Source organism: Telopea speciosissima, chromosome 10 (genome assembly GCF_018873765.1).
Source record: "Telopea speciosissima isolate NSW1024214 ecotype Mountain lineage chromosome 10, Tspe_v1, whole genome shotgun sequence".
NCBI lineage: Eukaryota > Viridiplantae > Streptophyta > Magnoliopsida > Proteales > Proteaceae > Telopea > Telopea speciosissima.
This window is the reverse complement of record NC_057925.1, coordinates 55975913-56079738: the sequence shown is the minus strand read 5'-3', so window position 1 is coordinate 56079738 and position 103826 is coordinate 55975913. Positions and strand designations below refer to the sequence as shown.

Genomic DNA, 103826 nt, shown 5'->3' with positions numbered 1-103826 from the left:
TTATCCCTTTGGGGATAGTTAGACATTTCGTTTCTCATTTTAGTTTATTTTTTTAAAACATATATATATATATATATTGTCGGGGTGCAAAAACAAAAGTAAAAAACCCTAAAATTGTGTAGAATTTTTTTTTTAAATATAAAAAATAATATAGAGATTATTTTTTATACGAGGTATCATGAATCAGGTTCATATAAAAATAGTTTATCAGTTAAGCAATTAGATTAAAATGGAAATTGCTTCTAAGAAGGTTTCAAAGAAAGAAGGATACAACAACCCTTTTTGATCAATGTGTTTTTGATAGGAGGAACAAGGCAACAACCAACAAACTAATCAGCTAGCATCCAACGGACAATTAAAATTGATGGAAAAATAAAAATAGAGTCCACATTATGTGGAAGTTGGAAGTTGATAAAGATGTTCTTCTCAGTGTTTTTTGCTTCCTACACAGAAAGATGATCTAAAACTTATGATCATTGGTAAATTTTGTTGCAGAGGGTTTCGAAAATAAATCCTTTCTAGCGCCAGCCCCTTCAATGGTAGGGGAACTCGGGGTGCATGCCTGGGTGCCTCCAAATGTTGGATTCGCGTAGGAGAAGATTTAGGTCCAAGGGTTTCCTGAAAGACAATGTAACATCAATGTGTGTGCCAATATAAGTATATGCAAAAGCGCATCAACAGAGGTGTGATATTCATAGGGTGGGGTGATCATTTTGGGCTCCTCTATGTCTAGAGCGCAACTGCCATATCTCCACAGTAAGGATGTTAACGGATTGAATTCGGTCGGATAATGGCATTATCATATTCTTATTCGATTATATTTGGATGGTTTCGGATAATATCCTACCCGTTTTCAGACGGATTCGGATAGTGTTTTTTTTTTTTTTAATACGGATTTTTCTAAATGGATATAAATGCAGATTGAATACAAAATTTTTACTATAACCATTGACATCTTTACCATTTTTATGATGAGGGTTTAGGGTTGAGACTTGAGAGTTCAACAACTAACCTTTCTTCTACTCTTCTTAGTCTTTGATTTTCTCATATAGATATGTGAACATAGGTATGTGATTCCATATATCACATTACATAAAACAACATATATAAACCAACAGAAAATCTAGAAAAAGAATCACATTATCTTTAACTTATAAAATTATGAAAATAAGATAATAAAATCCAATAAGATAACTTAAAAGGATAGATGGACACAAAGATATATTTCAGATATTTTATAACCATCGGATTGCTAAACGAATTGGATAATAACCGGTCGGATAGGGAGATTATCATATTCGTATCCGATTAGTTTCGGACGAATACGAATTCTTTTAAATGGATACGAACATGAATCAAATACAGAATTTTCGAATATCCGTTGAAATTAACAGGTGTGATCCGATTTTTCAAACCTTGTCACCATTTGATATTGATACATAGTACAATTCGGCATCAAATTTTTTTTTTCTTTCTTTGGCATCAAAATGGAAGAGGTGGGCAGCCCATCCAATCAAGCTTAGCTCCCAAAAATAAGTTTTGGAAAAAAAAAAATGGTCATGGCATTGCACGTTCGATGAAATCCTGACCGTTGAAAAAAGTGGGTCCAAGAATGTTTCATATTTATGGTGGGAATGATTTGTATATTTCTTTACGGTTAAGAGAAGAGAAATGCTAAAACCTTTTTGTTAATTAAGGAGTGCTTGTGCCATGATTTACAGTTTATTAAATATTTGAAGCACATGTCTCTTCTTATTCGTCTCATGTGAGACATCGATCTCCTCGAAATCTCGTGGGCCCCACCTCGAGATATTCTTTTTTTCCATATGAGATATTCCTTTTTCTTTCAAGAAGAAGACGAATAGAAACTAGTTTTTTGTTTAGTTTATAAAAAAAAAAAAAATTGGAACAGGTTCTCTGAAATGAGGGTGTCAATTCTAGGTCCGACCGATCCAACTGCAAAAAACTGAAATCGGTCCATTTATTGAATGTGTCGGGTTCAAGCCCGGTCTGACTAACATTCGATCATTCTTGGTGCATGGGTGTTGTCTGACGGGCACCCGACCAGGACTGAACGATTACTAGCCCTACTCAGCCCGACATGTTTAAAACATGTTTAGAACCTGCTTATAAATTTGTTTAGAGCGCGTTTACTCAGCCCAACATGTTTACAACATGTTTAAAGCCTATTTATAACTCTTTTAGAGTCTGTTTAGGGATAAAAGTGTCATTAGCCCATTTAAGGCCCGTGTAGCCTGATTATTGGAAGCTCAATTGAAGCCCAAAAACTGACTGACCGACCGTTTATAAACCGTACCATGTCTGCCATATGCAAGCCCAACTACATATTTGGGCAGTCCCAGTGCAAGGCAAAAATATGGTGAGGCCCGATCGAGCCCGACTGATTGACACCCCTACTCTAAATTACTGGAGTAGGATACACTAGCATTTCTAGGTCTGTCTCTCTCCTCCAAACATAACATGTATGATATTACTTTAGTGCATTGCATCTCTTTGATGAGTTTCCTGTACCACTTGCTCAGAAAACACTCCCCCAAAAAAAAAAAATTATCACTTTTTCATAGTTGTAGAATTCGAAAGAAGATTTCATGGACCTTTAATGAGGAGTGCCAAAGTGATTAAGTAACAGCAAGATGCCCCTACTGCCTTACAGTGCAAACACAGCAAGATGTGCAATGATCGCCTTATCCCTGCTCGAACATCTTACCCGAGTAGGGGTAAGGTGGTCATTTTGTACCTTGCTGTGTCCATGTAGCAAGGCAATAAGGGCAGCTGCACAGTAGACGATCAGGCTACGTGTGAACAAAGGAGCCGGAAAGGGGATGGTGGGTACCCATGCATGGTTCTGTGGTATCTCCTTTTGTATTGCTTTTACGTTTTTATTGTGAGCTTAAGAATATGGAAAGTGTTAAGGTCACACTGATTAGATATGCATTGTAAGTCAAACGCGACTGGGTTTCCCACTTAGATAGTGGGCCACATTTCTACAAAAAGGGTGGTTGAGTTCCTTTTGTAAAGTGGGATTCTTGTATTAACTGATTTATTTCTCATTTAATGCTTATAATGTTAGCATTTCCAAGGATTTATATCCTTTCAGAAATGCTTTAGAATCATTTCAGATAGTCTTATATTTGCAATGTCAAGTGGGTTCCTACCTGACAAAAGCATTTGGTATGCATTCTAAGTCAGGTTCGCATTCTTAAATGATAAAAATAGTTGCTTTTATCGTCCGAGAATGCATTCAAAACACAACTTTAATGTTACCAAATTAGGGAGAGCTTAGGGAGATTGGGCTTGGGACTTGGGACCCATGGATGTAAGCAATATGGGCGTGAATGGGCTTTAGTATCACCAACTGACCCAACCCAGAGATTGGGCTAATAACCTTAGCTCAGCAGTTGCCCAAATCTCATCCCATAGCTTAGACTTGGAGAGGCCCAATTTTTCCAGAGTTAGTTGATGTGAGATTATTCCTAAATACTCCCCATCTTTTTTTTATTTTTTATTTTTTTATGACAGTGCATGTAGCACGTGTAACCCCTTTTTATGCTCTGATACCATGTTAGAACCCAAATCCTTAAGCCATTAGGAAAAGAGAGCTTCTCAAGTATATGAAGGCACCAAGGACTTTAAAAAACCGATGTGCGACTATATAAATATATAACTCCCAACACCCGAGGTTGGGTGGTGGTGGGACTTGATTGAGGTATTAGGAAACCTTAACCATACCAGAATTTTAACCTAAACTTTGACACCCTGATAATTATTGGGGAAAAGATATATATCCACAGCCCATGTATATTCTTTTTTTGGCCACATGGATTATTTAGATAGCTCAATTTGACAATAGAAATTTGGAATTGATAAATCAACATCCAAACTGGATTATGTGTAATTTATTCAATCATTTAGCCAGATGGTGGGCCTTGATGCAACGGTAAAGGTTGCTCTATTGTGACCAAGTGGTCACTGGTTTGAGTCTGGAAACAGTCCCTCTGTAAAAGTCAGGGATAAGGCTGCATACAGTATTACCCTGCTCAGACCCCCCCAGTGGCAGGAGCCTCGTGCACTTTCAATCTATCTAAAACTCTCATTTCTTTACTTGGTGACATGCATTTGGATTGAAACTTAACACATGATAACTCCAAAGCTTATGATAGCAATATAAGTTTGCATAGTTAACAAGGCCATGAACCCTGCTTTCAGCTTTAGTTGGGCTAGGGCTGGGCCTGGGCCATGACAAATTGGTAATAGTTTATGAATATTTTGGGAATCAGCTTTAGTTGGGCTAGGGCTGGGCCTGGGCCATGGCAAATTGGGAATAGTTTGTGAATAATTTGGGAATGGGATAATTTGATTTGAAAAAAAAAGTGGGAATCTTTATAAAATACCAATAGAAAAATAAAAAAAAATGGATAAAATTTTTAGTATGTTTTTCAAATATTAATAACAATTCAAGAAAATGGACCATTTTACCCTCTCTTTTTTTTTTTAAAGGAAATTTGGAATTGATGAAGAAACATAATATACTTGAATTATTCCCGAATCGGACTTTGACAAATATGTTCAAGACCGGCAGTGTAAACACGGAAACTATTTCGGCCGCGTTTGGTTGACCTAGAATTGAAACTTCTAATTTTGGAATTCCATTGGAGTCATATATCTTATTATCTTAAGCCATGAATCATGATAATTTGGTTTCTTAAAAATATATAGAAATGAGGAAAAAAATATGAACTTGTAACGTAACTTCCATGTCATTAGTCTCATAACCTAAAGCCGATTTAACTTACAGAAATTAATCAAAAAAAGGAGAATGCTTCATGATATTGGTTCATGACATAGCTAAAGAACATCAACTAATTTTCAAAATTTTATTTGAGAGGTTAAGATGTCACAAGAAATATTGCAATGAAGACAATAAGATTGGTTGAAGAGGACAGATGAAGAGTTTGCATTAGAAATGCTTGCTTGAGCAATCCTTGTTTGCATTCTCTAACTGTTCCGTTTACTAAATGGTCCCAAAATTAGGATTTAATGCCATTTAATAATGGGAAGATTTGATTCGGGTTTCTTAACGGTTCTAAACACTCAAAATCTCAAACAGTCAAATATGTACATAATTCTTGAAGTATACAAATATATTTCCGATGTATTCAAATAATTGAATATATTCCTAAGCATTAAATAATCAAACATAAATTCTTAAGAATACAAACACCCAACTAAACCTTAGAGAATTAATAACTCTTAGGTTTTTTTTTTTGTAATTACAACATAATTCTTGTATAAGTTATAACTATTTCGTATTAACTAATCCTAAAATAAGCTATGGGAAAAATTACTCTGTTTGGTCACATGGTTCCAATGCCTAGACGCATGAGTGTGCGAATTTACCATCTCACCCCCATGAAAGAAAAAAAAATAAAAAAATATCCATATTTATACAATTATGCACATTTTCATTGGTCCCACACTGGTGTAGAGGTTACATGACCAAACAACAATCTTTTGCCCATAGCTCCATAAGTAATTCGGGCATGTTAAGCAGATCTTAACAGTTCTAGTTCTAGTCAATTTTCAGGTTTTGGCGGGACAGTTCTGGGATGGTTCCCGGTTTTGGACCCAAATTGACACCACGGACAAATCAAGGAAAGCGTTTTTCTTTTGGTGGCATCCGAACTCCAGTCCATGTCAATCAAATTTCAAGCGGGGCTGCCCTCCTACTTGAGTGGGTGGGTGGGTGGGTGGGTGGGTTCTACTTTCTAGCCCTGAAATTTCTTTTTATTTTTGCCACACAAAAGGGGTGGGCCTCTGGGGTTCCCAACTTCCAATCTTTGATTAAGATCCATAATACAAGACTGACTTGATTCAATGATTAAACTATAAGAAAAAAAGAGAAAAAATGAGAATAGAGTTATTCCCCTGCGTACCTTATTATGATGGCAAGAAAACGCTATTTAGTCGCGTGTCTCCTGTGCCAACGCATGAGCCAATGGGAGTAGCACACAAGCATCACAGGGGATGAGATTTCCATCTTTCCATATGGGTGGGGTGGTCATCTTGCACCCACCTATGTCTAGACACAAGGGCCATGCGACCACGTAACGCTATTTTTCCTTTATTATTATTATTTCATTCTTCCTCTATTCAGATTGTAAGGGTGTCAATCGGGCATTTCGGTTCGATTTTTCCGGTTTCAGTTTGAGTTTCAGGGAAATCGAAATCGAATCAATAAGGACTTTTTGGTTTCAGTTCGTTCGATTTCGATTTGGTTTGAAAACCAGGGTATATACTGGTTTTTAGGGTTCGGGGGTCGGTTTCAGTGTTTGGTCTTATCGATTGAGCCAATTGGTGGCCTGTTGGTTTAACCCGAATTGAGCTGAAACCGAATGGTGCTCTAACCTGCAATCTGAAGCCAAACTGATAAGGTCTCGGTTCGATTTGGATTAGGCTCAATTGGGTTGTGCTGCGTCGGGCCGATGTGACCAGTTTGATTTAGGTTTTTACACCCTTACAACATTGTAAGCTAACTTAGAGTATGTTTGGTTGCGTAAATCCACAAATGGTAATTTCGTGGAATCGTGATTCTCAATTATTATAAAACTGTTTGATTGTGTACTTCTACAAAATTAAGAGAACCACTGATTCTACTTTTTGTACAAAAGTTGCTTCATTCGTAGTTGCTCCGTTCCATGTTTCATTTCATAAGGAACCTCAATGTGGCTCTATATCATTATATTTTGCTAATCATTGTTACCATACATGCATGGGGAAGAAGCTCTAGTGGCTTTCAAGGTGAAACTCGGTTCTTTTTCTTGAGTTCACATATGGACCACTTGATTCCATAGTACATTTAAATATCATGATTCAACCTGGAAACAATATTTTTAATAATTAATATTTTATTAAAAAAATAAAACATTACTATTTAATTAAAATAAAACACTAATATTTAATTAAAATAAAATCTTATATTTTACTAAATAAAATACCATTTTAGTTAAATATTATGCTTATATTTTTTAAATAAAACACTAATAATCAATTAAATAAAAAGTAGATATTTAATATAGAAACTATATTTAATTAAAAAACTAATATTTATCAACTGGCAGACTCAAGGTAACCAAATAGTTTTTCAGATAGATTCAGGATGAATCCAACTGACAGACTTAGGGTAACCAAACAGTTTTTCAGGAAAATTCACGTCATAGAATCAAGAAAACCAAACAATTTATTTTTCAGAATAACGAATCCACAGATAGTAACTCTGTGGATAATCATCCAGAATCATACAAACTCCAACAAATTTACGCAACCAAACACACCTTTAGACTTTCTTTGCATGATTAGCTCTCTCTCTCTCTCTCTCTCTCTCTTTCTCTCTCTACACACACTTCCCTTGTGCTATTCTCCAAGGTTACTAAGATTTTAGGCTAGAAATAAGACCGAGTTTTCCTTCATCCATGATAAAAGAGGAACCCCCTCACCATGGCCGTTGGTACTGTCGGACGGGCATGGGGAAGGGTAATTTCAATCAGGTACAATAGAAAGTTACAAAAAAAAAAAAAGATTAAAATTTTTTTATCATTAAAATTTGTTAAAAATATCTCTGAGCAAGTGACATAGGCTATAGTCTCTCTCTCTTGTCCATCCCTATTTATGAACCTTGATATTGACTGACTGCCCTATCCGTTGGCTTAGAGAACCCTCTCCCATTAGAAAGTTTGGATAAACCAAGAAAGAAGGTTTATTATTTATGGGAAAGGGACCTATAGGCCGCTATAATCCCAAACATGCGTTGTTTAATTAATGAGAAATTTACACATACCACCCATGAGGTTTGACGAAAGGATATTTTCACCCCCCAATTTTGGAAAATTCTGGGTACCCCCTGAGGTGTGCAAACGGCAACAAATAAGTCCATTCCGTCAGTTCATGATTAACACTGTTAAAAATTAGACTTGAACTAACAGAATCGCCCTTACAAGAAAATAAAAAATAAAACACCTGCAATTCATCTTCCCCAATCGATTTTGAGGAAGATGAGTTGCAGGTTTCAAAACCCTTTCAACCCTTAAGGAATTTAGGGTTTCAAATTGGGAAAAAATCCCAGTACCTGTGTTCATTTCTTAGTTTTTTCTGATTTTGACTTTAGGTCCTGAAAACGAAGAACTGCAGTTTGGGGCAATTGTAAGAGCTGAATTCCTCCTCTATGAATCTATGATATTGTGCATGGGCTTCAGGTGATATTTGATCTTGAATATGTCATAGTCAAGCTCTTTGAGGACTCTTTTGATTTTATTCAGTAAAATTATGGGTGAGAAGCGGCATCTATATCCATTGTAGGACTTTGGAATCCCCTATCATGGTTGGTTTATTTGGGGTTCAATCTGAAATTTCCTTACTAAAAATTACAGTCTGGGGCACTGGTATGGAAGTGAGATCCTAGGTGGGTGGGTTCCGGTTGGTTGGTATATCTCCGAAAGTGATGGAATTTGATATTCTGTTTAGATCTACGTTGGAGTTCTCAGATGGAAACCCTTTTGCTTCTTCTTCTTCTTCAGCAGAAGAAAAAGATTATGGTCATGATCAGCTTCATAATCTGATCAAGAAATCCGAAGATGGTGTTTCTAATTCATCTTTGTTATTGTCTTCTTGTAATGGTCAAGAGGAAGAAGAGCTCATCAATAAGATGAGAACAAGAACTCTTGGAGGAGGAGGAGGAGGAGAAGTGGAAGTGGACGTAGATGATGAAGATGATGATGGGTTCAGAACACCGACATCTTTGGATCACAGAATCCCAGTGATACAACAATGTCCACCTGCACCAAAGAAACCCAAATCCTTACTCACCAAAAGAAAATCATTATCTTCTTCTTCTTCTTCCTTTTCTGGTGCCACTCGTCGCAAACTAGTCTTTTTGGATGTTTGTCAGGAGATTGAATCGCTGTTTACAGAAGCCCTTCAAGCAGATGTTGACACGAATTGCAGAGAACTCTTCACAGATTGCTTGATGGTTGGCGTAAAACTTCCTGAACATTGTGGAGGAAGGACGCAGATTCCTGTATGTATAGAACAGGGGAGGGAGGATTCCAGTACTTTCTTGTGTTTTCCTTCATCTGGCTTTAAAATTTCTTGTGAATCTATTGGAAAAAGAAGACCAGGAACTTCTTTTTCCTCATTAGAGATTTAGATTTAGAGAAGAGAAGACGGTAGAGTACTTGACAAGAGAGAGAGAGAGAGAGAGGAGGAGAGAAATGGATGCCGGCAACTCATCTTCCCCAAAATCGATTGGGGAAGATGAGTTGTAGGTATTTTTTCTTCTTGTTTTTTTTTTTTCTCTTGTAAGGGCAATTCCGTCAGTTCAAGTCTAATTTTTAACAGTGTTAGTCATGAACTGACAGAATGGGCTTATTTGTTACCGTTTGCAAACCTCAGGGGGTACACAGAATTTGTCAAAATTGGGGGATGAAAATATCCTTTCGTCAAACCTCAGGGGTGGTATGTGTAAATTTCCCTTAATTAATTGATGATATTGGACCAAAATCTTATTATTAGTTGGAAAATATGAGGTCGATAGCAGTTTGACTTGAATGATCCTAGCTTTGGGTTCGTGTGGTATTTCACGCCTAACCACAACTCACCCGCTTATTCTTCAACATCAGTCGGTTCGGACCTCCATTTAGTTTCATCCAAGTTTTATCCTGGTCATGGATAGATCACCTAGGTTCGGATCCATAAGCAGTGACAAATGCCCTATAAAGATTCGCTTTCGCTACAACTCTAGTTAGGATAATCAAATCTTCACTAAAAAGTTTCATAAACTTAGGTCGAATAGAAATCTTAAATCAACGGTCACATGGTAATGAATAGTATCATCATCTATATTCTATATACATGATTGACATTTTATATTTGGTGACTAGATACTTCGTGTATATGACTCCCCTCCAGTTCCCTGCCTAGCCCAATTCCCCAGTGTCCCTAACCCGGGGGGGGGGCAATGACCACCCTACTCCTGCCCGAACACTCTGCCCAGGTGGGCTCCACCTCCCCTTATTAGATGCACTAGGGAACTGGAGGAGGTAATTTTTCGAGGTTTTCATGCATGCATGGCCACATGAGGGGAAGGGGTTACGAATTCGTCAAATAGAGAGGGGGGGGGGGGATTTGTCATTTCGGTCCTCTCTAGTGAGAGGGGAAACAAGACCATGTATGATGCACAATGTAAGTTTTATTTTTTGGTGGAAGCTAAATCTATTGAAAGGAATGGATTACAATCCTGGACTCTGAAATATAATCAATAGAGACACAGGGATTGGAGTTGGGCCAAATTATCCTATCCGTTAAGGATAGGGCCCTCCTAGCAAGGGAGACTACAACAGTGTTGACATCCCTTGAAATAAAACAAAAAGAAACATCATCAAGATAGGAGACCAAGTGTTTCATATCAGCCATTATTGATCGAATAATCAGCGACACTTCCTTAGAGACCTCACATAAGCAGTTGATAACTTCTTGGTTGTTGCTTTCCACCATAATGGAATAGGTGCCTTCAGAGTTATTGTGTAAGTTGAAACAGAACAATTAATACATGCATCTGTAAATTGGTGAGAGGAAATTGAATGAATAGCCTATGGGTAAAGCTTGGTGTGTAACCATTTATGGTGATAATAAGTTGTTCCCATCCTATGTGACACATAAGGAATAAACCCTTTTTCATATAATAAAAATCCTCTGACTTCAGACACGGCGTGTTTCCTCTGCAACAGAGATCCAGAAACTATGGACCACCTGTTCTTCAAGTGGTCCTTCTCAAGGGCAATCTGGAAGGAGGTTCTTCGCCTTAATGGTTTTGATAGAGATCCCCATGATTCATGGAGTGAGGAGATCGCTTGGCTTGCTGGCCACTACAAGGGTACCACGACTCTCAGTAATGTACAGAAGTTTAGCTTTACTGTCGTTGGCTGTGGCAAGAAAGGAATGCATGTGCCTTAAAAAATGAAGTAGGCTCTACAGGGATTTTTTCTGCAGATGGGGAATGGAGGTCTCTTTCGCCCACGAAAAAGTATCCACCCTTGTTTGGCCCCCACCACCGGAGGGCTGGGTCGCGTTGAACTGTGACGGCTCGGTGTGTGGTGAGCGTGGGGTTTATGGAGCTATTGGATGTGATCAGAGAGGCCGTGCTGTCTTCGCTTTGGTTGGATGCGTGGCCAGTGATAACGTTGTGCGAATGGAGCTTCAGGCCATCAAGAGCGGCCTGGTGATCAAGGGCTAAATTTCTGGGTTTGGCCCAAGTTCAGGTGAGGTCGGACTCTTTACTGGCTATTCAGATGGTTACGAGAGTTTATAAGATTTCTTGGCATGTTTTGGACATTGTGGATGACATTCACGGGCTACGGGACTTCTTTAGGAGCTGTTCTTTTGCGCAATATGTACGGGAGCTCAACTGCTGTGTAGATTTTTTGGCAGGGTTTCTTGGGCACCCCCAAGAGATCCTTTTATGTATTGATAGTCTCCCGTCGGCATGCACTTTCTGAGTTAATATGGAATGATGCTGTGAGGAAAAAATATTTCAGAATGTAACCTTTATACTAGTCCTCTATTCTTAATATAAAAGCTCCTTTTGATCCAACAAAAAAAAAAAAAAAAAAAAAAAAATCCTTTGTTGTACTGCCATGTGGTCTCTTCTGTGCCGTAGGATGTGCACCGCACACCCTGCAGTACGATTAAGGATTCGGATCCCTTTTTCATATGAGACAAGACACTATCGGAGGGTAAATTTTTTTACTACCCAAAATATCCCTTGTTGGAGGAAAAATGTGTCTTGGTGCCTAAATGAATCATTATCCATAGATTGATGAATCAAGTTTTTATAATGAACCAAGTCAACTCTAGAGGTGTTTGTTTGTAAGGGGCAAGCCATTATGCATAATGGGCAAAAAATTTCCAACAATTTTTCTTCATCAAATAAAGTCTCATAAGGGCAAAAGATCATTTGTATCTTAACTCAACCAAACACTCCCTGAGCCTTTCTTCCTTTGTGGAACAATTTATTGAGTCGATGGGTGTCTATGGCTGTGTTTGGTATGTATTCTTGGATTGCATTTTAGGTTGATTTCGCATTCTTAAATAGTTGTTTTTATCATCCGATAATGCGAAATCAACCTACAATACATTCCAAGAATGCATACCAAACACAATATAAGTAAGAAGGAAATGAGAAGGAAACAACAAAGATGGCCCCTTTTGTAGTTCATTTCGAGTCCACTTCTTCTGCATGTACGTGCAGTATATGTGAGAGGTACCCACCTGTTCCATTTTTTTTTAATTTATAAGGGGAGAAGGAGTACTAATGAAAACAAAAAGGATACATGATTACATCACACATGTACTACGTTCACCTGCACGTACGTGCAGATGATATCCATCACTCATATAAGAGGTTATAGATCGATATGCCTAACTGGTAGGTTTAGCTTTACGTACTTGGAGACTATATATACCGGTGGCAAACAAGGACCCAACGTGGTTGGTTCCTCTCCTTTACTTTTCACCATACTGGTAGGTTTAGCTTTATGAGCTACCATCCACCTACCACCCACCTTCCTTCTTAATTTCCTGGTCAACTGCTTATCTCTTTCGGTCTTTGTCACTTATCTTCTGTTCTTCTTGTAAATTTCCCAAAAAAACAAATAAAAGATTAAACATCCATGAAATAGCAATATTGGACGTACTAGTCAAGGCAAAGACGTGTTCTTGGAAAAGAATTGAACAAGAAAATTAGGGAAGAAGGGTTTTCATGGACGGCCGGATTAGGTAGAGCACATGACAATGCGTCAAATAGGGGGGTTTGGTCATTTCGACATGATGCACAGTCATGCACCAAACTTTTTACCCGACAAGAAAAAAAAAACTTTTTATTTGTTGTAATTAGAAATAGGGTAATGATGTACACAATGTACATTACCAATTCCTGCCGCCCCTTGATGTAGTTCCCCCCACCCCCCTTTTGTAGCCTGACTAATTGGGAAACGATGTTTCCCCCGAGTTCGGTTCCTCTACATGTACTGAGAGCCAACTATTTGTCCTATTTTTGCCATTTACAAGGGGAAGAGGGGTTTTTATGAAAATAAAATTAAAATGTGATTGGCTCTGAGATGTATGTTCACCTATTGATGATCCATTCTTGTTTCCCCCTCTCATCCTTCCTCTTCCTGGGTGTTCTTGTTTTCTTTGTGCTATGTTCGAATATATTTACGATTAAAAAAAAATGCACATTAAATCCCCTTATGAATCTCATTTCACATACACTCAAAAACTACATAACAAAATCGTACCTTCAAACTTTTGCAACTATTTGGAAGCTCATATATACAAATTCACGATTGAGTAGAATTTGTATACATAAAAAAATCTCTCAGTACTCGCTTATAAATCATTATGGTTCCATATGATTGGAATAAAAGTAAATGTGAGAGAAGTGAAAGTAACTCAATAATAAAGAAAACTTTTATAATCATTATCATCACATGCGTGTAACTAACTCCAAAAGGATCGATACATTCTATTTATGGGTATTAAATCTTGGGAAAAAGACAACCAAATCCACATCCCCTCCAATGACATTTAACCACCAGAGTCCATCTCACGCCATCCATGATACATGGGCTCTGGATCCGGGCTCTATACACCACTAGTGTGCATGGTCCTCTCACATACTCTCTCCCCTCCATGATACATGGACCCTCTATATATGAACAGTGTAGTACCCCCTCCCATGTTCGCTTTGATTGGTGGTGTAAATGTCATTTCATACCGGTAGTGTTCAGAAAATAAGTATTTGAAATCTAGATTCGTATCTTTCTATTTGGATATTTTTGATATATACATCCTTTCTGATTCTTAGTAATTTAAGGTTATAGATGATCATATGATATACTATATGCTTAAAAGAACAATATTTACTATTCATTTTCATACTAGCTATATATATATTTTTGATAAAAGAAAATAAAAGAATTAAGAGACCATAAGAAGGTTAAAGACTCTTCCATTAAATTAGTATATATCACTGGAATTTTTTTAATCATTGACTGAGTTTGTTTTTATTTCTAGAGATTAAAATCAATCCTATGACTTATAGGCTTATGATTGAGTTTGTATCATGTACGCGACTCCTACATTTTTCACATGTCAAACCAGAACTCTATTTGGTATGCATTCTGGGTCGATTTTGCATTCTCGGATAATAAAAACAACTAATATTATAGAAATGTGATTGTGCTTTGAACACATTAAAAAAATGAATGGCTAAATGGAAAGGTAAAAATAGGAAGAACATGAAAATTTAGGGGTTAATTTCTCTTGATTTGTTTGGGAGGAGACGAACCTGATTCGTTGACGAGCCCGAATTTCCTCCTTTGCAGGTAACCACCCCACCTCATCTTACACTGTTCATGGGGTGTGAGGACCACGTACCTTTGAGGTGTGGGGATCCCACCCCATCCCATGGATTTTTTGACAGCTTAATTAAATGGCATTGCTCTACATGGCCAACGCGGTGATTAGAGTGTACTAGTGGAAATGGAAATGGAAATGGAAATTGAAATTGGTAAGAACAGAGAGCAGGTCAAGGTCAAGGTCAAGGCAAGAGATAAAGAGATTTTATTCTAGTACTATAATAGTAATAGTTTTCACCATGAGGGCTGCTAAAGACCAAGACTAATCTTCATTTGATTACATAAATTAAATGGTTTACTTTTTGAAACCAAAATAAATAAATGGCTTACCAATTGGTTATCCAATAAAAAAGGGTGGAAAGAGAAATTCTATGGTTTTTTATTAGAGAGAAAGAATGCTATCTGGGTATGTAGAGTATGCTGCCCTGATGCCCAAAAACAGGGATGGGTGAAATGACCACCATGCCCCTAAGAAAATGTGGGATTTTCTGATATAAGAGAAGGGAACATGATTCGTGCACAGGAGGTTCCTCCAATCGAGCTTGTCTTATGGGGGTCTTTGGTCATTTTGGTTCGATACAAATGCCCATCCAACCGCTCAATGCAGGCCGTGCATGAAAACTAAGAATTACCATGAGGGAAAACCGAAAATGCATGAAATAACTCGTGACATGAGTATCATAAAAAAAAGACTACCTAACCTTACTCATGTCGAATCAGATATGGACTTTCCTCACTTTGATTTTTCTCTTCAATTCATATATTATTATTTGGTAAAGAAAAAAGAAGATGAAATATTTCATACAACGTTGTGACTGGACACGGTCAAAACTTTATCTTTTGGATGAAAATACACAACTTTGATGTTTATCCAATGGCTGAATTGTTGATCATGTTTCATACACGATCGTATACGAAAATCGAGTGTTGCTCAGGTTCTCTTATGGCTTGCGCCGTATAAATGGAATTTAAGAGAGTTGGGTCTCACTCTTAGATTCCATTTGTGCGACTCAGGCCTGTATGAGAATGGTTCTCGTACAAGAACCTGATCCAGTCTACAAGGAAAAAAAAAGATAAAAAGAATGGGTTCCCTTGACCCATGACAATAGGGACCAAATTTGATGGACAAAAACAAGGAAAAGAGAGAGAGAGAGAGAGAGAGGGAGAATCTTCCATCTCCAGCAGAAGGCAAAAAATGTGAAATTTCCTTGACGAGAACTTTCGTTAATCTTTGCCTATAAATTCCAACTCACAATCTCTCATAATTCCAACTCACAATAGAGAAACCATTTCTCCAATTCAGACCCCTTATTATGTTTGTTCTTTCTTTGAACTTTGGCTAATCTTTGCAACCAAAATTCACCCACCAAAAACCTCCCATATTTCCCATTCAAAATAACCAAATCAGGCTCTGTTCGATCAGTTTAACCTCTCAATCTTTGCTCTGTCTCTCTCTGGCTCCTACTGCTCCATCTTCTTTTCTTGTGTTAGTGTTTGTTCGGCAATTCAAGATGTGGCACAAATCTCATGGCGAGAAGGGTGAGAAGAAGATCAAAGGATCCGTTGTATTGATGAAGAAGAATGTTTTAGACTTGAATGACATTAACGCTTCACTGCTCGACCGGGTCTATGAGTTCTTCGGAAAAGGAGTTTCACTGCAACTCATCAGTGCTACTAATGGCAACCCTGGTCTGTTCTTCCTTCCTATTCTCCTCCCCTCCCATTCCCTACACACACACACACACACACTCACTCACAGAGAGGGATAGATAAAATTCCACTTCCAAGATTATTGGAAACTAAGTTTTAAAACTGTTCTTTCAACAAGTAGCCCTTTGAGTTTGAGATGAGACCACAGAACAAGAAACCCAATTAGTGGGAATAATTCAGATTCTTCTTTTTCATGTTTTGGGTATTGAAACGAAATTATAACATAACCCATTGCCTCTCAAATTAGATCGGAAATCAGAATTCTGACCAAAGGGGCTCTAGTTTTGGGTCTTTTGGGTCTAGAAGTAGAGTTTTTTTCTAGTCTCTCTTAATAAAAGAATGTTCTTCAGAAACTTACAAACAGAATGGCTACCAAAAATGGCATCAAGAGATTACTTCAGATTATGAGAATGAAAAAAAAAAAAAAAAAAAGAAAAGAAAAAAAGGGAGGGTGGGTGGAGGGCAAAAATTATCCACTCATTTATATTGATTGTTTCATTGTGGCTTTTTTCCAAACACAATATGGGTTAATTTGTTAAATTTAGGACGGCAAACATAAACAATGGAAGAAAGTAAAGGAAGAAAGAAGAATACAAGTTTTACGTGGTTCAGGTCATAAGCCCTACGTTCACAGATTCAAGGCCTACACAACCATATATTTCACTATTGATTGAAATGATTTTTACATCAATTGACACCCATATATATAGAGGGTGAATGCACAATTAGAGGAGATAAGTATGATAGGATATTTTAGGGTATCACCAACAATCTTGGTGACAAAGTCATGAGACATATTTGGTAGAATATCTTAGATCCGATCCACCCTTATTTTCAATATACACGTTAATACAATTATCTTAAGGAGAATGTTTTTTGTACCGGGGGCGCAGACTGCGCCTAGACACATGGGGGTGAGCAATATGATCATCCTGCCCTCCTAAATGGCAAACCCATGTGTCTGGGCACAAGCTGCACTGCGGCACAGAGAACATCAGCCCAATTATTATATATTCACTTACTAAATTGGATTTGCAGCAGATAATGAAATGAGGGGAAATGTTGGAAAACCAGCATTCTTGGAGGAATGGGTGACAAAGCTTACACCTTTGATCGCTGGTGCAACTACTTATGATATCACATTTGATTGGGAAGAAGACATGGGAATACCAGGAGCTTTCATCATCAAGAACATGCACCACAACGAGTTCTACCTCAAGACTGTAACGCTTGAAGATGTTCCTGGAAAGGGTTGTGTCCACTTTATCTGCAATTCTTGGGTTTACCCAGCTCAACGTTACAAATATGATCGTGTTTTCTTCGCTAACCCGGTAAATCTCAATATTATTTATTAATTATTAAACTATATATATCTCATTAGACTATAGTCTGCGTGAGTCATACCTTAAATTATATTGACTCATATCTTAAGCTTTTTCTTACCCAGTAACAAATATCATAAGCCTTTTAAACAAGATTTTAAAATGAGAGGTCAACTCTTGGACTTCCAAAGGACGGACTTTAGGTTTTTCAAATCCCAAACTCTGCTTGGGGTCCCAAGGCTAGACCAAACCCGGCCAGCCAAAGTCGGGTTCAGATTTACATGGCTCTACCTAGACTCAAATATGCCCGGGCTTAGCTTGTTTTTGTTATTTTCATGTTATTTTCTATTAAAAGAAAGTATTCATTAGAGAAAAAGATGGCTGCCAGGCTACATGATGCCTACGGATAAGAAGGTTGAAATGATTGTTTTGTCTCTTGGGAAATGAAAAACTCCATCTGTGTTGGATGCCTTTGCATGTGCTCTCATTAGCATCTACAGTAAGGGACATGTAATCCGACAACGATTCCCCCATGTTTTAAATTGATTGTTGTATATTAAATATAAATTCTGATATACTTAATCCATGAACCTTGTCTTGCATACATATATTGCATATGTTATATATATTTTCCATATATATATATATTTATATAGGAGCAGGCTGGGCCGAGCTCAATCCAAGGCATCAGCCCAGGCTTGACCCAGCCCAACTCAGCTTATTGAACTCACAAAAGGAGAGAAGCTTTATAATATGGATCGAGATCCTTTGCTACCACCTATTTGGGTGGTCAACATGCATCCTCACACAGGCAGGGGTGAATTGACTGCCCTATCCACTGCTCGAGCACCCTGTTCGGATGGTGTCCAGGCCCTGCCTGTGTGAGGCTACAAGCCGGCCACACGGGCGGACTTCGTTTTTTTTAATACTTTTTTGTTTAGATAAACATACTTAAGTAAGCTTGAGGGGATTAATGTATATGCTTTTTTGTTACAGACCTACTTACCAAGTGATACACCTGAGGCTCTACGTAAGTACAGGGAAGAAGAGCTTGTGAATCTAAGAGGAGATGGGACAGGACAGCTCCAGGAATGGGATCGAGTCTATGACTATGCTTTCTATAACGATCTGGGTAACCCTGATAAGGGTAGTGATTATGCACGCCCTGTTCTTGGGGGTTCAACTGAATACCCTTACCCTCGCAGGGGAAGAACTGGTCGAAAACCTTCAAACACAGGTCAATAATTTGCTAATTATTTCAAGTCGATTAGAAGCATTTACAAATACTTTTAAATCTTTCCTTGATGGGTTTTATTTTTTTCACCTGAATCTTACTAACCCAGTTTCATATTAACAGATCCTAATACTGAGAGCAGATTGCCACTGGTACTGAGTCTGGACATTTATGTTCCAAGAGATGAACGATTTGGTCACTTAAAGTTGTCAGATTTCCTTGCATATGCATTGAAAGCCGTAGTTCAGTTCCTGCTTCCGGAACTAAAAGATTTCTGCGATAACACCCCTAATGAGTTTGAAACCTTTAAAGACGTATTAGACCTCTATGAGGGAGGGCTCCGACTTCCTAATGGGTCAAAACTAAACAAACTCGACAACAAAATACCTTTGGAGCTACTGAAGGAACTAATTCACTCAGATGGTGATGGAATCCTTCAATACCCTATGCCCCAAGTGATAAAAGGTATCTATTCTGTTAGTATTTTAACAAGTTAATTGACAAGGAGAACAGAAATGGCAATCCTTGATAATGTTTTTTGTGTTAATAATGCAGAGGATAAGTTTGCTTGGAGAACAGATGAAGAATTTGCACGAGAAATGGTTGCTGGAGTGAACCCTGTTTGCATCCGCCGTCTTAAAGTAATTAAATCAAACACTTCTAATGCTTTCTACTAATTTTAGCAATTTTTTTTTCTTCAATCTTCTGTTTCTTGTTCAGTAGTTTCTCATCAAAACTCATGCAATGTTAATGTGCAGGAGTTTCCCCCTGCCAGCAAACTTGATCCCAATGTGTATGGCAACCAGACCAGTTCAATTACCAGAAAGCAAATTGAAGAGAAGCTAAATGGCTTAACAGTAGATGAGGTTTACCCATGTTCATCATTTTATTTACTGATACAATTTTTAATCTCACAAGTATAGGGTTTATAACAGAAAGAAAGAGATCTGATGATATGTTTTTTTGTTGGGGGTGCAGGCCATTGAGAACAACAAGGTCTTCATATTAGATCATCATGATACATTGATGCCATACCTGAGGCGTATAAACACCACTTCCACAAAGACCTATGCAACCAGAACACTACTCTTCTTGCAAGACGATGGGACCTTGAAGCCACTGGCAATTGAGTTGAGTCTACCACATCCAGATGGTGACCAACATGGTGCAATTAGTAAGGTCTTCATCCCTACTGAACAAGGTGTTGAAGCCTCAGTTTGGCAACTGGCCAAAGCTTATGCAGCTGTGAATGACTCTGGGGTTCACCAGCTTATCAGTCACTGGTAAGCTTGCTATGCAATAGAAAATGCTTCACATCAGGAAATTAGTGACAAGAATCCAGCCTATTCGGAATAGTTCAATTAATGGTTTTCTAATTTGGTTGCAGGTTAGATACGCATGCCGCGATTGAGCCATTTGTGATTGCAATGAATAGACAATTGAGTGTGCTTCATCCAATCCATAAGCTTTTACAGCCTCACTTTAGGGATACCATGAACATTAATGCCTTGGCTCGGCAGGTCCTCATCAATGCTGGCGGAGTGTTGGAGAGTACGGTTTTCCCAGCGAAATTTTCAATGGAAATGTCTGCTGTGGTTTACAAGAACTGGGTTTTCACTGAGCAGTCATTGCCTGCAGATCTCATTAAGAGGTGAAAATCATATACAGACCATACATAAATGATATCCTAAAATTAAGTTAACTATATTGAAATTAGATATTAACATTTGCAATTCATACAGGGGAATTGCAGTTCCAGACTCAAACAGTCCTTATGGCCTCCACCTTTTAATTGAGGACTACCCTTATGCTGTTGATGGCCTTGAAATCTGGTCAGCCATTGAAGCTTGGGTCCATGATTACTGCTCTTTCTACTACCCCAAGGATGAGATGCTCCAAAATGACTCCGAACTCCAGTCTTGGTGGACAGAGCTCCGTGATGTAGGCCATGGTGATAAGAAGGATGAGCCATGGTGGCCCAAGATGCAAACACTTGATGAGCTAACACAGACGTGCACCACCATCATATGGATAGCTTCAGCCCTTCATGCAGCTGTTAATTTTGGACAGTATCCCTATGCTGGTTACCTCCCAAATCGCCCAACCATAAGCCGTCGCTTCATGCCTGAACCAGGTTCTCCTGAGTATGCTGAGCTCGAATCGGACCCTGACAATGTATTCCTGAAAACAATAACAAGCCAGCTCCAAACCCTTTTAGGTATATCCCTTATAGAAATTTTGTCCACACATTCTTCTGATGAGGTCTATCTTGGGCAAAGAGACACTCCAGATTGGACAACAGATACAGCACCATTGAAAGCTTTTGAAGAATTTGGAAAGAAGCTAGTAAAGATTGAAAATAGGATTATAGAGATGAACAATGACAAAAGGTTGAGGAATCGAATGGGCCCTGTCAAGATGCCATACACCTTGCTCTATCCAGACACTTCCAACTATAGTGGTATTGGTGGGCTAACTGGAAGAGGAATACCCAATAGTGTCTCAATCTAAGGCTGGATTAACTTTTATAGTTCTGAAGTAGTGGAGTCTTTCAGCAATCAGAATTTCTTAGTTCAAGAGAGGTAGAATGATCTTGTATGTAACATGTAAAAGAGTAGCTAGCATATATATATGATTTTTTATTCAAAAGATGTAAACCATATGTGTCTAATAAATTCTAATTCCATTCCCTTCTTGTATCACCCAATTTATTGCATCTTATACAGTAGGAATGTCATTCTGTAAGAGATAGTGTAGCTTCATTTTCTTATCCAGAATTATATATATTCCCCCTTTCAAGCCGAAATTTCTGCTGTTCCATTTCTCTGATTGGTTGCAAAATTAGCTCAATGGAGAATCATACATAATTTTTCAAGAAAGAGGTCTTTCATGAAGTCAAGTAATATCTACTTGATGTTTGATCCAAACTGAATTCTTTGTAAACACAGAAAGACCTGAGGAAGAGAGCTTGTAATCCTTTCTCCATTGCTACTAAAGCTCCTCTCATCTCTTCGTGAATGTAGGCACCTTGTCAAACGACATATATCCTTGCTTTGTGTGATTGTTTGATTGCTCTTTCTATTCATTTTCTGCATTGTGTATAAGGTTTCGTTTCTACAATATTAACATTGTTGATCTAATTCAGTCATATGACTCACCTTATCTTGGACTTTTCCCCTTGAACTTTCGACCATAATACTTTCTTCCCCGAAAGTTAAATTCATTAGAAGGGATGATATAATGCTCAACAATTCCAACATGGATTGCTTTTTTCCCAGACAATGGTGTCTGACCAAAGCAACTTTAAATCCCTGTGGCATGATCCTTTGTAAATCATTAATGTAAGATAGAGATTAATGAAAAATAAAATGAAATAAGCAAAAAATTTGTTTCACTAAATCAAAGCCTCATTTGGAGCATGACCTTATCATGGATTGCAAACCAAAATGTAGCAAGCTAAGGTAAAAACTGCATTATCAAATAAACCTGGCATTGGAAACTTTGATTTTTGGTGGATATTGAATTAGAGAAGGAAGTAAGTAATAGGTGATTGTGCTTTGGACACATTTAAAAATGGGAAAATCTTGTTGTCACCAAGGTTTAAGGTTGATGAAAAAAAGTCACAACCTTAACTTTTTTTCTTCTTTAAAGATAACACATTTTTTCCCCAATAAAGGTAAATCATGTAATTTTACATAAATACAACATTAAATACTATATGGGTAAATTACCCCTGAGGCGACCTGAGTTTGATAAAAGTACATTTGTGGTGCCTCAAGTTTTAAAACTGAGATTTGGATACCTTGTGAGTTTAGTCCTTACCCAAACTGATATTTTTCCTAGTTGACCCCTCTCAACCCCACTCCCATTCCTGACCCAGCTTCACCTCCACCCCTGCCGCCACCACTTTCAACCCACAGAACCTCTATGGCGCAGCTACCTGTAGCGGCCTGTGCAGTACAGATTGGGCCGCGTGCGCAATGACCGCCTTACCTTCGCTCGGGCAAGGCATTTGGGCAGGGGTAAGGCGGTCTTTGCACGTGCGGCTCAGTCTGCGTTGCTCAAGCCACTACGGGTAGTGCGCCGTAGCCCGAGCGGTGGTAAGGTGGTCATTGCGCGCGCGGCCCAGTCTGTGCTACATAGGCCGCTACGGGCAGTTGCGTCGTAGAGGATCTGGATCCCCACTTTCAACACCCTTTCCCTCTCCCTCACCCTACCATGTTCCCCTGCCCTCCAGCTCACCCCCTCCGTCTGCAAACCTCACCCCTACCCCCTCCCCTGTTGATCGGTCCATATTTCATTATTTCTCTATTTTTAGCTTCTCTCTCGTCACTCCATAGTATCGTCGTCATCATAGTCCGTGCTTCTTTAGATCAAGAACTCTAACTTCTTTAAGGCCTCCTGCGCTATCGGGGATTGTTCCTATTAGCCTGTTATGTCCCAAATTTAGGACTTGGAGCTAATACATGAAACCCAGATCATGTGGGAATGTTACAGACAACGAATTGGACGACATATCCGTGTAGATCTGTGTTGCCATTTCTTGCAAATGAGTACAAGATCAAACTAGTGTAGATTCTACTGGACGGGCAAGAATGAATGATACAAAAACTCGCTAGCCTATCTGTTTGGATCCCTTGAAATTTCAACTAGTCTTTTGGCACCTTTGCAGGCTATACCTCAGACTTGCATAATAAAACATCAATAGCCTTCTCTCTCTCTCTCTGTGTGGATAATCATTGAGAATCAATAGCCTTCTCTCTCTCTCTCTGTGTGTGTGTGTGTGTGGATAATCATCCAGAATCAATAGTCTTCTCTCTCTCTCTCTCTCTCTCACACACACACACACACACACTTCCCTTGTGCTATTCTCCAAGGTTATTAAGATTTTGGGCTAGGAATAAGATCGAGTTTTCCTTCATCCATGATAAAAGAGGAACCCCCTCACCATGGCCGTTGGTACTGTCGGATGGACATGGGGAAGGGTAATTTCAATCAGGTATAATAGAAAGTTAAAAAAAAAAAAAAGATTAAAATTTCTTTATCATTAAATTTTGTTAAAAATATCTCCGAGCAAGTGACATAGGCTGTAACATATCTCTCTCTCTTCTCTGTCCCTATTTATGAACCTTGAGATTGACTGACTGCCCTATCTCGTTGGGTCAGAGAACCCTCTCCCATAAAAAAGTTTGGATAAACCAAGAAAGAAGGTTTATTATTTATGGGGAAGGAACCTATAGGCTGCTATAATCCCAAGCATGCCTTGTTATTAATGATATTGGACCAAAATCTTATTATTAGTTGGAAAATTTGAGGTCGATGGCAGTTTGACTTGGATGACCCTAGCTTTGGGTTCGATTGGCATTTCAGCCCTAACCACAACTCACCCGTTGATTCTTCAACATTAGTCGGTTCGGACCTCTACTTAGTTTCACCCAAGCTTTATCCTGGTCATGGATAGATCACCTAGGTTCGGATCCATAAGCAATAACAATTGCCCTATGAAGACTCGCTTTCGCCATGACTCCAGTTAGGATAATCAAATCTTCACTTAAAAGTTTCATAAACTTAGGTGGAATAGAACTCTTAAATCAACTGTCACATGGTAATGAATAGTATCATCATCTATATTCTATATACATGATTGACATTTTATAATTGGTGACTAGATACTTCGTGTACATGACTGTGTGGCAATATCATGCTTATGATAAAATGGGAAGGTTTTCAAGATCTTTATCCCCTCCAGTTCCCTACCCAGCCCAATTCCCCTGTGCCTCTAACAGGGGGGGTGCAATGACCACCCTACCCCTGCTTGAACACTCTGCCCAGGTGGGCTCCACCTCCCCTTATTAGAGGCACTGGGGAAGTGGAGGAGGTAATTTTTTGAGGTTTTCATGCATGCATGACCACATGAGGGGAAGGGGTTACGGATTCGTCAAATAGAGGGAGGGGGGAGGATTTGTCATTTAGGTCCTCTCCTTGTGAGAGGGGAAATAAGACCGTGTATGATGTAAGTATTTTTTTTGGTGGAAGCAAAATCTATTGAAAGGAACGGATTAGACTCCTAGACTCTGAAATATAATCAATAGAGACACAGGGATCAGAGTTGGGCCAAATTATCCTATCCGTTAAGGATAGGACCCTCCTAGCAGGGAGTCTGGAACAGTGTTGACATCCCTTGAAATAAAATGAAAAGAAACATCATTGAGATAGGAGACTAAGTGTTTAATATCAGCCATTATTGATAGAATAATCAAGGGCACTTCCTTAGAGACCTCATGTACATAAGCAGTTGATAACTTCCTGGTTGTCGCTTTCCACCATAATGGAATAGGTGCCCTCAGAGTTATTGTGTAAGTTGAAACAGAACAATTAATACATGCAACTGTAAATTGGTGAGAGGAAATTGAATGAATAGCCTATGGGTAAAGCTTAGTATGTAACCATTTATGGTGACAATAAGTTGTTCCCATTCTGTGTGACTCATAAGGGATAAAACCATTTTTCATATAATAAAAATCCTCCGTTGTACTGCCATGTGGTCTCTTCTGTGCTGCAGGATGTGCACAGCACACCCTGCAGTACAACAAAGGATTCGGATCCCTTTTTCATATGAGACAAGACACTGCCTGAGGGTAAATTTTTTTACTATCCAAAATACCCCTTGTTGGAGGGGAAATGTGTCTTGGTGCCTAGATGAATCATTATCCATAGATTTTTTTTTTGGGGGTAGATAATAGGGCTATTCATTCACGCGTGCCCAATGCCAATTGAAAAAACACGATACATAAAAAGAAACGAAAAAAAGGATAGGTAGCATGACAAACAGGTAGTACGGGTAGACAAAACCCATAACCATAGAGTGGAAATCGACCCGGTCTTGCATGCCAAAGACTGAGCCATCCAGAGAAGGGGATGGCTGAAAGCCATTTCCCCATGAACAGAGCTGTCGACACAGCAACCGATAAGCGCATGCACTTTCGTGCCAATCGAAAAGACCCCACAAGTGCCGAAAAGATCAGTGCCATCATGCCCACACGAGCCGGCACACTATCGTGCCGAAAGGAGCTTTGGTGAACGGTGACAATGCCACTAAATCTGCACGGCGGAAGGGGCAACGGAGTCGGCCATATCCATGGCGACACCAACGCCAGAGCCGGCGTGACCTGCAAAACAGCAAACAAAAAAAGAAAAAGAAAAGGGGAGGGGAGATGGGCATGAAAAAAGGGGAGGTAGAGGGAACATTGGCCTAAAAAAGGGGAGGGGGAGGGGTAAGTGGCGATGAGAGAGGAGGCGACAGTGGCGATGGGAGAGGAGGGGGTCATGGCGGTGAAGAAGCGTGAAATGGGCATGGGTACATCTAGGGCTAACTCGTGGAGGATGTGAACAGTAATGGCAACGGCATGGAGGATGGAGGCAGTGAGCAGGGGGCATCACTGAGGGTGATGGAGGTGGCGATGGAGTGGGTAGGGGTGGTGGTAAGGGGGTGTGGCGGATCGTCATCGTCATTGTTGTCGGCGACATCCAAAGTCATGGTTGGAGACATGCCACTAGGGCGGAGAAACTACACGCCACAGGGGCGGAGAGAGCAAAGTGATGGTGCAAGCGGCGGCGGGGTAAGTTGCAGAGAGCATAGCGATTAGGGTTTTTTCGAAAAGAGAAAGAAACCCCAGTAGGTACAAGTTTTTATAATGAACCAAGTCAACTCTAGAGGTGTTTGTTTATAAGGGGCAAGCCATTATGCATAATGGGCAAAAAATTTCCGACAATTTTTCTTCATCAAATCAAGTCTCATAAGGGCAAAAGATCATCTGTATCTTAACTCAACCAAACACTCCTTGAGCCTTTCTTCCTTTGTGGAACAATTTACTGAGTCGATGGGTGCCTATGGCTGTGTTTGGTATGCATTCATGGATTGTATTCTAGATTGATTTGATATTCTTAAATAGTTGTTTTTATCATCCGATAATACTAAATCAACCTAGAATGCATTCCAAGAATGCATACCAAACACAATATAAGTCAGAAAAAAATGGGAAGGAAACAACAAAGATGGCCCCTTTTCTAGTTCATTTGAAGTCCACTTCCTCTGCATGTACGTACATGTGAGAGGTAACCACCTGTTCCATTTTTTTTATTTACAAGGAAAAGAAGGGATACTAATGAAAAAAAAAAGGATACATGATTACCTCACACATGTACTACGTTCACCTGCACGTACATGCAGATGATCCATACTCATTGATATCCATCACCCATATAAGAGGTTATAGATCGATATGCCTAACTAGTAGGTTTAGCTTTACGTACTTGGAGACTATATATGCAGGTGGCAAACAAGGACCCAACGTGGTTGGTTCCTCTCCTTTACTTTTCACCATACTGGTAGGTTTAGCTTTACATGCTACTAGGCCTAAAGTGATCATGGTCTCAGATCAGCATATTACTTTGCAAGTGGAGGTTTAGGGGCTCATAAGCTTGATTACAGTGGTGCATGCCAGCTGCTTCCGTGCTATTAGGCGTAACCTTTGGCGCAATTTAGTCGCTCTTTTAGGGGCGGCGCACCCATGGTTAGTTATGGGTGACTTCAATGCCTATCTATATGCAACAGATAAGAGGGGTCCGGGAAGGTTTAACTTGGGGTCAACAGAGGAATTCGCAACAATGATTGATTCAGCCTCTCTTTCACTGATCTCTTACACAGGAAACAAGTTCACCTGGTCAAATAATCGTTAGGTGGGAAATGTTCAAGCTACTTTAGACCGAAGTCTCTGCAATGATGGTTGGTGGCAGAATTATTCTAATAGCGCTCAGCAGGTTTTGGTGAGGGCTTCATCAGACCATGCGCCAATTTTGGTTCTCTGTGAAGATATGCCTCGTCCTACAAATGTCCCTTTTCAGTTACAAAGATTTTGGACAGAACATGAACACTTCAAGCAATTTGTTCAATCCTCTTGGAATGAACCGGTTAGAGGTTCACCATTATTTGTGGTGATAAAGAAGCTTAAATGATTGAAAGGCCCTTTGAAGGCTTGGGCTAGAGACACGTTTCCACATGTTGATAAGGAGGTAAGTAGAACTCAGTCCGAGCTGGAAGCAATACTAAATCAGATTGAGGTGGATGGTTTTTCGGAGGATCTTCATGATAGAGAATGCCAAGTGCGAATGGAGTATGATCAGGCAGTCATTCTTCAAGAAAAGATATGGCGTGAAAAGTCAAGAGATAAATGGGTCAGATGGGGAGATAGGTGTACGAAATATTTTCACCTATTAACCAAGCTCAGAAGCTCTAAGAACACAATCCGCAAACTCATACAGGATGATGGTACGGTTCTCTCTGATAAGGATTTAATAGGAGCTCATTTTGTCACTCACTTTGAAATTTTTTTTTAAAAGAGGGACACTAATCAAGAAGGCGGATCTACTTGAGGTAATTCCACCACTGGTCTCATCTGATGATAATGCAATGCTTGCCAGGATTCCTTCTAATGAAGGGATAAGGGCTGCGGTTTTTTACCTTGACCCATCTAGTGCGCCAGGTCTAGATGGGTACCCGGGTACCTTTTACAAGGTGTGCTGGAGTATAGTTGGTGATGATGTTTGTAGGGGAATCTAGAATTTTTTCAGGGAAGGGGTTATTACCAAGGGGCTCAATAATAATTTTTTATCCCTGGTGCCTAAAGTGGATAATGCAGAAAAGGTTGGTCAATATCGACCGATTTGTGTAGGAAATTTCTTCTTGAAATTGATCCCAAAATTTTTGGCAACTCGGCTGTCAACCATCCTTCATAAAATTATCTCGCCGGAGCAGGGAGCTTTCCAACAAGGAAAAGTCATCTTAAAAAATATTGGTGTTGCTTCAAAGTTAACAAACTTAATGTCCAGAAGAAGCAAAGGAGGAGGGTTGGGCTTAAAACTGGACATACAGAAGGCTTTTGACACCTTGGAATGGAGTTTCCTGTTTAATGTTCTACAAAGGTTTGGATTCTCTAACTTGTGGATTCCTGGATACACCAAATCATGTTATCTTCAAGGATTTCGGTCCTTATCAATGGAGGTCCAAAGGGTTTCTTTGGCATGGAGAGAGGGTTGAAACAAGGAGATCCCCTCTCTCCCATGCTTTTCATCATTGCAGAGGAGGTTCTGTGTCGAGGACTCAGCTCTTCGTACCAAGGGCAGCCTGAAGACTCTACCAGGACCACGCCAGGTACCCACTCCCTCCCATTTATTGTATGCTGATGATTTGTTTATATTTATGAAGGCTGACCTGTGAGGGGTTAAAAAAGTGTTGAAGTTCTTGGAGGACTATGGCGATTTCTCAGGACAAAAAGTTAACCTGTCAAAGAGCAAAGCATTTTTAGAGAGTGCCTCAGCACAGCAAAGGCAGAGGTTGATTTCAGCACTGTAGATTCCCATATGCTCTTTCCCCACAAAATATCTCGGAGTTGGTCTGTTAAAAGGAAAAATAAAAAATGAGGTGGTGTTGCCTTTGATGGACCACTTTAAAAAAAAGTTATCGGCTTGGAAGGGGAGGCTTCTGTCAATGGCAGGAAGGGTTGAGCTAGTGAGATCAGTCATGTGCAGTATTTCGATCCATAATTTCTTGATCTATTTGTGGCCTGCTTCTTCAATTGAGTTAATGGAACGTTGGATTCGCAATTTTATCTGGTCGGGGGAAGCAGATACAGTAAAAGGAATCACAGTTCGCTAGGACAGCCTATGTAAACCAAAAAGAGAGGGGGGATTAGGCATCCGGCGATTGAGAGATGTTAATTTGGCCTTGGTTGCAAAGCTAGCTTGGTTCATAAAAGCTAGAAACTCGGAGATGGCAAGATTCCTATATGGAAGATTTGTGAACAAGGAAGGAGCACTAAGAAAGGCAGTGGGCTCTTCTACAATTCTACCTGGGCTGCGTAAAGTGTGGGACTTTGTTCAATCAGCAGAAAGATGGGTGGTAGGGGATGGGACAAAAATACGATTTTGGTATGATAAATGGATCGAGAATCAGTCAATTGAAGAGTTGCTACTACCAAATCGGATTCCACAAGGCCTAACAGCAATGGTCTCTGATTTCTTAGATGATGATGGGTGGAATTTTCTCATGTACAGGATCAGGCACTTCAAGAAGTGCTCTCAAATATTAAAGACACAGGGACCTCTCTATCACATAGAAGAGATGCACGTATGTGGGCTCACACAAGCACCGGAGCATTCACAAGCAAATCTACTTGGGATGAGTTGAGAATTAAAGCTACACCCCCATCGTGGATTTGGGCTATTTGGCTACAAGGTCTGCACCCGCACAACTCTCTCTTTGGCTGGAGGATGATGCACAATGCCTTACCGACTGATGATAAAGTTTGCCATCGAGCTGTTCCCTTAGCCTCTCGATGTGAATTATGTCGATCAGAGAAAGAAACTGGGCAGCACATTTTTGTAAGTTGCAGTTTTTCCTGCATTGTTTGGACTGAAATTCTCTCTCTTTTTAATGTACATTGGAGTGGGTTCCCCACTTTGGAGCTCCTATTCTCTTGGTGGCGAAGGAAATCCAATGTGGTGCCTCTACCTTGCATTTGGAAGTTGCTCTTAACTATTACCTGCCAACAAATCTGGTTGGAACGTAACCAACGCAGGTTTGAAAGTAAGAAAAAAAGTCCAAAGCAAGTAGTACTGAAGAGTCTTCGAGCTATTACAGATTGCTTCAAATTATTTGCTGTCCACATTAAATCGATACAGGAGCTGGTTCTGGCAAGAACTCCGAGAATAAAGATTGCCAGGTCTCCAATTAAGCGGGTGGTGGAATTAAAATGGAGGCAGCCTCAGTTGAGGTGGTGGGAGCTCAATGTCGATGGATCATCGCTTGGAAACCCAGGGTCTTCAGGAGCAAGGGGGACTTATCCGAAACCATCTAGGGGTGGTGATCAAAGCATTTGCTGTTTATCAAGGATTTGGAACCAACTATAATTCGGAATTGGCGGCCTTTTTTATCGGCATCAAGGAAGCCCAGGCGCTAAATGCAAAATATATTTGGGTGGAGAGCGACTCTCCATCAGTGGTGTCAGCTATTCTTTCAGCAAATCTTCCATGGAAGTTTATTCAGAAATGGTGGGTGGCTCAGAATTTCCTAGATACCATCCAATGGCGCATAACCCACTGCTTTAGAGAAGCTAATGCCCCGGCGGACTCACTCGCAAATTATGCTGCAAGGAAAAAGACTACTCAAGTCTGAAGCGCCTCCCCGAGCTTCATTACTAATGCAGTAAATTGGGATGCAATGGGTAGGTCGCTTTATAGATTTTGCTGAGTCTTTTGTTTGGATTGTTTTGCTTTGCAGCTTAATGCAGTGATTCATTGTAATTCTGTATAAGTTTCTTTATTAATACACACTTTGCTGATCATTAGCAAAAAACACATGCTTTACGTGCTACCACCCACCTTCCTTCTTAATTTCCTGCTAAGCTACCTATCTATCTCTTTCAGTCTTTATCACTTATCTTCCGTTCTTCTTGTAAATTTCCAAAAAAACAAAAAAAAAAAAGATTAAGCATCCATGAAATAGCAATATTGGACGTACTAGTCAAGGCAAAGACGTGTTCTTGGAAAAGAATTGAACAAGAAAATTAGGTGGCATATGGGAAGTTTGGTCATTTCGACATCATGCACAGTTATGCACGAAACTTTTTATTAATAAAAAAAAAAACCTTTTCATTTTCTGTAATTAAAAAAAAACTTTTTTGGTCAAAAATAAAGATTTTTATTAAAAGAAATCGATAACAGAGAAATTCTGGCCGGCTAGAGGATTTACAAGGATAGGAGGTGGCCTGACTAATTAGGAAACGTTGTTTCCCTCTCTCTTCCTTTCTTTTCTTGGGTGTTCTTGTTTTCTTTATGCTATATTGAATATATTTGTGATTAAAAAAAAAAAAAGCACATTAAATCCCCCTATGAACCTCATTTCACAGATCGAAAACTACATAACATAATCGTACCTTCAAACTTTTGCAACTATTTGGAAACTCATATGTACAAATTCACGATTGAGTGCTACCGATGAATATCAACAACAATATCATAAGCTTCCAAATAGTACACAATTAATCATCTCTCAATACTAGCTTATAAATCATTATGGTTCCAAATGATTGCAATAAAAGTAAATGTGAGGGAAGTGAAATTAACTCAATAATAAAGGAAACTTTTATAATCATTACATCACATGCGTGTAACTAAATCCAAAAGATTCGAAACATTCTAATTATGAGTATTAAATTTTGGGAAAAGCTTGTACACACCAGAATTCAGATCCTCTCCAATGCATTTAACCACCAGAGTCGATCTCACACCATCCATGGACCCACACCTCATGGATGCCATGGATGGTGTGAGATTGACTCTAGTGGTTAAATGTCATTGGAGAAGATTTGGATTCTGATGAGTACAAGCTTTTCCCAAGATTTAATGCCCATAATTCCACACCCCATTAATGGTGTGAGACCGACTCTGATGGTTAAATATTGATAAGATCAAAAAAGTCTTACCAGAAATATGATGACACGTGGAATAAAGTTCTGTCAACAGGTAAAGCTAATGGCGACGGTGACATCATTAACTTGCCATACCAATTAGGGAAACCACGACCCTTACGCAACATAGTTTCACAACTAACGGATAACTCATATCCGTTAGAGATCAGATCACCTAAGGAGAACGGAAATAACAGTTGCACTTTGATACGACACTAAGAGATCCCAAGTCCCAATGGACTAGGAAAGTACAACCGCCTCGGAAAGTGCCCCCACTATAAATAGCAAGTAGGGGGCCTAGGTATGATCAACTTGTTTTTTCTCAGTTCCCATTCTTTTTGATTGGTGCTTTGGACTGACTTGAGGGTCGGAGATCCCCTCCCCGAAGACCTCTCTAGGTGATCTCTTACGTTACTTCCTCTTGCAGGACGCCACATCATCAGGGCAAGTCTTTTCACGACATCAAATATCATTGGAGAAGATATAGATTTTGGTGTGTACAAGCCTTTCCCAAGATTTACTACCCATGTTATGTTTCGATCCATTTGGAGTTAGTTACACGCTCCAAAACTCCATGGATGGTGTGAGATCGACTCTAGCAATTAAATGTCATTGGAGAGGATCTGGGCTCTACAGACCACTAGTGTGCATGGTCCTCTCACACACATCTCTCCTCCATGATATATGGGCCCTCTATATATGAACAGTGTAGCACCCCCTCCCATGTGCCCTTTGGCTGGACGTGTAAATGCCATTTCATATCGGTAGTGTTCAGAAAATAAGTAGTTGAAATCTAGATTCGTATCTTTCTATTTGGATATTTAATTTTTATACATACATCCTTTCTGATTCTTAGTAATTTAAGGTTATAGGTAATCATGTGAGATACTATGTACTTAAAAGAACAATATTTACTATTAATTTTCATACTAGCTATATATATTTTTGATAAAAGAAAACAAAAGAATTAAGAGACCATAAGAAAGTCAAAGACTCTTCCATTAAATTAGTATATAACTGGAATTTTTTTAATCATTGACTGAGTTTGTTTTTATTTCTAGAGATTAAAATCAATCCTATGACTTATAGGCTTATGATTGAGTTTGTATCATGTACACGACTCCTACATTTTTCACATGTCAAACCAGAACTCTATTTGGTATGCATTCTGGGTCGATTTTGCATTCTCGGATAATAAAAACAACTAATATTATAGAAATGTGATTGTGCTTTGAACACATTAAAAAAATGAATGGCTAAATGGAAAGGTAAAAATAGGAAGAACATGAAAATTTAGGGATTAATTTCTCTTGATTTGTTTGGGAGGAGAGGAACATGATTCGTTGACGAGCCCGAATTTCCTCCTTTGCAGATAATCACCCCACCTCATCTTACACTGTTCATGGGGTGTGAGGACCACGTACCTTTGAGGTGTGGGGATCCCACCCCATCCCATGGATGTTTTTGACAGCTTAATTAAGTGGCATTGCTCTACATGGCCAACGCGGTGATTAGAGTGTACTAGTGGAAATGGAAATTGAAATTGGTAAGAACAGAGAGCAGGTCAAGGTCAAGGTCAAGGCAAGAGATAAAGAGATTTTATTCTAATACTATAATAGTATTAGTTTTCACCATGAGGGCTGCTAAAGACCAAGACTAATCTTCATTTGATTACATAAATAAAATGGTTTATTTTTTGAAACCAAAATAAATAAATGGCTTACCAATTGGTTATCCAATAAAAAAGGGTGGAAAGAGAAATTCTATGGTTTTTTATTAGAGAGAAAGAATGCTATCTGGGTATGTAGAGTATGCTGCCCTGATGCCCAAAAACAGGGATGGGTGAAATGACCACCATGCCCCTAAGAAAATGTGGGATTTTCTGATATAAGAGAAGGAAACATGACTCGTGCACCGGAGATTCCTCCAATCGAGCTTGTCTTATGGGGGTCTTTGGTCATTTTGGTTCGATATAAATGCCCATCCAACCGCTCAATGTAGGCCGTGCATGAAAACTAGGAATTACCATGAGGGAAAACCGAAAATGCATGAAATAGCTCGTGTGACATGGGTATCATTAAAAAAAGACTACCTAACCTTACTCATGTCGAATCAGATCTGGACTTTCCTGACTTTGATTTTTCTCTTCAATTCATATATTATTATTTGGTAAAGAAAAAAGAAGATGAAATATTTCATACAACGTTGTGACTGGACACGGTCAAAACTTTATCTTTTGGATGAAAATACACAACTTTGATGTTTATCCAATGGCTGAATTGTTGATCATGTTTCATACACGATCGTATACGAAAATCGAGTGTTGCTCAGGTTCTCTTATGGCTTGAGCCGTATAAATGGAATTTAAGAGAGTTGGGTCTCACTCTTAGATTCCATTTGTGCGACTCATGCCCGTATGAGGATGGTTCTCGTACAAGAACCTGATCCAGTCTAAAAGAAAAAAAAAAAGATAAAAAGAATGGATTCCCTTGACCCATGACAACAGGGACCAAATTTGATGGACAAAAACAAGGAAAAGAGAGAAAGAGAGAGAGAGAGAGAGAGAGGGAGAATCTTCCATCTCAAGCAGAAGGCAAAAAATGTGAAATTTCCTTGACGAGAACTTTCGTTAATCTTTGCCTATAAATTCCAACTCACAATCTCTCATAATTCCAACTCACAATAGAGAAACCATTTCTCCAATTCAGACCCCTTATTATGTTTGTTCTTTCTTTGAACTTTGGCTAATCTTTGCAACCAAAATTCACCCACCAAAAACCTCCCATATTTCCCATTCAAAATAACCAAATCAGGCTCTGTTCGATCAGTTTAACCTCTCAATCTTTGCTCTGTCTCTCTCTTGCTCCTACTGCTCCATCTTCTTTTCTTGTGTTAGTGTTTGTTCGGCAATTCAAGATGTGGCACAAATCTCATGGCGAGAAGGGTGAGAAGAAGATCAAAGGATCCGTTGTGTTGATGAAGAAGAATGTTTTAGACTTGAATGACATTAACGCTTCACTGCTCGACCGGGTCTATGAGTTCTTCGGAAAAGGAGTTTCACTGCAACTCATCAGTGCTACTAATGGCAACCCTGGTCTGTTCTTCCTTCCTATTCTCCTCCCCTCCCATTCCCTACACACACACACACACACACTCACTCACAGAGAGGGATAGATAAAATTCCACTTCCAAGATTATTGGAAGCTAAGTTTTAAAACTGTTCTTTCAACAAGTAGCCCTTTGAGTTTGAGATGAGACCACAGAACAAGAAACCCAATTAGTGGGAATAATTCAGATTCTTCTTTTTCATGTTTTGGGTATTGAAACGAAATTATAACATAACCCATTGCCTCTCAAATTAGATCGGAAATCAGAATTCTGACCAAAGGGGCTCTAGTTTTGGGTCTTTTGGGTCAAGAAGTAGAGTTTTTTTCTAGTCTCTCTTAATAAAAGAATGTTCTTCAGAAACTTACAAACAGAATGGCTACCAAAAATGACATCAAGAGATTACTTCAGATTATGAGAATGGAAAAAAAAAAAAAAAAAAAAAAAAAAAAAAAGGGGGGGGGTGGGGGGCAAAAAGTCTCCACTCATTTATATTGATTGTTTCATTGTGGCTTTTTTCCAAACACAATATGGGTTAATTTGTTAAATTTAGGACTGCAAACATAAACAATGGAAGAAAATAAAGGAAGAAAGAAGAATACAAGTTTTACGTGGTTCAGGCTATAAGCCCTATGTTCACAGATTCAAGGCCTACACAGCCATATATTTCACTATTGATTGAAATGATTTTTACATCAATTGACACCCATATATATAGAGGATGAATGCACAATTAGAGGAGATAAGTATGATAGGATATTTTAGGGTATCACCAACAATCTTGGTGACAAAGTCATGAGACATATTTGGTAGAATATCTTAGATCCGATCCACCCTTATTTTCAATATACACGTTAATACAATTATCTTAGGGAGAATGTTTTGTGTACCGGAGGCGCAGACTGCGCCCAGACACATGGGGGTGAGCAATATGATCATCCTGCCCTCCTAAATGGCAGACCCATGTGTCTGGGCACAAGTTGCGCTGCGGCACAGAGAACATCAGCCCAATTATTATATATTCACTTACTAAATTGGATTTGCAACAGATAATGAAATGAGGGGAAATGTTGGAAAACCAGCATTCTTGGAGGAATGGGTGACAAAGCTTACACCTTTGATCGCTGGTGCAACTACTTATGATATCACATTTGATTGGGAAGAAGACATGGGAATACCAGGAGCTTTCATCATCAAGAACATGCACCACAACGAGTTCTACCTCAAGACTGTAACGCTTGAAGATGTTCCTGGAAAGGGTTGTGTCCACTTTATCTGCAATTCTTGGGTTTACCCAGCTCAACGTTACAAATATGATCGTGTTTTCTTCGCTAACCCGGTAAATCTCAATATTATTTATTAATTATTAAACTATATATATCTCATTAGACTATAGTCTGCGTGAGTCATACCTTAAATTATATTGACTCATATCTTAAGCTTTTTCTTACCCAGTAACAAATATCATAAGCCTTTTAAACAAGATTTTAAAATGAGAGGTCAACTCTTGGACTTCCAAAGGACGGACTTTAGGTTTTTCAAATCCCAAACTCTGCTTGGGGTCCCAAGGCTAGACCAAACCCGGCCAGCCAAAGTCGGGTTCAGATTTACATGGCTCTACCTAGACTCAAATATGCCCGGGCTTAGCTTGTTTTTGTTATTTTCATGTTATTTTCTATTAAAAGAAAATATTCATTAGAGAAAAAGATGGCTGCTAGGCTACATGATGCCTGCGGACAAGAAGGTTGAAATGATTGTTTTGTCTCTTGGGAAATGAAAAACTCCATCTGTGTTGGATGCCTTTGCATGTGCTCTCATTAGCATCTACAGTAAGAGACATGTAATCCGGCAACGATTCCCCCATGTTTTAAATTGATTGTTGTATATTAAATATAAATTCTGATATACTTAATCCATGAACCTTGTCTTGCATACATATATTGCATATGTTATATATATTTTCCATATATATATATATATATATATATAGGAGCAGGCTGGGCCGAGCTCAATCCAAGGCATCAGCTCAGGCTTGACCCAGCCCAACTCAGCTTATTGAACTCACAAAAGGAGAGAAGCTTTATAATATGGATTGAGATCCTTTGCTACCACCTGTTTGGGTGGTCAACATGCATCCTCACACAGGCAGGGGTGAAATGACTGTCCTATCCACTGTTCGAGCACCCTGCCCGGATGGTGTCCAGCCCCTGCCTGTGTGAGGCTACAAGCCGGCCACACGGGCGGACTTCGTTTTTTTTAATACTTTTTTGTTTAGATAAACATACTTAAGTAAGCTTGAGGGGATTAATGTATATGCTTTTTTGTTACAGACTGTTAGCGATAAGGATAATGGTTTATCCGTAACAACCACTCTTGAAGAGATCAATGGATCAGATGATAAGAGCACCTCAGTGATTATCCCTAAACCAACGCACAAGGCTGCTGTAGTTGTTGAGTTGCAATCCAACTCCTCCAACCTCAAGGATCGTGACCAAGTGGTTGAGTTACAACCCAACTCCTTCAAACTCAAGGATCGTGACCAAGTGCACTCAAACTGGAATACTCACTGTACCCATCCTTATCAAAGTGTTTATCCTTGTAAACTTATCATATCTATCTCTAAGCCTCTATATAAAGAGAGGATAGATGAAGGCTAGGAGTGTGGAAAAAATAACAAGAGCTGTGGACGTAGGTTTCCAGTGAAACCGAACCACATTAAAAACGTTTCTGTCTCCTTCCTTCTTTCTTTGTTCTTCTTTAATATTTCTTCAGTTCAAACATGGTATCATTCGACCAGGGTTCCTTGGGCTCTGCTAGTAGTCTTCCCACTCTTGGCGCTGCCTCCTCATCGTCCTCTCCATTTCCATCTTTCAACCATGCTATTGCAATCAAGCTCACAGATTCCAACTATCTGTTATGGAAGTCGCAATTTGTTCCGCTTCTAAGAGGCTATGATCTATATGATCTTGTCACTGGTGTTGCTGCCTGCCCACCTCAATACCTTCCAGCTGCAACAGATGCGTCTCCTACAGAACAACAAGGGACTGATGCATCTACAGACACACCAACACTCAATCCGGCATTCATTACCTGGCAGCGGCAAGACCAGCTTATAATGAGCTGGTTAATCTCCTCACTCACAGAATCAGTTCATGTACAAATTATTGGATGTACTACATCTCATGAGGTCTGGAGCATGCTGGAAAGCTCCTACAATAGCATATCAAGTGCTCGAGTACTGCAGCTCCGCTATCAACTGCAAACCACAAAGCGTGGATCCTCTACCATTCAAGAATACTTGCTGAAAATTAAATCCATCACCGATCTTCTTGCAGCTGCTGGTAAGCCTGTAGGTAATGAAGATCTCTGTCTTTATACTCTTGCTGGATTAGGCTCAGAATATAAGGCCTTTGTGACTTCGATCACAACCCGGACTGATGTGATCTCATACTCTGATCTCCGTGGTATGCTTCTTACCCATGAAATTAGGCTCCTTGATGAGCAAAAGTCTGAAACAAATATCAGTATAAACACTGTAACTACTGCTGAAAATAGGGGAGGGAGATCCAATCGTGGTGCCTATTCCCCTCGTGGTGGAAGATTTTCCTATCGGGGTGGCCGGAATGGTCGTGGTGGTTACAAAACCACCTATTCCCGTCAACCTAATCAAGGAGTGGCTGCTTCACAGCCCCACTCTCAAAATCAGATTACATGCCAGGTCTGTAACCGTGTTGGACATAAGGCTCTTGATTGCCGCCAACGCTTTAATCATGCTTACCAGCCTACTCAGGGCGCTTCCCCATTGGCCGCCAATAGTGTTGATTTTAATAGATCTGTTGCTACTGATAATACCTGGTTTCCTGACTCTGGTGCAACAAATCACATCACTGCTGACATGGACAACTTAAGCCTATCAACTGAGTACACTGGCACAGATCAGGTTCAAGTCGGAAATGGCTCAGGTTTGAAAATTCTTCACACTGGTTCTACTCAAATAATTTCTCCAACCAAAGATTTGATTCTCCCTAGTATATTGCATGTGCCTGATATTACAAGAAACTTACTATCTGTCTCTCAGTTTACAAAGGATAATAACGTTCTTTTTGAATTTCATCCTGACCGTTTCTTTGTAAAGGATCGATGCACGGGGAGGTGCCTCCTACAGGGCATCACTAAAGATGGGCTGTACCAGTTCACACTGAATAAGGCTGCTGCTTTGGCTACTAAAAATTCACAGGCTTTCATTGGAGAAAAGACATCTCTACACCAGTGGCATAACAGGCTAGGGCACCCTGCTCTACGCATTGTTCGACAGCTTACCAGCCATTTTAATTTACCTATTAGTACTCATAAGGAGTTTAATATTTGTAATGCATGCCAACAAGGCAAGAGCCATAAATTACCATTTTTTTCATCACCTCGCAGGTCCACCGGGCCATTGGATCTGATTTACTCTGATGTATGGGGTCCTTCCCCCATTACGTCTTCAGATGGGCATCGCTATTATGTTCACTTTATTGATGATTATAGTAAATTTATATGGTTGTTTCCTATAACCCAAAAATCTGATGTACTTCCTATATTCAATAAGTTCAAGTTACTTGTTGAGAACTTACTTGACAGGAAAATTAAGCGGCTGCACAGTGACTGGGGAGGTGAGTACCGTTCTGTATCTCAATACCTGGAGGACAATGGCATTGAACACAGAATCTCTTGCCCACATACTCATGAGCAGAATGGTTCGGCTGAGAGACGTCATCGGCAAATTGTTGAGATAGGGTTGGCTCTAATGTCTCACGCTAGTATTCCAAAAACATACTGGCATCATGCGTTTACTACTGCTGTGTTTCTAATTAACAGATTACCTACTGTTGTGCTTGGGAATACTTGTCCTTTATTCAAGTTATTTGGGACCCAACCGGACTACCTGACCTTGAGGGTCTTTGGGGCTGCCTGTTACCCACTACTTAGGCCATTCAACAAGCATAAGCTTGATTACCGCTCTGAGCTTCATGTCTTTCTTGGATACAGCTCAAGACACAGGGGGTACACTTGCTTAAATATGCGCACAAGGGCAATTATCATATCTCGGCATGTTGTTTTTGATGAGGATTGGTTTCCATTTAAAGAGGCTGCGGATAAGGTTGAACCACCCACTCCTCCCTCATCCATACTTGGCCCTCCACCACTACTTCCTCTATTTTCCGTGCCATCTCAAGGCTCCACTCCGACGCCTGGTACAACAATTCCTATATCACCACAGCATACATCTAATGCTGCTCCATTAATTCACCCAACTCCATCTAATGCAACCATAGAGCCAACACACACCAATACTGCCCTTACTCTTCCTACAAACATCACTTCCATGGACTACTCACCCTTAGCTACCCAATCTCCACCACCATCTTCATCTTCGGCTCAGCCACCTCTAGAGGTTCAACGCCATCCTATGGTAACTCGAACCCGGGATGGCACCAGACGACCAAAGATACTTCTCACCACCAAGCATCCCATACCAATATCTCTCCTAACCGAGTCCGTGGCACATTCTATGGAACCAACGTGTTATACACATGCCTCTAAGGACCCTAATTGGCGTCATGCAATGGACACCGAATTTAATGCCCTCATCCGTAATGGAACCTGGACTCTAGTTCCCCACCACCCTAAGATGAATGTAGTAGGGTGCAAATGGGTGTACAGGGTAAAACGACTGGCTGATGGGACTATCGAGCGCTTTAAAGCTCGCTTAGTGGCAAAAGGATTCCATCAACAAGAGGGTCTGGATTACACAGAGACCTTCAGTCCTGTTGTCAAACCAACTACAATTCGGCTTATTTTATCTTTGGCTATTTCAAAGGGGTGGGCAATCCGGCAACTTGATGTTCAGAATGCCTTTTTACATGGTGTATTACAAGAGGAGGTGTACATGGCCCAACCATCAGGCTTTACAGATTTACAGCACCCTAATCATGTCTGTCGACTCCACAAATCCATCTATGGTCTTAAGCAGGCCCCACGGGCCTGGTTTGAACGGCTTCGATTCGTTTCTACGAGGATTTTGGCTTAGGGTTCCAAAGCGTCGTCATTGTTCATATACAGCTCTACTGGCATCACATTGTTCTTATTGGTCTATGTTGATGATATTGTCCTCACAGGTAACGATAACAAATTTATTGCACGCTTTCTTGATAAGCTTGCCGACACCTTTGCCATCAAGGACCTAGGCCAACTTCACTACTTCTTGGGCCTCAGTGTAGCTAGACAAGCTAATGGGCTGCACCTCTCTCAAAAACGGTACATTCTTGATCTTCTTGATCGAACTAACATGACTGGGTGTAAACCGATTGCTACACCAATAGCCACCACTCATTCTCTATCGAAGGCAACAGGGACACCCATGGATGATCCAACTCTTTATCGCAGTGTTGTAGGGGGTCTACAATATGCAACATTGACTCGGCCAGACATAGCCTTTGCCGTCAATAAGGTGTGCCAGTTTATGCACAAGCCCACTACTGATCATTGGTCCGCCGTTAAACGGATCTTACGCTACCTAAAATCTACCATAGATCATGGGTTATATTTTCAGCCTCAGCAGACTCTACAACTCTATGCCTACTCTGATGCTGACTGGGCCGGCTGCCCTGATGACAGAAAGTCAACTGGTGGCTATGCAATCTACCATGGCACGAACCTAATCTCCTGGAGCTCACGCAAACAGAACACGGTTGCACGCTCCAGCACTGAATCCGAATACAGGGCTGTGGCAAATGCAGCAGCAGAGCTTACTTGGCTGCAATCTCTATTGTATGAACTAGGGATTTACATGTCAAATGCACCGGTTCTATGGTGCGATAATGTAGGGGCAACCTACTTGACAGCGAACCCGGTGTTCCATGCTCGTACCAAACATGTGGAAATTGATTTCCACTTTGTCCGGGATAAAGTTGCTAAAGGTGATCTTGATGTTCGCCTCATCTCCACCAAGGATCAGATTGCAGATATCTTAACCAAAGCTCTATCACGACAGCGGTTCAGTCATCTCAGTACCAAGCTCAAGGTTCAGCCACCCTTGAACTTGCGGGGGCGTGTTAGCGATAAGGATAATGGTTTATCCGTAACAACCACTCTTGAAGAGATCAATGGATCAGATGATAAGAGCACCTCAGTGATTATCCCTAAACCAACGCACAAGGCTGCTATAGTTGTTGAGTTGCAATCCAACTCCTCCAACCTCAAGGATCGTGACCAAGTGGTTGAGTTACAACCCAACTCCTTCAAACTCAAGGATCGTGACCAAGTGCACTCAAACTGGAATACTCACTGTACCCATCCTTATCAAAGTGTTTATCCTTGTAAACTTATCATATCTATCTCTAAGCCTCTATATAAAGAGAGGATAGATGAAGGCTAGGAGTGTGGAAAAAATAACAAGAGCTGTGGACGTAGGTTTCCAGTGAAACCGAACCACATTAAAAACGTTTCTGTCTCCTTCCTTCTTTCTTTGTTCTTCTTTAATATTTCTTCAGTTCAAACACAGACCTACTTACCAAGTGATACACCTGAGGCTCTACGTAAGTACAGGGAAGAAGAGCTTGTGAATCTAAGAGGAGATGGGACAGGACAGCTCCAGGAATGGGATCGAGTCTATGACTATGCTTTCTATAACGATCTGGGTAACCCTGATAAGGGTAGTGATTATGCACGCCCTGTTCTTGGGGGTTCAACTGAATACCCTTACCCTCGCAGGGGAAGAACTGGTCGAAAACCTTCAAACACAGGTCAATAATTTGCTAATTATTTCAAGTTGATTAGAAGCATTTACAAATACTTTTAAATCTTTCCTTGATGGGTTTTATTTTTTTTCACCTGAATCTTATTAACCCAGTTTCATATTAACAGATCCTAATACTGAGAGCAGATTGCCACTGGTACTGAGTCTGGACATTTATGTTCCAAGAGATGAACGATTTGGTCACTTAAAGTTGTCAGATTTCCTTGCATATGCATTGAAAGCCGTAGTTCAGTTCCTGCTTCCGGAACTAAAAGATTTCTGCGATAACACCCCTAATGAGTTTGAAACCTTTAAAGACGTATTAGACCTCTATGAGGGAGGGCTCCGACTTCCTAATGGCTCAAAACTAAACAAACTCGACAACAAAATACCTTTGGAGCTACTGAAGGAACTAATTCACTCAGATGGTGATGGAATCCTTCAATACCCTATGCCCCAAGTGATAAAAGGTATCTATTCTGTTAGTATTTTAACAAGTTAATTGACAAGGAGAACAGAAATGGCAATCCTTGATAATGTTTTTTGTGTTAATAATGCAGAGGATAAGTTTGCTTGGAGAACAGATGAAGAATTTGCACGAGAAATGGTTGCTGGAGTGAACCCTGTTTGCATCCGCCGTCTTAAAGTAATTAAATCAAACACTTCTAATGCTTTCTACTAATTTTAGCAATTTATTTTTCTTCAATCTTCTGTTTCTTGTTCAGTAGTTTCTCATCAAAACTCATGCAATGTTAATGTGCAGGAGTTTCCCCCTGCCAGCAAACTTGATCCCAATGTGTATGGCAACCAGACCAGTTCAATTACCAGAGAGCAAATTGAAGAGAAGCTAAATGGCTTAACAGTAGATGAGGTTTACCCATGTTCATCATTTTATTTACTGATACAATTTTTAATCTCACAAGTATAGGGTTTATAACAGAAAGAAAGAGATCTGATGATATGTTTTTTTGTTGGGGGTGCAGGCCATTGAGAACAACAAGCTCTTCATATTAGATCATCATGATACATTGATGCCATACCTGAGGCGTATAAACACCACTTCCACAAAGACCTATGCAACCAGAACACTACTCTTCTTGCAAGACGATGGGACCTTGAAGCCACTGGCAATTGAGTTGAGTCTACCACATCCAGATGGTGACCAACATGGTGCAATTAGTAAGGTCTTCATCCCTACTGAACAAGGTGTTGAAGCCTCAGTTTGGCAACTGGCCAAAGCTTATGCAGCTGTGAATGACTCTGGGGTTCACCAGCTTATCAGTCACTGGTAAGCTTGCGATGCAATAGAAAATGCTTCACATCAGGAAATTAGTGACAAGAATCCAGCCTATTCGGAATAGTTCAATTAATGGTTTTCTAATTTGGTTGCAGGTTAGATACGCATGCCGCGATTGAGCCATTTGTGATTGCAATGAATAGACAATTGAGTGTGCTTCATCCAATCCATAAGCTTTTACAGCCTCACTTTAGGGATACCATGAACATTAATGCCTTGGCTCGGCAGGTCCTCATCAATGCTGGCGGAGTGTTGGAGAGTACGGTTTTCCCAGCGAAATTTTCAATGGAAATGTCTGCTGTGGTTTACAAGAACTGGGTTTTCACTGAGCAGTCATTGCCTGCAGATCTCATTAAGAGGTGAAAATCATATACAGACCATACATAAATGATATCCTAAAATTAAGTTAACTATATTGAAATTAGATATTAACATTTGCAATTCATACAGGGGAATTGCAGTTCCAGACTCAAACAGTCGTTATGGCCTCCACCTTTTAATTGAGGACTACCCTTATGCTGTTGATGGCCTTGAAATCTGGTCAGCCATTGAAGCTTGGGTCCATGATTACTGCTCTTTCTACTACCCCAAGGATGAGATGCTCCAAAATGACTCCGAACTCCAGTCTTGGTGGACAGAGCTCCGTGGTGTAGGCCATGGTGATAAGAAGGATGAGCCATGGTGGCCCAAGATGCAAACACTTGATGAGCTAACACAGACGTGCACCACCATCATATGGATAGCTTCAGCCCTTCATGCAGCTGTTAATTTTGGACAGTATCCCTATGCTGGTTACCTCCCAAATCGCCCAACCATAAGCCGTCGCTTCATGCCTGAACCAGGTTCTCCTGAGTATGCTGAGCTCGAATCGGACCCTGACAATGTATTCCTGAAAACAATAACAAGCCAGCTCCAAACCCTTTTAGGTATATCCCTTATAGAAATTTTGTCCACACATTCTTCTGATGAGGTCTATCTTGGGCAAAGAGACACTCCAGATTGGACAACAGATACAGCACCATTGAAAGCTTTTGAAGAATTTGGAAAGAAGCTAGTAAAGATTGAAAATAGGATTATAGAGATGAACAATGACAAAAGGTTGAGGAATCGAATGGGCCCTGTCAAGATGCCATACACCTTGCTCTATCCAGACACTTCCAACTATAGTGGTATTGGTGGGCTAACTGGAAGAGGAATACCCAATAGTGTCTCAATCTAAGGCTGGATTAACTGTTATAGTTCTAAAGTAGTGGAGTCTTTCAGCAATCAGAATTTCTTAGTTCAAGAGAGGTAGAATGATCTTATATGTAACATGGAAAAGAGTAGCTAGCATATATATATGATTTTTTATTCAAAAGATGTAAACCATATGTGTCTAATAAATTCTAATTCCATTCCCTTCTTGTATCACCCAATTTATTGCATCTTATACAGTAGGAATGTCATTCTGTAAGAGATAGTGTAGCTTCATTTTCTTATCCAGAATTATATATATTCCCCCTTTCAAGCCGAAATTTCTGCTGTTCCATTTCTCTGATTGGTTGCAAAATTAGCTCAATGGAGAATCATACATAATTTTTCAAGAAAGAGGTCTTTCATGAAGTCAAGTAATATCTACTTGATGTTTGATCCAAACTGAATTCTTTGTAAACACAGAAAGACATGAGGAAGAGAGCTTGTAACCCTCTCTCCATTGCTACTAAAGCTCCTCTCATCTCTTCGTGAATGTAGGCACCTTGTCAAACGACATATATCCTTGCTTTGTGTGATTGTTTGATTGCTCTTTCTATTCATTTTCTGCATTGTGTATAAGGTTTCGTTTCTACAATATTAACATTGTTGATCTAATTTAGTAATATGACTCACCTTATCTTGGACTTTTCCCCTTGAACTTTCGACCATAATACTTTCTTCCCCGAAAGTAAAATTCATTAGAAAGGATGATATAATGGTCAACAATTCCAACATGGATTATATAGAAAAAAAGTACAATTTCTCAATGGATTGCTTTTTCCCACAGACAATGGTGTCAGATCAAAGCAACTTTAAATCCCTGTGGCATTATCCTCTGTAAATCATTAATGTAAGATAGAGTTTAATGAAAAATGAAATGAAATAAGCAAAAAATTTGTTTCACTAAATCAAACCCCATTTGGAGCATGACCTTAACATGGATTGCAAACCAAAATGTGGCAAGCTAAGGCAAAAACTGCATTCTAAAATAAACCTGGCATTGGAAACTGTGATTTTTGGTAGATATTGAATTAGAGAAAGAAGTAAGTACTAGGTAATTGTGCTTTGGACACATTTAAAAATGGGAAAATCTTGTTGTCATCAAGGTGCAAGGTTGATGAAAAAAAGTTACAACCTTAACTTTTTTTCCTCTTTTAAGATAACACAATTTTCCCCAATAAAGGTAAATCATGCAATTTCACATAAATACAGCATTAAATACTATATGGGTAAATTACCCCTGAGGTGACTTGAGTTTGATAAAAGTACATTTGAGGTGCCTTAAGTTTTAAAACTGAGATTTGGATACCTTGTGAGTTTAGTCCTTACCCAAACTGATATTTTTCCAAGTTTACCCCTCTCAACCCCACTCCCATTCCTGACCCACCTTCACCCCCACCCCTGTCGCCACCACTTTCAGCACACAGAACCTCTACGACGCAGCTGCCCGTCGCAGCCTGTGTGGCACAGACTGGGTCGTGCGGGCAATGACCGCCTTACCTCCGTTCGGGTAAGGTATTTGGGCAGGGGTAAGGAGGTCTTTGCACGTGCGGCTCAATCTACTTTGCTCAGGCTGCTATGGGCAGCGCGCCGTGGAGGATCTGGATCCCCACTTTCAACACCCTTTCCCTCTCCCTCACACTCACCCTACCATGCTCCCCTGCCCTCCAGCTCACCCCCTCCGTCTACAAACCTCACCCCTACCCCCTCCCCTGGTGATTGGTCCATATTTCATTATGTCTCTATTTTTAGCTTCTCTCTCATCATTCCATAGTACTGTCGTCATCATAGTCTGTGCTTCTTTAGATCAAGAACTCCAACTTCTTTAAGGCCTCCTGAGCTATCGGGGATTGTTCCTATTAGTCTGTTATGTCCCAAATTTAGGACTTGGAGCTAATACATGAAACCCAGATCATGTGGGATTGTTACAGACAACGAATTGGACGACAGATCTGTGTTGCCATTTCTTGCAAATGAGTACAAGATCAAACTAGTGTAGTTTCGACTGGACGGGCAAGAATGAATGATACGAAAACTCGCTAGCCTATCTGTTTGGATCCCTTGAAATTTCAACAAGTCTTTTGGCACCTTTGCAGGCTATACCTTAGACTTGCATAATAAAACATCAAGGTACCATCGGACAGACCCACACACACACACACACACATATAGAGAGAGAGAGAGAGAGAGAGAGGCGGGTGTGGGGGTGACAGAGGTGGAGAGATGCATAGACAGGCGAGAATGGCGCAGGAAGGTGGGGGCGCGGGGTTGCACTAGGGGTGGGCAAGGATGTAGTAGAGGGGGAAGGGAAGGGGAGAGTGAAGACGGGAGAGGAGGGGGTGTTACACAAGTGGTGGTGGTGGTGGTGATGGAGTCTCAATCCATGTCTCATTTGTCTTAGTCGAATCTTTATCCCCTACAATTCCCTACACATCCATTTCCTGCAATTCCTCTCTTAGGGTGGGGGGGGTTCATTTCCGCCCCTTGCCGAACACACTGCCCGGGTGGGGTCCACCCCCTATTAGAAGGACTTGGGGAAATGAACTAGGCAGAGAATTGCAGGAGATAATTTTCCAGTCTTAATCTCATGATGCTCATTTTCTTACTATTTAGAAGTTAGAATCTATTGACTCTTTAAAAACCCTTAAGATCATTAGCTACTTAATTAATTATTATTAATTGAACACTTATTCGGATCAGATAACATTTTTATCGAGATTATTCAAATTCTAATCCAGATATCCCTAAACGAACAAAGATGCGAATCGAATTCAGATTTTTGAATATCTATTTATGTCCCTAGTTAGAGTTAGGACTAAACTCACAAGATACCCCAAACATTAGTTTTAAAACCCGAGATATCCCAAATATATTCTATCAAATTCATTGAACCTCAGGTGTAATTTATCCATACTATATTAAATCAATTTTAACATTTTAAAAACCCTTTTTACCCCTGCATTAATACTGAATTAGATAACTTCTGACAATAAAATATGAGACAATTAAAAATTGGTTAACTTTTTTTTTTCATAAAGAAAATAGAGATGACAAGAAGTTGTACCTTTAAAAAAGCTGAGTTTTTTTTTTTTGTGAGTTTTCTAATATGGAAAGGGTCAATGGTCGGAGAATTCCACTTACACGGTTCATATATATATATATATATATATATATATATATAAATATAACTGTGACAGACTAAAACAGTAATCACTGCGAGGGCTGCTAAAGATTAATAATCTAACAAATTAAGACTAATCTTATTAGATTACATAATTAAAAGGTTTGCCTGACGCACGACCTTTCTCTTATATTTTATAGTATACTTAAGGTTTAGAATTCTACTTAAGGTGAGATAAATCAAATCTCTAATTATTAATAAGTCATTATTATAAGGAGCGGTTTTGCGTAACGGCAAACAATTGGCAAAACCGATGTGTGAATGCTTAGATCCGCCAAATGGAAGATAATGTGCGAAACTAAAATTTTGTAAACATGTAGACTCCAAAGTTTAATGTTGACATGTTAAGTTTTTAGTCTAACAGTATTGGTCACATCTGCCATGACAAAACTTGGAAACAAATCTATATGTTACATATGTAACAAAAGATTCTTGAGAGATCCAATGGTTAGAAGTGTCACTTCCATACCTGTAACAATTGTATCCACCCATCAATTTTGTCAATGAGTTGCACACTACAAAAACTTTGACGTCATAATTTGTTTTTATTTTGGTAACAAACGTCATAATAATTTAAGGAGAGATAGAGAGAGAGAGAGAGAGGGGGGGGGGACATCGGTCTTTGACTGATAGTTGGGACCATGTCATTAGCCATAGTGGTGCCTAGAGTAACCTCTTCGCTGTCACCTATAACAAGTCAGGTCTTTTCTAGAATAAATGTCGATCTTTCCTGGGCCCTGCTAACCCCTTGTGGTTCTGTTGACCTGGCCCTTTCGTGGGTCTCTTGGAAAGAGAGAGGGTTTTCCAAAAGAAGGTTGACGTGACTTGATAGGAGCTTTAGAGAAACTTGGCCTATATATTCATCCATCAGCCTCTTCCATTCTTCCCATTCACAATATAACGAAACATTTTTCTCTTCAGTTCAGCCTCTCGCTCTTCTCTCTTCTCTTCTTTTCTTGTGTTACAGTTTGTGGGGTGGGAAGGAGAAAAGAAGATGAAGATCAAAGGATCTGTTGTATTGATGAAGAAGAATGTTTTGGACTTGACCAGCATAAGCGACTCGCTGCTCGACCGTGTCTATGAACTCTTCGGAAAAGGAGTTTCGCTGCAGCTCATTAGTGCTCTTAATACCGACCCCGGTCAGTTCTTCATTCCTAATTCTCCCCTCCGGCGATTCCAAAGTTTCTTTCTTCATTTGCAAACCCCCCCCCCCACCCAACACACACACCCACAAAAAAAAAAACATAAAATCCCACTTCCAATATCTTGTCAGTAAAAACGCTTTGTTTTAAACACGTATATGTTTTTTATCGTTTTAAACACGTTTTACCTTATGCTTTTCAAACAAATGGTAAAAAAAGGCAAACGGCAAGCATTGTCATTTTAAACGCGTTTAAAATACGTTTAATATACGTTTTCATTTTTTTGGTGTTTTTTAAGATCTTGGACTTAACTGATCATATCTCTCTCTATCGAATTCTGATCGGCCTGATTCTTTCATCGACGTAAAGAATAAAGACGACTTGAAGGGTTACATTTTTCATGATATCACCTTCAACTCAAGGTCAATGTACGGATACCGAAAATAGAAGCATGTATTTCAAATAAAAATTCATCGATTTATATGAGAATAGAGCCTTTTTTTTTAAAATATAAACGTTTAAAACCTGTACCATCCATTTTTTCGTTTTTTTACCGTTCTCTGTTTTTTTGACCGTTTTATTTGATCGTCCATTTGTAATTTTTTACCGTTTAAAACCCGTACTGTAAGACTCCATTTTTTTGCCGTTCCCATTTTTTACTAACTATGGTCCTGGCCTGGTTTCTTGCTCCTCTTCCCAATCCCCTACGATGGCATTTTTCATACCAAGGGCTAATGAGAGCATGAGCCTTGGCATCAAAGTGGTGAAATTTTCACCTTTCATGAGCTCGGGTTGTTATTTCACCCCCTCTTTATCTCATTGAATGGTCATGATCTTGTATAATACATGACCACTCATTCCCATTCAACGGTTGCAAGCACTATCGTGCACGAAACGTTTTATCTTCTTTTATTTTATATTATTTTAATAATAATGATGAAGAGGGTTTTCTTCTTGTACTTCCTAATTTCAAAAAAATAAAAAAAAAAATCAACAGTGGCTGAATATCTAAATTGCAATTGTGTACCTTTTTTGTTTGTGGTAAAAATTTCAATTGGGTACTGGGTAGTGCAGTAGAGGGAACAAATTTTTTTTGGGGGGTAAAGTTAGGGGTGTCAATGGGCCGGTTTCGGTTCGGGCTTTTCAGTTTCGGTGTGACTTTTATAGAAATTGAAACCAAACCATTAAGAAATGTTCGATTTCGGTGCGGTTTGGCTTCATGTCGATTTCGGTTTATGATAATGGGTTGATATCGATTTGGATTCGATTTGGTACCGATTTTATATAACTAGTAAGGTCCGCTTAGTGCTAATTTTTCTTCTCTTTCTCTTTTAAGTACATAAAATATTTCAAATACAATGCATCTTTGTATCCTATGTCCTATGGCCTATGGATACAATTGGTTGGGTAATCACTAACAAAGGATATGAGATAAAGTGAGAAACTATCACAACACATTTAGGGGGCAATGGGGCATTAGTCATTTATTGATTTACTTATTTATCGGGTTAGGTCGGTTCGATTTGGGTTCGGGCCTAACGGTTCGGGCTACTGGTGCACCGTCGGGCTAGCCCAAACCAAACCAAACCGTTTGCCTCTCTGGATCCACAAACCGAACCCGAACCATTAAGAGTTCGGTCCGGTGTGGTCCGGGCTCGTTCGGGCTGATTAGGGCCGATTTCATCGGTTCGGATTGGGTATTGACACCCCTAGGTAAATAGTGGGAACAGTTACTCTTCAATATATCAAAAAAAATATTCACTTCCTCACTAACCCTTTAATATAACAAAATAAAATAATGGAAAAAGACGTGAGAAAATTCTTATTCGGTTTTGTTTTGATTCTAACCAACAGTTCTTGAGGTGGATCTGAAATCGAATCGAATTTAATCTCAGCATTTTGATCCGGATTCCCATATCCGAATCCAATTTTATTTGGTTTGGCTTGGTTAATTCGGTTTGATTTCGATTCCAATTTCAAATTGACACCTCTATTCATGTGACAAAAATAAAATACTAAAAATATAGGAAAAAAGAACACTGCCAACCCCTCTTGGTGGATACCCCTACACATCCCCTTAGCTAATCGCTATCATCTACAGTTCCCTAACTAGTGCGGTTCCCTAGTGCCTCTCACAAGAAGGGGGTGGGATCCACCCGAGTCACCTGACCGAACACTCTACCCGAGTGGGATCCACCCTCCTCTTGTGAGAGGCATTACGGAACCACATACGATAAAAAAATGGAGGAGTTTTTGTCAGCCTGTCATGAATCATGACAACCTTTCAAGAAAAAAAAACAAACCATTACAAATGGAATACCAATCTATCTTTGGGCATCACAATTTCAATTAAGTTGGATGAAAAATAAGAATTATTTTTCAAACAGTTGATTTACCTTAATAATGCTGTTTCGTGAAGATTCTCGTGACAATAGGGTGTGTCATTGTCATATGGCTGAGTGGGACAAGGCCGGCTCAATTTCATGTACGATAACATTCTTGTATTCCCTTGAATCGACCTGATAGAATCCACAAAATGGGTCTACAAAGTAGATTCCATTAGGTCGGCTTAGGGGCATACAAAATGGCTCTCGTACATGAACCTGAGCAGAACTCGAGTGGGACTTATGATGGCCCATAGAAGAGGGCTAAGGCTAAGGGCCTAAAGAGGCAAACAAAGGTGGGATTAGTCATTAGTGGCTCTACCACGAGCCATTGTAGTGATGTTGATTGATTCTTATCCAGTAGGCTACGGTAGCTCATTTAAATTGATTGTTTCATTGTGGTTTTTTTACAAACATAACATGGGTCAATTATCGTATTATATTTTCACTTATTCAATGCCCTTTGATCTTGACTTCAAGAGAATTAAATCTGGTTCACCTTTGCAGCAGACAACGAAATGCGGGGAAAGGTCGGAAAACCCGCATTCTTGGGGGAATGGATCACAAAAATTACACCTTTGATCGCTGGTGCAACTATTTACAACATCACATTTCATTGGGATGAAGACATGGGAACACCAGGAGCTTTCATCATCAAGAACATGCACCACAGCGAGTTCTACCTCAAGACTCTCACACTCGAAGATGTCCCTGGAAAGGGTTGTGTCCACTTTATCTGCAATTCTTGGGTTTACCCAGCTCAACATTACAAACATGATCGTGTTTTCTTCGCTAACCCGGTAATTATCGTATTAATTAACTGTCATGATTAGATTATTGTTTGCTTAATTACAGTTGATAGGTAAAGGTAGGGGTGTCAATGGGCCGGTTCGGGTCGGTTTCGGTTTGGGCTTTTTGGTTTCGGTGTGACTTTTATAGAAATCGAAACCAAACCATAAAGAAATGTTCGGTTTCGATGCGGTTTGGTTTCGTGTCGATTTCGGTTTATGATAACGGGTTGATATCGGTTTGGATTCGGTTTGGTACCGGTTTTATATAACTAGTAAGGTCCGGTTAGTGCTAATTTTTCTTCTCTTTCTCTTTTAAGTACATAAAATATTTCAAATACAATACATCTTTGTATCCTATGTCTTATGGCCTATGGATACAATTGGTTGGGTAATCACTAACAAAGGATATGAGATAAAGTAAGACACTATCACAACACATTTAGGGGGCAATGGGGCATTAGTCATTTATTGATTTACTTATTTATCGGGTTAGGTCGATTCGGTTTGGGTTCGGGCCTAACGGTTCGGGCTACCGGTGCACCGTTGGGCTAGACCAAACCAAACCAAACCAAACCGTTTGCCTCGTTGGATCCACAAACCGAACCCAAACCATTAAGAGCTCGATCCGGTGTGGTCCGGGCTCGTTCGGGCCGGTTTCATCGATTCGGGTTGGGTATTGATACCCCTAGGTAGAGGCTAGAGTTTGATGCCAACCTATTGAAGACCAATTGGATTTTCTAAATCTCTTACTTCCCCCACCCACCCCCCCCCCCCCCCCAAAAAAAAAATTTTTTTTCAAGGGAGGGGGTTGGCTGGTTGGGTATGGTGCAACAGAAGCATACCTATAATATGCACCAATCATAAGGTTGGACATAGGAGAGCAAGGGAGTCTTTTCAAAGGGGAGGAGAGATGAGGGTCTAGTTCCTCTCCAAGGAGTCCAGCGCCCAAGGAGTACCCAGGGGGGACATCCTATGGCTGGGCTGGCCACACACATCCCGATGGTTGATTGACACACATCGGGATGTGTGTGGCACAATCCAACCATTGGATGCCCCCTAGGTACTGAGCTCCCTTGGAAGAGAGATCGATGTAGAAGGTGACACATGCCGGTACTGTGTGGCGGCGTGCCAATTTTTTTTTTTTTAATATATGATATGATCTAGAGATGAGCTCAAGTCTTGGGCTTCCAAACTAAACTTAGGCTGTGTGTGTCTGTCTAGAGTTAGATAGAAAAGAAATGAAAATAACCCAAATTCTGTACGAATTTCTTCTCCAATGGTTCTAAAACTGAAACACTTATTTGGATCCGGCTAGAAATGGAACCACCAAGACCCGTTTTAAAGTTGCATTTATTTATATATTTGGTGTTATTAAGGTGGATTAAGGTATTTTGGAATTATTGGTATGCTTGATAATGAAGATTTTCTTTTAAGTGTTTTGGTTCATATTTTTATTTGTATGTCTATGAATGTATATTTGGTTATTTGTGTGGTTATGAATGGATTTTTTTATTATTATATATGATTTTTGTTACAGAGCTACCTACCAAGTGAAACACCAGAGCCTCTACGTAAGTACAGGGAAGAAGAGCTTGTGAATCTAAGAGGAGATGGGACAGGAGAGCTCAAGGAATGGGATCGAGTCTATGATTATGCTTTCTATAACGATCTGGGTGAACCTGATAGGGGTAGTAATTATGCACGCCCTGTTCTTGGAGGTTCAACTGAATACCCTTACCCTCGTAGGGGAAGAACTGGTCGAAAACCTTCAAACACAGGTCAATAATTTGCTAATCATTTTAAGTCGATCAGAAGCATTTTCAAATACTTTCTAATATTCTTTCCTTGATGGGTTTTAAATTTTTTACCCCCTGAATCTTACTAACCCAGTTTCATATTAGCAGATCCTAATACTGAGAGCAGATTGCCATTGTTACTGAGTCTGGACATTTATGTTCCAAGAGATGAACGGTTTGGTCACTTAAAGATGTCAGATTTCCTTGCATATGCATTTAAATCCATAAATGAGCTTCTGTATCCGGAACTAAAAGATTTCTGTGAGAGAACCCCTTATGAGTTTGAAACCTTCCAAGATGTATTAGAACTCTATGAGGGAGGGATCCAACTCCTTAATGGCCCAACACTAAACAAAATTGAGAACAAAATCCACTTGGAGCTGCTAAAGAAACTCATTCCCTCAGATGGTGAAGGAATCCTCAAATACCCTATGCCCCAAGTGATAAAAGGTATGTATCAAACTGTTGAATTAGTTATGTGTTGCTTGTGATTTTGAAAAATATCTCCGTTTATCATTTTAAAAAGTTAATTGACAAGGAGAAGAGATATGCCAATCCTTGATAATGCTTTGGTGATAATGATGCAGAGGATAAGTTTGCTTGGAGAACAGATGAAGAGTTCGCACGAGAAATGGTTGCTGGAGTGAACCCTGTTTGCATCTGCCGTCTTGAAGTAATTAACTCAAACACTTCTAATGCTTTCTACTAATTTTAGCATTTTTTTTAATCTTCTATTTCTTGTTCAATTTCAAATCAAAACTCATGTAATGTTAATGTGCAGGAGTTTCCCCCTACCAGCAAACTTGATCCTAATGCGTATGGCAACCATACCAGTTCAATAACCAGAGAGCAAATTGAGGAGAAACTAAATGGCTTAACAGTAGATGAGGTTTATCCATGTTAATTACTGATACAAATGTTTTTTTAGCTCACAAGTATAGGGTTTATAACAGAAACAAGGAGATCTAATGATATGGTTTTTGTGTAGGCCATTGAGAACAACAAGCTCTTCATATTGGATCATCATGATACATTGATGCCACACTTGAGGTGTATAAACACCACTGCCACAAAGACCTATGCAACCAGAACAATACTCTTCTTGCAAGATGATGGGACCTTAAAGCCACTGACAATTGAGTTGAGTCTACCACATCCAGATGGTGACCAACATGGTGCAATTAATAAGGTTTTCACCCCTGCTGAACAAGGTGTTGAAGCCTCAGTGTGGCAACTGGCCAAAGCTTATGCAGCTGTTACTGACTCTGGTATTCACCAGCTTATGAATCACTGGTAAGCATGCATTGTATGATAAAATGCTTCACATCGGGAAATATAATTGGTGACAAGATTCCAATTCAGAATAGTTCAATTAATGGTTTTCGTATGTATTCTGGTGGTTGCAGGTTACATACGCATGCCGTGATTGAGCCATTTGTGATTGCGATGAATAGACAATTGAGTGTGCTTCATCCAATTCATAAGCTTTTACAGCCTCACTTTCGGGATACCATGAACATTAATGCCCTGGCTCGGCAAGTCCTCATCAATGCTGGTGGACTGTTGGAGAATACAGTTTTCCCAGAGAAATTTTCAATGGAAATGTCTGCTTTGTTTTACAAGAGCTGGGTTTTCACTGAGCAGTCACTGCCTGCAGATCTCATTAAGAGGTGAAAATCATAGACCCTACTACAAACATGATATCCCAGAAGTAAAGTTAACTATATATATTGAAATTAATTAGATATTATCATTTGTTTCATACAGGGGGATAGCAGTTCCAGACTCCAACAGTCCTCATGGCCTCCGCCTTTTAATTGAAGACTACCCTTACGCTGTTGATGGCCTTGAAATCTGGTCAGCCATTGAAGCTTGGGTCCATGATTACTGTTCTTTCTACTACCCTAAGGATGAGATACTCCAAAGCGACTCCGAACTCCAGTCTTGGTGGGCAGAGCTCCGTGATGTAGGCCATGGTGATAAGAAGGATGAGCCTTGGTGGCCTAAGATGCAAACGCTTGCTGAGCTAACACAGACATGCACCATCATCATATGGATAGCTTCAGCCCTTCATGCAGCTGTTAATTTTGGACAGTATCCCTATGCAGGTTTTCTCCCAAACCGCCCAACCATAAGCCGTCGCTTCATGCCTGAACCAGGTTCTCGTGAGTATGCTGAGCTCGAATCGGACCCTGACAATGTATTCCTGAAAACAATAACAAGCCAGTTCCAAACCCTCTTAGGTATATCCCTTATAGAGATTTTGTCCACACATTCTTCTGATGAGGTCTATCTTGGGCAAAGAGACACTCCAGACTGGACAACAGATACAGCACCATTGAAAGCTTTTGAAGAATTTGGAAAGAAGCTAGTAAAGATTGAAAATAGGATTATAGAGATGAACAATGACAAAAGGTTGAGGAATCGAATGGGCCCTGTCAAGATGCCATACACCTTGCTCTTTCCAGACACTTCCAACTATGCTGGTGTTGGTGGACTAACTGGAAGAGGAATACCTAATAGTGTCTCAATCTAAGGCTGAATTAACTGTTATAGTTCTAAAATAGTTTATTCTTTCAGCAATCAGAATTTCTTAGTTCAAGAGTGGTAGAATGATCTTGTATGTAACATGGTGAAGAGTAGCTACCATATATATATATTTTTATGCACCAGCTCTAAACCATTTTTGTCTAATAAATTCTAATTCTATGCCCTTCTTGTTTCACCCAATTAATTTTATCCTATACAGTTGGAATGTCATTTTGTACAAGAGATCGTGTGGCTTGATTTTCTTATCCAGAATTATATTCCCCCTTTCAATCTGAAATTTCTGCTGTTCCATGTCTCTGATTGGTTGCAGAGAATCAGCTCAATGGATAATCATATATAATTTTCCAAGAAATAGGCTTTTTCATGAAGTCAAAGAATATCTACTTGATGTTTGATCCAAACCGAAAAAACTTTCACTAAATCATCTTTTGACTAAATCACTGAATGAATTCAATTAACAGTACTGTGATACTTTATCAAGTAAATTCTTTGTCTAATATCATATTTGACCAATCGAAGCCAAACTTTGTTTTATTAGTCTTACAAAACCAGCAATCCTCAATCGAAATCTATAGATGCTTATTTGCCAGTTTTTGTTCTTGAAATGCTTAATTTCTTCTAACTGCAATTGACTCTTGATAACATTTCTGTGCTAATAAAAAAAAGGGCGTACCCAATGCACGAGGCTCCCATCATTGCAGGGTCTGAGGAGGGTCATAATGTACGCAGCCTTACCCCTGTGGATACAGGCACCTTACCTTTTTACTCATTATATTAATGATATGACATTAGGTTAGAAGGTCTAATATTGTAATTTAGCAACTTTAGTCCAACCTCCCCCCCTCCCTCTTCCTCCTTCCCATACCACACTGCCATTTTCGGCTCCCTCTCTCCCTCTGTATTTCACGAATCGACCCCCTCTGTATTCTTCTGCAGTATCACAAACGCCTCTGATTTCAAACTTCAACCGTTGCTTCTAGTCCACGATCTACCTGCAAAGTGCTACAATTGATGATTAGGGTTATTAGTTCCTGTATTAGCAAAATGAATTTCAAAATGATGAAGAAATTAGATCGGAATCTCAGAATTATTTAGAGAAATACCAACACATAACTGTTGTGCGGACCTATAGGAGACTGAGAATTCGGGCTATTTGGGTGTCTGGGTTTGCTTAGTTTGGGCTTTCCGGATTTTTGGTGATTTAAAAGCTCACTCTTCATGGATTGTGAGCATTGGGGGTCAGATTCTGCAACTTCTAGGTTTCAGAATAAAGATTTTTTGTTTTTGTGGAGTTTGAGCTGGGTACCTAAATTCCAACAGTTTCTATTTCAGGGCTGTAAAGATTTTATTAAGCGGAAATAGTGTAGATGGAAACGGTGGTATTGCTTCCTCTGATTCTTCATTCGTATTGAAGTCTGAGGGAAATACTGTGGCAGTGTGGCTATAACCTCCAGAGGCTCCAGTTCTAGTGTTCCTTCCCCAATATGCCAGTGTGCCCGAATGATCAGGTCTTCCTAAAATTCAAAATCCAGCAAGAGGGCCGGTACTGGGTACATCTCTATTTCTAACGTCTCATGATTGTTGTGTGTTTCGAATTCTTGTACCTGTTTCGAAGATTGATCTGCTCCGACATATCTTGGTGGTGATTCGAATGAGATTTTTTTTCTTGGGTTCGATCCCATCCGATGAATCGACCCAATGGAAGAGTATTTATCTGTGTTATCCGTCTTGTTGTAAAGTGAGTGAGATTTGAGGGATTTTTGGGTGAGAGTGCTTGCAGCGCCGTTTTTTAGGTGTTCTTGAGAGATTTTCACATTGTAACTTTCTTCCATTGCATAGTGAAATATCTTCTGCTTCGCCTGTGGACATAGTGCATCATATTGGTGTGTGAACCACGTTAAATCTTTGTGTCGGTTTGCTCTGTTTTTGTTTTCTTTTTGTGTTTGTTGGTGTTTGTTTTAACACTGATTATGTGAGAAGCGGGCTGGGTGGGGGTGCTGTGGGGATTAGGGGCAAGGCTAAGCGCAAGGAGTGGCAAGGGAGGAGAGATGGAAAAATTATCCCCCCCCCCCCCAATACTGGGGGCGCTGTTGTGTGCATCGTGTGGCACAGCAATGCCCATGTGTGCACAGTGGGCCCCACCGTGCACACATGGGTGCTGCTGCACCCACGATGCGCATAACAACGCACCGAGTACTGGGGGCAATAAAGATCCAGAAAGATGGAGATCAAAAAGGGGAGAAGGAAAAAAAGGAGGGGAAATTATGAAAAATACCCTACCTTAAAAAGTTGGCAAATAATATGGGATGGACAAATATGTTCGGTTACAGCAATAATCGGGTTGATTACAAACAGATTAACCTCTTAAAAAAATTCAAAAAAATATTAAATAGAAATCAGTAATCACAGGGTCAGAGTTTTCTAATAGAAAAGGAAATCAATAAGAAAATAGAAAGGGTCAATGGTCAAGTAGAATTGTACTTACATGGTTCCCAATATATCTTTCAGAGAGACTAAAACAGTAATCACTGTGAGGGCTGCTAATGAATAATCTAACAAAGACTAATCTTATTAGATTACATTAATTAAGACCAAAATAAATAAAGGTGTACCCTCAGATCCGATTGGATGCTCAAGTGGGAACTGTGAATATATAGCAGCAGTTCCATATATTATGTGAGGAGAAAAATTCTCTGTGAGAAAATGTATTGCCTAGATATGAGGGTGAAATGATCGCCCTACCCTTATGAAAAGTGGAAATTCCATTCCCATGATACCAACGTGTGAACTCTCATTGACCCGTGTGTATGCAAGGACCACGCTCCCTATAGAGAATATAAACCCATTGTTTTATTAAAAAAATGTTTTATTAGTGAGAATGCGATCCTTAATTCCCCACAGAAAAGTCAGAAAACCCTCCGTTAATATATTTTTTGGATAAAGTAAGAAGGAGAAGAATTAAAAAAGAAAGATAAAAAGATTGGATTCCCAGACTCACCACCTATTCTCATACCTTATATTATACTAAAGAGGGATGGAATTATTCTATTTAAGGTAAGAGAATCAACTACTTTTTATTAATAAGTCATTCATATAGGGAGCGGTTTTGAGAGAAGGCAAACCACTGGCAAAAACGATGGGTGGATAAGCATATGGCAGAGTATATGTGGGGCTGAAATTTCATGGACATATAGACTCCAAGTTCTTGTTCACATTTAGTTAAGTTTTTAGTCTATAAACGGATAGAATATAGATTTGGATATTTCATGATCGAATACGGATATTCTTAAATGGATACGAATCAAATTCAGATTTTCGAATGTTCGTTTACACCCTTGACTTGTAAAACCCAGAACTTCTTCCCTCAACAAATATGACTCACTCTCTATCCATGTCTCTTAGTTGTCATAGTCTCATGATTCTCATTTCCTCAGTTTTAAGATTAGCTTGTTGAATCTTCAAAAACCTCCAAGATCATTAGTTACTTAATTTTTTATTATTAGTTGGATATTTATTTGGATTGGATAAATTTTTTTTCCTGATTATTCGATTTTTTCCAAATATCTCTAAACGGATACGAATGCCCCCCTAAACAAATACGGATGTAAACCAAATTTGAATTTACGAATATTCGTTTACATCCCTATTGGTGACATATGTCATGACAAAGCATGGAAACAAATCCATTAGTGCCAAGAGATTCATGGGATTAGGAGGGGTGAATAAACATAGATGAGAGTAGATGGGAGGATAAATGTTTGAATTTGAAGTTGATTGACATATGAACTCTTTAAACAATTTATTAGGTATCGAATCGTCAAAATTGTCCCTTCAATCTTCCATGTCTACAACAATTTGCATCTACCTATCAATTTTGTCGAAGAAAATTTTCTTGCAAACCAGGCAGCATGCCTATAATCACGCAAATTGGAAAGGAAAAGGTAAGATTCTAGGACCTTTATCCCCTCAAGTACAGTACATCTTCAAGTGCACCAAAAAGGTACATCTGATGGTGCACATGCACTTGGGGGAGTATTTTAAACAAAATCACTTTAAGGTGCACCGTCAGATGTACCTTTTTGGTACACTTGAGGTGATAAAAATTCAAGATTCTGGGACCTTTATCCCCTCAAGTGCAATACATCTTCAAGTGCACCAAAAAGGTACATCTGACGGTGCACATGCACTTGGGGGAGTATTTTAAACAAAATCACTTTAAGGTGTACCGTCAGATGTACCTTTTTGGTGCATTTGAGGTGATAAAAATTCAAGATTCTGGGACCTTTATCCCCTCAAGTATAGTGCATCTTCAAGTGCACCAAAAAGGTACATCTGACGGTGCACATGCATTTGGGGGAGTATTTTAAACAAAATCACTTTAAGGTGCACCGTCAGATGTACCTTTTTGGTGCACTTGAGGTGATAAAAATTCAAGATTCTGGGACCTTTATCCTCTCAAGTACAGTACATCTTCAAGTGCACCAAAAAGGTATATCTGACGGTGCACATGCACTTGGGGGAGTATTTTAAACAAAATCACTTTAAGGTGCACCGTCAGATGTACCTTTTTGATGCACTTGAGGTGATAAAAATTCAAGATTCTGGGACCTTTATCCCCTCAAATACAGTGCATCTTCAAGTGCACCAAAAAGGTATATCTGACGGTGCACATGCACTTGGGGGAGTATTTTAAACAAAATCACTTTAAGGTGCACCGTCAGATGTACCTTTTTGATGCACTTGAGGTGATAAAAATTCAAGATTCTGGGACCTTTATCCCCTCAAATACAGTGCATCTTCAAGTGCACCAAAAAGGTATATCTGACGGTGCACATGCACTTGGGGGAGTATTATAAAAAAATCACTTTAAGGTGCACCGTCAGATGTACTTTTTTGGTGCACTTGAGGTGATAAAAATTCAAGATTCTCTCATCAACTCCATCAAATAAGGGGTGCCAATTCGAGATTGAAAATGATAATCTGACTACATTTAATGCATGTCATGCATACATAGGGCAATGCATGAAAATTTTTGCCTTTTGGAAAAGGGAAAAATGTCGCAGCTCGACATGTATAAGTAATTAAGCGCACCACTAAACTCGATGCTTAAATCTCAACCGTTGAATTAATAAACTTAAATCTAAACCGTCGATTATATAACCGACAACCGGCTCTCCCATCGTTCAATGTAAAATCGCCTGTGAAAAAAAAAAACCTAAAACCGCCTAGGTCTTTCCCCACCACCATCCCTGTCGTCGGACCCCTTTGGAACCCCTTTCCCCACCGTTCCTCCACAACGCACCACCATCCCTGTTACACCGGCGGCTGCTCCTACTCCTAAGTTGACTCCACCACCGACATCTGCTCCTTCTCCAATGTCGACTCCACCGGTTTCTTCTCCGCCATCACCTCCTCCATAGGAGTGTAAATGAATAGCCGAAATCCGTTTCCATATTCGTGTCCGTATCAGTTTAGCACTATCCGAATCCGTCCGAAAGCTAAACGAATGCGGATATGGATAGGCTATAGTTATCCGAAAAGCTATATTTACATGTAAACGGATAAAATATTCGATCCGTATCCGTGTCCGTATCCGTTTAGCACTATCCGGATCCGTCCGATAGCTAATCGGATGTGGATGTGGATGCGGATATAACACTATCCGAGCCGAATCCAATCCATTTACAGCCCTACTCCTCCATCTTCGCCCGCTGTTCCTACTCCTTCTGCGATCTCTTTTCCTCCAGCAGGTAGTCCTACGAAAACACCAAAGAGCGGCACTGTTTCTTACAAAATTGGAGCGGCTGTTCTCTTGATCGTCGCTTCCGCTGCTTTTGTGATGTAGGTCTGTTGATTAGAGCTCTCTTTCTCCCCTTTCGCATGGGGTCATAAGTCTCATAGATTTAGGTTTTGCTTATCCCCTTTTTTTTTTTTTTTTTTTTTTTAATTTGTATTTGTTGGCTCTTGATGAGGGGTTGATTTGTAGTGGCGGTGGTGGTTTCCTGGTGGGATTGATTCTTGTGGGAGTTATTTTGATTCGATTCACCCTTGTTTCTTTTTAGTATTATTTATTGTCGTTATAAATATTGGATTCTTTCTATTTATTTCATATTAATCTCTCTTTCTGTATATGTTTTCATTCATTGTCGTTTTATCGCGTGAATTTTAAGTTTCTACTCGAGATCTTTAATGATAAAGAATCAAATAAATTGAAGGAAAGCATCACTACATCAAGAATAGGGAAAAAAAGAAACCTGCTAGCACGGTGAACAGATTGATGGCTTTATTTATTCAATGGTCACGATTAAAAAGTAAATATTTCAACGGTTTTGATTTAACCGTTGAATTTAGTGTCGCGCTTAAGGAAAATGACGATAGCATTACTATCAGTAACTATACTAAAATCTAGGAGGATATTTGTGAGTCCTAAAGGGAAAAGAGATTATTCCATTTTAGTTTGGCATTTATGTCAATCTCACACGGCCATGCATAAAAACTTTTGATTTTTCGAGATTATTCCATATCCACGCTTCTCGTTACGGCTGCTCGGTCTACAGAAATTTTTTTCTTCTAATTTTGTCCATGGGTTGTAGAGCGCAGAGAATATTCATGGACGACTCACAATCGTTCAGATGGAATTCATCCTGTGAGAAGGTCCTGTGAGAAGGTTCCATCTCAACTGCTGTGCAAACCCCTCCCCCCCTCTCTAGGTTGCACACTACAAAACCTTTCGCCTAATAATAATTTGAGAGAGAGAGAGTTCCTTGACGACTTGACTTGACTTGAGGGAACCTTGGATAACCTTTGCCTATATATTCATCCTCCAACAACCCATGCTTACATAATTGAAGGAAACCTTTCTCTCTTCAGTTCAGTTCCTTTACCTCTCTCTCCTCTGCTCCTCCTCTTCCAGCTTGTGTTACTGTTTTGTCAGGCGAGATGTGGAACAAATTGCTGGGTGGGAATGGTGAGAAGAACAAGAACAAGAACAAGAACAAGAACAAGAAGATCAAAGGATCTGTTGTGTTGATGAAAAAGAATGTTTTGGACTTGAACGATTTACACTCATCGATGCTTGACAGGGTTCATGAGTTCTTGGGAAAAGGAGTTTCACTGCAGCTCATCAGTGCTGTTAATGGCGACCCTGGTCAGTTCTTCCTTCTTATTCTCCCTCCCACCCTATTTCCTTTCCTTTGTTCCCAAATTTCTTTCTTCAATTGGCAAACCACACACCCACATACACAAAAGAGAACTTAAAATCCCTAAAAAATAATTGGATGATACGAATTTTAAAAGGTTTAAATTTGAAAATTACTGTAAAAAAAAAAAAAAAAAAAAAAAAAAAAAAAAAAAAAACCCCAATTCATGTTTTATTAGTTAAATATTAACATTTAATATATGGACTTATATTAACGTGTGGTGTCAGGGTCCTCTATTGCCGAGCTGCCCCTACAGTCGAGTGCGTGCGCCCCAGACATAGCAAGCGGTAAAAAGACCACCCTCCCGAGTGGGGGTGAGATGGTCTTTATTGACTTGCTATGTCTGGGCGCACTACAGTAGGGATAGCTTGGAAGTAGAGGATTCGGATCCTAAGGTGTGTCACTGTCTTATAGACTTATAGTTGAGTGCGAGTCTAAGGGTATTAAATGGTGTGTTTTTGTTTTAACAATTTGATTTTGATTAAACCATTTACTTAAATGGCTTCAATTTTAAAATCATAACTAAATCATTTATTAAACGATTTTGCGATTTCATTTTGACACCCTTAAGGGGAACATATGATGGCCTGAGTTCAGGGCAGCAACTGCACATGGGTATGGGTGGAGATAAATCTAAACCCTCCATGAGATGTGGATCCAACATACCCTCATGGAAGGTGGAGAACTGTCCCCAGCCGTACCCATGTGGGGAGCTGACCTAGACTTGGGACAAAGAAGAAAACAAAGGTGGGATTAGTGCTTTTATCACTATTCACTACTATTATTACCCCAACCGACACTTGCTCTTTTTGAAGGCTTCAATTGTTTCGATGTGAAAAAGGTGGAAAAAGAAAAAATCTCAAGATTTTTCACTGATAGCTAGTCTGAAGTCTGAACATAAAATGTAAAATATATATAAGAAAAATACTAAACAGAATAAAATTTTAATGTCAAGTATAAAAGCCAAAATTCTCTTGTTGAATGTGTAGTATCGCCTTCTTTTGTTTCTTTTTGTAAAGTAGGATGCGTTATCACATTGTTCTGTGACAGAATATGAGAATATGACTTTTTTTTTTGTTTTAACCAAGCAATCATGCTACTTTTGTTTGAGATTATCTCACCAACAACTTTGGAAACTTAAAACAAGCAGGAAAAATAAAAAGAAAAGAAAAAGAAAACAAGGTTCAAGTCTGGAAATAGTCTTTTTGCGAAAGTAGGGATAAGACTGTATACATTATGATCCTCGTGCACTGGGTATGCCCCTTTTTTTTTTTTTGAAGATTTGTCGGGACAGATGTGATATTGGCATGACCATGTTTCTCATGATATTGATTGATTCTTATAAAATAGAACATGTTAAATTATTCCCATTTGACATGCATAGTGACTAATCCTTGACCTTCTCTCCTAATTTTTGTTAGAGATCCACACGAAAACAATTATCCCATGTCGGATGTGAGTAGCCCGATGTAAAGACTTAGACATCAGAGTTAAGGCATAGCAACTTTGTGCCTCTAAGGATGGAGAAATCCCTCGGGAAAGATCTCAAGTCCCCAAATCCCAACACCTTTTTCGTTTTACTGTTATCGAACTCTTGATAGATCAGACATGCAAAATTGGAAAAATCTGCAAGGTTGTGTCTAGAAATTAGATGCCATGAAAGCATTTTATTATAGTTTTCATATCTCTAATTAGAGTATGAGGTTATCTTTTGAGATATATAATATTTACTATTAACATATAAACAGATGAAAGTCCAATTCAACCTTTCTTTCACATCCTATATCAGCTCTCAGCATAATACTCTGACATCATTTGGAATTGATCTGTAACGAAAGCATAACAAAATGATTGTTTCATTGTAGAAATAACACAATCTGAGTCAATTCTCATTATATTTTTCACTAATCCAATTGGCTTTGAGACCTTGTCTTCAAGAGAATTCATTCTAGTACTGCAACTTAATTTGCAGCAAAGGAAATACGAAGAAATGTCGGAAAACCCGCATTCTTGGAGGAATGGATCACAAAAATTACCCCATTGATCGCTGGTGCATCTACTTACAATGTCACATTTGACTGGGATGAAGAGGCCATGGGAATACCAGGAGCTTTCATCATCAAGAACATGCACCACAGCGAGTTCTACCTCAATACTCTCACACTTGAAGATGTTCCTGGAAAGGGTTCTATCCACTTTGTCTGCAATTCTTGGGTTTACCCATCTCACCATTACAAATATGATCGTGTTTTCTTCGCTAACCAGGTAATTATTGTATTAAACTATCGCATGAGGGAGGTGTTTTTTTTTCATTCTTTAAGTTAGCTCGAAAGGGATTAATGTATATGATTTTTGTTACAGAGCTACCTACCAAGTGATACACCAGAGTCTCTACGCAAGTACAGGGAAGAAGAGCTTGTGAATCTAAGGGGAGATGGGGCAGGAGAGCTCAAGGAATGGGATCGAGTGTATGACTATGCTTTCTATAACGATCTGGGTGATCCTGATAAGGGTAGTGAATATGCACGCCCTGTTCTTGGAGGTTCAACTCAATACCCTTACCCTCGCAGGGGAAGAACTGGTCGAAAACCTACAAACACAGGTCAATAATCTGCTAATTATTATAAGTATTGATCAATCAGAAGCATTTTCAAATACCTTCAAATCTTTCCTCGATGGGTTTTAATTTTTTTTTTTCCCTGCATCTTACTAAGCCAGTTTCATATTGGCAGATCCTAATACTGAGACCAGATTGCCACTGGTAATGAGTCTGAACATTTATGTTCCAAGAGATGAACGATTTGGACACTTAAAGATGTCAGATGCCCTTGCATATGCATTGAAAGCTGTAGTTCAGTTCCTGCAACCGGAACTAAAAGATTTCTGTGATAGCACCCCTAATGAGTTTGATTCCTTCCAAGACATATTCGAACTCTATGAGGGAGGGATCCAACTCCCTAATGACCCAACACTCAACAAAGGGGACACAATACCCTTGGAGCTGCTAAAGGAACTCGTTCGCTCAGATGGTGAAGGGCACCTCAAATTCCCTACGCCCCAAGTGATCAAAGGTATTTGAAAAATCTCTATGTTAAATGTTATAACAGAAATACCAAAACTTGAACTTGATCATGTTTTTGTGATAATAATCCAGAGGATAAGTTTGCTTGGAGATCAGATGAAGAATTTGCTCGAGAAATGCTTGCTGGATTGAACCCTGTTTGCATCCGCCGACTTGAAGTAACTCAAACACATCTAATGCTCTCTTCTAATCTTTCCTTGATGGGTTTTATCCTCTAGTAATTTATTGTTCAGTTTTCTTATCAAAACAAATGTAATGTTAATATGCAGGAGTTTCCCCCTGCCAGCAAACTTGATCCCATTGTATATGGCAACCAGACCAGTTCAATAACTAGAGAGCACATTGAGGAGAATCTAAATGGATTAACAATAGATGAGGTTAATCCATTTCATGTTATTTACTCATACAATATTTTAGCTCACAAGCTGGGACTCAAGGCAATGGCCTCAATCATGAGCTTCCTTGATCTCTTAATGTTACAAAGAAGTATAGGGTTTATAACAGAAGGAGATTTAATGATATAATTTTTGTGTAGGCCATTGAGAACAACAAGCTCTTCATATTGGATCATCATGATGCATTAATGCCATACGTGAGGCGTATAAACACCACTTCGACAAAGACCTATGCAACCAGAACTCTCCTCTTCTTGAAAGAAGATGGGACATTGAAACCACTGGCAATTGAGTTGAGTCTACCACATCCAGATGGTGATCAACATGGTGCAATTAGTAAGGTCTTCACCCCTGCTGAACAAGGTGTTGAAGCCTCAGTGTGGCAATTGACCAAAGCTTATGCAGCTGTGAATGACTCTGGTGTTCACCAGCTTATCAGTCACTGGTAAGCTTGATTTCATGATAAAATGTTCCAGATAGGGAAATTGGTGGCAATTCTCCGGGCGATTCAGAATAGTTCAATTAATGGTTTTCGTATTCTGGTTAATTGCAGGTTACATACGCATGCTGCGATTGAGCCATTTGTGATTGCGATGAATAGACAATTGAGTGTGCTTCATCCAATCCATAAGCTTTTACAGCCTCACTTTCGGGATACCATGAACATCAATGCCTTGGCTCGGCAGGTCCTTATCAATGCTGGCGGAGCATTGGAGCATACGGTTTTCCAAGATAAATTTGCAATGGAAATGACTGCTATGGATTACAAGAGCTGGGTTTTCACTGAGCAGTCACTGCCTGCAGATCTCATTAAGAGGTAAAAATCATAGACCTTACAAACACTCTATCCTAAAAGTTAACTATATATATTGAAATTAATCGGATATTATCATTTGTTTCATACAGGGGGATGGCAGTTCCAGACTCAAACAGTCCTCATGGCCTCAGCCTTTTAATTGAGGACTACCCTTATGCTGTTGATGGCCTTGAAATATGGTCAGCCATTGAAGCTTGGGTCCATGATTACTGCTCTTTCTACTACCCCAAGGATGAGATAATCCAAAGCGACTCTGAACTCCAATCTTGGTGGGCAGAGCTCCGTGATGTAGGCCATGGTGACAAGAAGGATGAGCCATGGTGGCCTAAGATGCAAACACTTGATGAGCTAACACAGACATGCACCATCATCATATGGATAGCTTCAGCCCTCCATGCAGCTGTTAATTTTGGACAGTACCCTTATGGAGGTTACCTCCCAAACCGTCCAAGCATAAGCCGTCATTTCATGCCTGAACCAGGTTCTCCTGAGTATGCTGAGCTTGAATCAGACCCTGACACAGTCTTCCTGAAAACAATAACTAGCCAACTCCAAACCCTCCTAGGTATGTCCCTTATTGAGATTTTGTCCAGGCATTGTTCTGATGAGGTCTATCTTGGTCAAAGAGACACTCCAGAGTGGACATCAGATACAACACCATTGAAAGCTTTTGAGGAATTTGGAAAAAGGCTAGTAAAGATTGAAAATAGGATTATAGAGATGAACAATGACAAAAGGTGGAGGAATCGAAGAGGGCCTGTCAATATGCCATACACCTTGCTTTATCCAGACACTTCCAACTATACTGGTGTTGGTGGGCTAACTGGAAGAGGAATACCCAATAGTGTTTCAATCTAAGTCTGAATTAGCTGTTATAGTTATAAAGTAGTTGTCTTTCAATAATCAGAGTTTCTTAGTTCAAGAGGGGAAGAATGGATCTTGTATGTGAAGTGGTAAAGAGTAGCTTATATATATATATATATATATATATATATATATATATATCTGCACAAGCTGTAAACTCTCTGTGTGCCTAATAAATTGTAATTCCATGCACTTCTTGTATCAGAAAACCCAACTCAAGAAGCCCCCTTGCATCCCCTACAGTATAAATATCGATCTGTAAGAAATACATAATCATTCCAATATAGCTTGAATTTCTTGTCAAGAAATTCCCCTTTCTAGCAGAAATTTCTCCACTTCCATGTCTCTGATTTGTTGCAGAATTAACTTATGGAAGAATCACATATAATTTTCCAACTGGTAGGTTGGAGTTTATAAGGCTAAAATATTACAGAGCCGTCTCTTATCTTCACAATATATCCATTTTTACTAAAGTACACTCCACTTTAGTTAATTTGAAGGTCTGAAAAGAGATCTAACACAGTCTTAATGGTTAAGGCATCCTCCCTAGTAACTTAACAAAACACGAAAAATATTAGTAAAAAGATGTGAGATTTCAAGAGCTCCACAAGCTATCTTAACACCACTAAACATATTCAAATCTCTATAAACCTTGAACAACTGATATAGAACTTTCATTGCAGTGAGTTCATGTTGAGCTCACTTTCAGCACTCCCAAAAATTTTAAACCTGGTCCTAAATCTTCATCCCAGGTCTGGCCCAGCCCAAGATCAGGCTGTAATAGTGTTCAATAACAGTGTTACAGTACCCCCACTACCTTGGGTAATATGCGAATCTGGATCGGGCTGGGCTGGGGAGGCCTCATCCCTAACCCATCCCCATTCCAAGCCCAGCCCAGTTCTTTGTTTTGGGATTTTGAACCTTTGCCTACCTTGCAGGCTGAAAAGCCTAGTTAAAATCTGAAAACTATGGGCAAGCCTAAGGTGGGATTGGGCTTTTTGGGCTGAGCTTATACCCCTAACCGGTTTGATTAGTACTAGTATGATGGTTCAAACAATTTAGTATCCCACACTTAGGTATGGGCCAGGCTTAATGTTAGGCTTAGATGCTATGGCCTATAATTTTATCAGGCCTTCATTGTCCATGGCCCGTGTGGGTCAACTTTAAAATCTGTAAGCCCAGTGACCTGTCCACCCAGACTGAGGTAGGCCGAGCCACTTCTAAGAATAATTAGATACATATTACAAGTTTAGTATTTAATTTCATTCTATTTATTAATAAAATAAAAATAGCTTGAAACTAGAAATTAAATAATTCTATTTATTAATATAATAAAACTACATTTAGAATATTTATTTTACATGCTGGTCATTTGTATGCAAAAAAATTACCAAAAACAAATAAAATTTGTATGCAAAAATAATTATATAATTAAATTGATATTTAGAATATAACTCTCCATTTAGATTTTTTTTTGAAGGGGTAGAAGTATCCATTTATATTAATTAAGGATATATCTTGTAATGTTACATGGTGTGGTTTCGTATGCTGACATGTGTGTGCCTTGTAGTGTCAATGCCTAGTGCTAAATAGATCTCACCTTTTACATGATCATCTACAAAATAGGGAAAAAGAACTCTGTCCAGTAGTGTAGCCTATGCCAACACTCCCATGAGTCTATCTCTCTGGTCCCCCTATGAAAAGACACCTATACTACCTTGTTTTGGGGAGGAGAGAGTGAGAGAGACACATGGGAGTGTTAGCATAGGCCATACTCCTGGACAAAACTAATTTTCAAATAAATATTAGCGTACGAGTGTACGACCAAATGATATTTTAATCGTTTGCATTACTTCATCAATATGAAAAAACAAATGAAAGAGTAGAAGATATAACCTAACGAGCAAATTACCATAGGATGATAAAGTATGGGAAAAAGATCTCTACTTGGTGGTGTTTCCTATGCCCTCACACAGGGCACCGTGAGATGACACCTTTGCCCCCTGAGTAGATACCAAGGCATGCTCACCCATTGGCCCAGATGTTTGTGTAGAAACCATGCGACCAAGAAGAGATCTCTTGCCCAGTAAGTATATATGGTTTTTGGCACCACTTCTACCATTACGACTAGAGACTCCCAGTCCTGTAAACAGGGCGTACCCAGTTATTTGTTTTTAACTAATTAAATTTGGGGATTAAGAACGCTACCTAGTCGCATGTGGTGCGCGACCCCTATGGAAAGGTGGAAATCCTTAGGCATGTGGCGCTCACTTTGCGTGGTCTTGTGTCTGGGTGCGGCCCACCGCACGCAACTAGGTAGCGTTCGATCTCTTTCTCTTAAATTGTACAGTGATGAGTCTGAATTTTTTACCCTAAAAAATGAGAAGATGGGTTTGGAGTGTGGGCTTCTATCACGTAGATTTAGCCATGTACAATGAACGAAAATGTGATGAAATATATTCACATGTACGTGATTGAAATAAATCTCTACACGGACATCGTTTAGACATAAAATATGTGACATATCCAATGCACGAGAATCTCGCCATTACGGGTTTGAAAAAGATCATAATATACGTAACCTTACCCCCACTTCACGTGGGTGCCGTTTGCACATATGTAGTATATTATATTTTCCATTAAGGTGGGGGAATGGGTTTTTCATGACACGTGGAAGAGAACTGGATGGTAGCTAATTCCAAAAGGATTCAGTGATGATTACTTATTTGTCCCCATCTACATATGTAATTACTCAATTGGAGGGCCAGGTATGGTTATGATCCAATCCATAATCTATTTGATTAATAACTTTATCCTTAAGCGGTCCCCCATTCACCCACTTTAATTAAAATCTAATTAAACTAATTAATTAGTAACAATTTTCCCCATGTAATCCTCTCCACTAGTCTGAAACTAATTGTTTCAAGAAACCAATCGGATTAACCGTGATGCATGCTTAATAGACTTTCCATCTATACTAATTCAATAATAATAATGTTCAATTTTTTTGGATTAACTGTACCTATTACTTGTACGGAATTAAGTTTTAAATGAAACATAAAATGGGATTTCAAAGATAAGTTCAATCTTTTTTCTTCTCAATCAGATTTGTTGATTTTTGATCTGGGCTATTTCTAATTTGGAATTAAAGAAAATGCACAAAAAATGTTGCATCACATTATCATCATCGATCGATCGATATGAAATATAACGTGAACTTTTTTTAGATGAATGAAAAATATATTAACGAAGTATCGATAATCTTTCTCCCAAAAAAATAAAAAGAAAAAGAACAAGAAAGAATACAAGGAGAAAGCTCCATAACAAATCAACGGATTAATCTACAGCTAACCTAGAAATCACGCAAAGAGGTACAAATGACATAATTAAACTCAAACAACCAATCATCTATATATAAAGTTGACGTTCTTCCCACACGGATTATAAGGAGAAATCAGAGGAATCACCCAATGATTCTTAATAAACTAAGGAAAGATTCTCTCGATCCAAAAGGCATCATTAGATTCAAAAACTCCTCTACCATTGACGACAAAAATACTATCATCCACATTAGGTGGAATCATGTAACGTGATTTTGTTCTTAATTTATCCAAGAGTATGGCCATTTAATTTGAATTATATTCTTTATTTTTATATAAACAACAATATCTTAGTATTAATCAAATTTCAAAAGGACATGGTTTTAACATTTTGATATAATAAATTAAAAACATAATTTTGTATTAAGACTGTTGTTTAGCTACGTAAGTGACGCTTCTGTAGAGGTTTCTATATAATAAAAGGTTGTGAAATCAGCATTTTCATGGCTAGAGACAGAGTTAAATACTTTCAAATTATTAGTTAATACGTTCTCCAACAATAATGAAGATGCAAGTTGCTTAATCATTCTGGGTTTTGGTCAAACACCAAGGTTCGGATGACAAGAAGAAAGCTCCAGGCTAGTGGTCCTGTATGTGGGGCTATATATCTTGCTTGCCAATCTTGACTGAAAATGAAGGTTTTTTCAGAGTATATGTATGGAACAACTCAAGCAGGACCCATCACCATTAATGAATTCTGCGGTCATAATTGATTGTGTGTATAGATACATTTACTAGCTAATGTAAGTTTATATGTACAATGTTAGAAAAAACAACGCAGCAGAATGACGATTTTACATCCACGGCCGAGTGATGGCTAATCTGAATTCACTATTTCTGTGAAGAAAATACAAACCATATCACACATCTCTCAAAGAGATAACCATAATATATAAGAAAACCCTAACCAATGAAAGTACAAAACTGCCCTCAGAAACTCACCTGGTCTGGTCCAAACCAACATAGGACGAGATAAGTATCAAATCGAAGCTCTCAACAGAGGCAATCTTATATGTGCGTTTTGAAAGTGAAACAACACGCCGAAGATTCACCACAGTACTTTTTGGATTAGAACTGAGATCAGACTTCACCGATAACATATAATACAACTTATAGTTTCCCACCAAGAATACAATATAGAAGTTTCAAGGATAATTGTGTATGTAAGATAAATTCGATGAGAGCTATAATTAATTAGTCACACCATAATTAGCTTTAACTTTCAAAATTTACAAGGTAATACTATAGTCTACTTATTAAACTTTGAAGAAATGTTTTAGTTCAATGGTGTTGGGGTGTCTGTTATTCCATCGCTTGCATAAGTGTACTATATAGGTATTTTGGTAAATTTTTTGCATAGAGTTTCTCTATAAATTTGTAGTGAGAGTTCTTTTTCTATAATCAATCTGAGAGAGTCAATCTTACACGTAAATCCTTATGTTCGATTATGTCATTGTTTGTTTGTGATTTCCATACTTTTCTACATCACTACAAATGGGTCATCGTGATTTATGTACGTTCCAGACAATAATATACTTTCGAGATAGCACTTCCCCTAAAAAAGAAAATTAACTAAATGTTTAAAATGAGGACTAAATTAATCTGACCTACTAGAGCTAAGTGGTCCTATGACACACAAGATGAGTGTGACCCTGAAAAGAAACTCAATTGAAGCTGCTTAGAAATCTAACAAATATTCATCAAAGTTTGCCATCTTTCATTGATGTCCACCCTAAAATGAATACTAAAATGAAATCTTACTTCTCTTTTGGTTGATTGATGGTGTGGAGGAAGTCATCAGTGGATCTAGATCCTCTACTGCCGAGCTATGTAGCAGGATCGTACTGTCGAGACACAGCAAAGTGAAGAATGATCGCCTTACCCCTGCATGAGCGCCTTGCCCGAGCAGAGGTAAGGCGATCATTCCCAACCTTGCTGTGTCTCGATAGCACGATCCTACCGGACAGCTCAGCAATAGAGGATCCAAATTCCAAATTGGTCATACCATAGATAAGCCATAGATGTATGTAGTTGCAGGACACTACAATCTCTTGCTTCTGTGTGAAGAAAAGAAGACATGACTCTTAAGTGTCTGAGAATAAAGTAACAACTACTTTTAAAAGATTTTATATTATTAATAAAGGACAATATTGACTAACCAAATCTAACCATGGAAGAGTCATATATGCTGGTCCAATCAGGGAAGGAGAATGCCTTTACGAAGTGAACTTGACTACGGCACTTTCATAATATAGTGTCTGACTTTAAAAATATGGCATGCTTACCCCATTGGTACTCCACGTATATATTCTTGAGAAATTATTATTATTATTTTTTGGATGGATCTTAATTAACAAGTTAATTATTACCTTTTGTTACATAATTGTGGTTTGGTTTCAATAAATTTATAAAAATAGAATTACAGAAGAGACAAGGAGGGCTGCAGTGGCTACAAACCAAATTGTTGACAAAGCATTCATACGCAGCAAAGTTCAGGGAGTTCTAAAAATTTATTATCTACATCAGCTATTTTTATATTAGGTTATATTACAATCCACTCTACTGTTGAAAATAAATCTTAAAATGATGTAGTAAAGAATGGAAATTGCAAACAACAATCACACAATAACACTATCTTGTACTAGGTTGGTCCAATGTAGCGCTCATACACTAGAGTGAATCTCATTAGACACATAACACGTCTACAGTAAGATGAGATCTGTTTCACTATCAATGGAGAATAGGGTTACAACCGCTCATCCTCACATCTCTCTCAGATTACGTTATAGAGAAAAGAACCCTCGCTAAATATTTAATTATAAAAAAATCTTATAAATTAATGATCTCTTAACGACCCTTTGAAATCAACCCACAAACCAAACGATAGAATACAAGACATTGTACCCCCAATAGTCCACCTCAAAGATTACCTCAAACGAAAAGAAAAAGAAATGTCAAATCTTGTAATTTATGTGTTGCTTTGCGTCATTATCATGAATCTATGAATCTAGGAGACACAAGTGTTCCCATGTGAGAAAAACTCATCAAAAGTATGTTTTAGGTTTGCTTCATTATCATGGATCTAGAGAAACAAGAGTCCCGACCTATGGGAGAGCCAGTCAAAAGTCTGTTGAGGGCCGCCCTATAAACATAATTGGATTTTAGGTCATTGGATTCCAATTATAAACACTTCCCTAGATATATTTCTACAAGATTTCCCAAATCAACTTTGGTAAATATACCCTTCATGGGTTCATGAAAACCTAATGGTTTTGTTTTTCCAATAAGAGTTTTAAATACTTTGGAACAACATTGTAACCAATCTTAATCATGCTATGATGATCTCTCTCTCCCCTCCCCCCCCCCCCCCTCCCCCTCCCCCTCCCCCTCCCCCTATTTTTCTTTAATTTGAACAAGTTTTTTGTCTGCTGGCAAAGATTAAACTCACCATTAGCTCCAACTAATACATACTAAGATGAAAACTATAATTAGTTATGAATTTTAGGTTAATTCAAATTTTAAATGAAGTTGTATGTCCTTAGTTGTTGGGTTTGATATAGAATTATCAATAATAAATAAATCAAGATTTAACTTTAGGGATTACTTATTATCTCTCTCACTTGTTAAATATAGAATTATGTCTTACATGTACATTATGAAACTCCATGGCGGGAGCTTCGTGCATTAGATACGCCCTTTTTTAGAATATAGTTAAATCAAATTTACTGTTAAAAAAGAAAAAAATTGATACAATCACATAAAGTTCCCGTCTTAAGGACATGCCCAAGGAGGGCAAGGAGCCAAGGCCTCACCACCCACATCAATGTTAACCCAAGAAGATAAACCCATACCCACCCTTGGGACAGCGGGATAAGACAAAGAATCCCACAACTAAGGCCTAACAGCCCATATGGGGTGGACTCCCCATCTCTCAGCAAGATACATGTTCCTCAGAGATTTTGAATCCATAGGAGTGTCAGCTCTGCAACGTTCTTCTACATCTATACATATGTCTCTAACGATCTCCGTCCAACCTAGTGCGGATTTTATTTCTTAATAGAGCTGACGAAATTTTCATTTTTTTTTTTTTTTTTTTTTTTTTTTTACATTTTCAAGTTTTTTAACATTCTAAATAATAGCCCATTTAATAAAAGCAAGTTTTAAAATACTCAAAAGAGTAATGCTAGCTACAACAAAATATGTTACCACTGTTGATACAACAACTCAATATGAGATTCATCACTCTTTTTGATATATTAATACACTTACTGAACAAGGAAATATCAAGTCTGTATGATTCTCTACTTTTTTTAAGGTTAATTTATAATAATATGAATTTCCCGCTCTAGAACAGAAACAAATCGATCTTGATGTGACCATTCCATTCCATCCCTTAATTAATAATACCCTCTTCTGACTTATAATTTTTTTTTGTTGGGGGTATAATTAGTTGTTAGGGTGACAGATTAATCTTTAGTCTAAGTTACAAAATTAACCTAGAAACTTTTGACTATGGTTGTTAATAAAGAAGCCTACTATGTTAGAATAGTTTGATTCAAATAGGGACAAAATCATAAAAATCAAGATCTCCATAGGGCGTTCAAGAATACAATCAAATAAATAATAAAGAACAAGGATAGAACCACTAACCTTGTTTTGCATTCATAGTGATGATGATCGTAACAGAAAATAAAGATCAAAGATCTAGGTGTTTTCTCTCTATTCCTAAAGATAACTGACTTGATGAGAATACCGTATGCTCAGGGATGATGAACACTGAATATCTCCCTCTTTTTTCAGAATGCACTCCTCAACAGAGATGGAGAATTAATAGTTGTTATGAGTAGGGGGGGACCTAGCTCTCTTTATATAGTAATTCCTATAGGGCCTCACTTATCATAGTCCCAATAGGAATCTATCTGCCCACATCGAAGCCAATCCATATAGGACTCCTAATATAACCCAATGACCCATTTTATTAGACCAATAATACAATTAGCCTGAGTTTAAGAGACTTTAATATTAGTCCACATAAATATTAGGTTTAATATTAAAACAATATAATATTAAAATCCTAACATACTTTCCTGTAATCTTCCCTGTGGTAGCTAATTTTGAGAAGAAAAAAAATTAAATATTCGTATTATGATATTAAATAAAAGTTTATATATGTTTCAAAAAAACTTCTAAATGAAATTTGGATTTTGTCAATATTTTCTCATTTGGAACATGCTTTTAGTCCTCTTCACCTTGCCTCTCTGGATCATAGACAACAATTTATATTTCTAATACCTGAAGAAGAAGTTGGTTTGCTCTCCAATGCTTCCTGCCCTTAATGCTGAGCCCATGTTTTTCTAGTTTTTTTTCTTTTTTAAAATCAAAATATACTAAATAGTTAAATTTTAGTGGTCAAATTTTCATATTTTTCGATCTATAATAAATAAAAGTTGTATACAATTCACATAAACACACACAATCTTCTTCTCCCTACATTTTTACCCCATGGATAAAATCCAAAAATATGTTGGGCCGGCGGGGGGGGGGGGTAAGGTTTCCTATATAAGGATAGTGTAAGAAGGAATCTGTACACTACAACCAATGAGAGGCTCCAAAATTTGGAATAATATTATCCTATGGGTTTATATGGGGCCCACATGATCATAATAGGAAAAAGAAATGTACAACAGCGTAGCAATCTTTTCCCATAAGTTAGCTATTTGTCTCTTATTGATCAATCTTTCCCCTCCATTAATCTTCCATTTCACTTTTTCATTGATAAATTAGTCCCACATTCTCGCTCTCCCCTCCTTTTCTTTTTCATAATAGTATTCAAGTTAGGAGAGAAAGAATGCTAACCGGAGTTGTGTCTTGGCGTATACTTGAGCCTAGACACAGCCAAGCGCAAAAAGATCGACACACCCGTGGATCTTTCCGCTTTTTTAGGGGGTGCACCGGTCTTTTCGTCCTGGGCTATGTTTGGGCGCAGGTACATATCGCGCCAGCGACCAATTAGCACTCTTCTTCTGTTAAAGTTAGTTTCCTAATCTATCACATCTCCCTCTCCGAAAACTAAATTCAATTTGCTACCCACAATTTCTCCTTTTAAATGAGTTTCCTCTCTCTTTCTTCACCTCACCTTCATCCTATAAGGTTTCTGTTTTTAGAAAGCGAAGAAGAAGAGCTAAAAAGAAAAAGAAAAAAAAAAGATAGTATCCTTAATTTTACTCATTACAGAAGTGTTAACACTTAAAAGGAAGTAATAGTGTTGGGGCATGACCACCCCCATCAACTTAGTTTTTAACACTTAATGTTTTCTTAAATAAGAGTTTGAATTCAAATGAATGCAATTGGATAACATAATCAATGATCTTCGACTTAGAAGTTATACATAAATAATTCTTTTCTAGTATATATTTTAATAATAAATAAAAGAAAAAGAAAAGCACAGTAAGTGTTTGATTTTGGGACCACGTAACCATGTCTATAATGATCAAACCACTTGCTCTCCCAACACCCAATAAGACCTAAAAGATCATAGGGCCGACATTCCAGTCTAAATGCATCTAACTTTATTTTAAATAATACACTTTCCAAAAAGATACTATTTCGAATAATTATTTTTGGTCTTTTCAAAAAATTAAAAAAAAAAGTATACAATCATACAAAACAAAATAAACAAAAAGGTCTTGGGGCCACCCGCCTGAGGCTCATTAGGGTCTAGAAGCTCCCGGTTCGTGCGTGGCACGGGGGTCATGTAAGAGCCCAGGGGGGATTTAGTCGGCCTAAATTCGGATACCCCTCCTGTCTCCAAACATTAAAAATAAATAAATAAAAAATAAACAAAAAGGGTTGATGTTCTCTGTGCCACAGTGCAGCCTGTGCCCAGACACATGGGCCTGCCATTCAGGGGGTAGGGTGGTCATTTTGCCCACCCCCATGTGTCTGGGTGCAGCCTGCGCCCCCGGCACGGAGAACATTTAGTCAAACAAAAGCTTACAATCCAACATTGCATCCTTGTAGCTTTACCATCTTTCAGAGCTAAGAAGAAGGAGGAGGTGGTTATCTCACTATGATAGCTATCAAAAAATTGGAAGCCTTTTAGTTTGGTTCATTGTTTTGTTCTTTCAAATCTTTTCTTCGTTTGAGTCCTCTTGTTCTTGGTATTTGTATTAGGATAAGCGTCTACTGTTCTTATTGGTTTCTATAGTGAAGACAACTTCTTGCTCAGTTGGTTGGCATGTCTTTCCAGTAAAGTACAAGCTCCCAGGAGGTCACAAGATCTACTATCCTCACCTTGTACCTTAAGTCACCCTTTCGGCCCCCCCCCCCCCCCATCTTACCCACCACTCTCTAGTAGTTGTAGTCAAAGTCCCATGTGACGTCAGATAGGTAGACCAAAAATAGAAAAAAATGCTCAAGAATAAAGATCGAGGTTTTTATTAAGAATCATTTGTTCTGTAGTCGAGTCTGTTTGTAGATGTTTATCTAGACTTTCAACTATTTCTATGTGAAAAGTGAAACCATTTTGAATTAAAGCTATTGGTGGCAAATGAATTTGGAGAGATATTATTGGAATCATTGACAAATAAGCCTTTTCTTCTATAGTTAGCCATATCTGGTAAGAGAGGAATTTCAGGTTATTCCGTAATAAGACAAGGTTGTGTCCTCTTGTGGGGAAGGTCACTAAATTGGATGTTTAAGGTCGCTACGGTTTTATCTCATTTAAAGGAAAAGAATCTGCTCGGGACGTCTTTCTTGTTGGAGATGGAAGTTAATGTTTAGTGGTCTCAACATATACGATGGAATCCATTTTTTGGGATTGTTCTCGTACGTGAATCTGAGTTGCACTCAGACGAGGTGTGTGTTGAGGTTTGGGGGGCAGCTGTTTTTTTCAGTGTCACAAGTCCTTTGTATGTGTGTTGATTTTTTTGAGAGATATTTTTTGGTGTTGAAGCTCGGTTTTTGAAGTTTTTGAGTATATATATATATATATATATATATATACATATATTTCTTTTCTCCTTCTCCTTTTTTTTTTTCCTCTAATAAAGTTGCATATTACCTATCAAAAAAATTTATTTGATCAATTTTAGGTTAAAGACAAAACACACCTATCAAGTTATAAAATCCACTTTGTAACACAAAAACAAAAATGAAATTTAAAAAAATAAAAATCCTAGGTCCATGGAGAGTAGGGTTTATAAGAATGGAGTTGAGATCCAAATTGGTTCAGGTTGATTTTGATCTGAAACCGATCAAGAATTAGTTAGCATCAGTTAAAATATGACTTAATGGGCTAACCCTAGAAATTTAGTATGGATCAACCAATCGGATTAAACGGAACTAAGATCAACCTTGACAAATTCTAATCTAAGTTGACCGATCCAATCCCAATTCTTAACACACCGAGGGAACATGATGAATAAGGATTAAAGAGCAGAATTTAAGGTGGAGTGGGAAATCCATATGTATGGTATTGTAATATGGTTACCTAAAAAAAGAATGTTGCCTAATTGCGTGGTTTTTGCGTCTAGAGGCAAGAGCATGTAAAATTATCGCCCTACCCCCATGAAATCAAAATTCCCAGCCATGATTAGTGTGTGGTTTGTGTGATTACACTTTCATCAAAAAAAAAAACAAAAAGGGTGTGTGGGTTTGGTCCTACGTCGGATGTGTGAGTGTGGTGTGTATTGTATATATCCGCCATTTGAGATTGGTGTGTGGTGTGTGTGATTACATTTTCATCAAAAAATTCCCATCCAGTTTGATGCAATGGAATCATTGGCTCCGCACTAATGTAGGGGCCACGAGACAAGGCAGTGATCTCTTACCCATTTCGAGAAGTTCCAAATATGTAATTACGGTGTTAATTATGACTTTTGAGTCTTTTTAAGTTTTAAGTATTCCCTTTTATTGATGGAGAATAGCCAAACTGAGCCAACTAGTACCTTGAAACTTCCAACTCAACAAATTCCAAGTCCAAACTGGGCCAACTAGTACCTTGAAACCCCCTCATGGCGGCCCCCATTGCACATAAATAGAAATAATGATATTTATTCCCATTAATTAATTAATTAAGTACTCTGTTAATTTTAATTTTAGATAGAGACAATAAAACGTCCTTCCAGTTGAGAGGGAACCTTTCTGCAGCATCGGATTAGAATCTGACTAAAATCATATCCCACAATGTAATGGTAAAGCCTATCTGACGAACTGATACCAATCTGACGGAAGTAAATATTCTTCAAATGTGAGAATGGTACACATGGAATCGTTCTCTCCGCGAGTGAAGGTGCGCCATTAATCTCCTCATTTCCCAATTTTTGGATGATTATTACCCCAAAAAAAAAATAAATTTTTTGGATGATCTGATGCAACGCTTTCGCGGGATTCTCTTGAGAAGTCGCACAGCTCCTGTCTTCTTCCCCATTCTCTCCCTTTAAAATCCCATTGGCTTCGCCTCCCAACTTCACTCCACCACCCTTCGACCTCTCTCTCTCTTTTTTTCACAAACACATACTCTGCAAGAGAAATGCCATCTGCTGCCACTCTCCGCTTCTCTGCGACAGCTTTTCCCTGCAACCGGAGGAGATCTCTCGCTCCTCCAGATCTGAACCTGCCTTTCTCCGGTGAGTTTACACTGTTTGATTCCTCCTCCCCCACCCCCTGCGTGCGTTATCAGAATTAGTATAGACTAACTTATCTCATCAACTGTCTCTCTCTCTCTCTGATCCAGAACTATTCCATTGCGAAAACCAAACTTCCATGACTTCCTCGTACAATTCTGTTTTTAAAAAGAAAAGTGTTCTTCAGTTACATTTCATAACTGATTTTAATCGTTTTCTTTCCTTTTTCCTTCTTTCCTCTTCTCTTTCCGGCGAAAAAGATGAAATTTGTTGGTCATAAGTTACTTTTCTCGCATGCATGACTGTGACTCTGTATACTTACTGGCATTCGCTAGCTGGAAATTAAATTCCTCTTCTCAGTGATTTTAAAAACCAGATTTCTCTTTCTGATCAAACTTCGCGTTAGAATTCTGAAATTTGGATTCTTTAGAACAATGAAGCTTCTCCTAAAAGAATTTAATTTCAGGTTTCTTCCTCTAAATTTTTTTTTTCTCCTTCTTCTTGTGAATCTTTATCATATCCTTTTTAATTCTTTGAAATAAAATATATATTCTTTTTTCTGTTTGGACTTCTTTACCCGCTTTTTACTCCTTTTCGATCATTAAGAAACATTGGTTCTAAAAATTTGATTAATTAGATTTTCTCTACAGTATAATTCGGCTACTTAATATCATACACCCCTGTCTACTGGGTCTTGGGTCCCACAGATTGACTTTGGTCCCACATATTAAACAGTTGACTGCTTTTATTTTTCCTTTACTCCTGTCCCAAAGCGGATGTTGACTTATTGATTTAAGTTTTTCTTCAACTAGTGAAGACACCAATCTTGCCGTGACGCCATGATTAGACTTTAGTTTATCATTAACTTTCACCCTTATTGTTTATGGTCTAAAATACCCTCAAAGGGTTAATTAGGTTGGTACATGAAGAGATTCTTTCTTCATCATGATAGGTGTAGAGAGAGACAGAGAGAGTAGGATTCCTCTCCCCATGTGGTAACCTCCCCACCTTTGAACCCATACCCGGTGGGATCAAAGGGTGGGGAAATTATAGCATTACCATGAGCTAGAGCCTAGAGGTGTCAAACACATCCCATGGACGGGTGGGGAGGATACCACATGGGGAGAGGATCCAGACTCGATAGAAAAATGGGTATTGACGTGACTTATGTTCTAATTTTGAAGTTAAAATTGAAATTTCAGATGCTTCGTCTATTTTGGCAAGAGAAAATCGAAGAAACTTCAATCTTCTACTCCGTTCGAGACGTGATATCATATCCAAAACTCGCACTCGAGGTAATTTAGAACAAGAAATCTTGTTCATCAACCATGCATATATACCTCATATCATAGGTACATGTATGATTGGGCTCATGGTAGTGATTTGGTTTTAGCAGTCTATAGGGATGTGTTTCAAAGTGGCCAACCAGGAATAGAGAGGCAAGAGACTTTCCTAGGTGAGGAAGAAGCAGCTTCTAAGGTACTTGATTATCCTTAGCTTTGGTGGGTTAATTAGTTTAATTTCCATTATTAAGTTTTGTGCTAATAATTCTCTAGTACGTGTAAATTTCTAACATGGAGGGAAACGTCTTGATGAAGGTTTACTTCACAAATGAAAGAGAAGAGAAGATCCAATCCATTAAATTGATGTTAGGATCGATGGAAGATGGTGTAATTAGCATATCGGCCTATGATACTGCATGGGTTGCACTGGTAGAAGATATTAATGAAAGCGGTGTTCCTCAATTCCCTTCTAGTCTTCAATGGATCGTGGAGAATCAACTCCCTGATGGTTCTTGGGGTGATCGTATTATATTCTCTGCTCATGATCGGATTCTTAACACTTTAGCATGTGTCATCGCGTTGAAGTCGTGGAACATTTATCCAGAACGATGTGAAAAGGGTATATATTTATACCGCCAAGTTGAAGATCAAGGCGTAGAATTTCTTTTAGATAATTAAAATATATTCAACGAAACTCAAAAAATTTGAATAGTGATTTGTTTGTTTGTTCTTTTTAGGTATGGTGTTTATTAGGGAGAATATGTCAAAGCTTGAAAATGAAAATGAAGAGCACATGCCCATAGGCTTTGAAATTGCATTTCCTTCTCTAATGGAAATAGCTGAGAGACAAGATTTGCATGTTCCAACAGATATTCCAATCATACATGAGATATATGCCAAAAGAAATCTAAAGCTCACAAGGTATTATAGTTATAGTTAGGTTTCATAATGAAATTTAGAGGGAATAGACTAGCTACTTTATGTTAAGAAATTTTTTGTTTTTAAAAAAAAAAATAAAATTTGTCAATGCAATAATTATGTAAAAATGTATAAAAATATATATATTTTATGATGGTAGGATACCAAAGGATATGATGCATGTAGTGCCCACAACGCTTCTCCATAGCTTAGAAGGAATGGTTGGTTTGGATTGGGAAAAGCTTCTGAAGCTACAGTGTGAAGATGGGTCATTCTTGTTTTCTCCATCATCCACTGCTTTCGCACTTATGCAAACTAAAGATGAAAGATGCTTAAAATATCTCAAGAAAGCCGTTGAAACATTCAATGGTGGAGGTAAAGCAAAGCCACTTCTTACTTGTCTTTAATTAATTCTTCAATTCCCCCTTTTTGAACTTTTTCTCATGTGTTTGTGTTTGTGTTTGTGTTTGTGTTTGTGTTTTGAACTTCTTAATATTCTTCTTAAGCTACTAGTTGTTGTTCTTATTCTTGTTGATCAGTTCCTAATGTCTACCCGGTGGACTTGTTCGAGCATATTTGGGTTGTGGATCGTTTGGAACGCCTTGGAATTTCTCGTTATTTCAAATCAGAAATTAAAGAATGCCTCAATTATGTCTTTAGGTATTAATTAATAATTATAACTCTCTCTACTACTCTATCTTTAGGTGTTATAATTCTAGTCTAACCCAATATGCTAATTATAACTTAAAAGCCCCTGCCCTCTTAATTAACCGTTTGGGACCATTAACCTAGCTAACCTAGAAAGAAAGAAAGAAAGAAAGAAAGAAAGGGTTACTTATGATTAACACCTTTAATTCTCCTGTTAATTTAACCGTACAATTTTTTTTTAAAATATTTGTCAGGTATTGGACCGAAGATGGGATCTGTTGGGCTAGAAATTCTAGAGTTCATGATATCGACGATACAGCCATGGGATTCAGACTTCTAAGGTTACATGGACATGAGGTTTCACCAGGTGATTAATTATATTTGATGCAAAAAAAAATTAATTAAGATTAATTAATTAACTAATTAATTCCTAATAAAATGTTTGTGTTACAGATGCATTTCGGCATTTTGAGAAGGGGGGAGAGTTTTTTTGCTTTGCAGGACAATCAAACCAGGCCATTACTGGACTATTTAATCTGTATAGAGCTTCTCAAGTTTTGTTTCCCGGGGAGAAGATTCTAGAAGAAGCCAAAGCGTTTTCATCAAGATTTTTGAGAGATAAACAAGCATCCAATCAGCTTCTAGATAAATGGATAATCACTAAGGATTTGCCTGGTGAGGTATATATATAATATAATAATCATAATAATTAATCAAGAACCCCCACTTCTTAATCACTCATGTAATGAGCATTAATCGCATTAATGAAAGTTAATTAATTAACCTTCAAATTTCTATTATGTTTTAGGTGGGTTATGCTCTTGACTTTCCATGGTACGCCAGCCTACCTAGGGTAGAAGCGAGATTCTACATCGAACATTATGGCGGGGAGGACGATGTATGGATTGGGAAGACTCTGTACAGGTTTTTTGTCTTCTTCTTCTTTATTTGTTGTTCGTTAAATAGATACTTGGACACCCTCTCCTCAACAACTAACTTTTAAGAATGAATTCTAAACATAGGATGCCTTACGTTAACAATGATGACTATCTGGAGCTTGCAAAAGCAGACTTCAATAACTGTCAAGCGTTACATCAGCTGGAATGGACTACTATTCAAAAGTAAGTATCAAAAACCCTAACTTCATCACAGATTTGAGTAAAATCTGAGAGAGATTTTAGTTGACCATGGAGGTTTTAATCTGTACGTATGTAGGTGGTATACAGAATGCAATCTTGGGCAATTCGGGGTGGGAAGAAGAGAGCTTCTTCAAGCCTATTTTGTGGCCATGGCCAGCATATTTGAACCTGAAAGGGCAAGCGAACGGTTGGCATGGACAAGGGCATCTGTGCTTGTGGAGGCAGTGAAGTCATACATGGAAATGGAAACGACAAGTGTGGATCAGAGAAGAGAATTTGTGAATGATTTCAACAAAACATTACACAGTTGCAGCAGCAATTTCGATATCCATCAAACCAATGGTATTGGGTTTTGGTAAGACATTCCAACATCACATAGTTTGTAGAGTACTCAGTGTACTACTAGTGGTCATTGGCAGTGTGTCAGACAACAACAAAAATCCAATGCGATCTTTCAAGGGTTTTGGTTTTTTTTTTTTTTTTTTTTTTTTTTTTTTTTTTAAATCAGAAAAAAAAAACATCTTTCCAGTTCTTCTTTCATGCATGCGCCATTTGCCGGCTTTTTTGTCTCATACTCGCTTTTACTGTTTAAAATGGTAAAATATTCTAGAGTATTCGGCTCTTCTACCGCGTGGTGGGAACTGGAGGATCAAGTCTAGCAAAAACAGGGGTGTTTGGATTCAAACTCTAGAGATCGATTTTATTTTTTTATTTAATTACGTGTTAATTAATTTGCATCAAATCCTTGGGCAGGGTGACAAGGAAGCCAGAATGGAAGACGATAGGAAAGAAACTCCTTGAATCACTTCTCACAACCTTAAACAGTATTGCAGTGGAGACCCTAGTAACACACCGCCTAGACGTACGATACCACTTATTTTCCGCAGTAAGTACATCATGTTGGGATATTCATACTTAAAGTAAAAAAAATAGTCTCACATCGAATATGAATAGATAATACAAGAGATATATAAGAATTTGGGTATTCCTTAGCACTCTCTCCTTTAATGGCTAGTTTTTAAGGATGAGCTCAACTTCCGATCCTAATTTTTTTGTCTTTGTTTTTGTTGTGATTGTGACATCTTTGTTCTTTGTTGGTGGATCCGGTGCAGTGGAACACCTGGTTATTTTCATGGTGCCCCGATGGAGAAGCAGGTGAAGGAGAGCTTCTAGTGCGCACTATAAACCTTTGTGCCGGACATTCCATCTCGGAAGAACACTCCTCCCACCCTCATTACAAGCGTCTCATCCATCTTACCAACTCAATCTGTAGCCACCTTCGTGGCCATAGGAAGAAGAATAGCATGAGTATTAGCCAAATAGATCCCTTAATGCAAGAGATGGTTCAACTTGTTCTCCGGAACTCCGATGGCATTGATCCTGAAGTGAAGAGAGCTTTCCTCACCGTTGCTAAGAGCTTCTATTATGCTGCCCATTGCAACCCTGCCACCATCAACCACCATATTTCCAAAGTTCTCTTCCAGAGTGTGGCTTGACTTTGTTTTTAATTTCTTTATGTTTTGTTGTATTTTATGTAGGTCAAAGTTTTCCTCCACCCATAGAGGACGGTTCACCCATCATCTTCGAGTTTTTTGTCTGTTCCAAAATACCCTCCTAATACCTATTCCCGCCTTCTCTAGCCCCTCGCTGAACTAGGTGGAGGGAAACTCGATCCTTCTATTTATATTTGTGAATAATTTGTTTTTTGCAAAGCGTTGCACTTATGTATGTTTATATTTTGCTCAAATAAAATGTTAATATTAATGGAATTTGAGAATTTGAGCAAAGGAATATCCCAACAAGGTGATAGGTGTTTAACTATTGTTAATTGTCTAGGGGATGGGCCTAAAGATGGCCAAATATATATATAATTTGGGTCCCATGAAATTTTAAAAAAAAAAAAAAAAAAAAAACCCCTTCAAGCAATGAAATTAGGGATAAGATGTGTTGCATTGCAATTGGGCAAGTGGACTAGATAGCTGACATGGGATGTTGGGTAATTATTTGGTTCCATCTAAGTAAGAGAATGCCTTTATTTTTTTTTTATGAATAATAATATGAGAAAAAGAACGTTGCTTGATCATGTGATTCTTGTGCCAAGACACAGGAATGCATAAAATTACCACCTAATCCCTCCTTAAATTAAAATAATAATAATAAATAAATAAATAAATAAAAACTTTCATCTATGTTGATGTTCTTGTGCATACTTTCATTGGCTCCTATGTTAGTACAAAGGTTACATGACCAAGCGATGATCTCTTGCCCTAATAATATATAAGGAACAACATGGAGGGAAGGAGGGAATTACCTCTAAAACAGCTAATCAAGAAGCCAAACAGGAGTGACGAGAGCAATTGCTTAACAACAGCAATAAGCAGCAAGCACAACCAAAGCTAGAGCCCAACAAAAGAAATAAATATAAAAACAAGAAAATAAAATGTAGGTATCATAATGAATCCTATCTTCGTAATAGGATAACAGAAAGTTGAGCTCACATTCACGTACATGAGCGTACAAGAATGGCTCTCAGCTGTTCAGATGGAATCCATCCATGTGGGTCCCACAAATTGATTTCCAGCTGAATAGCTAGGAGCCGTTCTCGCACACTCACGTACGTGAATGTGAGGTGGACTCATAAAAGAATACCTTTGGGGTGCCAAAAGTCAAGCGAAAGCGAAGTATCCTTCCCATCATCATTGTGTGAGGAAATATAGTTAGACACCAAGAAGAACCAGAACAGCAAGTGTGAACACCGGATCAAACTGAGAGGGGGGGGTGAATGAGCTTTCCTTTTTTGACGTTTTCTGTAAACAATACGGTCACTTACAGTCCCACCTCGCACCATCAGAATGTGGCCAGGTCTACCAAGACTGTAAACCCATTCTGGAAAACAGGGATTAGTCTCCAACAAAAACAGCAGGCAACGAGACAAGATATACGTGGTTCACCTCACAGTATGTGAAGGCTACGTCCACGGAGCAATACCCCTCGGGGTTTCGTATATGCCCAATACTCAACTCAAATACAATAAGCCACCCCTACGGCCAGAATACCCCGTACCCTGCTTCAACCTCTCACCTCAATGAGGGCAAGGACCTCAATCCCAATACAATAATGGCCTCAGCCTTACAATCAATCAACCCAATAAACAGATTCAATCACAAACCCAACCCAAAATAGATCACATTCTAGGTTCTATCCAATACATTCAAAAACAAGAATTAAACCTAGAACAGAGAAGTAATATTGGTTTGTGATTATGTTTACCTCCTCAAAGGCAAACCTCCAACTCCAAACGAATGTTGTGAGATCTTCGATCAATAGAACGAATCAAGCACTCGAATCCATTGCCAACACCAAATCGAGGTTTTCAGATGATTACCTTCGCACCTCTACTCTCAAACCACGCCAAAATGGTAGAAGACGACTTCTCCTTGATTTCCTTCTTCTCTAGGACTCCACAAGTGCGTTTTCGAACTGCTGTCAAACCTTATTGCCAACAATGACAACACTGCCACGAGCACTAACAGCAAATAACAATCCAAAGTAAATCATTTTATAGAGGAAGCAAATAAAGCTAGCCCTACCAAATGGAATCTTATTTTACAACAATCTTTCAAATAAGTTCCTCTAGGGGGACAGGTGTGTTAACCTCTTTGACTAGTCTCAGATCAAGGCCCACCCTCCTCCATTGCCATCACAAAACTAACATATGCCTTAAAGAAGATAATGACATATTCAGCAAAGATAAGATGAGTAAGCTTTAAGAGAGACATTTTCTCACAGATTTCAAAAGATTTGGGTCCACCATGAACTGTTGACTTTTGGAGAGACCCTCCATAGCGATAGAGAAGACGAGAGAGGAGGGGCAACTTTGAAGAAGCTCAAACTTGGGCTCGAAGTAACCCACAAGATTCCTAATAACCGGAATTGAGAGATGACCTGAGGAGATGCACTGAAGCACCCAATTAGTATAGCATGGAGGGAACCCTGCCTGGGCCTCTAGAGCTTGCAAGTACACGTTGGTCAATGGAAGCACACGTGTAAGCTTTGACTTATGTGAGATTTTCGTCTTTCCGTTGAAAATAGGGCGGTATTGTGTCTAAGCGTAGGAGTCACACTGGCTATGTGACCAAATAGCATTCTTTTTCCTAATCAGATATAACAAACAAAATAAAAACTCCAAGTTTTTGAAGGATAATTCTTTTTTCTCTTTTTTAAGATTTTATTGGCTTTCTTTTCTCACAGAGAATGGTTTCACATTTTAAAGAAAGTAAATATGAGATTGGTCATAATTTTTCTAAAATCCTTACTAAATTCAACACTCTGAACCATGCATGCATGGACATTTGATAAAGAACCTGGCCTATACTCTATAGTGTCATGTGAAATGATCGATGAGATTATCTTTAGATTAAATAAGGGAGAAAATTTTTTGTCCGGGGGAGTGTGGTCTATGCCATCATTACCATGAGTCTATTTTTGTCCTTCCCATTTGAAAAGACACCTCTGTCCCCTTGTTTTAAGAAGAAGAGGGATAGACAAATGAGAATGCTGGCGTAGGCCACACTCCTAGACAGAAAACTACTTCCCACTAAGGCTCTCTTTGGTATAGTTTAAATTTATGTTTATCTGACACATAAATATAAATAGATGTTTTTGGTACGATTTATGATTCCTATTTTTCATTAAAATAAATCAATATAAGCATAATTTCATAAACAGCTCAAGAATTATTTATGATTTATGACCATAAACTGTTAGTGTTTGTTTATGCGGGTACCATTAACAAACATGTGCAGAATTGCTATTTAAGTGAAGGTAAATTGGTAAAATTAACAAAAATTAAAACAAAGCCTCTCTTTTGTCCCCCCTTTCTTTCTCCAATCCCATCCGTCCTCCACCATAATACATGATATATTCTTCACTTAAGCATACCAGAACTATTTTTTATTATATAATCTATTATGTCTAGTAGTAACTAAATGATTATTGTTTATAACTCATAACCTATTATCATAATTGATTATTTATAAATAGGTCATACATATAAATATAAACTATGCCAAAGAGAACCTAAATAAACACAATTTCTTAATTCATTTTTGAGTGACAACAAAATACACCATTGGTAAATAAATAAATAAAAAGAAAGAGAAACTCATTATGTGAGGACCTTTAGTGGAAATGGACTAGTAGCCATCTTGTTCCTTCTTATTCTTTTTGACTCTATTTCCAATGCCGTCTTTCTTCCATGAGCCCTCTACCGGCTCTTTACTTTATCTCTTGTAGTTGGGAACATGTGTTCCAGGGTTTCTATGATAGGCCTGTGGACTATATAAGGCTTTTAAAGACTGGATCGAGATAGATTGAAAGAGAAGGTAGAGTCCCATGCATCCACAGTTTTGCAGGTGGTTGCCCACTGTTTGTTAATAGTTTAGTATCATGAGAATTGAGAGACGAGAAAGTTTTTTGTTTTTAAAAAAAATAATAAGTTAGGGAGCCGTGTTGGGGTACGATGTCCTGTATTCGATTAAATTTTTGTATATAGTTTCACTATAAATATGTAGAGAGTGTTTTTTTTTTTTTTCTAACGCAATCTGAGAGAGGTGTGAAGACAAACGATTGTAATTTTATTCTTCGTTGATAATAAAACAGATCTCATCTCACTGTGGATGTAGGCAATCTTATCGAACCACGTAAATCTTTATGCTCGTTGTGTGATTATTGTTTGTGATTTCCATTATTTTCTGCATCAATTTTGGATTCATTTTTTCAACAAACCGTGCATGAAGATGCTCTACAAAAAAAAATTAGTAATTCAATTTGGGAGAAATGTGAAGACGAGTGATTATAACATTATTCTCCATTGATTGTGAAACAAATCTCATGTCACCATGAATGTAGACAATCTTTTCGAACCATATAAATCGTTGTATTCATTGTGTTATTGTTATTTGTGATTTTCATTATTTTCTCATCATTTTAGGATTTGTTTTTTCTAACAAGTGGGGTATGAAAACTTTTTTCCAAAAGACATTCAGTAATTAAGGGAAAGTAGAGGGCATGGCATGATTTATCGTAGCACATCGGTAAAGGGGCTTGCAGAAATTGTCCCTATTTCTCAGTGAGAGAGTGAAGTTATGAGAGAGAGAGAGAGAGAGAGAGAGAAAAAAAAAAAAAAGTTATCATAGCTTTGTAAAGGAATAGGAAAAGCTAAGCATATACAACCACTACCCGACAAAAAAATAGTTTATGGGATAGAGAATTATTAGATCTGATTCCTCTTACTTTCAGATATGATGTGATCAGGGCATATATAGGAACTAGTGCAGCCTGTAGAGAATTGGGTGCAATGAGCACCCTATAACTGCCGAATACTCTGCTCGGGTGGGATTCATCGAGTCTAGTTCACGGTCACGTATGTGAGTTTTATGTAAGCATACGGTAGAATCTATTTTATGGGATCCACATGAATGGATTCCATCTGAACAGATGAGACTTGTTCTCATACACTCACGTACGTGATCGTGAACCCAACTCGGGTTCACCCCTTTATTAGTGGCATTGGGTAATGGACCGGACAAGAAAAATTATCTCTTCCGGCCAATTCGCATTCTTGCCGGCCATTTACAGTCACGAAGGTGTTCGAGGAAAGTTGTGAAAGAAAATCTCCTTCTAAAGTTAAACATGATTGACATAATCGGATTCGTTCATATCCTCAACTGTATCTGCAAAATGGCAGAAAATTCCCACATGAGACCACATGGTAGCAGATGACATTCTGGGTCCTCTGTTCCTTCACTCTTGCCATCACACATCAGGGGAAAAAATCTGACACTGAATCTTATTCCAGATTTCAAATGCTGGGATTGAGAGATTGTCCTTCTCCCATTAGACCCCCTTCCCTTTTCAGTCAGTCCAGTTGCATAAAAAGCCCACTATGAAGAGAATGAGGAGATGACACCCAGAAAGAGGGGTCTCTTTACTTTTTAGGGTTTTTTTATAAATGCCTTCCGCAAAATATCCATTTATTCAAATGCATTCTTACAACTTTTCAAATTGCAAATTCCCCTTACTTTCAAAACATTGTAATACTTTGGTTCAGTCTGATAATTTAGGAGTTTAGACTTTAGTTTTAAAGAATCTAATGATCAAAATGCCTTTGTGATAAAAATCCACCAAAATTAAAGAGTAAAGTGATCAAATTGTCCTAAATGATTTGGAAAAGATGAGGGCAATTTGATCTTTACTCTTTAATTTTGGTGGGTTTGTGTCACAAGGGCATCTTAATCATTAAATTCTCTAAAACTAACATCTAATCTCTCAAACTAATGGACTGGAGTAAAGTATTACAACGTTTTGAGGAAATTTAAAAAATTGTAGGAATGCATTTGGATAAATGGATATTTTCACAGGGGCATGTGTAAAAAACCCTTCTGTTTATTGGGTGAGTCCTGGGTTTGCAATTGTAGTGTTTTACCTGGCCCATTTCTGACTTTAAGGTCCATTCATCTAGTGTCATTCATGGTTTGAACTTTCAGATTTTAGTTTGGCACTAACCTTTGACAAGACACTGCATGTGTTATGAGCAAGGCATAGGGGTAACCACGAGGTCCATACCCAGCACAGTCACAGCAGTGGATGATTAACTGGATGGGTTGGTTCTATGACAAACCAACCAACCTTCTCATGGTGATGAGAAAGAAAGTCAATTTCAGATCATCTAATTCTCCAAAGCACAAGTTCTGATGAGGTAGGTTGTGGTCTATTCCACAATTATATGCCCAATCTGTACTGTGAATCAAACAGTGTTACAAGATCTCATAGATCAAAATATTTGGACTTCATCTGAAGAAGCGACAATATAATAAATGGGGTCACTAGTAGAGGACAAATTTCTTTCTTTTTCCATTTCCATAATGTTATGGTTACATTTTCATATCAATATAATTTGTTTTTTCTTCCATATCCATTTCTCATTTCTTCTGAAATTGAGTTTTCCACATATTTGATTCTTTTCCAACGAGTGCAGAGTTTAGAGGGAGAGACTTAATCTAATTAAACTTATTAAAGGAAGCCATCTTTGATCGCTTGTTATCCTAGATAAATTTTAAAACATTAAAATCCATTAGTCACCCTTTTGGACCTTGACCTATTCATTGAAAAAAATCTCTTTCATCTACCTCTAGCCCACTACCAAGGTACATTCTTTACTAAGTCCTATTAGCCCTAGGGTCCAATTACCAAACACTTCCCTACTGATCCCAACCTTGAAGAATGTCAAATGGAAATAGGGGCAAGAGGTAAAAGATAATATCAAGAAAAAGAAATCAAATTCAAAGAATACGAATACAAAGATCCAAACAGGGGCAAAAGGAGACGTCCGTTCACAACATAACATAAAAGAAAAACTAAGGCAAGAACTACAAAAGGTTTTAGTACTACCCTAAGGCATATGTGACCTTCCTTGGGAGCCCACTCCTAAGACTAGGGCTGCAACAGGGTCAGGTTGGGGCGGGGTCTTTAAAACCTCAGCTCAACCCTGACTCTCCTCAGTCAAGTCCAGCCCTAGTCCGGCCTGATCTTGACTCATGATCAGAGCCTCACAATCCAACCCTAATCCTAAGTCATGGTCGAGATGATCTTGATTAGCCTTGACCATGGGGGAGGGGGGAGGGAGATGCATGGGCCGGGCAAAAAATCATCAATTACTTAATATATAAAATGGAAAAAAGTGTGATTTATAAAAAAATGAAGTGATCATCATGAAGAGATAGAATTGTCGATCATTAAATATAAATATATTATATCACTTATTATCTTTATATTTAATATATTATATAACAAAATGTGTTTAACGTTTAAAGATTGTAATATGTATTATCAATATATACCTTACAACAACAACCACCACCTCAGCCTTATCTCCACAATGGGGTCGACTACATGGATCCACACAAAACAAAGTAGGGAAACTGAGGTGTAAAAAAAAGAGGAAAATGACAAATGAAAGATGAAGATGAAAGCAAAAGGAAAGAGGCACAGCCCAGCAAGACAGGAGAATCTCAACTTAATGGGTCTGCTACATGAATCCTTGCTCTCCAATAGGCTCTATAATAGGTTATACTTGGAACAAGACCTAGACTATGTATATCCTTCCTCACAACTTCTCTATGGTCATTTTAGGTCTGCCCCTAACTCTTTTAGTTCCTTCAACCAGGCTCATATCACTTCTTCTTATTGGGGTGTTCCTAGGCCTTCGTTGAACATGATCATACCACCTCAAACGACTCTCTCAAAGCTTGTCATTGATCAGGACAACTCCCAAGTCAGCTCTATCCAAGGCCTCAACCCTAACTTAGCTCGACCTTGACTCAGAGCCAAAATTTCCCAACCCTAACCCGCCCTCCAGGCCAGGGTATCTTAGCCCATGAATTGTTTGAACTCAAGGGCCCAAACTTGCACCATTACCTAATACCCATTACCACCTAACAAAGTCCTCTAGACTAAATGATGGCGAGATTTTCATTGATCGCTTCAAGCTCATCTGGTATGATAGAATTTAATTATAAAGGCTTTGACAATTATAACATCCATTCGTGAACTATGTTTGACCTGATCCTTATTTGGTATATATAGATAGCTTGAAGAAGTGACCCTCAAGTTCTATCTACCCAACCACATTATTCATATCTCCACATTTCTACTCAAATCAATGTTTCTCTCCTCATTTTAGTATAAAAGTCGACGTTGGATTATAAAAATAAAAGGAAACCTGATTTATCAACCCCAAAATCAAGGGATGAGATTCAGAGTTAGTGATAGAATGATTGAAATAGACATTAGAATTGCCTGTTTCTATAGGTGTCACTGATATTATATTTATTCTTGTGTTCACCAATAATATGGTCATTGACATATGAGAAACCCATGAGATTTAATGGCTTTCCTATAATTAATTTTTTGAAGGGAGAATATTCTTTGTGCCGGAGTCCCATGTGTCTGGGCACAACTTGCACTGTGGCACAAAAAACATGAACCCTTTTTTAAATTAACTAAAATTTGGAATCTCTACACAGAAATCGTCTGTACATATGTGGCCAAAACCTATTGTCCCCAATCCACACATGTCACTCAAATGGAGGGCCTTGATCCTTAAGTGTGATATCATCAACAAAGCAGTTTATAAGTTTATTATCTAATCCATAAATCTATTTGATTTCAAACTTTATCCTTATACGGCCTCCACTCCCCCACCTTAAACTTTAAACTACTAATCTAAGAACCCTAATTTCCCATCACTAGAATGTCCCCACCATCACCATCTCTCTTCTGTACCTCTATCTTAAGTATAAATTCAGAGAAATAATTCATATATATATATATATATATATATTTTTTATTTTATTTTATTTTTTTGGGTAGAAGAGAAGCAATTCATAGTTGTTTTTTTGAAAAAGGAATAATAATACATAAGTAAGTAATAACCCTAAGCAGTAGATAATAGATAATACACCACCAAAGCTATAGCTAGAAAGACATTTCTTTCACTGGTTGTTGAAGATACCAAAGCTGGTATTTGCAACGGTAAAGCCTCCATCGATAACAAAATTATGGCCATTCACACATCTTGACTCATCGCTCCCAAAATAAAGTGCAGCTTCAGCAATATCTTTTTCACCCAGGTTCACTCCTTTGAGACACGCTAATCCCTCTTTCAATCCCCATTTCATTAATAATACTCATTTTTTTTGGGTTTATCCTCTTCTCTATTATTAATTAGAATCTTGGTTTATATAAAAATCTTTGGATATTACTCTAAATTAATTAAAAAAAAACACATGATGCATTGGATTTGCATTAGTGTTACGTAAGTAATGACGCTTAATATAATGTCCGTATAGATACAAATTGCTTAATAATTCTTGGTTTTAGTCTTTAATGTCCGTTCTGATGAATACAAAATAAGGGCCTTATATTGAACACGTGTGCTTCTTTGGCTACAATAATCGGGAGAACTTGATATATAGTGCTTCTCTTCTATTCATTGATGGTGGAATCGTTATTGTTTATGATTTTTGATCGGTGCGGTTTCCTAGTGCTTCTCATAAGACGGGGTGGGATCCACCAAGGACATCTGATCGAACACTCTACTTAAGTGGGGTCTACCTTCTTCTTGTGAGAGAGACTAAGGAACCGCACCGATCAGGGAACCGTAGACGAAAAAGATTTCTGATGGTGTGTTGTTTTTATTTTTCTGATGTTGGAAGCCAGCAGCCATAGATTGCAACTTGATTGGTTGGTTGAATATAAGGCTCATTTTCGTCTTCGTCTGCAACTTGATTGCTTGGTTTGGTTTCAAGAAGTTTTGATTAATAAGAGAATCACAGAAGAGACAAAGGCCTGCGTTGGATACGAACGCTAGAAACGAAAGTGTTGCATAAAAACAACCTATAATTAGCTACTACGTACTAGTCCAATTAAGGGAAGGGGGACCCACGCACATGTATATACTTGATAATGAAACAAGTGAATTGGATGATCTATATCATCATCCAAATATTTCTATATTTGGATAGATCTCATTAATTATGTAAACTAGAATCACGATTACATACAAAACCCATTACTTTAATTTTTTATACAGTCCACCTAAAGGGTCCATTTGGTTGAAGGAAAAGGGAAGGAATTGAAAATTTTCTAACCTCAAAAGAAAAGGAAATTTTTGCAATCATTATCCAACATGATTGTATAAATTACTTAAATTTCTTATAATATTTAGTAATGATATTTTTAAAATGTGATTTTTTTTTTTTTTTAAAAATTTTTAAATACAAAGAATTTTGATTGATGAACCCTAAACTAAGAGAGAGAGAGAAAGCTGGATGGAGAATAGAAATATAAACTCATTAAGGATTTTCTCCCTTTAACTTCTTGATGTCCATTGTGTAGGCAGTATAATGAATCATTGTGACACTTGTTTCTCTCTTGTCTTTTTTCAAAGCTTCTTTGGTATGTTGAGCCATTAGGGTTACGTACAGAACACTTTCAAGCTGCTTCTCGATCTCCTTGATCTTGTTGTGTCTTTGATTTCTGACCCTACTCTGTCTTACTTTGATAAAATTTGTATCTTTTTTGTGATTGTGATTACATCCTATTAATAATGATTGTTTTGGAATAATTGTGTGGTTAAACGTCTCCCCATTTCTCCCTATGTGGTGATCAATTAATCGGTGGGTTTCGATCATCTATGGGGTATGGGGAGCATATGTCGTCTAATAGATTATAGTTGTGCCTTCTAAGGTTACGCCCATATTGATATTTGATGTTGTTTTTAACTCTAATACATTTACAATTATATAGGCTTCTATTGTTCTCTATAGATTTAAATTTCACTCGGCTATGTTAAGTTGTGGGATTTCAAGGAAACTCTTGGCACCAAAGACCACAAACATCTTGCAATGGCTCCAACAAGCGCTGGGACAAGGTTTTATTGAGTAAAAGTGTGAATTGGTGATTAAGTTTTGACTAGGTGGCTGACTTGGGGATCGCAGGATGAGTGTCCAGTGGAGTTATTTAAGCTTCTTTTAGATGTGTCCATTTTGTTTCCAAATGATCAAAGATCAACACCCTCCCCCCCCCCCCCCCCTTATGATATCCTTTCCTGCGCATCCAAAAGTTGCAGCTAAGGAATTCCCCTTCTCCTTTTCTTTTTTTTTTCGGTAACGAATTCCCTTTCTCTGTGGCATCCTTTCTTGCGTGGGGCTCTTCTGTAGCATGACACAGTGTGTAGCGCGTCATCCAATGGCACACAATGCTTGGGCACACAGCCCAACACACCGGTGGGGTGTTGGGCTGTGTGCCCAAGCATTGCAGCCCATTGGATGTGCGCTGCACACTGTGTCGCCCCCTCCTTTCTTTCATTCACTTTTTTCTTTTTGTTTAAATCTCCCCCACCTCCGCCGAGGCACAGGCATTCAGCACTTCAGCTCATAGTTTGGCAACACGAGCAAGGCTTACACCAGAAACATGGGCCCATCAAACATGCTCAGACAGGCTGAAACAAGGAATTCAGATTGGTTAAACGGGCCTGATAAACCTTGCAGGCCCATTTGGATAAGTAGAATTCTGAAAAAAAGCAATACGAGGATCTCAGTTAAAGTTTCACCTGATAATCCTAATCTCGAACAAGTTGGGCCTCCCAGAACTCTAGCATCCAAACTTGGGTGGGGAGCTATGCCCTGTGAATGTGCTCAAACCCAAATACTTCCTCTAACAACACCTTTTCTGAAAGCAGAGTCAGATCCATTCATCCCAATTGGAAAGAAAAAATGGATGGGAAGTCTGATCTAGCGGTTATGATTGTGTTTTGTTGCACAGTAGCAATAGAACAAAGAACAAAACATAGACGGGTAGTTTCAAATGGGTGTCAATCGGTAAAATATCCGGTATTTGGTACAATATTAGTATGGTACATTGTACATCTACCTCATATTGATATCGTATTGAATACAGATCAGTATAGGTATCTCATACTGACACCATATCGAATCTATTCGGTATTATTTGGTACAGGTATTCGATACGGTATCTATATAATATGGAGCATTTTTGCCGTTTCATCCATATCGATACCGTACTGAATACCAATTCAGTACAAATATCTCATACCGATACCATACCGAATTTATTCGATATGATTCAATACAATATAACTGTTATAGTATCGATATTGGTATACGGTATGCAGTATGAGTTGACACCCTTAGTTTCAATTATCATTCTATTGCAATTGCTTAGAAGAATATGGCACCACTTGCACTAGACAAAACCAATTGGAAAGGCTTCAAAATTTTGTGTTTTTGCAGAGCTTGCTGCTTGATTCTTTGCTTCCATGTGAAGTTCCCTTCTCCAATACCTTGTTTAGAATTACAAGTTTAGAGTTTTTTATAGCAGTACTTCTGCAGTCATGTGGTTAAGCATGGAAAGAAAACTCGGTCGAAATCTATCGAAACCACCGAAATATCTCGGTTTTGTAGGTTTTCGAGACGAGATGGAGGGGTATTTTAAAAACTACATGGTTTTGACAGTTTCGACCATGTTTCGGTCGAAACATGGTTGAATCGCCTTGAACCAGGCCTATAAAATACTTCATATCAACCGAGAAAGACATATATCGACTTATTTTCGACAGAAATCCCTCCAACTCGGTAGTTTCAAAAGAAACTCCTCCAACCAAGGTTTCCCCATGAATGGGAAAAAAATACCAGGTTTCGACCTGATTTCGGTTGGTTTCGACCAAATCTCACCCGAGTTCTTGATCCTTGAGTACAAGAGGGATAGATTTTTTCCTCTCCTTCAAATAGATTTTTGTAGAAAATGTGCCAACAAAAAATATTTTAGTTCACTTCTCAACTACTATTTGTATGTGACTATTTTTTGTTAAGCTATTGATCCTTTCTTCTTCACAGAAGTTTTTCCTTTATGATGTTTTGCATTGTGATGGAAACCTAAGCAATTGTATTGTGGGATCTGATTTGGAGTTCCCTTTTCTATTGGGCCATTACCACTTGTTTGTTATGATTTCCAAAACATTTCTGTTTCTATATATCTAATGTATGGTAAGAACCAGAAAGAGAACATATATATAAAAGAGGAATAAGGATGTGTGATCCATCTTGACATTAGTATTTTGGTTTATTGGAAGCTTTTTTTGCTTCTAAATGAGAGATGGATTAATGGAGTACACGCAGAAACACATAAGGCTTATCTCAGCCATGATCTTGGATATGTGCCTCAAGACATTTTGGTATTGGACTCATAATGCTTCTCCATTAAGATTTTCGTGACATTAGCAAAACCTATTATATTTTGTCATATCCATTAGATGAAAATTAATCTAATATGAATCTAATAGACTAATTGCTTTATTGGATTGGTTATTATTATATGGAATTTTGAGTTTAATTTAATTGAGAAAAGGCTGGTTGTCACTTGAGTAGATTACAAAAATATTGTAACCTAATTTCAATTGCCTACAATACCCAACATGACAAAGATATGATTTGTATTGGATTCATAATGCTTCTCCATTAAGATTTTTGTGACATTACCAAAACCCAACATATTATGCCACTTCCATCAATACGTTAGTAAGTTCGCATATTATACGTGTATTATATACGCACATGAGTGTATCACTTAAAAACATTCCTTTACAAAAATTTTTGTAGATACAGAAAAATCCGTAGATACTTTAGAAACCCATGTTATACATGAATAAAACACGAATTGCATATTTTTAGTAAGGAAAAAAAAAATAGAATCTCTACCTTTTTCCTCCCCACCCCTTTCCAACCATGAGTCCATGAGTTGCATCAGCGCCGATAGACGCATGTAATTCCCCGATTCCCATGAACCTTATCAATTGATCTGCTGGCTCAACTACATTTGCTTTTGTTTCCTTCTCTTCTATTTCACCCCTCCCTATGTAGCCCCAATCCAAAACCCCAATCTGCAACCCCAACCCCTTCATGTGATCTCCTGCAACACCTCTACCCTTGTTCTCCCTCTCTCGCGACTATGTAACCTCCCATCGCCCCGTCAATTGCCTCCCCATATTTTACTCCCCATCAGCCTTGTATATCATTGTCTGAGCTTCAGGGTGGAGAGGTCTTTCCCATATGGGACTAAAATTTCTTCTTTTCCTAGTCATGAAGTTGCACTCACTGTATCAACTTCTCTATCTTTGGGTCATGGGCTACGTACACATCCTACTTTGATACCATTTGACGACATCCAACCCAAAAGTTGCACGAACAACTCGCTATAATACCATTTGACAATGTTGAACCCAAAAGCTTAGGTTTCAGGTGGACAGATCCTTCCCAAGCTCATAGCCCCAGTAGTCGCACTCCCTAGATTACCCATCCTTCGCACAATTGAATGAATATTGATCTAATATAAATCTGGTAGGTTACTTTTGAAAGGGTTGTGCATTCCGACATTATATGAGCTATAAAAATTGAGAAAAGATGGTTGACACCTACCTAGGTTACGAAAGTATTGTAACTAACCACAATGACAAAGATATGATTTGTCAGAGAAAAAAATAAAAAAGAATCAGAGTTAGAACATTTTGTTGTTATTTTGTTTTTGGGTTGATGTTCTTTGTACTGCAGCACAGTCTACACCCAAACACATGGGTCTACCATTAAGGGGGCAGGGTGATCATTTCTTCCACCCCCATGTGTCTAGTGCAGCCTGTGCTTCGACATAAAAAACATTTGACCTTTTTTTTTTATGGATAAAGCATCTTATTGTTGTACAGAAAAGGATTTGAAACAAACGGCCAATGGGGCACACGATCATGGATCGAGATTCAAGAAGGTAGCCGGTTTTACAAATATATCCTTCATGTTCAAACTTTGGGCTCTCAAATGGAGATTCAAAAGTTATGACAAAATAATTTTTATATCCCAAAATTACCCACTAACATGACCAAAAAAAAATGGTAGACAATAGAATTTAGGTTCCAACTCATTGGGTAGGTGACATTCAGCCAGACCCATTAAGGCAATAAAGTTAAAGCGAAAATGCTAACCTCACATTTGAGCCTCATCACACATCAATCATATCTGAAAAATAAAGCAATTTTATTTTCCCCCATATTTTATGGTTCACCATGCCTTACGATCTCATATGACGTTTTGGGATAGGGATGTGAGTGACCTATCATGAAGTCCTGTTTTTATGTTGTTTGGTGAAGAGACAAGGTATACCATTCCATCCATGCAACACCACTCAAGGACCAGCTACCCTCCTTTAATATTCTTTAATGTTACTACTAACAAAATAATACGACATATATGATAATACAATGTGAATGTGATATGTATCTTTTTATCTAAAACTTGTGGTGGAAAGATA

The 103826-nt window shown here is 38.6% G+C and overlaps 4 protein-coding genes across 5 annotated transcripts; all 4 read left to right on the top strand.

The window, feature by feature from the left end:
* Window positions 1-15969: 15969 nt before the first annotated feature.
* LOC122642514 (probable linoleate 9S-lipoxygenase 5) lies at window positions 15970-45873 on the top strand. Of its 2 annotated transcripts, XM_043836017.1 has the most exons (10): window positions 15970-16041; window positions 35233-35375; window positions 36436-36725; window positions 42933-43173; window positions 43295-43636; window positions 43727-43812; window positions 43930-44037; window positions 44150-44454; window positions 44559-44822; window positions 44914-45873. In XM_043836017.1, exons 1-10 carry the CDS (start codon window positions 16001-16003, stop codon window positions 45680-45682), a joined length of 2589 nt encoding a protein of 862 aa, XP_043691952.1. In that variant the 5' UTR covers window positions 15970-16000; the 3' UTR covers window positions 45683-45873. The 2 variants fall into 2 exon arrangements, with proteins under 2 accessions (XP_043691952.1, XP_043691953.1); XM_043836018.1 differs by lacking the exons at window positions 35233-35375; window positions 36436-36725; window positions 42933-43173; ... (4 more) ...; window positions 44559-44822; window positions 44914-45873 and adding exons at window positions 17241-17530; window positions 18518-18758; window positions 18879-19220; ... (3 more) ...; window positions 20143-20406; window positions 20498-21310 and having other exon boundaries at window positions 15970-16178.
* Window positions 45874-49865: 3992 nt separating this feature from the next.
* LOC122642516 (probable linoleate 9S-lipoxygenase 5) lies at window positions 49866-70021 on the top strand. Its single transcript, XM_043836020.1, has 10 exons — window positions 49866-50016; window positions 52914-53203; window positions 54732-54972; window positions 55099-55440; window positions 55578-55663; window positions 55772-55879; window positions 55979-56283; window positions 56397-56660; window positions 56758-57594; window positions 69959-70021. Exons 1-9 carry the CDS (start codon window positions 49872-49874, stop codon window positions 57524-57526), a joined length of 2550 nt encoding a protein of 849 aa, XP_043691955.1. The 5' UTR covers window positions 49866-49871; the 3' UTR covers window positions 57527-57594; window positions 69959-70021.
* LOC122642515 (probable linoleate 9S-lipoxygenase 5) lies at window positions 64528-70021 on the top strand. The gene is made up of 9 exons (XM_043836019.1): window positions 64528-64687; window positions 66712-67004; window positions 67101-67341; window positions 67472-67810; window positions 67894-67979; window positions 68091-68198; window positions 68357-68661; window positions 68770-69033; window positions 69123-70021. The coding sequence occupies exons 1-9, from the start codon at window positions 64570-64572 to the stop codon at window positions 69889-69891; spliced, it is 2523 nt and encodes an 840-aa protein (XP_043691954.1). The 5' UTR covers window positions 64528-64569; the 3' UTR covers window positions 69892-70021.
* Window positions 70022-84259: 14238 nt separating this feature from the next.
* On the top strand, window positions 84260-88610 carry LOC122643769 ((-)-kolavenyl diphosphate synthase TPS28, chloroplastic-like). The gene is made up of 13 exons (XM_043837352.1): window positions 84260-84382; window positions 84502-84805; window positions 84924-85107; window positions 85265-85479; window positions 85644-85764; window positions 86007-86119; window positions 86206-86432; window positions 86561-86676; window positions 86775-86873; window positions 86968-87246; window positions 87645-87777; window positions 88004-88425; window positions 88575-88610. The coding sequence occupies exons 1-12, from the start codon at window positions 84260-84262 to the stop codon at window positions 88385-88387; spliced, it is 2298 nt and encodes a 765-aa protein (XP_043693287.1). The 3' UTR covers window positions 88388-88425; window positions 88575-88610.
* The last annotated feature ends 15216 nt before the right edge of the window (window positions 88611-103826 follow it).

Excerpts from the sequence above, each read along its gene's own strand:
- LOC122642515 (XM_043836019.1), top strand. The coding sequence starts at position 64,570 with ATGAAAAAGAATGTTTTGGACTTGAACGATTTACACTCATCGATGCTT. Across the intron at positions 67,811-67,893 it reads TACGCCCCAAGTGATCAAAG|AGGATAAGTTTGCTTGGAGA; the intron begins GTATTTGAAAAA and ends ATAATAATCCAG. Across the intron at positions 67,980-68,090 it reads TTTGCATCCGCCGACTTGAA|GAGTTTCCCCCTGCCAGCAA; the intron begins GTAACTCAAACA and ends GTTAATATGCAG.
- LOC122643769 (XM_043837352.1), top strand. The coding sequence starts at position 84,260 with ATGTATGATTGGGCTCATGGTAGTGATTTGGTTTTAGCAGTCTATAGG. Across the intron at positions 84,806-84,923 it reads TCCAGAACGATGTGAAAAGG|GTATGGTGTTTATTAGGGAG; the intron begins GTATATATTTAT and ends TGTTCTTTTTAG. Across the intron at positions 85,480-85,643 it reads TGAAACATTCAATGGTGGAG|TTCCTAATGTCTACCCGGTG; the intron begins GTAAAGCAAAGC and ends CTTGTTGATCAG.
- LOC122642516 (XM_043836020.1), top strand. The coding sequence starts at position 49,872 with ATGAAGATCAAAGGATCTGTTGTATTGATGAAGAAGAATGTTTTGGAC. Across the intron at positions 53,204-54,731 it reads GTGTTTTCTTCGCTAACCCG|AGCTACCTACCAAGTGAAAC; the intron begins GTAATTATCGTA and ends TTTTTGTTACAG. Across the intron at positions 56,661-56,757 it reads CCTGCAGATCTCATTAAGAG|GGGGATAGCAGTTCCAGACT; the intron begins GTGAAAATCATA and ends TGTTTCATACAG.
- LOC122642514 (XM_043836017.1), top strand. The coding sequence starts at position 16,001 with ATGTGGCACAAATCTCATGGCGAGAAGGGTGAGAAGAAGAT. Across the intron at positions 35,376-36,435 it reads TGCTACTAATGGCAACCCTG|ATAATGAAATGAGGGGAAAT; the intron begins GTCTGTTCTTCC and ends GATTTGCAACAG. Across the intron at positions 44,823-44,913 it reads CCTGCAGATCTCATTAAGAG|GGGAATTGCAGTTCCAGACT; the intron begins GTGAAAATCATA and ends CAATTCATACAG.